This window comes from Equus przewalskii, chromosome 28 (genome assembly GCF_037783145.1).
Source record: "Equus przewalskii isolate Varuska chromosome 28, EquPr2, whole genome shotgun sequence".
NCBI classification, from domain to species: domain Eukaryota; kingdom Metazoa; phylum Chordata; class Mammalia; order Perissodactyla; family Equidae; genus Equus; species Equus przewalskii.
In genome coordinates, this window is record NC_091858.1 from 19,988,829 (window position 1) to 20,133,007 (window position 144,179).

At 39.7% G+C, this 144,179-nt stretch overlaps 2 protein-coding genes and 1 long non-coding RNA gene across 6 annotated transcripts; 1 reads left to right on the forward strand and 2 right to left on the reverse strand.

Annotated features, from left to right (window-relative positions):
• Window positions 1-670: 670 nt before the first annotated feature.
• ASAH1 (N-acylsphingosine amidohydrolase 1) lies at window positions 671-31,059 on the reverse strand. 2 transcript variants are annotated; one of them, XM_008528344.2, is made up of 14 exons: window positions 30,561-31,059; window positions 20,201-20,247; window positions 16,065-16,155; window positions 15,545-15,631; window positions 13,260-13,338; window positions 10,087-10,161; window positions 9,130-9,175; window positions 8,429-8,573; window positions 7,829-7,883; window positions 7,621-7,702; window positions 3,506-3,637; window positions 3,276-3,399; window positions 2,786-2,842; window positions 671-1,608 (listed from the first exon to the last, which is right to left on the reverse strand). In XM_008528344.2, the coding sequence occupies exons 1-14, from the start codon at window positions 30,636-30,638 to the stop codon at window positions 1,519-1,521; spliced, it is 1,188 nt and encodes a 395-aa protein (XP_008526566.2). In that variant the 5' UTR covers window positions 30,639-31,059; the 3' UTR covers window positions 671-1,518. The 2 variants fall into 2 exon arrangements, with proteins under 2 accessions (XP_008526566.2, XP_008526567.2); XM_008528345.2 differs by lacking the exon at window positions 10,087-10,161 and having other exon boundaries at window positions 30,561-30,955.
• LOC139080041 (uncharacterized) lies at window positions 30,962-62,635 on the forward strand. Of its 3 annotated transcripts, none has more exons than XR_011534164.1 (4): window positions 31,027-31,270; window positions 45,742-45,807; window positions 56,681-56,774; window positions 62,342-62,635. It is a non-coding gene; the product is annotated as an uncharacterized lncRNA (long non-coding RNA). The 3 variants fall into 3 exon arrangements; XR_011534165.1 differs by having other exon boundaries at window positions 62,346-62,635; XR_011534166.1 differs by lacking the exon at window positions 45,742-45,807 and having other exon boundaries at window positions 30,962-31,270.
• On the reverse strand, window positions 55,708-71,923 carry FRG1 (FSHD region gene 1). The gene is made up of 9 exons (XM_008528346.2): window positions 70,538-71,923; window positions 68,442-68,509; window positions 66,536-66,661; window positions 65,687-65,744; window positions 63,910-64,024; window positions 61,243-61,347; window positions 57,602-57,693; window positions 57,051-57,161; window positions 55,708-55,815 (listed from the first exon to the last, which is right to left on the reverse strand). The coding sequence occupies exons 1-9, from the start codon at window positions 70,597-70,599 to the stop codon at window positions 55,779-55,781; spliced, it is 774 nt and encodes a 257-aa protein (XP_008526568.1). The 5' UTR covers window positions 70,600-71,923; the 3' UTR covers window positions 55,708-55,778.
• Window positions 71,924-144,179: the final 72,256 nt, after the last annotated feature.

Genomic DNA, 144,179 nt, shown 5'->3' on the forward strand with positions numbered 1-144,179 from the left:
TGAAACAATTAGCATCTTACCTCTTTATTATCATGTATATCAAAGGCTACTACTTTAGAAAAAAATACAAGTTTACCTCACTTCATTTTTATAAGATGGACAAAATCTGAAGTAAAGATTTTTTTAATTAATCAAATTGTATTTTAACATAAATCATCTTGTAATTCCTCTTGCTCCACTAAGCTAATACTGGCATCACTATCGTTTTGTGGAAGCACCTCCTGTCTGGGGGCGGGAAGAGGAGCCTTTGGACGCCTATGCACTGGGTTGATGCCACTGGGTTAAGAGGTGGTAAGGATTAGTCATGTAAGATTGTGACCATTTAGTCATAAGTTGAATAACCCACTTACATATCGCTTGCATTTTAATTCAGATGTTATATTCAGCTTGCATCTTTCCATAATAACCCCTACCCTCAAACCAATACATAGTTATATATTCAGTCAGCATCCATGACTCTGACACTACTGCCAGTGACTGTTTATTGAATGTCAGGAATACAACCAACATAATACACAAAGGAAGTGGATACGGTCTTGCCCAACTGGCATCCACTTCACAGTTAACTGAAAGTCTGAAAGGTTAACAAGTTCTATTAGCACTTCTCATAAACAGATATCTGAAAAAATCTTTTAGTAACTATACTTAGTTTTAAAAAAATACACATTGATCAGAAGGACAAATCAAGAAATTTATTAAGAGTTTAAAGTAACAGGTTCACCTCTCATTTTCCACAAGTCTTTGACCTGTTTATTTTCTATTAATTCACAGAATCTGGGACTGTTTTTGAAGCTAACTACGTCCTGGGATTACTGGGAGGTAGGGTAGTTATGAAAAGGAGAACACTTCAATTCTATGTATAAAAGACCACCTGGCATACTGATTACTTCATGAACCCCAAAAAGTATTTCAATTCAGAGTCAAAGCCCCATGGATTGCCCATTAAAAGAAATATACAGTGGAATGTCTGTCTCACATCCCCCTCCAATCAAAATTAGTGAAATTTCATTGCTGTCCCAAACAACAAAGACAATGGTGTATCAGTTTATTAAAACTACTATTAAGCAGTTAGAACTAAGAGCAAAAGACTGCTATACAGAAAAAACATACAAATATGTAGAAAAAAGTGAAAAACTGAACACTGTGGACTATTTTAACTATTACTCACACAGACATACCAGATTCAATGCCCACAGAGAATCCTGCTTTGCCCGCGGAGGTGGGTCCCACAATAGTTGAATCACCCGTCCCCATCCCGAAATGTCAAAGAGAAATGAAACTCGGCAAATTTCAGACGATTGGTGTACTTCACTTAAAGAAGTCTTCTGTAAATAAGATCAACCAACCGTCACGCCAAAAACAGCCTGTGAACTGCAAACCTACCCAGAAGGACAAAACAGCCGCCAAAGAGAACCCGCCCCGAGTCTCAGGGTTCGGAAGGAAGTCACCAGGCAGCACTACTCGGCCGCGTGCGAGTCCCATCTCCAGGTCACAGCGCCTTCTGTAGGCCAGGTGTGCTCACCAACCTATGCAAGGGTCTGGGCAGTCCCGCAGGTAACTTTCAAATCGACCTTTGGTGACATCCATCAAGGTCGTGTATACCGTCAGCTGAAACAGAGGTTATTTTCACTTTAGGGATGTTTTCAATTCTAAGATGTCCTGACTCATATCAGCACTTCTGTACTCGTGGAATTGCTTTCTGAGTTTACTTAATATTAAATAGTTAGTATATAATATTACATATAAAGATATAAAAATAGTTCATAATATAAAGATCCAAATAATTAATAATTAAATAATAAGTTAATAATAATTAAAACAACTGACTTCAATAAAACCATTATTCTAGGTCATGAATAGAAATAGGCTCAGGAGAGAATCTCTTCAGTTCCTTACAAGGTCTTTTTCCTGAGCAGGACACTGCTTCACCACCAATGCATTAAGACTCATTTAACCCTCCTCAATGGATAACTTGCAGTCATGCAAAGCCCAACAGTGTGCTGTGGAGCATGGACAGTTGAGCTCTGGCTATCCTCATCCTAAAGCATCACTAGTACCGTGGGGGGGCCGTGCAGGAGATCACACAGAGGGAGTGGGCAAAGTGAGAAGCCTCGCGGGGCAGTGGGCTGTAGGAAGGCTTCCTGCAGGAGCCACGTTCCCATCTAAATGCTAACGGGCAGGAAGAATTCCTTCTGGTCGAGGGAGTGGAGGCACAATGATTTTAGGGAGGATTAGGGAAAAGGACCAAGGAAAAGAAGAGAAGAAACAAATGGGAAAGCTGGTGAGTATTTCCAGAATATACAAGAGGGAACTATTAGCAAATTGAATGATGAGGAAGCTTTTTGCATTTTTTAGCTCTAGTGTGGGGAAAAGCTGAAAGGATGCAATAAAGTTTAAAAGAAACTCTAATCTATGAAGACACAAAGCTCTGTCTGAAAATGGACCTCAGACTTTGTTCTCCGGAGTGTAGGTGTTCACTGTAGGGTACAGCATGCGATTTCCAGACAGGGAGAAGTCAAGAGTCAAACGCTAGACTTATTTGCCATGTAAGTAAAACTGGAAACAATACTCTGACCAATTTGGACATCAAACCATAGTGACCAGCTTCTTTGTGACAGCTCAAGAGTTATGGTTTTAGTCACACAAAAAGATTTTAAAAAATCAGCCTTAAGCTGAACATGACCTGGGATTCCAGCTCCAACTGATCCAAGATAACAGGGAAAGACACAACACAGGACCAAATTCTCTCCCTAAAAGCAAATATATATATATATTTTAAAAATACCTTGTTGAGGACAGGTTTTGTTGACAGCACATCATATATGGTTGCAAGTGAGATATTCTAAAACACAAAAATAATTTTGTTCAGTAAGTTAAATACAGATGTCAGCAGCCTTACCCACACAGATGGGTCCTTAGAAACCGACATTCTTCAGCCTCCTCCATCCCCCCTAAAAGAATTTCCCTGGACGTCACTGTTAGAAACAGAGGTAATGGTTCTACTGTATTGCTTTTTCTCTCTCTCTTCCTCCTTTCTTTAATTCTGGCCTGTCTGTCATTGAACTTCACAGAGTGATGTCTGGCATTAGAATAAGAAAGAGAAAGTACAGCAAAATTTTATTCCTTAAGTTAAAAACAAAAACTCAGGGGGGATTGTCCAGAGATACTGAATAATAGGAGGTTTATAAATTCTTCAAAGGCCAAAGAAAAATGCCAGAACTAAGCTACTCTTTAGTGGTCACCATTCCTTGTTATGTATGATATTGTCACTGTACCTCTTGGGTTGTCCGGTTTAGACACATCTTAGTGGGCGTCCTGCGATCATCAAGGAAGAAGGGATTTTTCCAACGGTCATAATTTGTTTGTACCACATACCATCTACCCTGCTTGGGGTCAAGTCTAGATGTAAAAAGAGAGATTCCTCTTAGGCCTCATACCTTAAACCTGTACACGTATCAGTCTATACTTCAGTTCCTACTTATTTTGCTTTAACAAATGTACTTACTCATATACATCCAAAGATCGTTTTCTGTCTCGTGTAATCACGCAACCCTCCCCAGTCTTGTTGCCTCCCAGGATAAAGTACGCTGGGGCCAATACCTTGGTTTTGGTCAATATATTCTTGGCTTCTTCATAACTACATAAAAACATTAAAAAAAAAGGAAACATTTTTAGTTGACTTGGAATGAAAATTTTGTAGCTGTGGAAACTAAGGAAGACAAGTATCTGAGGAACACGTGTTTTAAAAGGATGGTAAGCATGGCTCAGGCAGGAAGAGTCCCTGACTCCTGTGTAGTGAAACAGTGAGATCTGAAATGTTCCCTCTAATCTGAAAGACAGACAAAACGGCCTCAAGTAATTATCTTCCACCCTTATTGTTTATGCCTTTCACTCAACAATAAAACAGAGGGAAATATTAATTACTGTATACAGGGTTTAAGGACTAAAAAGTAAACCTTCCTGAAAATTAGGGCTATAAAAAATTGAAGTAGATTTTCAAAGAAGACTACCAAATCTTATTCCCTGGAAAGCATTAAAAATAAGACTGATGCCCATTTATTCCAGGTTATTTGGATGTAGTGCTGGCTAAGGGCAGTTTTGCTATTATAAGATTTTTGCACCAGTGCAGAATATAACTTCTAGGTTAACAGGTATTAGGATTTAAATAAAGAATTTATTGTACCATTTTTTTGTGTATGGGTGATTTTTTTGGTACACCAAGAAAAATTCATAGGTGCTTTTCATAGTGGCACTATCCTTACCACTTTTTAAATAAGTCAGTTCATTTCCTTGCTATAAACACACAGAGAAAATAGGAAGAATTCCATATGAGTGTTAAAGGTTCACCTAAGAAATTCTAAAATACTTCCTCAATGGAAGATAAGCTGGGAAATATTTTTATATTTAACTATGAGTAATTTAAAATAAACTACAATACATTAAAAGGATCATACACCATGATCAAGTGGGATTTATTCCAGGGATGCAAGGATGGTTCAACATCCACAAATCAGTCAATGTGATACACCATATTGACAAAATGAAGGGTCAAAATCATACGATCATCTCAACAGATGCAGAAAAAGCATTTGACAAAAGTCAACATCCATTTATGATAAAAACTCTCAACAAGGTGGGTATAGACAGAATGTACCTCAGCACAATGAAGGCCATACAGGACAAGCCCACAGTTAAAATCATACTCAGTGGTGAAAAGGTGAAAGCTTTTCCTCTAAGATTAGGAACAAGACAAGGATGCCTGCTGTCTGATTTTTATTCAATATAGTATTTGGCAGCACTCGCCAGAGCAGTGTAGGCAAGAAAAAGAAAGAAAAGGGATCCAAATCAGAAAGGAAGAAGTAAAACTGTCACTCTTTGCAGATGACATGATATATATGGAAAACCCTAAGGACTCCACCAAAAAACTGTCAGAAGTAATAAATTCAGTAAAGTTGCAGGATACAAAATCAATATACAAAAATCTGTTGCATTTCTATGCACTAATAATGAACTATCAGAGAAAGCAGGAAAACAATCCTATTTACAATGCAACAAAAACAATAAAATACCTAGGAGTAAATTTAACCAAGGAGGTGAAAAACCTATACACTGAAAACTAAGACACTGATGAAAGAAATGGGAGAAGACACAAATAAATGGAAAGATACTCTATGTTCATGGATTGGAAGAACTAATATCGTTAAAATATCCCTACTACCCAAAGCAATCTACAGATTCAATGCAATCTCTATCAAAATTTCAATGGCATTTTTCACAGAAATAGAACAAAAAATCCTAAGATTTGTATGGAACCACAAAAGACCCCAAACAGCCAAAGCAATCTTGAGAAAGAAGAACAAAGCTAGAGTTGTCACACTTCCTGATTTACAACTATATTACAAAGCTATAGAAATCAAAACAGCATGGTACTGGCATAAAAACAGACACATAGATCAATGGAACAGAATAGAGAGCTCAGAAACAAACCCACACATATATGGTCAATTAATTTATGACAAAGGAGCCAAGAATACACAATGGGGAAAGGCGAGTCTCTTCAATAAATCGTGCTGGGAAAACCGGACAGTCACATGCAAAAGAATGAAACTGGACCACTATCTTACACCATATACAAAAATCAAAGTGGATTAAGACTGGAATGTAAGAGCCAAAACCATAAACCTCCCTAGAATAAAACATAGGTGATAAACTCCTTAACACTGGTCTTGGTGATGATTTTGTGGATTTGACACCAAAAGCAAAGGCAACAAAAACAAAAATAAACAAATGGAACTACATCAAACTAAAAAGCTTCTGCACAGCAAAGAAAATCATCAACAAAATGAAAAGACAACCTACTGAATGGGAGAAACTATTTGCAAATCATAAAACTGATAAGGGGTTAATAGCCAAAATATATAAAGAACTCATACAACTCAATAGCAAAAAAAATCTTATTTTAAAAAGGGCAGAGGATCTAACTGGACATTTTTCCAAAGAAGACATACACATGGAAAACAGGTACATGAAAAGGTGCTCAAAATCACTAATCATTGGGCAAATGCAAACCAAAACCCCCAAAAGAGAGAAGACGTCACACCTGTTAGAATGACTGTTAATCAAAAAGAAACGAGACAATAAGCGTCGGCGAGGATGTGAAGAAAAGGGCACCCTGTGCACTGCTGGGGGGAAGGTGAATTGGTGCAGCCACTATGGAAAACAGTATGGAGATTTCCTCAAAAATTAAAAATAGAACTACCATACGATCCAGTAATTCCACTTCTGGGTATTTATCTGAAGGAAGCAAAAACACTAACTCGAGGGCCAGCCCCAGCAGCCTAGTGGTTAAGTTCGGCACACTCCGCTTCAGGGGCCTGGGTTTGGTTTCCAGGCACAGACCTACACCACTCCTCTGTCAGAGGCCATGCAAAACACTAAATTGAAAAGATATCTGCACTCCCATAGCAGCATCATTTACAACAGCCAAGACATGGAAGAAACCTAAGTGTCCACTGAAGGATGAATGGACAAAGAAAATGTGCTATATGTACAATAGAATATTACTTGGCCATAAAAACGGAAATCTTGCCATTTGTGACAACATCCACCTTGAGGGCATTATGCTCAGTGAAATAAGTCAGAGAAAGAGAAATACCATATGATCTCACTTATATGTAAAATCTGAAAAAAAAAAAATCATAGATAGAGATGGTCCTGAACTGCAATGGTTTGATTTACAATTTTTCAACTTTACAATGGTGCAAAAGCAACAGACATTCAGCAGAAACTATACTTTGAATTCTGAGTTTTGATCTTTTCCCAGGCTAGCCATACGCAGTCCCATATTCTCTTGCAATGCTGGGCATTGGCAGCAAACCACAGCCCCCAGTCAGCCCCGCGATCACGAGGGTAAACAAGTGATACACTTACAATCCTTCTGTTTTTCGCTTTCAGTATTCAGCAAATTACCTGAGATATTCAACACTTTATTATAAAATAGGCTTTGTGTTACAGGATGTTGCCCAACTGTAGGCTAATGTAAATGCTCTGATCACGTTTAAAGTAGGGTAGGCTAAGCTATGATGTTCGGTAGGTTAGTCTATTAAATGCATTTTAGACTTACAATATTTTCAGCTTATGATGAGGTTACATCCCAATAAACCCATTTAAACCCGTTTTTGGGGATGTAACCCCACTGTAAGTCCAGGAAGATCTGTACAGAAAACAGACTGGTGTTGCCAGAGGCAGAGGGTAGGGGTTGGACAAAATGGGTGAAAGAGGTCAAAGGGGACAAACTTCCAGTTATAAAACAAATAAGTTCTGGGGAAGTAATATGCAGCATGGTGACTATAGGTAATAATACTGTATTGTATATTTGAAAGTTGCTAAGAGAACAGATCTTAAAAGTTCTCATCACAAGGAAAAGAAATCTTGTAACTCTGTATGGTGACCCATGTTGACTAGACTTATTGTGGTGATCATCTCAGAATGTATACAAATATCAAAGCGTTTTGTTGTGTACCTTAAACTAACATGTCAATTATATCGCAGTAAAAAAAGTAAAAATAATTTAAAAAATAAAATAATTAAATTTGACAATGAAGCAACCGAACAGATTACCTTGTGCTATTTTCCAGAACTGATCTAAGGATAAACCCTATCCACATGGCATCTTTCTTTCCCAAGATCCATTCTAGGACACCTGGAAGAGATCAAACACAGTGTCAGAGGACCTGGAAGAGGTTAGATATGAACCAGAAGGCATCATCCAGACCTCCTCTTAAAACATCTATGAAACTCCCCTTTCATTTAAGAACCCTCTACTCACCCATATAACCGCCATTTGTACTGAAACGTTCATTTAGCGTAAGACTAAACAGTCCCTGAGAAAAAGACAAAGCAGTGGAATCAGAGACCTCCATCATCCTGTGAGGCCCTCTCACTGTGCTTGATATTGTACATCAAGGCCTGGATTGGGTGATGGGGAACCAAAAGATCAATCAAAACCATGGTAACATCACCTTCTGTGCACAGAGCTTTAAAGTTCAGAGCCTTTTCACATCTAACGTGTGAGGTAAGTAGGTGGGATGTTACCGGCCACACTTTTCTGACAAGGAAGTGAAGTGCACAGCATTAACGCCTAACTTGCTGCAGTGGCAGACCCAGGACCAGATTCCAGATTTATGTTCCCAGCCCTACACACCCAGCCGCATGCTTTTTCCTCAGAAGAGGCTCAGAAACCTTCACTTCCTTTCTAGTCTTCTCTACTCTGTGAGCTCAGACCTCTGAAGGTGACAAGAAGGACAAAGGGATAATCTGGGGCTTCGTATTCTTTTTAAGTCCTCATTTCCTTAGACTCCACCCTTCACAGGGAGTAACAGCAGGACACACAACCATCTGTAAAATTATGTAACGGGAGACGCCTTACTGGTTTGAATCCTGTTAACATGCCCACATAGCCAGCAAAGCTTGTCGCCTTGAAGACAGTTTTGTTGTTCCTCTGGAAGTCCAGATTCACCGTTAAAGGTTTCAGCTGCTCAGTGATGACCCAGGAATGATTATTTATATTCCACCTACAAAAAACAGATTTCAGTGCTATTTAAGGACAAGGATGATGATAATGCTGAATATGACGCTGATGGCCAAGCCTTACACTAGGCGCTTTATCTACCTGATCTCTAATGATCAACCCTAACAAGAACTTTGCAATATGGGTGGTTCATCCTCCATCTTCCACAAGATAAAAGTGAGGCTCAGAGAAGTTAACTCCGCCACTGTGAAGCCTGTAAACACCAAACCCCAGATTCAAATGTAAGTCTTTCATTACAAAGCCCTGTTGTAGACAAAGAAAGGTCAGGACGACACATAGAATGCCATTCTCCCCTCTAAGCAACAAACTAGACATGCATCTAGGGCCTTGAGGCATGCTCCAGATTTTGTTCACTAGGTGCAACCCAGTTACAAACTCTCAAATAAGTGAGTGAGGGTGTGCCCATCTTGTCTCAAAACTCAGGACTCCAGTGTCGTCACTTCCGGTCATATTTTGGGCAAGACTTGAGACTTACTGTTCATCAGTGTAATACAATCTACTTTTCTTAAGGACTGATACACACCATGTTCTTTACTTACCCAAGAAATATTCCAAAATCCATGTTTCGCCCATGTAGTACATGACCTAATTCAAAGTAGGCAAAAGAGACCTGTAGTAGCAGTTATGATAGTACAACCGATTCTGAATCAAAGCTGAACACTTAATTTTGGTTGGCTGATATTCACAACTGTTCAAGCCAACAGTAAGAATTAAGCAGCATTCTGATAGCATAAGCCTTAAGATGAAATTGTTGTCCCTGTCACATCGGCCAGATCCCCTCATGATACCTGAGAGCACAGGGTTCCTGGTAAGTTCTGAATATGGGAAAAGGATCAAAGGTCATTCTCTGTCCATTATGACACTGTTCTACGTAGACAGAGCTCTTTCAGCCTCACCTAATGTGACTTACCAACACGCTTCCCTTCAGGGATGGGCACCTAGAGCTGGGCGTCTCAAGGGTTCTGCACAGGCTGGCTTTATACCCAGGATATAGGTCAAAAATAAGAGGGAATCAGGGAAAATCATCCTGTGCCTTGTACTCTGGGGACTGCCAGGAAAAACATGGGAAAGTGAGGCTGGTCTCCAGAGGGTCCCTTGGCTGGGAAGTGATGGGCAAATGTTTGTCCTGGGCTTAGAGGAAAGGCTGGGTCATTACATATATGAAGATAAGGAATTACCCCTGTGGGTGCTTACATCCAATCATGAGGATGGGCACAAGTAGACTGAGGAAGGGTACGAATGTTTATAGTCCTGACACACTTCTTCCAAGTTTTTTGCATGCCTGAATTAAACTTTAATAGGTATTACAGTGGTCTTAAAATAAGGATAGTATTTAATTCACCTATAAGAATTTACCAAGATCTATAAAACTTCATGCAATGTACACAGAATTAGCATGGCAAGCCTGGATTGTACAAGTTCTCATTCCATTTACTTAGAAGATTTTCTTCTACTTCATACTTGGCTCTGCCCGCCCCTGCTCAGCACACATTTACCTTGTCTGTCTTCTGTTATTACTGAAGTACAGATGGTAAAAAACTCATAGAAAACATTGAATGAAATGATCTCTCCTATGAGAAAAGATAGGAAATTTTTTGATCAATATACAGAATCACGACATTGTTAGAAAATTCTTTTTTAAGAAAAGGTTTAACTGCCATCGCTGTGTGAAGTTTTTTTTTGTCATACCTAAGTGTCTGCAGACCAACCTGAGTGTGCCTGAATAGCTGGCCGGTGGTGGTGGCTCAGCCTGTACTCTGCAGACTCAAGATAAAATAGGTCCTCAAAAGGGCAGCTATGGGGCAAGTTCAACAACTGGACACGCTGGAATTGTACTACAACATACTGTCCAAATTTTTCATCAATATGCCCCATTTTAGTTTTCTTTGGGGGCTCAAATAATGATGATTTAATACATCTGGTTCTTGATTGAATGCTGAAAATGTATTTTGCCCGACTTTTAGAATGTGACTAATACTTCTAAGGTGAGAAAAGAGATACCGGAATTATTAATAAAATCAGTGCAGAGCTTACAGAAGAAAACTCGTTATGAAACATTTTAATTTTTGAATATTTTTCCAAAACTGTATAGTGGTACCACTTAGCCCTTAATTTGAAGGTATACAACATACTTTTTCTGTCTCATTTTATGTTAACATGTTAAGCTTAACATGTTTTTTTCATCCTAATCTAATGTTTATTTTATTTCCATTTGATTTCTATTTTGGTGAAATTCCACTCTTATTTTCTTTTATTACGAATCATCTGTTAATCCTCTTAATCCACCTTTCTCTTGAGATATTTATATGTGGCATTCATTTGCTAGAGTTCTTTACATAATAATCAAAGATTTATTTATCATATAGCCTACAAGTGTATATTTCCAGTATGTTGACTACCTTTTTAAATCATTTTTTTAAAGAAGCAAAGACAAAAAAATCTAGCTACTTTCCTTGATAAATATTATTGATTTTCAGAAATTCTCAATCATCGCTCTTAAAAAAACAAAGGTATTACTGGCTACTTAAAATAATGACTCTATTGCTTTGGTAGCTTAAAAATAAAACTTTCAGGATGGCGGAAAAAGTCTTTTTCATTAAAGTAAGTGCTATAAATTAGAAACTGAAATTTTAAAAATAGCTCCCAAAAATATCAGTTCCTAAGGATATGACAAACTGGATATGACAAATATGATAAAGGATGTGATGAGTGAAGTCAGCCCTGGTGGTCTAGTGGTTAAGATTTGGCGTTTTCATGCTTGGGTTCATTTCCCAGTCAGGGAACCACCCCACCCGTCTGTCAGTTGTCATACTGTGGTGGCTGCATGTTACTGTGATGCTGTAAGCTATGTCACCGAATTTCATATACCAGCAGGGGCTCCCATGGTGTACAGCTTTCAATGGAGCTTCCACACTAAGGCAGACTAGCAAGAAGGCCACCAATTTCTGAAAAATTGGCCATGAAAACCCTATGAACAGCAGCAGAGCATCGTCTAATACAGCACCGGAAGGGGAGAGGATGGAGCAAAAAGACTGGGCAGGGTTCCGCTCTGCTGTGCACGGGGCGCTAGGAGTCAGAACCGTCTCAATGCCAGAAATGACGAATGAAAGATATGCAAGACCTCCTCCCTGAAAATAAAAAAATCCTGCTCAGAGAAAGCAATGACCTAAATAAATGTTGAAATGGCATATACCATGGTCATGAATTGAAAAACTCAGTATTACAATTCTATTCAAAATATCAGCACGCTCTTTTGTCAAAGTTGACAGGCTGATTCTAAAATTTATATGGAAATGCAAAGGGTCTAGAATAGCTAAGAGGATTTTGGAAGCTGCAAAGTTGGAAAACTTAACACTACCCTAATTTCAGGCTTTAATTAATGTAAAGCTTTAGTAATTGCGGTAGCAATAGTATTGACATAAGGAAAGACAAAATAGATAAACGAAACTTAACAGAAAGTCCCCAAACAGAACCAGATTTATACAATCATCTGATTTATATCAAAGGCACCACTGCAATTTACTGAGGGATGCCTGGTCTTTATAATAAATGGTGTTTAATCAATTGGATATTCCGTATGAAAAAAAAACTGAACAGTGACCCCTAACTCGTACCACAAACAAAAATTAATTCAAAATAGATCATAGGCCTAAATGTAAAAAGTAAACATAAAATATCTAGAAGAAAACATAAAAGAATATTTTCATGACCTTAGGGTAGACAAAGATTTCTTAAATGGACACAAAAAGCACTAACCATAAAAAAAAGACTAAGAAATTAGACTTCATTAAAACTAAGAATTTATCTTCATCAAAAGACACCAATAAGAGAATAAAAATGTAAGCCACAGACTGGGAGAAGATATTTAGAATAATATATCTGACAATGGACTTGTATCCAGAATATATCAGAATTCCTTCAAACCAGCAAAAAATGGGCCTAAGACTTTCACAACGACAAGGAAGGAAGGAAAAGGTCAATAAACCGTTCGATCTCATCAGTCATCAGGGAAACGCAAATTAAATAATAATGGGATCCTATCACACACTCAACAAAATGGCTCAACTTAAAAAAGACCGACACTATCAAGTGGAGAAAACTAAAACTCTTGTACTATGTTGACTGTCAACGGATACAATCACTTTGGAAAACTGGCTGGCGGAATGTACAAGGCAAAACATACAGCCACCCTATAACCCAGCACATATCCAAGAGAACGAGTGCTGTGCCCATCCAAAGACATGTAGGAGAATGTTCATAACCACTTTATTCTTAATATCCAAAATCTGGAAACAACCCAAATATGTTCTCTTCATCCAAAAGCATTCCACCTATCACAGTACGTACAAGAAGCCAGACACAACAGTTCATGCTGTTCGGTTCTGTTCATAAGAAACTCAAGAAGAGGTAAAACTAATCTGTGGTGAAGTCAGAACAGCGGTTACCTGGGGACACAGTATTGTCTGTGAAGGGCCATGATGGAGCATTTTGGATGGCAGGGATTTTCTGTACCTTGCTCAGAGTTGTGATTACAAGCATGTATGCATTTTTAAAACTATTGAGCAGTATACTTAAGATCTGCGCGGTTTACTGCAGGTAGACCATACCTCAAGAGAAAAATTTTCAAGTGCTTTATTAAATTTTTTAACAGCTACAAAGTGAACTTTACCTAAAGGTGTGTCAGTAACAGCTGCAATCCCCTTCATTTCCTCCTCAAAAGGACCAGGAAAGTTGCCGAGGAGACCAGGCTGAAAAACAAATGAATTAACCCTCACTGGACCTAAAGGGCTGCTTTGAGGTTTGGTTCTGTTACATAAAATTTGTTCTAGATACTGCTGCCCAATAGGTGATAAAAGGTATTTTTTAAAGCACTTTAACATCAGGTATTTCTAAAATATTCTATGTACTCCTCAATACTGAGCCCCAAATTCTTTACCTTTAGCTTTGGTTCCCTTAAGCTCATCTGTTCTCAGGTATTATGCAGAGACCTATGATTGTTTTTTCCTGCCGTAAATTTCACTTTATTATCCAGAGAGAGGGGGAACTGGGAAAATTCCAAGTGGATGACCTAACATGACCCACAACACAGCAACATCACAACAAGTAGCCCTTTTCTCTCCAAACTCACCCGCTAGCCAAGGGCCTTACACCCCCATTACTATCTCCTTCCCACACTCATCGCAACAAATCTGTACTCTAGTTCTTCACAAAAACCTTCCATCATGGTTAATGGCTGATCTTGGGCTAAGAGGCATTCACTGCATCCTGTTGGCAAACAGTGGACACATGAGCAACCTCAATGGTGGACATCATGCTTTTATTCTCAACTGCAACTGTTCACCAACGATGAGATCACTATTTAAGCTCACAGCCTCTTGCTAAGATGATGTGCTTAAAATTCACAATTTTTCACCAAGTTGGTATTTATATGTAATATGACCTAATTATGCATATTATTTTCTCCCCTAGGTATTCAAGGCATTGCAAAGGGGAATATTCCTGCCAATTTAACAAACAGAAGTGACTCAGTGAACATTTATTAACCATTTACTACATCCAGGCACTGTGCTTTACATATAGTATGTCATTTGATCCTCACAACCACCATAGGAAACATGTAGCATTGGTAAATTCTCCCTGATGAGAAAACTGAAGTTTCAGAGCTTAAGAAACTTGTCGAAGGACACACAGCTAGGATCTGCCTGATCCAGCCTTAAATCTAATGTTTAAAGAACAAACGAAAACCCCAGTGCTGTCTGATTGCAAAGCCTGGGCACCTGAACCCTTTCCACACTGCTCTCCCTGCTGCCACGGTTGCGTGGGCGTGGGGGCCTCCTCTGCAGCGGCTCCCATCAGCATTTTTACTCGGAGGAAGTCTGGTTAGTATAAACATAAAGGACGGCCTTAATCAAAGGCTCTGAGAGCATAAACACGAGGGCTAACAGTTTTCGAGGTTGGCAGATACAAGTGCCATCAGCATGCTACGTCCAGAGCAGCCAGCCTTTGGGGAAATGTTCTCATCCAGGGGAGTATTGTCCCCCAGAGGAGATGTGACAGTATCAAGAGACATTACTGGTTGTCACAACTGAAAGGGTGCTACTGGCATCCAACGGATAGAGGCCAGGGACTCTGCTAAACACCCTACAATGCATGGACAGTCCCCTACAACAAAATATTATCCAATCCCAAATGTCATTAGTGCCAAGGTTGAATAATCTGCCCTAGGGCCTTGGTGTCTGCCCCAATTCTTTGCAGCCTGCAGGCCAGTGAGGGCCCTGGAGCAAAGACTGAAAGAGGGTGATGAGGATTTCTCAGGGGGTTCGAGGAGCCGGGCCCTAGACTTTCCACTGGTTCCAACTAAATTAAAAAAAAACGGTTGAGACACGGAGTCTTCCTGAACGACCAGGAGGAAAATGAACTGGTTTGGTGAATGCACAGCAATAAGAAATACGCAACCCAAGTGAGTTTCAACAGTCACAGCTGCTGAAGGACTCCCCAAAATAGAGGCCTGGGCTGAGTGTGTCATGTGGTCATATCTAGAAAACTCTCTGGGTGTCCTGAGATACTCAGGCAAAATACTTAAGAAAAAAACCCAAATTTTCAACAGTGAACTTGCAAACCTAAGGACACATAAGGGGCAGGAAATGCCTTACTCCCAGATGAAATATGCACATTTGTCCATTGCTCTGTAAAAAAGTCCACACTTTTAAAAAACATTGAAAGAGTAGTTAATTGGCAAAATTTGCTATTTTGCATCTTATTACTCTAATATTACCAAGGCCCAGAATTTCCAGTCCCTCTGAAGTTTTGACAGTGGTTTAGAATAAATATAAATTTGTTCAAGCTCCTCAGAAAAGGCTGTCAAATTATGCCTTTCAATAAATATCAGAGCCTTTTCTGAACTCTGTGTATATGTATATGTGCTTAAAACTTACTGTGGAAAATATTTCTTACCAACTTTTGATCCACTATCTGCATAACTTTTCCACTGGGCACAAATGCATTTACCATATTCTTCAGTGAATTCATTATAAGCTTTAGCTGAAAAATAAGTAATAAAACAATAAGAGACATAAAGAAGTGCTGATATTTAAGATTAATATTGGTATAATGAAAATGGATATAGACCTTTTGACTTATCCATATGTAGCTCAATCAAATAGTACAATTTGAAAACATTTTCAATTAGTATTATAAACACAGTACAGACTAATTTTATCTTTAACAGCACACTTGATTCTCAGCTATTTACATGGAGGTAGATGATACAAACAAAGGGAAAGACAACCAAAAAAGTCAAGAAGCTATGGAGGAAGGACACCTTTTCCTCTACTATCATTTATCGTAAAGGGCAGAAAAGTATCAAAAGCCCATTCTTAAAATACTTGGTACATAATTTCATGAAATGTTCCTTTAAAAATACAATTATATTCAGTAAAGTCAGAAGTAGAAAAATTGAAGAATCCTAGCATACCGCTGGTGCCTTGTCAGTCATCAATTCATGCCATCTTTTGTAGGGTGGTAAATCAAGATTTATGGTGTACCACGGAACCGGACCCCTATAGCTGTAATGAGAGGAGTGTCTATCATCTTGAAATGCTGAAAGCAGTTTTTGGATGGGAATTAGACAGTTACATCTACATGGCTATGTTAAAGACACATTCTTCATAGCAATATGAAAGTTGGTATTCAAACCAAAAATAGCAAAAGAGCCCATTTTCCACCCAGGGTTTTTGTTCTACCCTGTATATACAATTATAAATAGTTTCAGAAATCTTGGAATAGAATTATACATTAGGTTAACATGAATCGGTGAAATGTGAAGAACCAATTTTGGCTCAAGAGCTTTATAGAAAAAACCTGAATATCACTGCTAAAAATTATCTTTTTTTTTTTTCCTCCTAAATCTCTGCAAGGATTTAGTCTAGGGTCTGGGCACTTCTCTTTGGTTTCCCAGTCTCAGAATTTCCTCTCAATCTAATGCTACTGCCAAATCAATGTCTCCAATGTTGGCTTCAGTAACGTCACCTTTGAAGCTCCCACAAGAGTGGGCAACATGTGTTAGCTTCCCATGATTGGCCTCAGGAACCTGCACTAGTCACTCAGCCATCCTACCCTTCCCACCATAGTTCCTCTCTTCTCATTCCTCTGTAAGTCCAAGCCCCAAGCACTGTTCTATCATGCCCATTCCCCAACTTCCTCCTCCTCAATTTATACACAGCAATTCCTACTATGAGGATACAGCACCGTCCCCTCCCTTATCGACGGAGCTGGGCCCTATTTCTGGTGGATGAACTCTACAACTATTCTCGGTCGCTACGGAAACTTTATCTTCTGGCACTTGTTACTAAACTAAAATAGCCTCTTAGTGTGTTTCATTCAGTGATTTATCAGCTTAAAACTACGCCGAAAGGTAGCCAGCATTTGCTCCATTATTGCTCTGCTCCAGAGAAGCACAAGGTCCACTCCGGTGTGTGCGACAATGTGACCACGCTCTTAAATTAAAATGTTATGCAGAGGGACGTCTACAGCAGAGATGGGTTAGTTCCTCAAAGTCATAAATTGCGGTCCTATTTATATTTCTGTTGTCATGAATAATTATTTGATTCTCTAAATAATGCTACTGAGCTTGGGGCCTGGGTGTATGTAGAAGGTTTCATGAAACTGTCAACCAGCAGCCACTCCTGTCGTGATTCAACTAGAAAAGGAAAACACACACAATTTTGGAAGCATATTTAAACAAAATCACAATGAATAAATTTTGTTCTTCTCAAAGCACTTTCAAACCTCCATTTCCTTGGTAGCTGATATCTGTATTAAATACTATAATACTTAAATCCTGGAAAAAAAGCTTCACATAAAAACAAATTAATTCAGGGGGCCAGCCCCATGGCCGAGTGGTTGGGTTCACACGCTCAACTTCAGCGGCCCAGGGTTTCACCAGTTCAGATGCTGGGTGTGGACCTAGCACTCATCAGGCCATGCTGAGGCGGCGTCCCACATAGCAGAGTCAGAAGGACCTACAACTAGAATATACAACTATGTACTGGGGGGGCTTTGGGGAGAAGAAGAAGAAGGAAAAAAATAAAAATAAAAAAGGAAGATTGGCAACAGATGTTAGCTCAGGTGCCCATCTAAAAAAACACAAATTAATTCAGTTTCTGACTGGTCATAATTTCACATGTAAAATTCTGTTCCACAATTCAATAAGGTATGTCTTGTTCCTCCTATTATGGGCAGGCGCTAATAACCTCCTCCCTTCCCCGCCAGCGTGCATTCAGATTTCCGTGTATAGCAGCAACAATAAATCAGTGGCGCCTGGAGCTGTGCACATCGGTGGCACGGTCATAACATACTTGTTCCACCTATGAACACCAATCAGCTGCTCCTCCCCTCATAACATCCGATAAAACCCAAACCATGCCCCTCTATCTACCCTACACTCCTGATTCTTTTTCAGTCCTGGATTCCAAAGAAGAAATGGAGAGGAAATGGAGCTCATTACAGCAGAGGATTATAATTAAGTGGGGATAAGGAGATCCCAGAAACCTCTGTACAATAAAATGTCCACTAATCAGAATTCTTTGAGAGAACGGTTAATCTGATTAATAAAATTATTTTAATAATGAAAGCTTAGCCATAATCCTACATTTCACTTCTCATTTAAAATTTTTATAAAATATCTCAGTATTTAACATGTGCACCTCAATTTCCTAGAGAAATTAACTACCTTATGAGGGCAGTGAGGATTACCTGAAATATGCAAAAAAGACTTAGCAAAATTGGTATTCAACAATAGTAATTACTATAGAATACTTTCCTACTTTACTACAAACAATAAACATCATTAAATTGTCTTTGAGACTCAGCATTTGCTGTGCCCAGGTCATCATAATCAGTATTAAGCATCAGTTGAATCCACCTGGCTATCCAGGTGGCTCAGAAACTAGTCCAAGAGACACGACACACAGACACAAATAAGACAGCAGATGCTAAGCACCAGTGAGCAGTAGAAAAGAAATGCTAATGGATTCAGATGGAGAGAGGGGTGAACTGGCTATCAGTCCCTTATCTCCAGCATTTTGATTTGACTGGTCAGGCTTGATAAACAGGTGTTTCTTTCCTCCCTCACAGTTGCCCATGCATACCTCCAGAATCTATGCACTTGACTGAAAAGCATGACCTTAAAGATACAGGAGGATGTGTTGTCATTCAAAGGTACATGAACACCACACTACTCTCCCAGATCTCAAGATCATTTATAGTTCAGAGAGGAAAAGGATCAGAGGAGAGCTGAGGATTTTTACGTAGGGAACAGGCTAGCAATGCAAGAAGGAATCCAGCAGAAATACCAGGGCAAAAATTAGGTAGATGTATAAATATGAGAAAAACGTGTTTACGTGTGTGGGTGTATACATGTGTACACACACACACAACAACGTGGAACCAGTTAAATGCCTAAGCAGGAAAGGTCTGCAAGGCAATCAATTCATAGACACACATCTGGTGCAAATAAAAGGGAGTAGGAAAAAAGCCTTAAACGTGGACGGTACTCATTAAATGTTCAATGAATTGGGACAGCGAGAATAGCCAAGACACACATGCAGTCAATAAGACACTGAAGACCAATATGGTGCCAGTGGGGATAGAAAGGAAGACCTCAAGAGAGCAAGTCATCAGAGACGTGGCTGGAATGAGCCCTGGCTTTAGAATAATAGAAACTGGTTACCTTTCGGCCAAATATTTGCCTCTTTTTACAGAAAGGCGAGTAAATCAAAAGAATTTAGTTTCTTATAATCTCACTGTGTCTGAAACAGAGGCTATTTAGAAAACATAATTTAGACAAGCGCAGTACAATATATATTAATTATACATTAATATATATTAATTAATTTAATTAGTGCTAGGAAAACTGAAAAATGTCATCTTGATGTTAGGGTTAAACTTGTCCTCAGGCTTCCCCAGCCCCAGCAGGCTACTTTCAGTGAGAGGGAAGAGCAGGGCAAAAAAGATCACTTTCCCTAAACCTTTTCCCTCTTTTCCACCCTCTGCATAGGCCGGTGGGCTATTTCTTATGTCATTCTCACAGACCCATGTATCCACAAAGGATCTGAAAAGGCCAAAACCCTGCACTGAACATATTAACGTTAAACACACTAAAACATGCTACTGGCCCTTCCCTTACGTTTTCCAACCCTGTTTTGTCCTCAATAGCTTAGATTATCATGCCAGGATTTATTTCTTGATTGTTTCACGTAGGAGGCCCTACACTTTAATCTGGTAGTTTATACTCAGGCATCACAGAAAATCACAGATCAGCTCTGCTTAGCGGGTGAGAAAAATGCTTCGCGGTAGATAGAAGAATTTAGTGGAGAATGGAAATCCTTTATTTGATAGACTAGGAATGGGCATGTTTGTCATGGGGTATTTTCATATTTGTCCAAGATCTTAGCCAAATGCACAATATACGAACCTGAGAAAAAGAAATTTTGTCTCCGGATAGAAGATGTGACTTAAGTTTTTATTCACTATTGTTATTTTATGAGATTATTACATAGGGAAAACCTCCACAAAGGTCAAAGCGAGTTTTGATCATCTACGTTTACTCACGTCGGTCCAGAAGGAGGATAGGTGGATTTTCTGCAGTCTTCTGTCCACTAAAAAACAAACAAAATTAAAAGTTTCAGGAAACAAATTGAATAGGGCATTTGCAGAAACAGTTAAATCTTGTAAAGGTAAAACCAACTACGATTTGCCCTTTTAGACCATTTCCATGCCTCTTCAAAGGCTTTTCCTCCCAGAGAAACTTCTAAAATCTCAAACTCAAGTGCATTTCCAGTCCTAATTCAGTTTGAACTACTGCTAAGTGTTGGAATTTGGCTTTTATTGCAAACATACTGCAAATATATTGAGAAAAGAAGAAATGTAAGAAAGTAGATGGAAAATGTTTATGTTGGAGAGGCTGATTTGTCAGTAGAAGTAAATTACTTGATAGGATGTGATACGACTTGAATTTATGAGCCAACTCTGTAGCAATAGTGATTTGCATCTGGAACCAGATTTTCAGGGCGCACTGCACAGTGCCCTTCATGATCTGGCCATAACTTACCATCCCAGCCTCTTCTCCGGCCACTCCCCCTGTATGTATAGCCACAGGCAACCATGTCCTGTGACCTCGCCTTCCATGCCTGTGCATGTGCTGTTCCTTCTGTTTAGAATGCCCGTCCTCTACCCTGTGAACTCCTGGCTTTAATTTCTAAGATCTACTTCAAATACTGTCTTTGTTGTGAAGTCTCCATCGACTTCCCGTATGAAAATAGTCATCCCCTCTTCTACACTCCCACTGCATTTGTACACATCTCCATTCCATATTTATGACATTGCATTATAATTATCTGCTTGTCTCTCTCTTCACCACTAGACTCTGAGCTCCTTGAGGTGAGGATGGCCCCTAACACGGAGGCCACGGCAGAGGCAATCAATGAATGAGATGGTTTTAGGGAGAGGTGTTCGAGCTCAGCAGCAGAACAGAATTAGCTCTTCACATAAAAAGAAGAAAAGTCCACATGGACTTATGATTCTTTTATTACAAGTTCAAGACAACAAGGATGTTTATCTCCTTTCCTCTGGAGCCCCTGTACTGTAAAAGGAGAATAATTTTTAAAAAGAAGTATAAATAGAGGCTGGGCCAGTGGCGTAGCAGTGGGGTTCATGTGCTCTGCTTTGGCGGCCCGGGGTTCAGCGCCTTGGATCCCAGGAACAGACCTATGCACTGCTTGGCAAGCCATGCTGTAGCAGGTGTCCTACATATAAAGTAGGGGAAGGTGGCACAGATGTTAGCTCAGGGCCAATCTTCCTCAGCAAAAAGAAGAGGATTGGCAGCAGATGTTAGCTCAGGGCCAATCTTCCTCAAAAAAAAAAGAAGTAAAGATCCACAATAAGTGGATTCATACTCCACCATAGTAAGTGGTGAGTAGAACCAGAACTGTAGTTTGAGCTCAGAAAATATATCTGAAGCAAATTTGGGTGGGAACGGAGATCTCACATCTTTTTTAAACTTTTGATAGTATGGGAAGTATATAAATTACCTTGACATTACCTACAATTCAAACACTGTTGTCAAAATAACTCTACTACAGTATCAGTTTCTCAGATAAATGCTGTTTTGCCTTGTAATTTTAGGTTGAATTCATTAAAAACAGCATCAAGCAGCAAATTATCAAAAGCTAATTCAATCGTCAGAATTCAAATTCTCTTTCTAAATTAGAATATAAAATATTAGGTATTAAATAATATCAATTTGATAATTCCATTATCAAATCAGCAAAAGCCCATTTCCAAAGCCATTCAGTGTTCAATAACAGTGGTTGAGGGGGACTCTTGTTGTTCAGAAAAATTTCAGCCTCAGCCCTGAGCTCAAAGATCACAGTAGGGGCTGGCCCAGTGGCACAGCGGTTAAGTTTGCACATTCTGCTTCGGTGGCCTGAGGTTCCCCCGGTTCAGATCCCGGGTGCGGACATGGCACCGCTTGGCACGCCATGCTGTGGTAGATGTCCCACATATAAAGTTGAGAAAGATGGGCATGGATGTTAGCTCAGGGCCAGTCTTCCTCAGCAAAAAGAGGAGGATTGGTGGCAGATGTTAGCTCAGGGCTAATCTTCCTCAAAAAAAAAAAAAGAAACAAAAACAGTAAAACTTTATTGCTGCTAACCTATCTAACTGCCGTGTGGTAGGGCAAGTCAGGAGATTCAGCATCTGTTTCTTGCGAAAATTCACAGAAACGATGACAGTTAAGACCAGAAGAGCAAAAGAAGTTCATGGTTGACGTTACTGGTTTAACAACACAGGAATAGATTCCATTATTTCCCACAAAGTGCCTGCCAATCAATAATATAATAAGCACAGCTTTAAACACTTTGCATTTTCACAAGTTTTGTACATGTGTCCAACTCAGCCTTTTTCTTTCCACACACAATTTTATCACTGTCAGTTGTTACACATCTTACTCAATTACGAAATTCTCAGCTTCTCTGAAAACATCCTTGATAGAGACTGTGTTCGCCAGTTTGGATCCTGGGCGCGGACCCAGCACCACTCATCAAGCCATGCTGAGGTGGTGTCCCACACAGCACAAGCAGAAGGACCTACAACTAGAATATACAACTATGTACTGGGGGGCTTTGGGGAGAAGAAGAAAAAATGAAAATAAATCCGAGCTGGCTATCTTTGCAGAAATAGATAAGTGATCCCAAAATTCATATGGAAATTCAAGGGACCTAAAACTGCCAAAACAATCTTGAAAAAGAAAAGGTTGGAGGACTGACACTTTCTGATTTTAAAACTTACTATCAAAGCTACAGTAATCAAGACAGCTCAGTACCAGCATAAAGACAGACAGAAATCAACAGAATAGAACTGAGAGTCCAGAAACAAACCCTCACATTTATGCCAACTGCAAATCATATATCTGATAAGAAATCTGTATCTAGAATATATAAAAATCTTGAAACTCGGTAATAAAAAGACAACTCAATTAAAAATAGGCAAAGGGTCTGAATAGACATTTCTCCAAAGAAGATGTAAGTAAATAAGCACATGAAAAGATGCTCAACATCATTTGCCAACAGGGAAATGCAAACTAAAAACACAATGAGATACCACTTCACACCCATTAGGATGGCAGCAATAATAAATAATAATAAAAAACAAGCGTTCGCGTGGATGTGGAGAAACTGGAACCCTCCTACACTGCTGGTGGGAACGTAAGATAGTGCCGCTGCTTTGGAAAACAGCCTGGTGGTTCCTCCAACAGTTAAACATAGAGTTACCCTGCGACCCAGCAATCTATGCCCAGGTATAAATCTAAGAGAGATGAAAACATGTGTCCCCACAAAAAATCATAGGCAAAGGTTCACAGCAGCATTACTCACAATAACCAAAAGTGGAAACAACCCAAATTAATTAATTAATTAACTGATGAATGGCTGAACAAAATGTAGTGTATCCACACGATGGAATATTATTCAGTCATAAAAAGGAATAAGGTACTAGTGTATGCTACGGTGTACATGAACCTTAAAATCATTACGCTAAGTGAAAGAAGCCAGTCACAAAGGACCATGTATTGTATGATCCCCTTTATATAAAACGTCCAGAGCAGGCAAATCTATATTAGTGGTTGCTCCGGCTGAAGGGTAGGTTCCAGGGTAAGGGCTGAGGGGTTTCTTTTCTAGATGATGAAAATGTTCTAAAATTGACTCCAGTGATGGTTCACAACTCTGTAAATATACTGAAGCCATTAATTTGTGTACTTTTAGTGGGAGAATTGTATGGTATGTGAATTATATCTTAACAAAACTGTTAAAAAAGAAAAAAGAAAGATGTAGGAAAGACTGTTAAAAGTAAGCTTTTATCCATCACAGTGCAAGAGCAGACAATGCTTAAAGTTGATTCAGACAAACTCAGCATAAACATATTAACAACAGCAATATTCATAAAGATAACCAGCAGAGATTTTGAAAACTTTTAGCGCACATTATGGCCTAGGCACCAATTAATCAAAACAGACTGAGCTGAAACAACTAGTATGACAGCAGAGGTGGGTTCTGGCTGACTATCGCCGGAATACGGTTAAACCTGTCTGCTTCTAGAGGAGGCAGACGGCGGAGAAGGAAGGAGGCAGGAGTCTGTTGCTTTTCATCACAAGCCTGTCTCTATTGCTGGATTTTCTATAACTATGTAACACTTTGATACAAATTTTAAAATAGCAAATTTAAAAACTGCATGATTTCATTTACATTGTGTGGTGGATTTTCAGAGAGTGTTTTTCTCACATTATTTTTAAGTGTTTTTAACTGTCATCATCTAAAATTATTTAAAAATAACATCTAACTGCCATGGAGGGCATGGTACTGTAAAGTCACTAGTCCTTGTTTAGAAAAGTTGGAAATGGACACCAAAAAGTAGCACTCCACTTAAAGTCTTAATTTACAATCATGAATTTTCCAAACACAGCATTTAATAGGAAGGGCAATTATTAACTTTAGAAAGGCGACTCTTACTTCATTCTAACTTATTCACTATAAGGTTCTTCTAAATGGCAGACCTTTTGGTTAGTTTAAAATGTGATTTGATTCACAATACTCCAATTTATGCCGTGTTACTGAATTTCAAATTATCAGGTGCTTCAGGGCCATGCTTTGGATGCAAGGCCCTGCTCCATCAGCGATCAGAGGGTCTCACAGCTGGTGCCAGACCCAGCCTCCACGGCGCCAGTCCTGGCTCGCCCGCTCTCTCCCATAGCTTCCCACAGAGATAGCAACAAAATCAATGCTTCAATTCTTTTTTTTTTTGAGGAAGATTAGCCGTGAGCTAACATCTGCTGCCAATCCTCCTCTTTTTGCTGAGGAAGACTGGCCCTGAGCTAACATCCGTGCCCATCTTCCTCTACTTTCTATGTGGGACGCCTACCACAGCATGGCATGCCAAGCGGTGCCATGTCCACACCCGGGATCTGAACCATTGAACCCTGGGCCGCCGAGAAGCGGAACGTGCACACTTAACCGCTGCACCACCGGGCCAGGCCCCCTCAATTTAATTCTTAATAGGGGACACTCTGTATTCCCTTCGGAGCTTTTGACGATCACTAGAATCAACTCAGCTAGTAAGTGAAGTGTAATGACGCTTCTCCGTCCCTACCAATTCTATCTGCATGACCTGGGTTCCAAAGACAATATAAAAATCAAACTACAGGCATATGTCTCTAGAGACAGCTGTGAGAGAAGTTAAAAGTGCTCCGGCAAGTCTTAGGAGAGAACTGAACCCGCCCCAGAGGCAAGAGAGCAACCTTGCCATCATACATGTAGGAGTCTGAGGTCGATGAGACATCTACCATGATAACCCCAGCTGCAGTAAAGAAACAAACATGAAATCAGAGCCATGAAATCTGCAGAGAAGCTGGCTGCAAGAGTAAAGGGTATATATGTCAGAAATTTTTAAAGGCAGCAGCTATAAGAACAGGGTATTTCAGGCCCTCAGAAGGCATTAACACCAAAGACATTTTAAACAAAAAGGTCAGATTTAGGGGGAGAGTGGAGACAGTACATCCTCCCTTTCGAGGGAGACTTCAAGGAAAGAGCGCTTCAAAATTGATGTATAGACTTGAAATAGAATTACAACGAGCTCATGTGTTATTTAGGTTTCTTACTATCTCCAAATTTAAGTATACATGGTTTTAATTATAGACAACCTTATCAAGGGAGGTAAAAATTTAAATAGATGATAGGGAGAGAGATTATGCACTCTGCTTGGTATCCTGTGCTACTCCATCACAGGGGGAAAAATACAACCGACTTAGAATCTCAATCCATCTCTCTCGAACATACTCTCTCTCTCATCGTTGCTTCCTAAGGCCAGAGGAAGTGGTGGAAATCTGTAAAATGTTTTGTAAACCCTTTCTGGGTCTGCAAATTCTCTAATTATTCTGATTATTTGATAGGAACTTGAACCTCTTTGAAATTAATTAGTCTTATGTACTTCCCACTCATTAAGAAAAACTAATTACAGAGCTACTGGACAGACTGTTTTCAGGAAAGTAACATACAAAGTGAGAATTCTTCACTGAGTGACTCGAATGCTCCATGCCTGAAGGAAGTGATGTGACCCATCCGGCTCCTTAGAATATTTGAGTCCCATAGAAATAGTGAGACCCTCAATGAGATGCGTGCTTCTAAGACCACAGAAAAGTTCAGCGAGTCCTCATCTGCCATTCACCTACTCAGAATAAGGCAAGGAAAGGGAACTTAAAGAAATTATAGAACTTACACCAACGTTCATACCATTCTAGGAAGACAATTTTAATTCGATTCCTTAATTCACCAACAACTATTTTCTAAATAAGATACATTTCTGAAAATGTTCTCCATGTACAACAGAGCAGGCACACACCTATTGAATAAGATCAGTAACCCATGTTTCTTGCATATATAACAAGTCAAACGGGCATGCAAAGCTTTTCATTTGTTTTCTGAACTTCGGTGGGATGGCACCCTATTAAACTAGGGATATTTAGGTAAAAGAAACGTGAATAAACCCTCCATAAGGGGGATCTTTCCATCTTGTTCACCGAGCCCGTCCCAGCTTCTGGAACAGAGTCTGGCACACAGTAGGCATGCAGTATTTGTTGACTAAGTAAACAGATTATACTGTGTGCTCCTTCCTATGGAGCACTGGGGAAAAGCAGATACAGGATAATAAAAGTGGTGAGGCCAGACGGGATTTATTTTTGGAAACTCTGTGAAAATCCTTCCTAAAAGCTGGTTCAGTAGCTAATATCAACAATGTTATTACTCAGCTGAGAAACTGACGCATAAAAAGCAGTTGGACTCAGCAATTAATTCCTGAGCCACAAGGTTTCATTTTCACACATTTTAGGGATCCGCTCAGATTTATTACTGAGAACACTCTTCTCTCCCCCTCCGATTCCTTTCCTTCCGATCACTCCTCAGCCTACTGCAATCTGTTTTCTGATCCCCACACGGCTCTGGCAAAAGTGACCAATGACCTCCTGTTGCCAAGCACAATGGACACTTGACATCTCAATGGCATCCAACAGAGGTAACCTGTCGCACCCTCTCCTCGGAGCTTCCTTAACACTCACTCTCCAGAACACTCGTTCTGGCTGCTGCTTGAACTTTGCCAGGTCTTCTCTACCTGACACACACACGTGTGGGGCCCTCGGCCTTTGCCTGGGCCTCTTGTTTTCTTCTCTTTCTATATCTTCTATCTGCTCCATGTTCACCTGCTCCCATGGCTTCAAATAATATACCTACGACTCCCAGTCTCTCTCTTCTGAGCTCCAGTCCCAAAGGCCCGCCGGGTATCTCAGCGCCACCTGAAATTCACCATAACCAGAATGAAAATGGTTCATTCTTCCACACCCAAACTTTTCCCTCGCTGTGTTCTTTTGTAGTGATGCCACCATTTACCCAGCTGGGAACTTCAGAAAGTGCCTGTCCCTGGTCCTCATCCAATCTTCCATTCTGCTCATTCTACCTCCAAACTTTCTCTAGAACCATCCACCTCTTTCCTGCTCCGCAGGCACCACCCTCCTGTAAGTCACCCTGTTTTCTCCTCACATCCACCCATGCTCCCTTCCAATCCAAAATCATCTTTTAAAGTGAAACATTGATCTTGTCATATCATGTTGAAAACTATCTAGTGGCTTCCCATTGTTTTTAGCATAAATTTCAACGTCCTTAACGAGATCTCCATCTCTCTCTCTGGACTTTTCTTGGACCACTCCTGTCACCAGCATCTCTGAATAGACCTCTCAATAGAATCAATAATAAAGAATGACTCTTGGGGCCAGCCCCATGGCCCAGTGGTTAAGTTTGCGTGCTCTGCTTCTGTGGCCCAGGGTTTGCCAGTTCAGATCCTGGGCACGGACTTACACACCACTCATTAGGCCATTCTGTGGCAGCGTCCTACACAGAAGAACTAAAAGGACTCATAACTAGGATATACCTATGTACTGGGGCTTTGGGGAGGAAAAAAAAAAAAAGAGGAAGATTGGTAATAGACGTTAGCTCAGGGCCAATCTTCCTAAAAAAAAAAAGAATGACTCAAGACCTTAAAATACGCCATATTCTGAAAAGCCTCAAAAACAAAACAAAACCCACACACAATCCAAATCAAATGATTTTTGTGTAATTTAAAGCCAGTCTTCACTATTCATATTTATCAAAAGTAGCTTCAAAATATCTTTTGTTACTATGTGGCTACAAACAGTTTATCACATAATGATTCAGAGTGAAAAGCTGCTTTTTCTTGTCAGAGAATCAAGTCACTAGACTTCTGTGAAGTTCCAAAGGACCTTTCAGACACTGTGGCTCCCAGAATTTTCCAGATCAGTAAAAAAATTAACAGGGGCCCAGCACAGGGGAGTCCAAATTTTTACTCTCCTCAAGTGGAGATGTTAAAACAAACAAAACAACACCCACACACATCAAGAAAAGAGTATTTTAAAGAACAACAAAAATTGGAAGCCCATAAAATCAGAATAAAAGCTAACATTCTAAATTAATAATTTTAGTTTTATGCCCTCATTTTTCTCATTTCATTAAAGACTCCTGAAAGCAGCTTCCCAAACTGACACCAGTGGCTGAACCAGATTTTGACAACCAATGTTCTAGGCAAGAACTATTAAATTCATGGAGGGGCCATTGACTCTTCTTGTTTTAAAAATAGCTTTTAAAATACTTTCGCTTGAAAAAATAAAGTATTGAGAAAGAAAATTAAAAAGGAGCCCTTGACATCCCAAACTGCTCTGAGGTTCTCAACTAGACTTTGTAGTATTATCCTAAGCTGCTCTGACACTCACACCAGGCCATTTCTGTTCTCCTGTTGGACATAAGCAATCTCACAGAATACCTACCTCAATTAAGGTTACCCTGAGACATGATAAAGCAAGGCCATTTCATGATTCTGTCTAAGCACAAACAAAAACAAGTGGACTGTGCAACCCACAAAATACCAAACCGCCCCTTCTCTTACCAAATGAATGACTTTTTTCTTTACCCAATCATAGAATTGCCCCACTTTCTAAAAGCATTCAATCTAGAGCCACCCCTGATTTCTTAGACCTACCCCTCAAAGTCCACATTATGAAATAGGTTTTTCTAATGCCCTTTTACTGAGTGCCCCACAGTTGCCCATGGTATGCATTCTCCCTCACTGCAGGGAGTAATAAACCCAATTTGTTTAACTACAGGTGTGTTTCCTGGTGGTCTTTGGCTGAAGGGCATTGACAGTATCAAAATATTAAATTCTTTAAAAATTCCCATAATCCCAACCACTTTAAAGTGAATTAATTCCCTACCCACATTACAGCAAACTTTTATTTTTCCTTATGCCCTTCCAATTCTTGTCCACATGTATATACTGTGTATTTTTCTATTACTGAAACTACTGTACATACCATTTTGTATTCTGCTTTTATTTGCTTAACATTATATCGACTTTTAATGCCTGAATAGTACCGCACCATGATTTCCTTCTTAAAGCATTTGTCGTTAGAGAAATAAAAGAATAAGAAAGGAGAATGCACATCTTGCTCCCATTGTCAAAATCCTACCCAAGCTATTCAAGATCATCCTCATCTAGCCTCAGGTCAGATGCACCCAAGTTCCTATTTATCTCATCTATTGGCAAGAAAAATGCAGTCTCATCGCTTTTAAAGAGAATTACGAAAGAGCACCCGATCGGGCGGTAAGAGACTTGAGTGTAGACACGCTAAACATCAGTGTGACCTCTGGCTAGACATTTTCTCAGTCCGAGTCTACTTCCTCCGCGGTAAATTAAGAGAGTCAGGATCGTCCCTTACTGTCTGTTGCAGTTATCAAGTCTGTGACCCTGTGACTTCCTTGCGAGGAAAGAGCCACGGGACAGAGGTTCACATGACCGGGGGGTAAAGGCCACAGCAGCCACACCGGGGCCCGCCCAGGCTGCTCCCATCGCTCTCAGGGGGAACGCCTCGGCCTTTGCCAAGGCCCTCAGGATCCTCAGCTCCAACTTTTCTTCCAGCACCTCGTCACCTGGCAGAGAATGCCGGTTATCAGCAGTCTGTCGCTTAACCGAGTTAGAGACATAAGTCGACCGGAACTTTTTCTCTTAGTAGGTCAGGACGCGCGAGGCTGGAACTGGCAGAACAAGTGCAATCACTCAAATTGGGGTTATGCAAACCACAACCACCATTCTGCAGAGAGCAGATTTCACTAGAAGGTTTTCTCGTTCCAGCTTGTACCGAATCAATCCGGGGAGAGGTTCCCCAGCCGGCTCTGCACCACACTGCTGCGCAAGAAACCACAGACCCGGGTGCAGATGCTGCCCAGGACCAGGTGTTCCTCGCGCCCCTCCCTGCCACACCTGCACCTGCACGGCCTTCTCCGCGCCCGCAATCAACTTCACCCACCGGCGGCGCGTGCTGCGCCACGGCGCAGGTGACGGCCACGGCCAGGACGACGAAGGGAAGGCGACTCCGGCCCAGCATCTTTCCAGCCACCAGCGCCACTCAAAGGGAAACCAGAGGTCGCTGCAGAGGATCCACCTGGGCTTAGAGCAGGCCGCGCCCCTGCCGCTGCGTGCCCGGGCCCGGGATCGTACCACTCGAGGAGGGGGGGAGCGCGGAGGACGCGGGGCAAGAAGGAGGGGCCGGGGCTTTTCGGTGTCGTGGAGAGGGCGGCAGGAAGAAGGAGCCTTCCCAGATGGAGGAGGGACCCGGGGGCTGGGAGTCAGCCCTCGCCTTAGGACCGTGGCGTGGGTCGGACCCCCTCTCTGAGGGCAGTGGTTGGGCCGAGCCAGAGCCCCGCCCCGGAGGGTGGGGCTGAGGAGTCCTTTCCCTGGCCTGGCCCACCGAGGTCTGCGCCCACCTCCACGCCGGGGGAAGGGCGGGGAGGGGGCCTTCCGGTCACGGCCGCGGGCGGCGTGGAGGCTGGACGTCCTGCTTCCCCTCAGGGCCTGGTGGCACCTGTGCACCGTCCCCAAACCGCCCAGGGCGAGGTCGGCACTCGGGCCACCTGATGCCAAGTGCCCATGAAACGGACCCGACTCTCGAGATTCTGATAACGCGGCGTGACATTCGACCCCGACCCATCTTTGCCCCCTGAGGAGAGCAGGCCCGAAGTGAGTGAGGTTCTTATCCTGACCGTGGGGACGCTGGGCAAGCCCAGGTGTCAGGGCCCGGGAGGGAGGATGATCTGACCCCCTGGATACCCCAGGCTGGGAATTACCCACTTAGCCTCTGGCCGCAGAGCTGACAAGTCCCAGAACTTAGGTTTCAGTCACCTGCACTGAGACACAGGTGGAAGGACCGGGTAGAACTGCGAACCTGCCCTCACTGATGGGTCAGCCGTCCAGCGGCTGTGTGTTTTCCCCTAACTCGTGAAAGGCTTTAGGTTACAGAGCTGAGCGAAACCTGGGAGGAGGGTAGTATTCCGTGTCTACTTAGCCTGCACCTGAAAAATAGATTTACAGATGTCTTTCCCTTGGCATTCGTGTCTTCAGTGGACGCAGGCGCCCCGGAAGGATGAGTTACTTAAAAGTCCAGCAGGAAATCCTACCCTCTGGGTTCCGCTTTCTGGTTGAGTCTCTTTGACATCCCAACGAGCATTTTTTTAATGCTGCAGTAAAATTCAGAATGCTATCACTAAAATCTTCATACATTTCTTTTTTCTTGTGTGTGTGTCTGTGCAATTGCAATTTTACCCATGTATACTTCTTAGCAAAATCGAGCATTCTTTTTGTTGGAGGTTGGGAAATAAGAATTTGATGTTTTGGGGATTTTCTAGTTTCCTTTTTTTTTTTTTTTTTTTTTTTGGTAGAGGACCATGTTCCTCTCTTTGAGGAGGAAGTTTGACTTTTGAAACATATCACATGATTAAATTGATTGCTGATTCAACAGTGAGCAAGCAGGTCATAGAAATGTTCAGTAATTCTGGGGCCGGCCTGGTGGCGCAGGGATTAAGTACGCCCGTTCTGCTTCTCAGTGGCCAGGGGTTCGCTGGCCTGGATGCTGGGTGCGGACATGGCACTGCTTGGCAAAAGCCATGCTGTGGTAGGCATCCCACATATAAAGTAGAGGAAGATGGGCGTGGATGTTAGCTCAGGGCCAGTCTTCCTCAGCAAAAAGAGGAAGATTGGCAGTAGTTAGCTCAGGGCTAATCTTCCTCAAAAAAATAAATAAATAAAAATAAAACATTTGGTTGAATATATTTCTCATCAATAAATTGAATTAAAAAAAATAATAATAATTCAAAAAATATTTACTGTCGACCCTCAAAGTGCCAAGCATTTCTCCAGACACTGGGGATAGGCGGGGAACAAAAATGACAGGAAGTTCCTCCCTCGTGAGGTTTACATTCTAGATGAGAAATGGACAATAGACATCACACATAGGAAAATTTATATAGGCGGTTAGAAGGTGAAAAATATAGAGAAAAAGCAGAGTGAGGGGGATCAAGAGTAGGGAGAGTCACGGTGTTAAATAAGATGGCAGGATAGGCGTTATTGAGAAAGTGAAGTTTGAGTGGCGATTTGAAGGAAGTGAGGGAGTTAGCTCTGTGGATGCCTGGGGAAGAGTTTTCTAGGCAGAGGGAGCAGCTGGCACAAAGACTTAAAGGTGAGAATGTGCCTGTCCTGTTTGCCTACAGTGAAAAAGTCGTTGTGGGTAGAGCAGTAGGAAGAGGGAGTAAAAATAGATGGATTCCGAGAGGTGGGGGGTAGGGCAGATCTTCTGGAGCTTTACCAGCCGTTGTAAACGCCTCGGCTTCACTCTGGGCAACTGAGTAATCTGTAAATATGCTGAATTCACTTGCCCCTCAGAATGAGTCTGTCAGAAGTAGAGGATTCCTATCTTTTAGTATATAAATAGCTATTTGGTTTGAAGATCATTCACCTTAAATACTATTGAGGGCACTTTAAGCATATCACCAAACACATTTTTTCCCTGTGAGGGGATATTCATTGGTGGCTAGGTGGTCTGGCCAAATCAGATCCTTTAAGCATAAAACTTCCGTCAATTGGCATAATATTCTTAGGCACAATTTTCATGTAATTTTGTGTTTAACTTTCAAATATCTATTATATATATATATTATTGATTCTATTTTCAGACAAATTAGAAATTTAAATCGACTTCCCTAAAGTTGTACCATTTTATGCCTGTTTTTTCCTTACACACAGAAAATGGTATTGAAATGTACAAATGAATTACTGTCTGTGGGAAGGGTGGTGCACATACTATCTTCACAGCCAGCATCAAGTTTAAGACCTGGGTAACCTGTTTAGTACAGTGTGCAAGAGTCAGCATCGGTAATCAAATTGTTTATCAGAATAGCTGAAGTTCTTGGCAAGCTATGGACCTTTTCTAATCTCTTACCTAACATTGCTGGATTCCTGAGATGGAGCCCATGATTTAAAATCATTGCAACCTAACCACCCCACCCTAAATGTAATCTACCGCACATCACACCACATCACAGGTGTGAACAAGTGTGATTTGATTTAATAAAGCTAGATATTCAAAAATTTGTATTAGAAGATCAAGAAACATGGAGATAATGTCTGTTTGAAAAATAAACATTTTACTAGAAGGATTTACCAATGAGTTGTTTAATTAAAAAAAAGTTTAAGTATATTTAAAATGTGATCTGAGTTTCAAAATTTAGATTTTTGTCTTTCTTTTCAGGAAGGAATGTAGAAAATAAAAGTTGAAACAAATGGAAAATCAGAAGTCACGCAAAATTATGTGATTCTTTTTCTCCAGTAGCTTTATCACACTAAGAATGATGACTTGCTTTCTATTTTACTTTTACATAGAAAAATATGTTAAATCCTTACCTTTGGCTCAACGTATTCCATTAGGCAACAATAAGTTTAGTGCTCTCATTTAACCTAATTGCCCCCCCATATAATGGCAAAATAAAATAGTTATCTTAATTATCGTTCGCTTTTCATGTATCTTACTGTTTCTTTGTGAAGCAGTTTTTATGTCTTATTGAATCTGTGACACCTCAGCCATGTTAGAGTTTGAAGAGCTACTTAAAAGGAAAACCATTTTGTCCTGTTCCCACTTTCTTTGGTAAGACATGGTCTGACCTGAAAATTGTCAGTTCAGCTCGAATCCAGTAATCTCTGTCTTTTTTTTTTTGTCTGCTTTTTCTCCCCACATCTCCCCAGTACGTAGTTGTACATTTTAGTTGCAGGTCCATCTAGTTGTGGCATGTGGGACGCCACCTCAATATGGCCTGACCAGCGGTGCCATGTCCGCACCCAGGATCCGAACCAGCGAAACCCTGGGCTGCTGAAGCAGAGCGCGCGAACTTAACCACTTGGCCATGGGGCCAGCCCAGTCGAAGTCCTTTTGTTGTTCTGACTTCATATTCCTGCATAGTTCCATTTTACATCAGCCATTGCAGTTACCTATTTAATGCTCCAACCAGCTGTTTCTCATAGGTTTCTAGTAAATTCATGCATTCTGTTTTGTTTTGTTTTTTTTTTTTGAGGAAGATTAGCCCTGAGCTCACATCTGCTGCCAATCCTCTTTTTGCTGAGGAAGACTGGCCCTGAGCTAACATCCGTGCCCATCTTCCTCTACTTTATATGTGGGACACCTCCCACAGCATGGCTTGCCAAACGGTGCTGTGTCCGCACCCGGGACTTGAACAGGTGAACCCCGGGCCGCAGAAGCAGAACGTGAGCACTCAATTGCTGCGCCACTCGGCCGGCCCCTCTCAGTCAGTTTTGAGCACTTCCTCTAGGTGCTGGGCAACTAGTGAACACATGATACCTGCCCACCTGGGGCTTTCAGCCTATGGTAGAGAAAAATGAAGATGGAGGGGAAAATGTAAATTGAATGAACATCTTGAAAACTTTCACTATATTCGGCTCATTATTTTATTCTCTAACGACCTCTGGTTTAATGTTGTGGGTGATTCACCAACCTCAATTCCACTCCTCCATTATGGACCCGCCACGTGATCTGCATGAGCCATATCCTTGTCCTTAGCCTTATCTCTGGAGGTGGGCCTTGGTCGACCTGACATTCAAGGTTACCCTACTCCTCATGCCACAGTGCTTGGCTCCTGAAAGCCTTAGTCACTCAGACTCTTGAGTCCACCGGGCCATGGTTTGAAGCTCAAGGCAATGGTCCTTTCTCTTCTAACAGGGAAGAATAAGTTAGTAGTTCCCGTTGCTGCTGGCATTCATGCTTTAACCTTGAAGAGTGCTGCCTGAGGATGAATAGATACAGTGGACAGCACAGAGGAGAGATTAAAGGAAACCAGGTTGTTAGGGCCTTGTTAAGCTAGGTGAACTAACCATGGAGCCTGTCCAAGAACTGGACTCTTCATTAATGTGAGCCGCTGCTCTTCTTTATTATTTAAGCCAATTCAGGTTGGTTTGCCTGCAAAGTGAATTATTGCATCTGAGAGTATCCTAACTGATGTACCCATTAAGATAGGTATTTCTGCCTTCTCAAGAGTGGAGGAGGTTGTATTGTAAAGCTGGAACGCTTAAGTCTCAGGACCTTCGCTTGCTCAGGCCTCTTCCAAGCCTTCTACCTAATTTTATACTTGTAATTTTGTATTCTTTTCATTAAAGAGGACCATCCAAACTGTAGAAGCTTCAGGCCTCACAAAAACTGGATCTACCATCAGACGTTTTTGGGAGAAAACGTCCAGCTTTCTCTCCGATCCCCTCAATTCATGTCTCCCTAGGGGAGGAGTGCCTTACCTAATTGGTAAATGGCTGGAAGGGTCATTGCGCATGTGTGGCCTGGCCTCTCTGGCGCTCTCATTCAGACCTGCCTGCCCGCGGTGGTAAGCTCACTACAGCAAGCCCTGGACAACAAGCGTGGAAGGGGTCGTAGTTGCTGCCTTCGACCACATCTTCCAGAGTTGGCACCTCTCCAACAAATCTTTCAAACACTATGTTAACCTGGTGGCTGGGAAGACCTGAAGAAAGCATCTTGAAAGGCTGGCTCTGGGAGATGGGGAGAGAAGGTAAACAAGGAATGGAGCCTTTTGTAAATACTTGCGTCGGCTGCCCCCCAGCCCAGCCTCACCCTGCCCTCAGTTTACTCCCCTTCACCTTAGAGACTGGCTGTGTACCAGGGAAGCAGTGTGCATTTGTGAGGTGACTGAGTGCATCAATTCTTTCCAGAGGAGGTGTTGGGATCCCACCTTGGCCTCAGGTCCAAGCTGTCTTCTCTGTTGCAGCTTATTCAGCAATAAAGCTGATACTGATCTCCAGCTGATGCCTGTATGTATTTCTCAATTGTTTCCCAACTCAGAAAGGTGAGAACGATTATCGCCCTGAAATGATGACAGAAGTCAGCGACAGCAATTATAGTAATATATGTCTAAAAAGCACTAAATGACCAATTAGTTGGTACTTCCAAGCAGATCACTAGGTGCTATGAAGGGCACACACAGTAAAATACGAATTGCTGATCTCTGGGACTTTACAACTGAAAAAAAAAACAGCACTAACATAAATATATATCAACTTATGAAGCCAGCTACAAGTGAAACATGTTTTATATATGTTCAGTTATAATAGGTACAACCATATGAAATTTTCATTTTTGTAGGTGAAAAAAGCAGTTGAATATCAACACTTTCATAGAGCCAAACTAATGTTACCAACACCCAAAACATTCACAGTTATTTGACTTGGAAACTGGTGCCATCACACTGTAGGTGTCTTTAGACCCCTGGTGGCTCCTGCTTCCCCTCCTCCTTGAAGATTTTTCATATCTGGCTCACTGTCACTCTTCCTAATATGATTCCTGTCAACATTCTTGGTGATTGCAATAGCCGCGAAGACAAATCCTTCCAATATTCTGGTTTCTTGACCTCTTGCAATGCTCTTGGCCTCTATTTTACAGCAAATACCCAATTCCAGGGTCATATCTTAGACATTGAAACATTTCCTTCATTTTGCCTGTGGATGCCACTCTCTTTTGATTCTTCTCTTCCTTGCTGCCCACGTCTTGAATATCCTCTGTTGGTTTCTCCTCACCAACTGACCTCTATATGTAGGGGTGACCCAGAGCTCAGTCTTCAGATGTCTTTTTCTTCTATCTGTATCTCGGCCCTTATGTGATCTCACCCAATCTCATGACATTAATGCCTTCTCTATAGATGACTCAAATTTATGTCACTAGCTCAAACCTGTCCCCCAAACTCAGACATTTATAACTGTCTTCTCAACATCCTCTACTTTGGAGATCTAATAGGCGTCTTAAACTTATCATGTCGAAAAATGAACTCTTTATTTTGTCTGTCCCAATATACACTGTCCCTTCCTCAATCTTACCCATCTCAGAAAATGGCAATTCCATTTTCTAGTTTATTTAGGCCAAAGATCTTATAGTTACCTTTGACTTTTCTCTTTCTTACCATACACTCAGTGTACCAGCAAATCCTATTGGCTCTGTCTTCAAAATATATGCAGAATCTAATTACTTCTTACCACTTCTGCTTACCACGTACAGCTTCCTCTCATCTGGATTATTGCAATAGCCTTGTAATTCTTATCCTTGCGTTTTCCCATCACCTGTCTAATCTCCACATAAATTGAATCACGTCTCACTCCTCTCCCCAAACCCTCCAGTGACTTCCCACCTCACTCAGAATGAAACCAACGTTCTTATCATGGCCTACAAGGCCACTCATGATCTGGCTGGCCTCCTGCTACTTCTCTGATCTCATATGCTACCAGCTTCGCCTTTTCTCAGGATGCTTCGGCCACATTGGTCTTCTTTATGGACTTCAAACATGCCAAGGATGCCCTACCTGAGGAACTTCGTACTTACTGCTTCCTCTGTCTGGAATCTTCTTTCTCAGATATCTCTGTGGCTCACTCAAATGCTCAAATAGCTCCTTATTAGAGAGGCTTTCCTACAGCATTGTATATAATGTAGGACTCCACAGGTACTCCTTATCTGCCTTTCCCCACTTGACCTGATTCGGAACATCATCACCACCTGACATAATATGTATTTTCTTTTTTAACATCTGTCTCCTGATCAGAATGCAAGCTCCATAAGGACAGGGATTTTGTTTTGTTTACTGCTTATTCTCAACACCTAGATCAGTGTCTGGTATGTAATAGTGCTCAATAACAAATATTTACTGAATAAATTAAATAAAGGAACTGTATTACCATCATATACCAAATAGTGTCTAAAATAATATAAAGAATCACCAAGTTACAAATGGATTGTTTTCAAGAAGTTTTTAAGTTGGATGTTTGGAAATCAACATGCATTTTCCATACAAATATGAAGTAAGTGCTATTGTTGTCCCTGTCTTTTGGGTGAGAAATATGAGACTTAGATGATGTAACTATGCTTAGGTTTTCTGATTCCAAGGCATGTCCTTAATCACCATGCTAAATTCCCAGGCCAGATCACAAGACCTTATGTAAGTCATATAATTCTGATGTAAAGTATTCTATTAAAAGCGAGGCCTACAATGGAAGATACCTATCTTATACACAAACAGCTTTTCTAGTCTAGATAGACCTCCTAGCTTTCTAGATTGTTCGCTCAATTACACCTGTTCCTTGTTGGGTCTTTCTGCTTGCATGAGCGTATCTGCCTTCTACCTCTCCATCAGCCTCCCTGTTTTCTTGCTATCCTCTTCTCTCCATCTAGACTCCATGGACCATCATTTCAACCATTCACTTGCCAATATGTGAACATTCTCGATTTTTGTCATTTCATTACTCATCCTGTAAAACTCCAACCCTGGATGAATACAACTACCTATATCTTCTACATACTTGCACCTGGGCTGCTGAGTTCTGCTCAGTAGATTAGATATTATTATAAATTCACAACCAAAAAATCTGCTGGGCCCTCAATACTATGTAGCAAATCTGTGATTCTCATGCTTTTTCTCTCTCCCTTAACAATTCTTTCAAATCCTCTTCTCGAAACTTTGATCATTTACTATTTCTTCAATTACTCTTAGATTATCTTGTCTACATCTTCATGGAGAAACTATAAATTTCAGAAGGGAATTGCCTCAGTTCTCTGCCACCAAATCTACATACGGATCTACACCTATCCCCATCCATTCTACTCCTCTCCTGTTACAATGGTGATGTTGTCCCTCCTGTTTAAATCCAGTCTTTCCATGTGTCTTCTGGGCTCTCGCCTCTACTCCCTTTCAGGAATACTATGCCATAAATTATGCCTTCTCTCTGCTGCATCTTCAACCTCTTCTTCTCTATTGGCTTCTTCTTGACATTAGCATTTAAGCATACTCAAGTCTCTTCCATGTAAAGAAAAAAAAGTCTCCCTTGGTTCCTCTTGCTAACTTCCCTCTCCTCTGTTGGGAGCCAAAGTCCTCAAAAGAGTTCTGCTCTTGAAGTTCCCCAGCACTCATCCACGGACCAGTTTCCGATCATCAGGAGATTTTGATGCATCTGTGGTAAAAGAAGAAACAGTTAATGTTGGCCGTGTCTGCCCGTTTAGCAAGTTAGAGATGTATACGTCAGATGGAGGGTGCCAAGGGTCTTCTCCTGAGGACTGTACTTTATTTTGATATTATATCCTTCCTACTTTTTTTGGAAATTTAATGCTCTTTTATAAAATTATGGTACTAGTTGGTAGAATTTTAAAAGTATTTTTGTTTGGCAAAACAAAAACTTGCTGATGCTGTCTACATAATATAAAAATCTTTTGCATTTATCAGTTCCTTTAAATTAAAAAGTGTGGAACCCAGTTTGTTATATCTATCTCCTCACTGCTCACTCACCCACCAACACTTCCTAGTCTGGATATCGACCCAACCAGTCTACCAAGAATGCTCTTACTGAGGTGCTCAATGAACTCTGGAATGCAAAAGACAATTTCATTTCACTACATCTTTCAGTATATTAGATAACACTGACCACTCCCTCTTCCTTAAAAAGTTCCCGTTTTACGGCTTCCGTTATACTACATTCTACTGGCTTTCCGAATCCTTCCTTGATTTCCTCTCCTGTCTTTTGTCGGCTCCTTCTGTACTAACCTACTCTTGTGTTGGAAATCCTAGGTCCATTCTGTCTACTTGTCTTACTCTACACCATCTCCCAAGGTGATCTCATTCCCTCCCATCCGATATCTGATATCTCCCCATGGTGTTTCATCAACACCTCATGACAAGTCAGAACTGGAGCTCGTTAGTTCTTCCTCCAAATCTGCCCTTTCCCCCCCATCTCAGTAATTGGCTTCCCCACCCACACTCGCGCTCAAGCCGAAAACTTAGGAGTTGCTCTTGACTCCTCTTTTTCCCTATCTCCTGCACGTACTCTTAATTAAGATAGTTAATTATGTTTTAAACAATTCTCAAATCTCAAAAAAAATGCAAATTTAATAATCTCACTTCCCTGCTTAATATCTTTCAATGACTTCCCATCACCCTCACAGTCAAGTCCAGAATTCTTAACATGGCTCAGAATGCTCTGCTCTGAGGCTGGATTGCTACTAACTGCCTCTCTGGCTTTGTTGCTCATCACTCTCCCTCAGTCATCCCCTTTCAGCCAAAGCAATTCTTCCATCCTCTCTCCTGCCTCAATGTTTCTGCTCACTGGGTTCCTGTGCATGAAATATTCTCTTCCAGGCACGCTTTCACACATAAAACTCTTACTCATCCTTCAGAGGTCAGCTTAACTTATGTCCTCCTTAGAGAAGCCCTCCGTGACCTACGTCCTTCCAAACAGAGTTTGGTCACCCTATTAATCAGTTCTCACATATCCTAGACTTTTCCTTATCAGTACTTTGCACTTAAAATTATTTGATTAAGGGGCTGGCCCCGTGGCCGAGTGGTTAAGTTCGCCCGCTCCGCTGCAGGCGGCCCAGTGTTTCGTTGGTTCGAATCCTGGGCGCGGACATGGCACTGCTCATCAAACCACGCTGAGGCAGCGTCCCACATGCCACAACTAGAAGGACCCACAACGAAGAATATACAACTATGTACTGGGGGGCTTTGGGGAGAAAAAGGAAAAAAATAAAATCTTTAAAAAAAAATTATTTGATTAATTACTTATTATTTGTTTAAAGTCTGCCTTCCTTAATAATTTGCAAACTTTATCAAGACAGGGGTCTATATTGTTTATCACTATTATCTGCAATATCTAGCACGATGCCTAACATAGTGTTGGTCTGTAATAAGTATATGATTAGTTGATTGATTACCTGTAGAGTCCAGGATCCTAACCTAAGTAACAGTGCTCTGAGGGAAAATGCATCGAGTTCTAGCAGGGGTTCTACAAACCCATCCTTCTTTTCTCCTCTTTTCTCAACCACACTTCTTTCATTTTCTCTCTCTCTTGCTCCCTTCATACACACAGAAATATTATCCACAGTCTCCAGCCTTCTGTAGAAAGTCTCCAATTTGTGACTGGTGTTGGAAGGAGTGTGAACTTGAAGGAGGACTGGGTCAAGGACCTAGGGTGAGACATCTTGGGGTCAGGCTTTTATCTGAGTATCTCTCAGATAAGAATAGAGATTCTCCAGACTCTGAAGTTTTAGGGGTTTTTTTTTTGGTTCTAGCAAAGATACAGGAAGCACAATCAAACCAACCACAATCTTTTTTTTTTTCTTTTGATGAAGATCAGCCCTGAGCTAACATCTGCTGCCAAGCCTCCTCTTTTTGCTGAGGAAGACTGGCCCTGAGCTAACATCCATGCCCATCTTCCTCTACTTTATATGTGGGACGCCTACCACAGCATGGCTTGCCAAGCAGTGCCATGTCCGCACCCAGGATCCAAACTGGCAAACCCGGGGCTGCCGAAACGGAGCATGCAAACTTAACCGCTGCACCACCGGGCCAACCCCCAACCACAATCTTATACTTTATTTTATCAGGATTATGTAGAAAAAGACCAAATCTACTCTCGGCCACTAGTATTGAGTCTGTGTCTTAAATACAAAGGTCTGAAGGAGTGGAATCTGTGAGTTGTAGGATTTGCATAATTTCAGCCAAGGTGATTATTCTGATTTACTGCCACCAGCAGTACATGAGAATTCCTACTGTTTTGTATTCTTGACAACTCTGGTATTACCTGACTGACATGTTTACCAGTCTGGCGGCTGAGAACGCTGTCTCACGGTAGATTTATCTTGCAGCTCCCTGATTGCTAATGCAGTGGTGTGCTAGAGTTGGTGCCCACAAGCCAGTGACATCACACTGTGACTGCGTTCAGTGACATCACATTGGTAGTTTGAATCACCGTGTGATGTTTGCCCCATGGAAATCAGAAAACACTACACATCTGGGCTTTCCCTGCTGGAGAGCCCGTTATCAAAGATTACCAGTACCCCACTGCTGATACGGCTATTTTCTCATGTATTTAGGAGCTTTTGTGTTTCCTTATCTTAGTTGGCTTGGGCTAATGTAACAAACTCCCATAGACAGAAATGTATTTCCCACAGTTCTCGAGGCTGGGAAGTCTAAGCTCAAAGTGCCCGCACATCTGCCATCTGCTCCGAGCCTGCTTCCTGGTTCATAGACCACTGTCTTTTCGCTGTAATCTCACATGGTGGAAAGGGTGAGGGTTCTCTCTGGGGTCCCCCTTACCCAGATGCTAATCCTCATAGTGGAGCCCTCATGACCTAAGCGCCTCCCCAAAGCCTCACCTCCTAATACTGGGAATTAGGTTTTGATGTATGAATTTTGGGGGGACACGAACATTCAGGCTATGTCATACTTGTGTTAACTGACATGAGCAGCTTTACAAGGCAAAAATAAAGTTTTAAGGAAAATGGAGGATGAAAAAAAGAAGAAAAGAAGAAAAAGAAAAAAAAAGAGAGGGGGCCGCCCCGTGGCCGAGTGGTTAAGTTCGCGCACTCCGCTTCGGGGCCCAGGGTTTCCCTGGTTTGGATCCTGGGCACGGACCTAGCGCCACTCATCAGGCCATGCTGAGGAGGCATCCCGCATGCCACAACTAGAAGGACCCACAACTGAAATATACAACTATGTACTGGGGGGATTTGGGGAGAAAAAGCAGGAAGAAAAAAAAAGATTGGCAACAGTTGTAGCTCAGCTGCCAATCTTAAAAAAAAAGAGAGAGAGAAAAGCGAGGCTTTATAAACAGGTTGGCAAACTGCGGAAGTACACCTCAACCTGCTAGTTGATAGATGAGCCCCGCTCCTGGGCTTTCTAGATGTCCTAACTACCGGGAAAAACTACTGCATTGTTCTCTGGCCATCTGGTGACAGTCAAGGTTAAAATGTAATTTACTTCTGTCCGTAGCTCAGCCTTCAGGTAGTCATTGTAACTGTCACATCGACTCTGGCCTGGTTCTTTTCTCTTTCTTTTATCACCTGTTTGTGTCTTTTGCCTATTTTTTAAAAATTGGGCTTTTTTTCTTTTTAATTCATTCACAGTTGTTCTTTATATATCATAAATACTAACCCTTAATCAGGATTAGTTAAACAAATATCTTCTTCCAGAATGCAGCTTATGTTTTAATTCTCTCATTGTGTGTTTTGATGACTAGATATTCTTCATTTTAATACAGGTGAATTTATCACTTATTTTGTCTTCTTAAATTAATCCAAGTAATATTTTTTTTCTATTTTGACTACTAAAATTGTTGTAGTTTTGTCTTTAAGTTTTTGATCTGCTCAGAATTAATGTTTTTTCTGTGAAAATAGTCAGTTGCTCCAGTACCGTTTTTTAATAATCCTTCCTCTCTCCCTCACCCCCTCCTCTGATCTGCAGTGTGTGCTCCACCAAAAATCAAATTCCAGGCCGGCTGGGTGGCACAGCGGTTAAGTTTGCACATTCTGCTTCCGCAGCCTGGGGTTCACCAGTTCAGATCCTGGGTGGGGACATGGCATCAGTCGGCAAGCCATGCTGTGGCAGGTGTCCCACATATAAAGTAGAGGAAGATGGCATGGATGTTAGCTCAGGGCCAGTCTTCCTCAGCAAAAAGAGGAGGATTGGCAGCAGATGTTAGCTCAGGGCTGATCTTCCTTGAAAAAAAAAAAAAAATCAAGTTCCTATGTATAGGCGGGTCTATTTCTGGATGTTTTTTCTGTTGCACTGGTCTATTTCTGTGTCAATACCACATTATCTTAATTACTCTGGCTTATTATGTCATAATATCTAGTAGAGAAGAAAGAACCTCCCTTGTTCTTCATCAGGAATGTATAGGTTACTCTTGGGTATTTGCTCTTCCATATAAATTTAGGTAATGCTTATAGATCTAAGAATTGATATCTTTAACAATGTTGAGTCTTCCCATCTAAGAACACAGTGTATCTCTCCAGTTATTAAGGTCTTCTATAAAGTCTTTCAAAAAAGTTTTATAATTTTCTACATAAAGAGTTTGCATATCTTTGCTACCAAATATTTATTTTGAAATCCTTCATATTTTTGATGCTATTGTAAATTATATCTTTTGAAACATAAAAATGTTAAAAAAAAAATTTTTTAAAATGTTAAAATTTTGCTGGTATATATAGCAATGCAGTTAATGTTTGTATATTTATTTTGTATCTAGTAGCCTTGGTAAATTTTCTGATTAATTTTTAAAAAATTATCTGTAGATTCTTTCATGGTTTCTACATAGACAGTCATATTATCTGTAAACAATATCTTTGCTTCTTCCTTTTCAAATCTTATACTTTATATTTCATATTACCTTTTTGTATTTTTCAGAATCGCAGTAAAATGATGAATAGAAGGATGTTAGGGCATCCATGTTTTGTTCTTGCTGTTAAAAGGACTTTCAGTTTCTCATAATTAATTACACTGTTAGTTCTAGGTTTTGTTTTGTTTTTTAAAAAAATCATTAGTGGAGGGGCAGGCCCTGTGGCAAGGTGCTTAAGTTCGCACACTCTGCTTCGGCAGCCCAGGGTTTGGCCTGTTCAGATCCTGGGCACGGACGGCTCATCAGCCATGCTGAGGCGGCATCCCACATGCCACAACTAGAAGGACCCACAACTAAAAATACACAACTGTGTTCCTGGGGGGCTTTGGGGAGAAAAAGGAAAAATAAAATCTTAAAAGAAAAAAAATTGTTAGTGGATGTTGAATTTAATTAAGGAATTTTTCCTTTTCTATGGAGGTGATCATATGGTTTGGTTCTTTTAAAGTGTTAATATGATGATATAAATCAATTAATATTAAAATAATATAAATGAAACTTGTACTGTTGGTGTAACCTGAATAGGTCAGGGCTTATTATATTTTTTATACTTTGTGGGATTTGGTTTGCTAATATTTTGTTTAGGAATTTTTTTTTTTATTAAAGATTGGCACCTGAGCTGACAACTGTTCCCAATCTTTCTTTTTCTTTTCTGCTTTTTCTCCCAAATGCCCCCAGTACGTAGTTGTATATTTTAGTTGTGGGTCCTTCTAGTTGTGGCATGTGGGATGCCGCCTCAGCATGGCCTGATGAGGGGTGCCATGTCTGAGCCCAGGATCTGAACTGGCAAAACCCTGGGCCGCCGAAGCGGAACACATGAGCTTAACCACTCGGCCACGGGGCGGGCCCCTGTTTAGGAATTTTGTGTTTATGTTCATGAGTGAGACTGGCCTGTGATTCTCCTGTCTAGACATTTTATATTTTATCTCTTACTTTGGTTTCAGGGTTATGCCAACATACAATGAATTGAGGAGTGTTTCTTTTTTGTTCTGTTCTTCAAAAGAGTTTGTGTAAGTTTGGGTTTATCTATTCCTTGAATACTGGTAGAACTCGCTTCTCTTGTGGTTTTTTTCTGGAAATGTTTAATTTATTGGTTTAATTTACTGGAATGGTTACAAGACCATCCAGGATTTTAATTTCTTCTTGATTGAGTTTTGATAAAATGTATTTTTTTTTTTTAGAAATTATAGTTTCATCTCCGTTTTCGAAGATCACATCGTTTTTCAGGAAATTCCTTGTTATTAATCTCCACGGCATTTGCAGTTATGGCCAACTTTTCATCCCCCAAAATTGTTTATGCCCTCTCTTTATTTCTTGATTGTTCTCCCCAGAGATTTGTCTACTTTACAGGTCTCCTCAAAGAACCAAATTTTGGCTTTGTTTATCCTGTAAAAAATTTGTTTCTTATTTAAATATTTTCTACTATTTTTTTTCTTCTTTTACTTCCTTTGGATTTATTTCGATTTTTCCCCAACTTTGTAAGTTGGATGTTTAGCTCATTAATTTGGAAGATTTTTTTTTCTACTCTAAGCATAAGGGCTCTGCACTTAATTAGCTTAACTAAGTTAAGCAGAGCATGTGAACGTAACTAAGTCAATTAAATTTATAACTACTGTTTTTGCTACTTCCCTAATGTTTTATATGTAGAATTTTCATTACAATAATTTGTATTATAGATTTCATTTTATTTTTTCTTTGACTTATACTTTTAAAAATGTATGTTTAAACAATTTTCCAAATGTGTAGAACTTAAAATTTTTCTCTTAAAAACACTTCATGTATGCTTGAACTTTCTATCTTCCTTCGCTCTGTATTAATTTCTCTAATATAAATTCCAAGTTTTTGCATTTTTGATGATTTTCGCTACATGCTTTATAGTTCTTCTATGGTAAGTATATCAGAGAATGGTAAGGAAATTAGATCTCTTTCATAAACTTCAAAGGAGGCAACTCTATGTGGATAAGAGGCATTACTCACAAAGTATCAGTTAACTTTTTAAGTTATCTTTTGTCATGGTTTGTAAATAACTCATTGCATTTTGCAGAATATATGGTCTTTGTTGTTCCTTTTTTATTTTTGGAGGCTAACTTTATCACTAAGCATAGAGCCAAGTTTTGTATATGTTCCATGTGCCTGAAAAGAATGTGAATCCTCTTATGTGAAATGTTCCTTACATATCCTTGAGGTCACACTTTATGATTATGCTATTCAGTTCTCTGAGTTTTGTCTGATTTATTAATTGTTGATAGAGGTATGTTACAAATATCCCATGATGGTAGATTTGCCAGTTTCTCCTTGTTGTTCTCAATTTTTGCTTATATATTTTGAGGTGGTTATTAGATGCATAGAAGTTTAGAATTGTTTTATCTTCATAGTGAAATGACTCTTTTATCATTATATGGTAACTCGATTTATTTCCAATAATTCCTTTTGTTTTGAACTTGTAACTAACGTAGCTATAACACTTTTTAAAAAAATATCTTTTTTCCATTCATTGATTTTCTTAATTCTTATGTCTCTTTAAACACTTTTTGCTCAATACTTAAAAATCCAATTAAAAAATTTGGGGGCACTTGGCTTATTTACATTCATTATGATGACTAATATTTTACATTTCTTTCTGTCATTATATTATGTGATTCCCCCCTATTTTTTCTTCTGTTTTGCTGTCTTTGGGTTAATATTTTTCCCTCTGCTCGTTGGATGATGTATGCTCTTTGTCTCTTCTTTAAGTGGGTACCCTAAATATTTTAATTTGCCTACTTAACAGAGTCTAAAGTTAACCAACATTTTTTTCTCTCCTTGAACAAATTGAAGACCTTGTAATGGTTTAAGTTCAACACCCACCCCCCCCTCAACATCTACCAATTATGTTATTTTTGTTTTAACATCCCTTGTACAAATTAAGCATTATTATTATTCTTTTGTATACAGTCAGTTTTGCCTAGCTTTGCCTATTATTTTCAATATCTTTGCTTAACATTTCTTCTTGCATCTCTGACCTTCTCTCTGGGATCATTTTTCCTCTGCTGAGACTTTATCTTTTATAATTTCTTTTAATGATGATCTATTGGTGATAAACTCTCTCAAGTTTTATCTGTCAACAATGTGTTTATTTTGCCTTAGTGCTTTCTGTCTTTTTTTTTTTTTTTTTTTTTGGTGAGGAAGATTGGCCCTGGGCTAACATCTGTTGCCAATCTTCCTCTTTTTGCTTGAGGAAGATTGTCACTGGGCTAACATCTGTAGCAATCTTCCTCTATTTTATACGTGGGGTGCTGCCACAGCATGGCTTGATGAGTGGTGTGCAGGTCCACGCCCAGGATCTGAACCTGCAAACCCCGGGCCACTGAAGTGGAGTGTGTGAACTTAAGCACTACGCCACTGGGCTGGCCCCCTTTTGTCTTACTCTTGAAAGATAGTTCCACAGAGTGCAGTCATGAGTCACTTAACAGTGGGGATACATTATGAGAAATGCGTCATCAGGCAATTTTGTAATTGTGCAAACATCATAGAGTATACTTAACACACTTGGATGGTATAGCCTACTACACACCTAGGCTATATGGTACTAATTTTATGGGACCACCATCATATAGGTGGTCTGTTGTTGACTGAAATGTCATTACGCAGCACATGACTATGTAGCATTCTAGGTTGACAATTGTTTTCTCTCAGCTCATGGAAGATACTCTTTTGGCTTCATAGCTGCTGGTGAGAAGCCAGCAATCAGCTGAATTGCTGTATTTTTGCGTGTAATCACTCTTTCTGGATGCTTTTAAGATGAAACTTTTTCTATGTAGCTCTGCAGTTTCACCATAAGGTGTTTGTGTATATTTTTGCTTATCATACTTGGGATTCGCTGGGATTCCAAGATCTGATGTCTGAATAACTCTCGGTTGTTACCATTATTACCTCTTTCCCACTGTTTTATTATCTCCTTTTTCTACTTCAGTTGGGCATATATTAGACATTCTCATCATGTTCTCTGTGTCTCTTGACCTTTATTTCATCGTATATTCCATCTCCTTGTCTCTGTGAGCTGTGTTTGGGATCATTAATTCAGATATCTTCTAGGTCATTAATTCTTTCTTTGGCTGTGTTTAATCTTATGTTTAATCCATCCATTGAATTTTTAATTGTTATTTTTTGAAGTTCTTATTTTTTCATTAAAATCTGCCTAGTCTTTTTATAATCTCATATTTCCTGTCTATATCCCAGCTTAAGTTTTATTTCTTTAAACATATGAAGTAATTTTAATATTCCACATTTAACATGTTTTATTTTTTATTTCTCCTGGTTCTCACTAGTGGTGCCTTGTTTCTGTGTGTATTTTTAGTTTTGATTATGAGCTGCTTATTACCTTTAAAATTTTTTTGGTAGGATTTATTTTAAGGTCAGAAAAGCAGAACCAATTGAGACAATTTTAAATTGAATTCTCTCCTTGAGTTTTTTTTTCTTTTTAAATCAGAGGTAATGTGATTTTGGGTCACAAACCCACTTGAAGGTAGCTTGTGGTTACATCCCAGGGAAGACTTTTTTCCCTTCCCCTCCACTCAGTGCCAAGAAGAAGACAAAACATTTCTTCGTTATCCCCTTCTGTGCAATAAGATTTATTTCTCCTTCACTGTTCCCCTGAAGGTATAGCCCTTTGTGGTCATAGTTTCCCCCCTGGCTGAGTCCAGGCTCTTCCCTCCCACACTGGGAACTTGTCAAAACAAAAGCTCAAAGTCTGCAGGATTCAGCAGAAACTTTCAGCCAGCTTTGCTACTCATTTGCCCCTGAGGAGTCCTGCTTTCCCTTTGTTTGGTATCTATAGGTTCCTTTCTTTTGTGTGTAGATGAGTGGTATTTAAAGTTATTTAACCATATTTGATCCAGTGTATTAATTGTTTTAATAAGGCATGCCATTCATGGTATCTAATCTGCCATACCTGGAAGCCCTGGGTTTGTACAATCAAGGTAAAACTGCCCCACTTCTCCTGGGTTTGATATGAGTGAGATGAGAAATCCCGGGAAAGAAGAAAGACAGAAGTCCGTGCATTTAGTACTTACTAGTTTGTGACTCTCTGTAGTTAAATGGTAGGTTTATCAACACCGCCAAGTCCTGCATGTGAGTTGCAAGAAAGGGGGGGGGGAGCAGAAGGAAGAATAGGAAATGTCTTCTCAGATGTGTAAGATGACTTTTCATCCCTCTTTTCTTATTTACACCATATGGCAAATTGATCAGTAGTTTTGTAATATTAAAGAGAAAACTGAGGATCCTGATTACAGTTGGAACAGGGCAAGATGTGGAATTTCTTAGAGGTAATATATTTGTGATATAAGAAAATATTAGTATTGGATTAAAAAATGACACTGTATTCTATGAACTCGATAACTATAACATAATATAATGTATTAAAAATAAAATAATTTATTAGGCTTAGAAATAACACACTAACTGCAAGAAAATGAAATGTAATAGTAATTGAGAGGGCTCGGAACCGAGGAAGTACGTTTCAAAGCTTTTTAAAAGGAAAGCACACCAGGTAAAGGGAGGAAGTCATGCTCCAAGGGGGTCTTTCGGAGTTCGAGATGAGGGTTTCCAAGCTAGGAAGAAGGTGGAGCAAAGGCAAAATGTCTAAGCTAGCTGGTCTGCAGTTTATTTAAACTGGACTGAACGATGAGCTGAGCTGAGGTGACAGAATTTTTAAGGCATTTGAATGTAAGACCACAATAGTGTGGATGCTGAAGTCAGTGAAACCAAGGACGGCAGACTCAGTGAAGAGAAAGACGGATGAGCCAGGTTTTGGGCGGGTCAAGGACACTGCAGTGGAGAGCAATGCAGAACTGCAATGGCAACGGGTGTGGATGGTATGTACTTCAAGGCCTGACTGAGTGGATGGGTGGGGAGAATGGGGAGTTTCAAAACTGGTTCTTGGGGCCATGGTATAGGATTCTCTAACTCTGAGTGCATGGAACGAGAGCTGAATTCAGCTTGAAAAAAACAGAAGGTGCATTTTCATGGGAGAGTTGAGAGGAAATTTTTAGCATTCTGCTAAATGCTTAAGTCTTTGCCTGTGTTTCTGCATTGTGGAGGGAGCACACGGGTGTGGAAGGAGGCTATGGAAGTAAAAGGGACATGGATAAAGAAAAGTTGGTGATGATGGGTGGAGAGGTGGAAGAGACTGAAGAGGCAGTGATGGGATACATAGAAAGCCTTCTAGGGAGGACTTTTGGGCTAAAAATGAAGAACAAGGGAACATGCAAGAGAGTTGTTTCTGTAGGCAATTGGGGAAATTATTTGCCTAAACAATAGGAAGGGATACATTCAAACAATTGGGGCTACTGTGCTTTAAGCTGATGTCAGCTAGGATCTACGGGCCACTGGTCATTTCCAAACAAGTCACCACACTTTAGAAAGCCTTTTGCATACGCAGGTGGCATCAGACTGAAGGAGTGCTGGTGGTTGGCTAAACTAGTATCTTAACTTTAAGTTTTCCTGAACCTGGATATATTCCTGAGTTTTTCCTGGTATCAGGAAAAAAAAATGCCTTGGGGGAATATATTTAGCGGGAGAATAAGAAAATAGGGAACACTGCTTAGTAATACAAACTTAAGAGATAATAAAAAGAATGAATGAGACATTCGACACTGAAAGTGTTGTCTCTTTTCATTCTTTCTGTGTGGATGACTGCAGCCATCCATGTTCTACGTGTCTGTCAGGTGGCAGTCAGGGAACCAAGCTTGGAAGTCATGACTTGATTCTTACCTTAGAGTTTACTTATATTTAAGTTTCCACCTTTCTAAAGGAATAGGTGCTTTGTTTTCTTGGCTCTCTTCCTTGCAATTCCACTTTGTATCTAAGGACCGGAATTAGGAAACTGCTTGATGAAAAAATAAGTACTCAGGAGTAGTGCTACACCCTTTTTTCTCTACTAGCAGCACTCGGAACAGGATTGCCAAACCTCATTAGATCTGCAAAACACTAAGAAAAATAAACACCCACAGATTTTAATTTAAAAGTCCTCGCTATGCACCCTGAAAAGGAAATCTATTCTTTATGAAATACAAAGGCAGTGTTGAAACACAAGGCTAAATGGAAAGAACGCATGTTGTTTCTCCATCATAGAAAATAAGCTTCAATCATATTAAGAGGAGTCTCCTAGTGGCATAAAATTAACCAGAAAACACCAAATAGTGCCAGGGATTTTCCTGGGGTATAATACACAAGAAATGTCCAAAAGCAAAACCTGCCTTAACACCATCAAGTTCCCTTAATGAAACGTGCACTTATTAAAAAATTGGTAAATAGGTCAGTGAGGAAAGGGGAAATAAAGGTATGAAATTATTCTTTTTCTCATTTTGTTTCTACTCTTTTCATGAAATGAAATGGATTTCAACATGTGTGAGCCTGAAAATACTAAGGAGCTTACCTGCAGTAAGGCCCTCAGGCTAATATTATCATGATAATACTGTAAAAGAACAGTATGATGAAGAGGACATTTTCCATGTTTTCCCGTTCCACTCATGAAAGCTATCATCATAATAACTTGGTTAATAAAATATGCTATTTAGCCAGCATATTATAATATGTTCTTCTGTGTCCTAAGAGTTTAGAATAACTGAGTAAATATAATCCCTGCAATAGTGAGTTGACGCCATGGACGGATCAGCGTCCACACTAGGGCTGACCCAGGAACTCCATAGTATTCAGGAGGGTGCTAGGTCATCTGATTCGATGAGCCCATTTTAGGAATTCAGTCCTATTTTGAGATGTATGAATGTACTTATTTTAACGATTTCTTTATTAACTTCTTCCCGTAGGATGTGCAGAGTTTTGTGTCTGTATCTAAGAAAGCCTAGGCAGGTTCTTAATTTGAGGGGGAAAGGGCAAGGGACCAATCAGAGTTTGAACAGGTCATGGTGGAGTAGGTGTACTAGATTAATCCTCTCACACACTGAAAACTAAACTTTGAACAAAATATTAAGAGCTATCTAAAGGCAATGGAGTGTGACCAAAAGCACAGACACCAGAAGGGAGTTAACTCCAGAAAGAAGGGAATTGTATTTCTAACATCTTCTTGATTTAGGGCAGGCCCAGGCAGCGCCACTAAGAGTAATTAAAATTCATAAAAAATCCTTAAGTCTCACTAATTGAGGAAGCAGAGTTCAGAGTGACCAAAGAATCTAGAAAGCGAGGGGGAAATCCTGAAAGGAGAGAGCCACAGAGGGCAGCCGCAGGGCCCACATCTCTCACTGATCTCTGAATGGCAGCCCCTTAGGCAGACTTCAAGCAGCCAGCTAAAACAGATTTCAGCTGTGGGGGCCCAGTGCCAGGGATCCAGAATTTGGAGCTTGAGATCAACCAAGTTAACTGCCTGCTAAACAAAAAATTAAAAATTCTTCAGAGGACCAAAATAAAATCCAGTTTCTATAATGTGTTATTCACAATGGTTAGGATACAATCTAGTATCAGACATATGAAGAAACATACTCCAAAGCAAAGGCAATCAGTGGAGAGCAACCCCAAGGTGACCCAGAGATTGGAGTTAGTAGACAAGGATTCTCAAAGTAGCTGTTATAACTCTGCCCCAAAACAAAAACAACGCCTGCCCCCCCCCCCCCCCCAAAAACCTTGTAATGAATGGATAGGAAATTTCAGCAGAGAAAAAGAAGCTATGACAACAATAATAGGATCAAATGGATTCTGGAAGTGAAAGTGTCTGAAATTAAAAAATCACCAGATGAGTTTAGCAGCTGGTCAGAGATGGTAAAAGAGTCAGTGAACTTGAAGATAGAAAAATGGAAATTATCTAATCTGAAAAATGAGTTGTGTGGGGGAGCTTTTTCTTTGGTTAGTGCTTTTACTGTATATAACCTTTTTGCTAAGATTACTAGACTCGGAAAATCAGGGGAATCGTTGTCCTCCTTGACTAGCATATACACTCTATGAGGGCAGGCAACGCATATTTTTAGTCTGTAGGTTCCTAATTGCCAGGACCTGTGATTAGTTCTGCTCTTTGGAATGGGGGCACGAACTGGGGGAACAGGAGGGTGAGCATGGTGACAGGAAATGCAGGAACACTCCATGTTCAGAAATTCAGGCAGGCAGAATGTTTGCTCCACGGCAATCAGTTATCTGGCAGATGGTCTCAGGTACCAAGCAGTGTTGGAGGCAAGAGATCAATCTCTTGAGGGTAGTGTTTCTCAACATGGTTCAGGTCACTTGTGTCAGAATTACCTGGAGTGCTTGTTAAAATGTCAGTTCGGGGGTCCAATTCTAGACTTGCTAAGCCTGCACCTCTGAGGACTGGTCTTGGAAACCTACAGGTATCCTAGGTGATTCTTATGTATATAAATTTGAACTACTGTTTATTTTTAAGGCTTGGGGAGCTGGTAGAAGGAACAGACGAAGTCACAGAGCAGGTTTCCCAACCTTGGCACTATTGGCATTCGGGGCTGGATAATTCTTTGTTGTGGGGGGGCTGCTGTCCTGTGCATTGTAGGGTGTCTAGCAGCATCCCTAGTCTCTAACCTTCTAGATGCCAGTAGCACCCCCTCTCCCAGATGTGACAACCAAAAGTGTCTTGACATTGCAAAATGTCCCCTGGGAGGCAAAATAGCCCCTGGTTGAGAACCACAGCTTTGGAGGCTCACAGTAGGAAGTGTGCTCCTAATCGAAGGATCAGAAGAAGGAGAACAGGAGATGGGGGAATGCCCAGCTATTGGAACTGGGGTGCTAAGTCAGGGCAAGATCTACAGCAGGAGCTCCTTTATTTTTTTTGGTGAGGAAGCTTGGCCCTGAGCTAACATCTGTTGCCAATCTTCCTCTTTTTGCTTGAGGAAGATTGTCCCTGAGCTAACATCCATGCCAATCTTCCTCCACCTTGTATGTGGGATGCTGCCACAGCGTGGCTTGATGAGCAGTGTGTAGGTCCACAGTTGGGATCCAAACCTGCAAAATCTGGGCCACCGAAGTGGATTACGTGAACCTAACCGCTACACCACTGGGCCGGCCCCCAGGAGCTCCTTTATAAGGTTGATATTGGCAGCTTAGCTGCCTTGCTACAGAGGGGCCATATAACTCTAGAGTGGTGACAGATGGAATAAAGGCTAAGATCTAACAAGCCCTGGCAGCTTAGGCCAGGTCTCAATCCAGGGTGTGCATCAGAATCAATGTGGAACTGTAAAAACATCCAGATGCCTCAGCCAATCTCAGTCCTTCTGAAGTTTGGTGAAGTCCAGGCATCTGATACACAACTTGGATCTGGAACACTCATGGGGTTCGATGACATCTGGAATACTGTGTTCAGGATCTCAGAGAGAGACGGGCTAGGAGTAAAACTGCCTCCGCATCGCCTGGCATCTGACCCTCTTTAACAGGCCCCATCCCATCCCACAAGTGAGGATGAAAGCATTCCACACATCCATTGTTGCTAAACTGTCCTAAGGACTGTCTCCTCTGTTCTGAGCCTGTTTGCTCTTTTGTAATGTTTCCTGTTCCCATTCCACTGCCTAACACCTGATAGTTTTCTCTCTGCCCAGCCCCCTTGTTCTCTTCTCTGTTTGGCTTGTGTGACTCAGGCAATATTTAAGAGAGTCAAAGCCTTGGTGACTGACCTCATTGGGAGTTTCGAAGTTCCTTTTAAAGGGACTGAGTAGCATCTGCTGTATTCATAATGCAAAGTAAGGCTGTAAAGCAACAGGATGGACTCCACAAGGTGCACAACCAACACCAGTTTCGTAGAGGAGCACCTCATGCTTTACGACAGGAAATCCAGAAAAGAAACAAAATGCTGTGAAACTTTGAGTGTGCACTCTAAGTTTCATTAACTAAAAAGTACATCCATGGAGAATCTTGGTTCAACTTGATTAATTTTGGTTAAACCAGCTACTAGTTCAGCAATAATTCCATAACAGCCCAAGAACTCTGGAAAAACACTGCCACTGATTATTTTATTCAGAAAAAAACAAGAGGAAGACAGAAACAGAAGGCCTGGTCATTTGCAGTATCTATCAGCTTTCAATTTGGCTCTCCTGTTTAAACAAAGACAAATAATAAAAATTAATCTATGAAAACACGCCATATAGTCAACTGCTACTAAATATAAACTCATGCTTAAAAATTGTGTTCTCAATTTTGGTTATTATATTACCACACCACTTATATTAAAATAATTAAAATTTTACTGTTTAATTCTATGTTTCACAGTAAATGAGTTCTATTCTTATGAAAATCTTTTCCTAATCTTTAACAAATGTTGCCTAAGGGCTTTTTCAATTCACAATAGCAATTTTAATTACCTCTGAATTTAAGCATGCCCTAAACTTCTATTTAATCGAGCGGCGATATATTTTTGTAGGTGATAAAAGTTACAGGGCATAGACTTTATTCTATTTCTTTTGAGTCTATATCCTGATTATTTTTTATATAGCATTCTTTATTTCTTAGCGCTAGATACACGCTAATTTGCTCAGCTATAAAAAATTCTTACATCATTTACTGACTTTAGGTAACAACTTGATCAACGGGAAAATCCTAATTAACAAGAAATAAATGATTAAGCATTGTCTTTCTCAAGCAATGTGAAGACAGGTTTTAAGATTAATTTTGCAACACAGGACTTGAATGAGTGACAAGAGTTCACCAAATTCTCTTTCAATCTGGCACTTATTTGATGTACAGCTGTAAACTCATAGCTAAACCTCTCTAACCATTTTTTTCTGTTGTAAATCTAGGAAATTACTTACCTAAATAGGAATAGTAATAAATAAATATTAATAATGTGCTATGTTAAATATCTTGCACACTTCTGAATCTAGCTTAATACAAGTGCTTCAATTTCATTTAACTTTTATATTTCAGTTTTTTTAAACTGGTCTATTTTTATCTCATTTTTAGGAACCTGTACTACTACAATGGAATCCACAGAATTTTGAAATTAGTCAAACTACTACTTTCCAGCCCTCGTTCTAATAGTTACAAAAAGATGATGGTAAGTAAAGTTATGAAGTAGGTTCAGTCAAACCTGAATTTCTTACAACAAAATATATAAGTACTTAGAATCTGGCAATTTTTAGACATTCCTTTCTGGTGATCTTTTCCCAGACTTACGATGTCTTTTTCAGGTAATATTACTACTATGTTCACAAATTAGAAAGAAAGAGAAAAATTTGAGAAAACTATAGTAATTTAAAAAGAACACTGGTTTTATCTATGCCATTTCTATTGGCTACTGAAAATAGTTAGAAATAAGTAAAAATATCCCTACCTGTCCAGAAGCGTTTCGTGCAGAAATCCATCTTTCCGGGCCTTTTTAAGAATTTTACTGTCTTCTTTACTTATTTTAAGTTTGTGGTCTTGGAAGCTCTGAAATTTCTTTCTGTTAAGAAAATGTCTTTCTTAAAAAATATCTCAAGCTTTGGTTATACATGTTTACTGATGAACTTACAAATATTTTAAAAGGTTTTCATTTACTTAAAAAAAATCTAATTGTATTTCTTTGAGCCCCACTTCTCCCGGGAACGCTGGCTGGAGCCCGTGTCCTGGCTATGGAACAGCATTTGGTTGGCATCAATGTACTGACAGGTTACAGCCATTCTATTAGTGAAGAGGGAGAACTAACCCGAGTGACTTCAGCTTTGAAAGCTAGCAGGAAAATTGGAAAACTGAAGCCCTAAAAAAGAACAGCATTCAGCTCAGCGCTCTGCCCTAGAGTCTCCATTATGTTGCCTCTCCTTGTCGCTCAGGTTTTTTATTTTAGGTGCCTTGAGGAGCGCTTCACTGACAAATCTGCAGATCTATAAGGAAAAGAATACGTACACGTAATTGATTTCACACTGTTTAACATTTCCTTTGTCTTCTTCTGGAATATCATCTTTTTTCTTAGTTTCTCTTTCAGCACAGGATCTAATCTGGGCAGTGGAGATGTGAATCCAACAGGTTACACGTTTATCTTCCCCCTTTCCCACTTAGTACACAAGAACATTCTAGCTGATTTCTTATGCAAAAGAGGAAAACAATTAACATAGCAATGGGATTCAGAAAAAGACAGGTTCTAGATATGTTTTCATTTATATACATATAATTTATGTAAATAACTGCCATTATATGTTTCTCTAGAGCCGGTGCATCAGAAACACTAAAGAGAAAATTATTTGAAAAACATTTTACAGATCAGATCCTGCTGAGCAATTAGGCAATAATTTAACTTTGTCCTCAGAGTAAATACAGTGGGATCAAATTACCCCTGGCAGTGTTTATTTTATAACATTGAAAGTTTAAGATAGCCGCTATTTTACTCTGCATGGGCTACTACCAAATACATTCAAACTTTTAACATAACAGAATTTGTTTTTACCTAATTGGAATCCACCCCTTTCAAATACTCCTTATATCCTCTTTAAGTTTTGACAGATATTTACTATCACACGCCATAAATTAATTGAGAGAGATACAGCAATTAGGATCAGGTGAGTGGGGCAAAGAAGGGGGAAAAAATTCAGGCCCGTGGAACTGGCAACCTGCAACCCAAAGGACCCATGTCTCCAAAGTGGTCTCTGTAGCTCCAAGAGCTTAGAAAGTGGTGACCAACAACCAGAGCGCCAAGTGATATGTGTGCAACCATTCTGGTTAGAGGAGTTCTAGAAGACCTGGGGAAATTCCTGGCCAGGGCCTGTGACAGTACACAATACTATTTGTGGCAGGAGGGAAGGTGTTCTAGTAGATGAAGCCAGGCCAGAATGGCGGATGCCTGACATGGACTGGCAGAGCCTGAGATGCAAGAGGCTAAGTGGAAAGAGTGCCGGACCATCACTGCTCAGAACTTCCAGGTGCCTGACTAACACAACAGACCGAGGGAAACGTGCCAGTTACTGCACATAAAAATGGTTGTAATTAATGATAAATAAGCACAGTGGCTTTTTTTCTGTAGAAGTGCAAAGTACTGCATTTGCATGGTTTGTCTTCAATAATCATGCTTTTGTAATGTAATCCAGATGAGAAATAATTAAAACATGATACAATAAAATTAAATATAAATAAATACAATTTAAAATAGGCAAGTCAGAAATCCATCAGCATTTTTCTCATGATCTGTTTCCTGAGAAGCAGCGTGGAGTGGAATGCAAGAGTAGTTTCCAGAGTCACGTCAGCCTGGGGACACATCCTGTCTCTACCATATCTAGCTGTGTGACTTTCAAGAAGTGACTGATCAAAACAGTGAGGATGTGAGGAGGGTGAAGGCTGTTTCCTGTCTGTAAAGTTAAGCTAACAACAGCTTTCTGACAGCAACATCATGAAGAATAAAGACAGCGATGTGGGGGCTGGCCCCGTGGCCTAGTGGTTAAGTTTGGCATGCTCTACTTTGGTGGCCCGGGTTCGGTTCCCGGGCATACAAAATAGAGGAAGACTGGCACAGATGTTTGCTTAGGGTGAATCCTCCTCAGCAAAAAAAAAAAAAGGAAAAGAAAAAAGATGATGATGCATGCGCTGCGTTCAGTACAGCGCCTGCAGCAACTTGCTTTAGTTTACATAATTGAAAACTATTATGACTAATGCTTTTCAAAATGAAACAAAAGAATATCTAAGTTTTAGACTGAAATTATTTGAGCCTGGCCTTTTGAGAAATCTATGGAAGACATATTGAAATTTCTAATTCCTGTGTTGTCTACAGTACTATTTCTTTCTCCATCAGTCATTTGCTATTTCCAAATGACGAAATAAAGAGTTACTGGTATATCATTTAAAAAGACCAGCAATATTTTTCAAGGTAAAAAAGAATACTAAGAGTGTAAAAACTGAGTATTATGAAAATTGAGAACATTTTAAAAATAAAATCAAACACATGACATGGAATTTAACACAAGGCATGTACAGATACTTGATAGATGCTGTTAAATTATGCTGGTAGCAGAGTAAAATGTAACAGATTTTTATGCTTTATTTTTAAGGATTAAGGCCCCTTTAGAAAAGGCATTTCTCCCCCATTTCTTTGAGCCCTCCACTCTAGCCCTCCCTAATGCATTACACACAGCAAATCTGGATCAGACCAGCCAGCACCTCTGACTCTCCAACAGAGAAATTAGGTGAGGTTAGTAGAATGGTCCGTACTGGGATGGATGCCAAGAAAAAGAAAAATTATGCATCAAGAAGATGGCAGTTATTCTGTAGACTCATCTTAGCGTATGTTTTCATTAAAGATCAAGTGACTTCTGCAAGCCTAAAAAATTAAGCCTTAAGGCCTCATCAAATTCCAGTTAAGATACTACCTGATTTATCTACTTGGAAATTTTAATTAGAATTTCACCTTGATATAGAGATGTCTCTACAACTTTCACAACAAAGTGAAACAAAGAATAAGAATAGGGAATTTACCTTGGAATAAGGAATTTTTATTTCCAGCTTAATGACTGATATCAAATTAAAAAACATTTGTTTTATGTGCTTCATGTTTTTCCTCACGTAAAGAAGACTTTTACTTATTCATCAAAAGATCCAGAATTTGAGGGCTAAAGCTCTGAAAGTTCTGCTATTACTTTTATATACTTTATATAGTGACTAGTGACACAGATGCTCAAATATTAAACAAACTCAAAACAACCTAGTAACTTTCTCACACACGCTGGTGGGAGTGTAAGTGAGCACAACCCCTGCGGAGGGCAATCCGGCAGTATCTCAGGGCATGAAAAACGCGCACACCCTTTGACCCTGTAATTCTCCTTCTGGGGATTTACCCTCAGGTGTGCTTGCATACCTACAAAACGACGCAGATTGAAAGTTCTGTGCTGCAGCACTGTATGTGAAAGCAAAAGACTGGAAATAACCTAAACTTCCATTATAAGGAACTGATTAAATAAATTGTGGCACATCTCTAAAATGCAATATTATGTAGCTGTTAAAAAAAAGAGAGAGAAACCTTTTTACACAACGATAAGGGAAAATCTTCAAGATGCAATGTAAGGAAAATAACTGAGGTCTAAAGGAGAGTGTACAGGAGGTTAACCTTAGTGTAAAGGGCTAGAAAATTACAAACATTCACATTTGCATAAAGAAACTCTAGAAGGCAATAGAAAGACGGGAGACATTCTTACATTTATATGCTTATTTTTTAAAAATTCTGAACCATGTGAACATATCATCTATTTAAAAAATTAAATTTTAAAATGCAGGCAAGAAAAAAAGAAAACTTCAGCTTAAAAAGCATATAAAACTACTCAGAAAAAGATACTAATACATGGAGATAATAGCAAAGTAGCTCTTAAATGCAGTAATTTCTCTACCACATGGTGCAAACAAGCCCTCAGTTATGGGATTTATAATTAAAAATAAAGCTTACTTGAAGCATAGTATGAAAAGTTTTGAACTAAATCTTTAAAGTGATAGTAAAATTCAACATTTTAACGAGATGTAGGCACATCATATGTGTGTCATGTATTAGTCTATAGAAAAAATGCCATGATTACCTTTATCATTTCTTCTTCTCCTGCCGTTTTACTTTTTGCTTCTATATCACCGGCTTCATTGCATCTAATAAAGCAGCTATTTGAGGCCAATAACGCCATTTTCCCCTAAATAAAATAATAGCAACAAAAACAGTTATGAGACTGGCTGCAAAAGAATTCTTAAGTCTTCAGACTAAATTAATTTTCCTCCTGCGTCTAAGTCATCAGGAAAAAGAATCTGGAGAAAACCTGAAAAATAAAAAAACTATAGAAAAGAAAACCAAAATCACCTATAATCTTACTACTCAAAGGTAATCCCAATAAATATTTTTAGTATATTCTATTTAGTAGGACTAAATTCTAACTAGATGAAATAGAATTGTTTCCTTTGGCCTTAAAGTTCTATTGAAGATATAAATGATTTAGTTCAGTGTGAAAAATAATTAGCTTTAAAGACAATAAAAAATTACAATGTGAAATAATTACCCAGTAGTGTTTTAAGTAAAATTTTTCTCCATAATTAGAAAATTTAAAAATATATCAGATATAAGTTAGCTTTAGGTACTTTTGAATTTACTGCTCAGAACTCTAAGAATCAATGTCTGAGGGACTTCTGTATGTGGAAAGAAACAGTCATACTCTTTTTAGTTGTTTAATGCTCAGTGTATTATACTGATTCTAATAAACCTTTGAAAACTAATTTTCTTGTGTATCTAAATAAAGATTATAGACTTGATTAAATTCTCTTAACAAATATAAGGTTTAATTATAACTTGTACATGGTTGATTCTTCTGGAAAATTCTGAATACCTTAAACATCAGACAAAATATTCACAATCATTACAAGACGTATTCACAACCTTCTATCATATCCAGTTACAAAGGTGCTAATCACATGGATTTGATTGAATTTCTACTCCGAGGTGACACGGGCTGGGTTTTCTGTCACCTGGACAGCTCTCGGTGAGCCGGATACGGTGTACAGTCCAGGGTGATTTAACCTGTGCTGCTGATCCACGGCTGAGTCCCTTTTTGCAATAAAGTTTTACTTGTTACATCAGGGGCTTTTAAGCCTCTCTTTCATTTAAATTTAAATTTTTTTCTTTTTTTTTTTTTTGAGGAAGATTAGCCCTGAGCTAACATCTGCCACCGATCCTCCTCTTTTTGCTGAGGAAGACTGGCCCTGAGGTAACGTCGTGCCCATCTTCCTCTATTTTATGTGGTACACATGCCACAGCATGGCTTGACAAGCAGTGCGTGGGTCTGCACTAGGGATCTGAACCAGCGAACCCTGGGCCACCAAAGTGGAACATGTGAACTTAACTGCTGTGCCACTGGGCTGGCCCTAAATTTAAATTTTTAAAACGTAGTGTTTTTCCCCCCAAAATAAAGTGAAATGAACTTCCTGAAGTTGTGTGAGTAGTGGTATCTGACTCATCATCCTGGTCTTATGATATACTGGCTTTTTCTGTTGATAGAATTTTTATTCTAACTATCTCATCATATTGGTAGGGTCATCTAGAAGGGGTTACAACCCATTAGAGGTTCATAAAATCAATTAGTGGGTACTCACCAGTACTGGGAAAAAAAGACAGAAAAGAGGTAAAATAGAATAGAAAATACCAGAGTGCACAACACACAGATCAGTATTGTTAAGTACAGCTCTTGCTTTGGTTACACATATGTGTGTACTGGGCTGCAATGTAAAAATGTCATTCTCACTGGACTGGGGTCAAAAAAGTTTGAAAGTTATTGACCCAGAGATTTTTATCCTAGGGGATGAAGGAATGAGTGTAAGTAATTCCTCTTTTTGGGGCGATGCTTGGCTAATTTATCATCTTGGAAAACACTGTTGGATCCTATTTTGAATTCGTTATTGTATATGACCACTGACGTGATGCTATGCAACTACTGGACTCCGCTTCCACTGGTGCCTATGGTCCTTCTTTGATAATAGCATCAACTTTCAGGAGATTGTTTAGCTCTCGTATATTTTTGTTCAATCTTATTGCTTACACAAATAGAAAAAGGACTTATGTATTCTGAATAAACAGACATAGACCTAACAAAAGAAATGCCCATATACTGCAAATTGCCTACTTACTAAAATTAATAAAAATCAATATATTATCTTCCTCCTTCTTTTGTAATAAAACTCTTTTTGTACACTATTTGCTGTTCTCTTTGAGTTTCATTATGAACACAAAGACATTTATAGACTAAATTGATTTCAATGAACCATTATTATCATTACTTATTACTTTATGTACAAATTGTCACAACCTGGCCAGTGGCCAGCCCCTTAAGCTTGCTCCATTGTCCTCTTACCATCGTCTTTAATGTTTTTGAAAGCATCCATAATTTCTGCTAAGAAAAAGATAATCCTGAACTGTTTTCCTGCCCCAAGAAATAAAATTTGTTACCCTTGGAGGAGTCCTGGTTCTTTAATGGAAAATAAGAGAGACCTAAATCTAAGCACCAAGGGCAGCAGAAGCACTACTGCTGTTTCTGTTGGACTGTTTTTTGAGATCTTTTTAAGGTGATGGGTCCATATTGTTTTTTCCCAATTTAATGCATTATACTGTTACACTTTATACTTTGTTTTTTTTAGAATATATACTCTCATTGACTGTTAAAGACTTTCTCTTACATTGACAGGAAGCTTTTATAAACAGTAACAGCACTTACATCTTGAAAGACTGGTTCCCATTGTTCTCTTGGTCCAATTGCATCTGAACGCCCAACAACAAGTCCATCTGAATTTATACCAAGGTATTTTCCATAGCCAGATTTCAGGGCAATTCTTCAGATTAATAAAATAGATAAATGTTAAAAACTGAAAGAAAATTAAATATGGAACATAAAAATAATGTGTATGTGTGTATATGTAAAAATTCAAACTAGTCATAGTCCAAAGGTTCAAAAGCCATGTGTGACTAGTGGCTATGATATTGGACAGTATAGTTTTATATATACAATTTACATTCTGCTTTTTAATACAAGCATTATATATTATATGTAGCAAACATTTTCCAAATTACTTATTCTTCAAATACACCACTTTTAATGGATATACAATATTCTATTACAGACGTATTAGAATTTATTTTTTCTGCTATTATAAATAGTGCTGCTATTATCTTTTCTGTCATAAAATTGCTGATCTATCCTTAGACGATGTTCCTAGAAAGGAAATTATTGGACCAGAGGGTATCAACTTTAAAGCTCCTATTACATACTGTCAAACCACTTTCCAGAAAACATTTATATCAACTTACATTGTCACCTCAAATTAGGAGAATCTCTTTTTACCACAAATCTGTTAACATTATGCCTTTTTTATGAAAAAAATTAGAAAATCTGATACGGGAAAAGTAGCATCCTATTTAATTTGCACTTTATTATTGAGAATGATATTTGTACTTTTCCTTTTTAGTTTTTAAATGATCTCTTTGTCTGTTTTTCTATTAGGGTTTTACTGTTTTTCTTAGTGTTATGAATCCTGCACATACACGTGAAGAGTAAAAACTCAGTGCCTATTAAGGCTCTTGCAAATATTTTCCTTATTTGCCTACTTATTTTGCTCATAAGGTTTTAAATTTTCAATTGTAAAGAAGTTTGTGTTTATTGATTTTTCTTCTCCTTTTATTCTTTGAAAGTCTTTCATCATACTTATTGGCTGTTCAAAGAAAGTATAGAAATAATCATCTTAATGTGATTAAAAAAATATGATTTCTAATATTTTAGCTTATCAATCCCCATGATGCCAGGGGACTAACTTTATACTCATTTATTGGTTAATGACAATATAATACAAACCATTATCATATTGATGGAGCTAATTACTATAATACTGAAATTCAAGTTCCATGTCTATTACCCAAAGTATCATTCTGTACTTCTGCATTGTGAGAATAAAAACAGTCAGCTTATAAAATGATTGTAAAAATAATAAGTAAAATACTCTTTTGGTCTTTATGACTATTAACATTCTCTGCTGGTTTCAACAATATTCCTTTCTTCTATCCTCCTATTGGTCTCTTGACTTCTGATCAGAGTGTTTATATATCATGGCAACATCAGACCAGGTTTTATCTTATGTTTGTTTTTCATGTAATCTTTCTAATCTACATCTTGTTTGGTCTGTGACATTATTAATCTTCATTTTTTCCAGCATTGTATTATATATCGCGAGAAATCATAATGTATGCTTCTATCTGGAGCTTTAATTCTCTTTTAAAGACAGTTATTGCAAATGTAACTGAATAATACCTAAATATCTGCTGGTTATATAAATAATGGTATATTTTAAAAATGTCAAAAAATCTCCTTCTCAAAAATTGCTTTGGTTTTTAAATCAAAATTATTCTGTTGGCTGAAGTTAGCTAGATATTAGAATTTTTTAATGAATGAAATTAAATTAAAAAAACAAAAGATTACTAATTGTAGGTCAACTCAAGCTTACCTGGAATCAGACAATTTGACAGCTGTAAATTGCTCTGGAGGACTAGGGCCCTCATCAACTACAGGAGAAAAAACATTTTGAAATAAATTTGACATCTGTTAAAAATAGACACGTAAAGATATTCCTTAGCTTTAAAAAAGTAGCTTCTTTTAAAATTAAATGTAAGAACATTACGATATTATGATATGATTGTAAGACAGCATTCAAAGTATCAAGATCTACTGTATCTTCCTATAACTAGAGCGTTTGTTTTCCATACTTAATAACAAAGGTCAGCTTAATGCTTATTTAGTCACTTCCAAGATATTTTCTCTGTGTTTTAAAATGTAGTACATAGACAGATAAACACTTAATATTTAAAAAACTAAATATGCCGTAATTTATTCAAGGGAAGGCCTTCAGGTCACAAGATACTACTTTTTATCTTCTAATTACTTCATCCCATTAGTGCTTCCTCTGATGGGCTAAAAGGGAATGAGAAAACTTCACACAGTTAACGATGCTCCAGGTTAGTTTTGGCAAATGGTCTGAAGAATAAAGGAATTCAAACCTTGGACTCAACCAGGTTTTTCCTTTCCAATTATTATTTCAATTATTCATGTTATTTTTGATTTCCAATAATACTCTTCTAGAACTATACAGAATGTTTTCAAACGCTGTACTGGAAAGAGGGAGCTGCCAATAAGTGGTAAATATTGTGGAAGGGAAAAAGTGGAAGAGTCAAATGCAATGGATTCATTCTTTTGGAATACACTTGTGATTAGTTAGAACCTGGCCGAAGTGAACAAGTATACAAAATGTATACTGTCAGTGGCCTTTTCCCTTCTTTTGCTTCTACCAGACACAAACCTTCTTTATGTGGAGCTCCCAGTGTAAAAAGTCCATTGTCAAGTGCATGTATGTAAGTTCCTTTATCCATTTCAATTGCTATGGTTCCTGAAATTTCACCAAAGTTTGTTACTGTCCACCAGATTCCTAAAAAATAAAATCAGTAATTCATATTTTAGATTTGACACACGGTCTTTATGTGTTGTTGTTGTTGTAACTTACTAAAAACTTTTTATTTTGCAGTTGTAAGAAGTAATACAGAGAGGTCTCATATAGCGTTTACTCACTTTCTCCCAAAGGTAACATCTTGCATAACTTTGATACTGACAGTACAATATCAAAACCAGGACACCAAGATTACAACCCATGAATTTAATAATGCCACAGGCTACAAGGTCAATATACAGAAATCAACCGTCTATCTACTAACAACAAACAACTGGAAAATAAAATTTTAAAATTCTATTTACAGTAGTGTAAAAACCGGTTTGGATCCTGGGTGTAGACATGGCACCGCTTGGCAAGCCATGCTGTAGCAGCTGTCCCACATATAAAGTAGAGGAAGATGGGCACGGATGTTAGCTCAGGGCCAGGCTTCCTCAGCAAAAAGAGGAGGACTGTCAGCAGTTGGCTCAGGGCCAATCTGCCTCAAGGAAAAAAAAAAAAAAACAACCCACAAAACTACGAAGCCTCTAAAAGAAAATGTAGAATATCTTTGCGACCTTGGGGTAAGCAAAGATTTCTTAGATTGGAGAAATAAGGTGATAGCCATAACAGAAAAAAAAGTTAATTGGGCTTTATAAAAATTAAAAACATCTGCTTATCAAAAAAACACCATTAAGAAAATGAAAAGTCAAACCACAGACTGAGAGAAAAGACTGATTACAGACTTTTAATACTTTCTTGGTGGGCGTGTAAAATGATGCAAATATTTTAGAAAATTTCTGGCAGTTTTTTTAATATAGTTAAATATTCACCTATCCTCTGACACAGCAATTCCACACCGAGATATCGCCCCAAGATATTTACCCTAATTTTAGAATTGTTGATTTGCTAGTTCAAAAAAATGCGAGATCATCTAGAATATTAGCTTTATACCATTTCACATAAAATGTAAAGGAGCCATAATTTATGGTTTCAAAATGCAACCTACCAAGTTTTAAAAGAGAACTAAATTGCTTTAAAGTACAGGTGTGGAAAGGACAGAAGGACTAAATGGAAAACAGGCTGGGTAAGGGTGTTTGGGTAAGTTTATTTCTAGTACCACTTACAGGCTACCTTGACATTCTCTTGTGTTTATTTATTTATTTCCCTAAAGACTGGCACCTGAGCTAACATCTGTTGCCAATCCTCTTTTTTTTCCTCTTCTTCTTCTCCCCAAAGCCCCCCCACTACATAGCTGTATATTCTAGTTGCGAGTGCCTCTGGTTGTACTGTTCTGTTTAGTTAAGATTTTCACTCATTTCACAGTACACAAAATTATTCTGTACTGTGAATATATTCAAAAATATATTTTTGCATATATTTCTTTTAGGGATATACAAATCACTGGCTTCTACAATTAAAATGTTCAAAGAAAATAATTTGTAAAATATATTTGGTTACATAATATTTATTTACATCAGGCCTTTAAAATCATGCATCAGCATCTCTGGGCTATTAAGTATTCTAACGGTGCCTATTAAGGCATGGAGCTCTGTTTACCCTCTCCTGTGCTTTGTTCTGACAAGGAAGAAAAGGCATCAGTGACATCTACCGTGCTAGAGAATAAAAGCAATCTACTATTGTCACCAATACTTGAGCATTTTAAGACAAATACAAATAGGTCATAAACTCCTTCTACTGTCTTTTTACCACTTATCTCTAACTAGGAAAATATTTTTAAAGGTTAACTTTTCTCAGAATAAAGTATAGAAAACTGACCCACCAACAATATCAAGTTCAGTTTCTTCATCATCTTCTCTTTTTCTCTTCTCTTTGTTCTTTTTCTTCTTGCTACAGGAGGTAATTTGTATAGATGAGTTTAGATATATTGATTTGCATGTTAAATATCACAAGATGGAGTCTCACAAGGAATCTTTTAAGCTGTACGTTCATTGATAAATTATTGATTTACAATGACTTCATTGATGTACCTCTTACTTCTAATATCGAGAAGTTGCTTCTAATCCTGTATGTCCTGTGTTATAGTTAAGAGCATAGACACTGGAGCCAGACTGTCTGATTTTAAAGCCTGATTCTGTCACTTCTTCGCTCTGTGATTTTTGGAAAAGTTACTTCTCTCTCTGAGTCAGCTTCCCTACCTACAAAGTAAGGATCATAACTGACACTCAACTCTTAAGGTTATTGTGAGGATTAAGAGTTAACATGGACCTTCATGCATTGCTGGTGAGAATGTAAAATGGTGCAGCTGCTTTGGAAAATAGTTGGGGTTCCTCAAAAAGTTAAAACAAAGTTACCCTATGACCTAACAATTCTACTCCTAGGTATATACTCAAGAGAACTGAAAACATACGTCTATACAAAAACTTGCAAATTAATATACATAGCAGCATTATGTATGATAGTGAAAAGGTGGAAACCCCAATGTCCATCAAGTAATGAAGGGATAAACAAAATGTGTTATATCCATACAATGGAATATTATTCAGCCATAAAAGGAATGAGAACTGATACATGCTACAACACGGCTGAACCTTGAGAATGTCATGCTAAGTAAAAGCAGCCAGATACAAAAGACTGCCTGTTCCATTTACAGGAAATACTCGGAATAGGCAAATTCATAGACACAAAGTAGATTAGTGGTTGCCAGGGACTGGGGCAGGGGGGAATGGAGAGTGGCTGCTTAATGGGGAAGGGGTTTCCTTTTGAGGTGAGGAAAATGTTCAGCAACTAGATAGTGGTAAACCTTGCGAATCTACTAAAAACCACTGAATTGTACTTTAAAAGGGTGAATTTTATGGTATATGAATTATATCTCAGTAATTAAAAAAACTCCAAAGGTGATTAAAAAAAGTTAATATGTCAAGTGCTTCGAACAGTTCTTGGTACATAGAAAGAGCTATATGTGTGTTAATTATGATCCACAGTTACGATAGTTATAAGAAGACACTTGTTTGCATTTTCTTCATAAAGTATGTTTTCAGAAGCTAACTCTTCCTCTCCCCCCAGTAAGTTCAGACAGTCAAAGGTTCAGATTTATTCAGGATAAATTCCTCATGACGCCAGGGCCCTACCCCGCTCTTAAGAGCAGTGACTTCATTTTGCTCCTTCACTCTTTCCAATTCACCTCAAAGTCCTCCAAACTCTGTTTACCACTGAGACCGGGAGGAAATGCTCTACCTTTGTATGAAAAATCAACTCCGAGCAAATCTACCAGTTAAAAAAGGGTGGAGATATGAATGGACAGACACCTTGTCCTAAAAATCTAATGATCATAAATCACCAAGACCTCCTCCTTGCACTTGGCTCTACTTATTGACCGTGCAAGTTATCTCACTTAATCCTCATAACAATCCTTTCAGAGTAGCACTACTTCCTCCTAATAAATGAGACAATATGAGCTCAAAGGTATTAACGAACATGCCACAAATTACTAACTGGTGGAGTCCGGATTTCGAGTTTATATCCCTATCAAAATGCACATCTGCATATGGCATTAAAAAATTAAGAATTTTTTGGGGGGGAGACAATGGTGAAAATACTTATCCCCAATAAAGGAAGTTATTGTTATGATCCGGGTCATCAAACTAAAGCAGACCCACCATGGAGGTCTGGAGGGAGGCCTCATCGGGGCACCCAAACTTGCGCTCCCGGGCTCGCTCTCCTGTCTCCTCCCTTTCCAGGGCGCGACAGCTCGGACACGCCCCTGCGGCCTGGCTGCCCAGCTCTGCAGAGGCGCCGGGGGCCGGGGCAGAGGCCGGGCCCAGGGTGGGAGCCGCAGCGCCGGCTCCGCACGGCTCCCGGGAGGCGGCGGCCTGTCAGGAAGGAGGGAAGGGTCTGCGCACGGGCTCCCGGCCTCACCTCTTAGCCTTGGTTCCCTTGAGCACGAGCTTAGTGGACTTCACATACGAGTACTCGGCCATGGTTCCGGGGACACTTCTGTGCAAGAGGCGGGAGCTGGCGCAGGACCAAATACCTCGACGGGAGCAGGGAAGGCGAGGAAGTCACAAAAAGGGAGATCGAATCCGGACTCCCTGAAAGCCCACGCCACGGAATCCCTGGTCTTCTTCACCCGAATGCGGAGGCCCAAATAAAGAAGCCTACTTCCTGTTTACTGTGCGGGACTACGGCCACCGCAGAGGGCCGAAATACATCAGCAATCGTTTGCGCGGTCTTGACTGTGAGGGCGTCCCTCACGGAGGAAAGGCGGGGTGACGCGCCCTCTGGTGGACGCGGCGGGGCTTACAGCCGCGGTTGGCGTCTCGAGCCGCTCTTGAGAGAGCTTTCTGCCGGGTCTCGGGAGGCGGCGACCGTTTGATCAGCCAGAGGATGAAGTGACGCCATCAGCCCTGCCGGTGCCGTGCTGCAAGCAGCAGACCGGGCAGGACCTCCCGGCGCGGCCGAGTCTGGGCCGGCGGCGGCTGGGAAGCCAGGAGCGTTCTTATCGGGCCTCGGACGACTTTACAAGCCATTTCAATGCCATAAAAGTTTATAGTCCTGTTTTAACTAGGGAGACTACAGTCATGTACCGGAAACAATTAGGGAATAAAATGAAGGATAATTAAATGCCAAAATTTGGGCCGCAGGTTTCACAAGTGCTGTAGGAATTCGGGTGGAGGTTGACACTGAAAACGCACGTGATCGCAGTCTTTCTGGCTAGGGTGGGTCTTGGGAGAGGTTTTCACAGCCCCAGTCACTTGAATGTTTCTCGTGCCTGCTCCAGTGTCTTCGACAGTTTTATAATTCACCTCCCTGATTCCATTTTCTCCCCATTCCAAACCATCTTCTATGGTGCTACCTGAGGGATCTTTCTAAAGAAAGAGCTGATCGTTGTTCTCCTACCTAAAATCTGTTAAAGGAAGCCTATTGCTTTCTGGAGGGAAAATCGTAGCATCACTTAATACGCTGTTGATGCTCTGGCCTCTTCTCCCACCAGGGCACCCATGTCCCCTTAGTTCCAGTCACACGAAATTACTGGAAATGTTCGAGTGCTCTGTGCTTGCTGCTGCTGCCTGGAATGCTTCTCCTCCCTCTTTCCCTCTTCACTTGGCCCCTTTTTTTCCCTTTAAGACAAATTCAGGCATCATTTCCTCCAAAAGCCCATCTTTGAATGACTTCCTGTATTGCCCTGAATATCCTGCATTTCTCATTCTATAGCTTAATTGTGTCCTTTTTTAGGGCAGAAACTGTGGCTTATTCATCCTTGTCTCACCTATACCCTGCCCGATGCCTGCTTCAGAATAGACCCTGAGTGAGTGTCTGTTAAAGTGTTAAGATTCTAAGGCCTGAAGTTAAGCTGTGGGATAATGAAGAGGGTGAGTGGTTAGAGCGTGACTTTATAGGAGGGGGTTGTGGTAAAAAAAAAAGGAGGAGAAAAATCGGATGGGTAAGGAATAACATGGAGGCCATTGGAAGTCAGTGCCTTATTTATTTATCAGCCGTCTCTGCAAAGACACCGTGCTTGGTGATAGGAGGGTACAAAGATGCTGTGACTCAGGGCCTGACCTTAAGGGTCTCCATCTAAGTAAACAATGTGCAGTGAGAGGCAGTATAGCATGTAGTTAAGAGTGTGGCTTCTGGGGACAGACTGCTGGGTGGACAAACCTTACTCTCTTTATAAGCTAGGTGACTTTGGGCAAATTATTTAACCTCTATATGTCTATGCTTCTTCAGCTATAAAATAGGATGATACCTCCTCGGGTTATGATGAAGATTAAGAAAGTTAATATAGGAAAACACTTTCTAAAGTTCCTAATAGTAAGTGCATCATAAATGTTAGCTATTATTAGTAGATATTAAAGTGCCCTGAGAAAGGTGCAAACAAAATGTTGGAGCAGGATATGATGGTGACATGTTGCAGGAATTAGATGCTCCTGTCTTGTTCTAGGGATCAGGAGCAGCTTAATAGTCAAAGTGGCATCTGAGAAGGGTATTGAACAGTGGGCAGGATTTTGACAGATGGATATGGGGGAGGAGAGGCATGTCTGGTGGTGGCCACAGTATGGAAAAAAGCATGGAGACAGAAGAGTACAGGGCTTGTGTAAGGAGCAATGAATGGCCCTGTTGGTTGGAGCACAGGGCATGTAGAGTGGTGAGAACTAGGACTGGAAAGGCAAGGTGGGGTCATTTTGTAGCTGAAGCATTTGCATGAAATCAGTAAGCAGCTCAGAGGGATTTCATAGCAGGAGGTGAGATGAACACAGTGGTACTCCAGGATGATGATTGTGTAGCAGTGGGGATGAGGATTGTGCAAGTGATACCTGGACCCACCCACTCGAGCCATGGCTCTTTACGTAACGTAGAAAACATGCAGACCAGTTTGGCTTTAAGAGCCTTAGGAAATATTATTAAACTCATGATCCCTGGTGGCACCATAGAATTAGGATGAGCCCATCTCAAACCTGACTCAGGAAAGAAAATCAACACAAATAATTTGGTAGATTAGTATTCTTGCCTACTATGATAACATCTTTTCCAATATTTTTGCAATACTGCCCTTTTTCCTATAGCGTAACATTGGCTCACGTTGGCTTTTTTAGGGACATTTGGAAAACCTCCATTTCCTCATCTCTTAGAATGAGGTTAACAATAGTAGCTGTTAGGATTGTGAGGATTTAGTGGTGTACTTCATGTAGAGGGGTTATGATCCACAGGGTCAGTGCTCAGTAGATGTTAGTTGTGATTATCACCAGCCTCCTCATTATTAGGTGGTCATCACTCCACAGACAGGATGCTGAAAGCAAGGGAATGGATGCATGTTCTGAGAGAATGAGCGTAGAGAGACCAGTAGACCAAGAACAAAACCCTTCAACATGTCTATAGCAAAGGGGTAGAAAGAAAAAGTGAAGAGAGGAGGATGAGAAAGAATGAAAGAACAAGGTTAGAGTAAATTTATAGAAATCAAGACTAAAGGGAAACTCCAGGAAGAATGAAGTTATTTAATACTGAAGGATGGAAGGAAGGCCATTGAGTGAACAATTGGGTTACCTTTGAGGAAGCTTTTTTAGTAGAGCAGCAGAGAGGAGGTCGGCTTGACGTAGGGAGTAGTTGGAGAAAAAGCAAGAGCAGTTTGTTATTGACGGTTTGCTTGCATAGCAATGTAGATAAGGGATGGTACATTCCATGTTTCTGGATTTCGTTTCTTCTTGCGCAGCCACTATGTATACACAGAGTTACAACAAAAAGTTACAAAAAATAAAAATCAGACCAGTTTGTAGAACCCAAGACAGTGCATTGTACTGGAATCAAGATAAGTTCATGACTCTTCCTTCTATTGCCTTCCTCAGTTTTGAAGTTAAACAGCTGCTTTACCCCTTCATTAATTTCATTTTCAACTCAAATATATGAGGGTTTATTTCTAGGCTCTCGATTCTGTACCATTGATCTAAGTGTCTGTGTTTATGCCAGTACAACACTATTTTGATTACCGTAGCTTTGTAATGTAGTTTGAAATCAGGAAGTGTGATGTCTCTAGCTTTGTTCTTCTTTCTCAGGATTTCTTTGGCTATTTGGGGTCTTTTGTGGTTCCATACAAATTTTGGGATTGTTTGTTCTATTTCTGTGAAAAATGCGATTTGAATTTTGGTAGAGATTGCATTGAATCTATCGATGGCTTTGGGATAGTGTGGCCATTTTTGCAATATTAATTCTTTTGATCCATGAACACAACGTATCTTTCCATTTGTTTGTGCCTTCAGTTTCTTTGATCAAAGTCTTATAGTTTTCAATGTATAGATCTTTCACCTGCTTGGTTAAATTTATTTCTAAGTATTTTATTGTTTTTGATGCTGTAGTGAATGGTATTGTTTTCTTTCTTTTTTGTATATTTTGTTGTTAGTGTATAGAAGTACAACTGATTTCAGTATGTTGCAGCTTTACTGAATTAATTGACTAGTTCTAACAGTTTTTGGTGGAGTCTTTATGATTTCCTATGAATAAGATCATGTCATCTACAGACAAAGACAATTTTGCTTCTTCTTTTCTGATTTGGATGCTTTTTATTTCTTTTTCTTGCCTAATTGCTCTGGCTAGGACTTCTAGTACTGTGTTTAATAGGAGTGGTAAGAGTGGGCACCCTTGTCTTGTTCCTGATCTTAGAGGAAAAGTTTTCAACCTTTGACCATTGAATATGATATTAGCTGTGGGCTTGTCATATATGTCCTTTATTATGGTGAGGTATATTCCTTCTATATCCAGTTTGTTGAGATATTTTATCATGAAAGATGTTATATTTAGTAAAATTATTTTTCTGCTTCTATTGAGACAATTATCTAATTTTTCTCTTTCCTTCTATTAATGTAGTGTATCACATTTATTGATTTGAGTATGTTGAAGCATCCTTGCATCCCAGGGATTAATCCCACTATATCATGTTATATGATCCTTTCAATGTGTAGTTGAATTCAGTTTGATAATATTTTGTTGAGAATTTTTGCATCTGTATTCATCAGGCATATTGGCTTGTAGTTTTCTTTCCTTGTAGTGTCCTGAAAAAAAATCCTCTTGTGAAAAGTGTTTCCAATCAATTATCTCCATAAATTTATTAAGTGACTTTGTATGTCATTTTAATTTACCATGGGATTGGATAGAATAGTTTTATATTTTCAGGTAATTTTTCCCCTTAAGATAATGCTTTCAGAAAAACAGTATCTCTAGTCCCTTCTCTTGTAAACAGTCTGCTTTCATCACCATGAAAGCTATTTATTCAAGTTCTCTTTGCTTTTAACATGGCTAGGCATTGTATCATTAAGGTGAAATAATTATTTTCGTTCTTGTTTCTGGAATTACTGTAGCTTTGAAACTAGACGTATATACCTCAAACCAACTCGACACGTTCCCATGTAGTCTGCTCCCCTGATGGGGTCCCCAGGGTTAAGTGGTGATTCCTTTTCTATCTTTTTAGCAGTTCCAAGAAATATAGCTTCCTCCATAACCACAAGGCTGAGGGCTTCAAGGCAGAATTTGTGTGTTTGAATACAAAGCTAACTTCTGCTGCTTTTTGCTTGATGCTCCGTAGCATCGAGACCCCTCCTTGACTACTGTAGATGCTAATCCACCATTTTCTTTCCTTCCTTTCTTTTTTTTCCCCTCACTGTTTGGATCAGACTTAAAACATTTAGAACATTTACTGATCTACCTATACCTTGTTTTTGGAAATTCAGTTAGAATAATATCGTAGGACTCCTTTGGTTATAAGTAAAAGAATTCAAACTCAAACTGGCTTATTTCAAAAAATGGTGAAATTATGGTTCATATAACAGAAAAAGCCAGGGTGTAGCTTCAGGATGGCTGCATGTAGGGGCTCAGTCAGCTCCTCAGCTTTGTTTTCTCCTGTGTTAACTTTATTCTCAGGTAGGTTTCCCCTTTGTGGTCCAATGTGGCCACCCTCACTCATCTCCAGGCTTAAGCTCCACAATCCCACAAGGAAAGCTTTTCCTAATAGTTTCAATAAGAGACAGAAGATTGACTCTGGGACATCTGGCTGGGATTTCATGTCCATCTCTGATCTGACCTGTGGTTAGAGTATATTCATTGGCCAGGCCCATGTCATGTGCCCATCCAGGGTTTCTGCTCCTCACACAGTGCCTTTGTAAGAATTAACAAATGGCTGCCCTTCCTCTAGGTAGATGCAGCTCTGTATTGGGCCACGTGGCCTGGAGAGCAGAGTTGCAGGCTGGATTTCAGCCCTCACTTGTCCCCTCAGCTAGGTTCCTTTGTTGATGCCCCCTGCTTACTCCTGAAGCTGGGGGTGGGGTCAGCCTTGTCCTCCAAACCTCAAGGACGTAGAGTGACTTCATCTGGTAACTCAGATAATGGCTAATACCAGAAGGAGGGGACCATGGGCGGTGTGCAGGCGAAACCAACAGAAAAGAAGACTAGCTTGTGTAGCTTTTATCTCAGAAACCATTTGCAATCATTTTCAATAGAAATACCTAAGTTTCAGGATTGTTAAGAAGGCCATAACGAGCACATCTTCTAAGGACACAAGTGGGGACATTCCAGACTGTACTCTTTATGGATTTACTACTTCAATATCTAACACTGACTAATGTACACAGAAGATATATCACATAGAGGAGCAAGATGACAGGACTTGAGTTGAGATAGATGACATTGTACCACAGTCTATCGTTATTTTCTCACTTATCAGAAGGCTCAAAGGGTCTTCTGCTTCCTTTTTTTCCATTCACGCATTTCTAAGCATGGCCCTATTGTGCCCTGAGAAAGAGCATTTACGAAGTATGTCTTAGAGAAAGAGGGAGGGTAGAAAGTCGTTCCAAATTGGCTAATGATATTAAGGAAGCTCTTTATAAAAGATGTCATTAAATAATGCCCACAGTATGAGAATTTCTCCGTATGAAGGAGGCCAGAAGGAGGGAAATTGTTTCTGGATTTTGCAAAAAGGGTTGGGTGAGGGGAACGGGAGATGGTTGATCAAATATTGCCTTTAAGAAATGGAGTGGGTGGAAGCTACCTCAGAGAGTATGTGCCTCAGAGCATTAACTCTCAAACTTTTTGGTTTCAGGACTACTTTATACTCTTAAAAATTATTGAAGAGCCCAAAGAGCTTTTGTTTATGTGGATTACATCTATCTATATTTATCATTTAAACAGTAAAACTGAGGGTCTGGCCTCATGGTGCAGTGGTTAAGTTTACGAGCTCCACTTCAGCAGCCTGAGGTTTGCCAGTTTGGATCCTGGGCACGGACCTATGCACCACTTGTCAAGCCATGCTGTGGCAGGCATCCCATGTGTAAAATAGAGGAAGATGGGCACAGATGTTAGCTCAGGGCCAATCTACCTCAGCAAAAAGAGGAGAATTGGAGGTGGATGTTAGCTCAGGGCTAATCTTCCTCAAAAAAAAAAAAAAGTAAAACTGAGAAATTAAAAATATATGTTAGAAATTAGACCTACTATGTGTTAACATAAATAAAATATTTTTAAAAATAGTTATTTTCAGGGCTGACCTGGTGGTGTAGTAGTTAAGTTCATGCACTCCTCTTTGGTGGCCCGAGATTTGCAGGCTCAGATCCTGGGCGCAGAGCTAGCTCAGCTAGTTAAGCCATGCTGCGGTGGCATCCCACATAAAACAGAAGAAGATTGGCGCAGATGTTAGCTCAGCGACAATCTTCCTCAAGCAGAAAGAGGAAGATTGGCAACAGATGTTAGCTCAGGGCCAATCTTCCTCACCAAAAGAAAAGAAAATTATTTTTGAAAACAGCAAAATTGATGAGAGGAGTGGCATTGTTTTATATTTTTGCATCTATCTTTAATGTCTGGCATACTAGAAGAGAGCTTGGTTCTCCTGTCTGCTTCAACATTCGGCTTCTTGTGATAGCACATGCCAGGTAGCTTCTGGGAAGCTCCAGCATATGCTCCTGAGAGAATGGGAGTGGAAAAGGTCAATAACACCTAAGGATTATTGCAAAAAGAGTTTTGACCTTGCAGTCAAAAAAAAAGAGATTTTTTTGGTCTGTCTTCTAAGTTTTGGTACATTCAAAGAAGTCTTCAGTCTCATTTTCCCCCCTCCCCAAATTTGGCATTTAGGAAGTGTCCATCTAGCTATGTTCCTATGATGCGCCTCCATGAATACATGTTGGGATCCCTTATGAATCTCTATAAGCAGTGCTATGCTGTCCTTTAAATGCAAATGTGACACTACTTCTGTTGTAGAAAGGGCTACACAAACCTGAAAAAAGGTACTTTTAAAACAACTGGATTCTCCTTGAGCAAAACGTGTCCATTTGCTTTCTTATTTGTCCACAAGGTGCTGCTGTTTCCCTTCTAATAACAAAGGCAGCGATTCCCAAGAACACAGGGTACTCGAAAAAATCATCGTAATTCCTGTTCCATTATTATTATGTTTTCAGAGTGCTATTAGGTTTGGCCAGAGAAGGAATGTGTAGGATTTTTCTTGCAGAAACACAATTTTTAGCAATGAGTTGGCTCAAAATTTGGCATTGTCAGAGTGAAGATTTCCCTTTTCCCCTTATACTTTCATTTATAATAATCATGGTTTTAGTGATACTAACGGCTTTATAAAAACATCGTTATATTATCCACCCAATGACTGTGAAATCATCTGCCTTGCAGCACAGCGAGATCGTCAATCAGCAAACTGGATCTAAAATGGGGCCATTTTAAGAAAGCTATTTACACTCTAATTTGCAAGTTTTTTTTTTTTTTTGAAATTAAAACATTTCTAAAACGCACTAACTATGATTGTTTTAAAAAAGTAATGGTTCTTTTTATGGTAAAGAAATAAATTGAACCTCTGTGCTGGAAAGTGCAGAAAACAAATCAGCATTCTTTATAAATAGATTTTACTGCTGGCTTAGAAATTACCGTATGTGCCTTTTAGATGATGGAAAAATGAAATCAGCTTCTGTTTGCACTGTGCATGCAGCATATTTGCTGTGTCACTTTCAAGAGGGTTATGGAATGTTGAGAGGTCAGCATTCTCAACATGGAGAATTCTAAGAGGCAAAAAGAGAAAATGAAGATAAAGCAAGCCTAGTTGTTTAATATATAGAGTCATGGAGTTAAGGGGAAATCCTGGATTGGGAGCTGGCAGATTGTGTTGTGACTTCGACTGAGTCATTGGTGGCCACAGCAGGCCTGGCACTCAGTGAAGGCCAAGGCTGACTGGCACTGGAACAGGGAGAGAGGTCTTTGGCCAGAAGTGATGGCCAAATGTTCAGTGTTTAGTGCTCAATGCTAAGCAAGGCTTTAATGCGCATCCTGAGGGCAAAGCTGACACCAGAATCTGGGCTTTCTGGCTGAATTTGAGACCTCGGTCTGATGGGCAGGACTGAGGAGTCTCAGTGTCCAACAGAATCCACAGAGGGGTGCTCTGCAGATGTTGCTGGCAGACGGCATGGAGACATTTAATTCCATTTAGCGCATATTCTTTGATTGTCTGAGTTAGACAGAAGCCCCCCACAGGAGCAGACAAACTCTTCAGATGTGGGCTAGAGGTTTGGCTGGATGGAGCACTAGCCCCAGAGCTGATACCTAAGGGAGAGGGAGGATGTAGCATCTCAGAATGCGAGGTGACTGCAGATAACTGGATTTCTAAAAAACGAGAATTCTTATGTCTTAGTCTGCTTCAGCTGCTATAACACATAACCACAGACTGGGCGGCTTAAGCAATAAATGTTTATTTCTCATAGTTCTGGAGGCTGGGAAGTCCAAGATCAAGGCAGATCCAGTGACTGGTAAGGACTCACTTCCTGGTTTGCAGACGGCTGTCTTCTCTTAGCCTCACACGGCTGGGAGAGCTTTGGTCTCTCTCTCTTCTTATGGGATCACTAATCCCATTATGAGCTCCCCACTCGCATGACCTCATCCAAACCTAATTACCAAAAAACCTGCCCCCCTACCACCATCCCATTGTAGGTTAGCACTTCAACATAAGGATTTTGGGAGGCTACAAATATGCAGTACATAGCACCTTATCTAATGACAACCGGTTGTCCCTTGAATAAAAATCTAGCCCCTGTAAAAAGACTTAAGATACTTGATTCTTGCCCAAACTGTTCAAATTTGTTGAAAGCAAAGCATACTTGACTATTTCCTCTAAAGATCTGTTTATTCTTACTCTATTGTATTTACAGAATTTTTACAGAATTCCATACACAAGGCTTCTCACAGCTTAATCTATTATAGGAGGCTTTATAACATTGTAGGTAAAAGCAAGTGCTTTGAAATCATACAGTAGAATTTATGAACAAGTGTTAATGCTAAGCGCTTGATACACATGATTTAATTTAAACCACATGAAACCCTATCGTTGGCTACTCTTACTATTCCAGTTTTGCAGAGGAACTAAATGTGAGAGACTTGCCCAAGGTCGCACAGTTAATAAGTGACATAGCTGGGAGTGGAACCCGAGTCTATCAGATTCCGGGACCTATTTATGATCCACCTACAACACTTTTTAAGTCCCTGAGAATGCTAACATCCTCTTTTTTGAAACCTCACTTCTTTCTAGGTAGCAGCTTTATTAGTCTGTACTGGGGCACCATAATGCAGACAAGAAACACTTTGAAATCTTTAATGCTCCTGGTGAGATGAGGAACAGCTCTGTGGCATTGCCAGCGGGTAAGCATCATTTGAAGGCTCTCTGTGCACCAGCTCTATAAGTAGGAGACGTATCCGTTGGCCTGTAGAGGACAGAAAGCCCACAGCTTCCATCTATGTCTCTCTTTTCACTTCATCTCCAAGGAGATGACTGCTATGGCGGGTCAAACTTAAGGATCTTTTATGAGCCACAGCTAGAGGTGGAAATTTCTTAAGTCAAGGTGAAGATTTATGGGCAAGCTGGAGAGTTAAGGCAGCCTGGCACTACTCCTTTTGGGAGAAAGTCTAATCACTTCTCTTTTTTGAAATCCCCTTTGTCCCCCATATGCTGGGTCAGACACGTTTGCATTCTGTCCTTTGGCAGCAGAGGATATCCAGTCCTTCCACAAAACATACAACCAAAAACAAGGAAGGAAGAAAAGCCAAAGCCTAGGCAAGCTCACTGACGCCGCTCTCTGGCTGCCTTCCGTGTCCTCCTCTCCGACGGGTGTTCCGGCCCTTTCTCGTCCTGGAGTGGCCAGATCTACGACTTCAGTTTGAACTTGGGGAGAAGTAGGTGGGATCTCTGGCTTGCTTTGGCATGAGACCCAGTTAGTAACAGAGTCCTTCCAGCTTTAGGCTCAGCTCAGTAGACCTCTCTCTGTGTTTGGGGAGACTCTCCAGGTAATAATAAAGGATTATTTTACCATGCTTTGTGTTCTGTATGTATATATCTTTCTTAGGGACACCGTGGGGACGTTTGTTTCCTGGCCAAATACCACCCTAGTCACTTCCATTATAACAAATTTTATTTCCCTGGTGGAATTGAATTCCAAATGGAGACTCAGGAAACAAGCATAGTGAGAGAATGACTTTATGAGGTAAATCCTTTAGCATCTTCTTAGGGACATTGATTCTTTTCCCTCTTGTTCTTCACCAAGTTCTAGCCTTGCATAAAAGTGGCGTTTTGGTCTGAGGCAAACTTCCTGATTGCTTAGCAGTAAATCAGACCACCACCTATAGGACTCCTGGGAACCATCTCTCATCTCAGAAATCCTCGTATTTGGAGATGTGAGCTGGGAAAGCTGTTAATATTTGTTGAGTACCTGCTTTGTGTTCAGTAGTATGTTAAGTACTGAACATATTAAATAATTCCCAATATCTTCACATTCAGCCCTCACAAAGATACTCTGATATACATGTTATTAGTCCCATTTTAGAGATGGTAAAACTGAGGGTCAGAGAGACTAAGAATCGCACAGCTAGGAAGAGATGATGCTGGGATTTGCAGCAGTTCTGTTGAACTCTGGACTGCTACACTTATGCCGTCTCCTCACTAGGGAGTTCTTTCTTTGAGTCTTCAAAGTCATTAGTCTTCAGGAATCAATCTTCGACTGTAGGTTTCACTGGGAGGTGCTGCCACTTGAAGCTTTGGGGCTGAAAATGGAGATTTGGGGCTTGGAGAGAGGCCCGAGGAGGGTTTTGTTGATAAACTTTATGTAATTCGTGGGATTCTTTTTTTAAAGATTTTATTTTTTTCCTTTTTTCTCCCCAAAGACCCCGGTACACAGTTGTACATTCTTCATAGTGGGCCCTTCTAGTTGTGGCATGTGGGACGCTGCCTCAGCGTGGCTCGATGAGCAGTGCCATGTCCCCGCCCAGGATTCCAACCAACGAAACACTGGGGCGCCTGCAGCGGAGCACGCGAACTAAACCACTCGGCCACAGGGCCATCCCCTCATGGGATTCTGAAAGACTGTCCCCAAATTCTCTAACTGGCTTTTCCATGTTGGTTCAAATGTCATGTGAATCTCTCTTTTGGGTTAAATTAAGGAAAATTTCTATGAAAAGTTTAAACAAAAAAGGACTGAGAGAGGTATAAAAACCAACTCAGATCTCATTCGTCAGTCTCAGAGTTTTGCTCAACCTAAACAGGTCTTGGTTCCATTTGAGGAGGGCAGAATCGAGTTTGGTAATCTTTAGCAAATCCATCAGTGGGCAATGTTTACTAAACTATGAGTGGAAGTTCACTTAACAGATTTACCGAATTAGTTAATTTGCATAGCCCAAAGGAAACAGAGACAGGACTGCTTGGTTTCGACAGGGACAAAAGACAAGTCTGGGGACAGTGAGCCTGCGCAGGCCACCATGAAGGGGGCAGGGGCTGGGGGAGGGTGGTGCCTGGAGTCTAGGGAACCGGCCACCTTTGGTTAGGTTGAAGATCACAATAATTAGCTTTCCTTTCTTCAAATGTTGCCCACACCTGCTAGAGTTAAACGGAACTCTGGGTAGGCCGGCCCGGCAGCCGAAGCTTGGGTCCCGGGCTGCCTTCCCTCATCAATATCTTGGCTGGTGGCTATGCGCTTGGGGGCAATTTGCCCAGCTTTCTTGATCCACACCAGAAAACTTGCTTTTGAAGTGGTTTGGACAGCTCCAAGAGATGCGCTTCCTGGTATGGTTATTGCAGCCAAAGAGAAAGGATTCTGCTTTCCATCAGCTGTTTTCTTGAGCAGTCCGTATCTCTCTAGCACCTGCTGCCCATGGCCCTGGTTATGCGGACACATAGATAGTGCAGCTGAAGCTGAGAACAGCGAAGGGTCTCCTGGCCCTCGCAATTCCAGGCTGGGCTAGGAACAGGCTTACGGATGTTCCGATGCGCGAACACAGGTAAGCTGGAGATCCGCAGCAGTTCTTTTAACACGAGGCTGGACATTATAGTTTCCCCAGACACAGGAGTTGGCTAGGCTTTAAAGAGAATCACTGGCAGGAAGCTCATTTTCTTTATTGGCACCTCCCCAGCCGTAAAAGTGAAAGCTTTTTACCTAAATCATGATTGCTGTCTCACGAGAGTGGGAGATCATTTCCTTCAGAGTTTTTCCCAATTGGAGTTTAGTCCCAGAGACTCCATAGTTTTAATAGTCCATTTGAATTCAAAGAGATTTCTAATTGTTGTTTCTCATATGTTCCCCACCCTGCCCAGGGCTTTTGATTTTGTGTCATTTGTGTTTCCCATCTCCCCCCATCAAATGTCAGATTCCTAAAAGTGGCATCCTTTCACTTTGAACTTCATCCTCTTTCACTTAATTAGAACTTCATTCACTTGTTGTCCTAGCTTTCATTCCATCGCTTCAAGATGACCTTCCTCTAGTATTTGAGTTTTCTATATTTGACCCAGGGTTATTTAACTCTTGCAAATAAGCAGAAAAGGGAACCTCTCCTTGTGTCTGGTGATTTGTGTAACAACAAATTTTGAGGTGCTGACCCCCTGATCTGTACTTTGTTAAGGAATGCAAATCTTACTAAGAATTTTCTAATTTTCCAGATTTAAAAGTATAATAACTGACAGTGTGTCTAATTCACGCTGCATTTCTGGTGTGAAATAATGTCAGGAACTCTGTGATCTAATGCTGAGAGTGTGACTAACCCTCTGTGTGACCTCAAGCAAACGCTTGGTCTCTCTGCCCCTTCTTTCTTCATATGTAAAATGTAGATAGCCTTGTCTGCCTCACTTAATTTGCAGGGTGACTGTATTAGATCATGTACAATCTATCTTATTGAAAAGCATAAGCTCTGCAATTAGGTACAAGATTTCCTGTCTTTTATAAGCTTTTGCAATCCTGAGGCCATGGAAGTATCCTGCGTCTGGCAAAAGATCCCTTTGCAGGATGTCTATAGGATCGCTGGATCCCTCCTTTTCCTGGCTTTTCAGGGATTCTGTTTCATCACTTTTCCATTTCTTCTCTGCATCTTCAATCCGTCTCCTTCTTGATGTTTCCTGTCAGCATTTAAATATAAATCTTTCGATACACAGTGGAATACTACTCAGCCATAAGAAATGATGAAATTCGGCCATTTGTGACAACATGGATAGTCCTTGAGAGTATTATGCTGAGTGAAATAAGACAGAGGGAGAATGTGAAATACTGTATGATCTCACTCATAAGTAGAAGATAAAAACAATGACAAACAAATACATAGCATTGGAGATTGGATTGGTTGTTACCATGGGGGGAGGGGAGGGCAAAAGGGGTGATTGGGCTCACGTGTGAGTGGATGGACTATAATTAATTTTTGGGTGGTGAATATGATGTAATCTACACAGAATTTGAAATATATTACGATGTACATCTGAAAGCTATGTATTGTTATAATACAATGTTACTGCAATTAAAAAAATAAAAAAATATAAATCTTTCATTTAAAAAATATTATCTTCCATCTTGGAGAGACCTTTCCCTTGACTCTGCATGTCTTTCTAGCTAGCAAGCCATCTATGCTCTCCCTTCATGGCCAAATTTTCCTCTAGAATATTCCACATTTACTATCTCCTCTTCCTCATTTTCCTTTCATTCTTCATCCAGGCCACCTTGGCTTTCTGGCTCCTGGTGCCTTCTAAGTCTAGCAGGTCCATTAAACTACTTTTGCTGAGGTCACTGTATTAGTTTGCTGGGGCTGCCATAACAAAATACCATAGACTGGGTGGCCTAAAAACAGAAATTTATTTCCTAACAGTTCTAGAGGCTGGAAGTCCGAGATCAAGGTGTCTGCAGGCTTGGTTTCTCCTGAGGCCTCTGTCCTTGGCACACATGGACACCTTCTCACTGTGTCCTCACAGGGTCATCCCTCTGTCAGTGTCCTAACCTCCTCTTATTATAAGGATAGCAGTCATATAGATTAGGGTCTACCTACATGACCTCTTTTAACCTCAGTGGTCTCTTTAAAGGTCCTGTCTCCAAATACAGTCACGTTCTGAGATACTAGGGTTAGGACTTCAACATACGAATCTTGGGGAACCCCACTGAGCTCGTAATAGTCACCGGTAGACTATTTTTAAGGTAAATGGGATCTCAGGCACATTCAGTAGAGTAGAACGTCTTCTTCTAGCTTGAAACTCTCTTTTTTTATGCCTAATGGCTTTCTCGAAATTTCTCTTTGGATTTTCACAGGCATCCCTAAAACCAGAACTTAGAACTCTTGAGTTCTGTCCCAAATTTATGTCTCTTCCTACATCTTTTCTTTCCTGGTAGTTCATTTCTTTTCTAACTTTCTCATTCTTCATGGAAATCACCTCCATTTACCTACTTGGTTCTGTCAGAAAGGAGGAGTAATCCTTGATGCTTCTTTCTTCTCTCCAGCCCTCTAACAATCAAGTCCTGTTATTCCACCCCAAAAACATGTCCTAAAATAATGTCTCCTGCCATCCCCATTGACATCTCCCACCTGGTCTGCAAACATAAACTCCTCTTTCCAACTTTGTGCCCCTCCAATTCTCTACAGAGAAATCTCTACATTCTACATTCTCGACAGAGTATTCACAGATTTCTTTAAAGATTTCATTTAGATCGTGTCTCTTCTCTGTTTAAAAAATCTTTAGTGGGTTCCCACCCACAAGGTAATTCTGCAGAACTATAAGCTCTAAGGATGGAGGCACTAGGTTTGCCTTATTTATTTCTGTTTATCCAGAGCCTGTCCCAGTGCCTTGTACCCAGTAGACACTTAACATTGACCTAGGTCTTGTCTACCTTTTCAGCCTCACCTCTCACGCCAGTACTTATCTGTCTCAGTCATATTTCTCTTTTCTCAGATCCATGAGCTGGCCTAGTCTGGGCTGCCTGGGCCATGATGCGCTCACTCTCCCTTTGTTGGCCAGCATTCACCTATCCTTGCCACTCTCAGTGGTGTCCCAGGCCAGCATCATGGGCTTCCTGGGGATGGGCATCCTTCTTAGGATTCAGGCCCCACCCTAGACCTAATGAATCAGAATCTGCGCTTTAACGAAGTCCCCAGGTAATTCACGTGCACATTAAAGTTTGAGATGCTCTGCTCTAGACCTCAGCCCCGGTCTTAATTCTTTAGACAGACGTTCCCCAACTGGCACATTAGGTCACTTGATGGATTCACTCACAGTGTCTGTGACACAAAGAAAGGACAGGAAGTAAAACACAAAGGAGGAAGGCAGAGAGCTGAAGCCTGCCAAGTAGCAGCTATTGACTTTAGAATTTTACCCAAGGCTGACACTTTCAAAAGTTTTGGATTACATAGAGGAGCACGAAATCTGTGAATAGTTTGATTTGAACAAATTGAAAATTGCAAGAAGTTTGCTTTAACAAATTTCTGAGTTCACTCTGAAAACCACTTAATATAGTTTTGTTTTGATTTGCCACATTATGACACCTCAGGGTAAATGCACAGCAGTGAGCCACAATCGGTTTGGGTTTTCCAATATTTCATTGATCCGTGGTTGTAGAGCGCATCGTAGAAAGTCTAGCTAAAATACCTATTCTTTAACGTAGTTTGATTCCAGCTTTGTTGCAAGTCAATTGTTCAGTGTTTTATTGCAAACACTTTAGACACTGCAAAGTTGACTGATTGGTTTGTGGTTCCTGGGGCCTTCTGTGGATTCTGCCCGAAGCCCGATAATAACATTATTGCAGATCTCCAGCATTTTACAAAGGACATGCAATGAGTGTCCAACCAATGAACTAAACCGTGATTTGTGACCGTGAGATGAAATAAAATACACTAGTGAAAAATAAACACCTTCGTTACTGAACTCTAGAAACATTTCTAAGATGTCATGCATGTATGCTTTACTTGTGAAATATTTTGTTGCCTCTACTGCCAAGTATTTCAGGATTTTATGGTACCAAAGTATTCCATTCATTTAACTGGTCAACTTGTTTGAGTTATTCAACAGACTAAAAGTGTTGGCAGAGCCGTAATTTTCAAGTATAATCCCCCTGGTTTCTTGAGCATTACAGCTGCTTCTTGTTTGTTTCATAATAGAGCTGATGAGGACTTAGTTCGAGAGGAAAGTTGGGTGCAGGTGTAGTGCTATTTACACACAATGGAGGACACGTTGGACAGCTGTTGCAAGAGCTATAGGTAAAGCAAAATGGAAGTTAAAATCAGCCCTATGTCGAATCTACATGGTTTAAAACTTCACTGAATTTTTCTGGACGTTGAAGGGGGAAGTTCAGTAGAAATTTAAGGGAATGAGAGAGGGACCAACATTCATTGATGTCCCTCTCTGGGCCACTCATTTAATCATCATACTGACCCTTCAAGATAGGTTTTATTTGTTCCATTTTACCCAGATGAGAGATTGAGCCTCAGACTCATGTTTTTTTTCCTGATTACACATTAGAATCACAGGAGTGCCATTAAAAAAACACACTGTACATTCATTAGGATGGCTATTGTTAAAAAAATGGAAAACAATGTGTTGGCAAGGATGTGGAGAAATTGGAATCCTCATGTGTGGCTAGTGCGAATATAAATGGTGCAGCCAGTGGGGAAAACAGGGGCAGTTCCTCAAAAAATACATAGAATTACCATGCAATCCAGCGATCCCACTCATAGGTCTACATTCCAAAACGTGAAAGCAGGGACTCAAACAGATACTTCTATGCCAATGTTCAAAGCAGCATTATTCACAATAGCCAAAAGGTGGAAATAACACGAAAGTCCATTGACAGATAAATTAATAAACAAAAGATGGGACATACCTACAATAGAATATTATTCAGCCATAATAAGGAATGAAATTATGATACTTGCTACAATGTGGATGAACCTTGAAAACACTACGCTAAGTAAGACAGACACAAAAAAGACAAATATTATTTGAGTCCACTTATGTGAAGTGCCTAGAATAGGCAAATTCAGAGACAGAAAGTAAAATAAAGATTTCTGAGGACTTGGGGGAGGTGGGAAAGGGGAGTTAATTGTTTAATGAGTACAGAGTATCTGTTTGTAATGATGAAAACGTTCTGGAGATGGATGGTGGTGATGGTTGCACAACATTGTGAATGTACTTAATGCCGCTGAATTGTGCACTTACAAATGCTTAAAATGGTAAATTTTATGCTATGTGTCTTTACCACAATAAAATAAGATATGTTGCTTGGGCTCCACTATCAGACATGTTGACATGATTGGTTGGGGCTAGGGCCTGGGCCTCAGTGTCCCTCAGGCACCCTCTCCTTTAACACTGTCCTTTTCAGAGCTGTTGCAAAATCTCTCTTGATTTCCAGCTTTGGCCTGATTGCTTCTAAAGAGCTCCATGCAGCAAGCCAGCCCTGCTTCTTCCTCTTCTCACTTCAACTCTCTACCCTCAACCTCAGCTGGATGTTAGGAGAAAATCAAGATGACTAAAATTTACAAAGAATCTCAAAGATTACTGGTTATTAACCCTTTAACTCCCTAGAGAGTGGAACTGAAGGATCCCTAAAGTCCTACCACCCAGGCAGGCATTTGTATGTTAAAAGTTTCTTTATCTGTGATAAAGCGAGGGATGGGGAAAGAGAAATGAACAGAGCCAGAAGCTACTCAGACACCTGATAGAAGACCTCTTGGCTCACAACTCCAGGGGCCAGGAGCAGAGAGGGAAATTGATGGCTTCACATTCTTTCTCCATCTCTACTACTCTGTTTTTCTCCTTTGCCCCCTGCAGCTTCCCCTGCAGGAGGTCCTGGGTCCTGAGTCATCCTCAGTTCTAATCATCTACTTTCCAACCCCTTGAATGAAAGAGCATAGTTTAAGTGAGGGTGCTGAGCTGCATTAGGCTACATTAATTCAGGAAACATGATTAGTTCCATCTGGCTTCCCATGCCAGAGAAAGAATGTGGATGCCTTCCACCGTAACAGAAATGTCACTATGTGCTGTCTTGATTGTGTTTTCCTAGGACATAATCTATATATGACGTCTACTCAAGCCATCACTGTATCTGAACATACATTTCACCTTCCTTTTGTGTAAAATGTAGTGTTGGACTAAACAATCTCTCAGCTCTCTTGAACTCTGAGATTGTATACTTCTAGGACAGAGTTCCTTTTTCTCCTGGTGCCTTCTAAGTCTAGCTTATTTCATTGGCTTCGCTAAGCCGGCCTTCTTTCCTATCCATCTACTTTTTTCCCTCTGATTGACCCAATATATATTTAGGTTTTTTTTTACCCACTATCTCCTTTCATGAAGCTGGTTTCTGATAATGTTTCTGTTGAGAACGATGAAAAATAGACAAGATGGAATATTGTTAAAGTATGTCTTCTATATTTATTTGGTTGGAACACTCTCCCAAGGCAGTCAAAGTGCCTCTTTTTAAATCATCATTTAATCACCAGGCAGAGCAGGTAAAGAGAAATTAGTTTCCATAATCTTGCATCTGTCAAAATCAGGTATCTTCTCATTGATTTTTATTGAGGCCTTTCTTATATATTTTGCCACTAGTTGGCTTCTAAACTGCTTGGCCTGAATGGAATACAGTGTGGAATTGGCAAATAGGGATCATATGTGCAATGCCCTGCTGGGACTGATAATTAAATATTGAGGAATTTTGTGAGTTGGTTGGTAAACTCTTGGTAGTTTGAAATCAACCATGGTGGGGGTATTGACAGCATGGAAATCAGCAAATGCTACAAATACAGCCCCATCAACCCCCAACAATTGGTTGGTTGTCAGCATACCACTTTTATTCTTCTTGTAAATGTTCAGAATTCCCATAAATATTCATAGCTCCTCCTATACTCAATCTCACTCAGAATAAGCCAAAGTGCTTACAATGGCCATAAGGCCCTAAATGAGCTGACCCACCCCACTGTGTGACCTGACGCCTCCCATTGGCCCCACTCCCAGTTTCTCTCTGCTTCACGCACATGACTAGCAAGCTTCTGCTGAGGGCGTCCGCTGGGCTGTTTGCCTTAAAAAGGAGCACCCTTCCCCCACACATCTGTAGTGCTGGTTCCCTCAACTGCTTCAAGTCTTTGCTCAAATGTCATCTGCTTAGTGAGATCATCTATATTAGTTTCTTATTACTGCTGTAACCAATTAGCACAAATTCAGTGGCTTAAAAGAACACACATTCTCTCTCAGCAAGAATCCTTTTCCTTACCTTTTCCATCTTCTAGAGGATGCTCACATTCCGTGGCCTCTTTCCAACCAGAAACATACCCCTCCAATCTCTGTCCTCACACCTCCTGCCTCTTACTCTCCTTCTTGCCTCTTTTCCTTGTAAGGACACTTGTGCTTACATTTGGCCCACCTGGATAATTCACAATCATCTCTCTATCTCGTGATCCTTCACTTAATCACATCTGCAAAGCCCCTTTTGTCATTTAAGGACACAGACATGTTTGAGGGGCCATTATTCTACCTGCTACACCTTCCCTGACCATCCTATTTGACTTTGTACCTACTCACTCTCAGCATTCCTTAGCCCTCTTCCCTGCTTAATTTTTCTCTGTACCCTTCATTACCTTCTAGAATATTATATATTTTACATATTTATTTTGTTGATAGTCTGTCTTCACCAACTAGAATGTAATCTGAACGAGGGTAAGTATTTTTATTTTATATCATTGCTGCATTTTCATTGCTTATAACAATGCCTAGCTCATAGTAAGCATTAAATATATATGCATATATAATTATTTGAATGAATTAGGTGGAAGAGTTTGGGAGAAGAAAGTGACATGACATGGAGGGTTCTCCAGTGATGGGAAAAGGCCATGTGGTAGAGCTTCTAGAGGAAGCTGGAAAGCTCCAGAGATCTCCCAAGGCAGAACTATTTTGTCCGCATTGAAATATTTGTCCAAGTTCGGGTTTCTCATCTTTTCTCTCATGTGTGTTTGTGCTCTTTCTTTGGAATATACTTGAAATTTTTATGTTAGTTTCTGACTCTAGATTATAAACCCCTGAAGCAAAGAATCCATTTCCCCCCTCCTAATTCTGTGACTCTTCCACGCTGTTCGCATAGTGGTAGATATTGAACATGTAGGTGCCAAGTATTTACCCTTCTGATTTCTTACCTTTCATTTCTTAGAAGTCAGTCCAAAGAGAGAAAGGGACCACTGCTCTCAATCTTCTGTGGGTTTTTTGTTTCTGGGAGGGGAACAGTGAGGCCTTTACTCTTAGAAGAAAACTTCTTTGTGAGGGAGGTGTAGCTTTCCTAGTTTGGGCACAGGGATAAGAAAGTCGGAATTTGCAATCTAGAGGAAGACCAGATACCCTCAGAAATGGTCTTTGCATGTGAGACTGCTATGGCTGGTTCTCTGATTAGTGTGAAACAACAGATTAAGATATCTATATCTAAACTCCTCAAAGCTGTAAAGCTTCATGCACTGCTACAACTTTTCTGTTAACTCTAGATAAAGGTAAGGTGATGGCACAAGAGATAAATTTTACCTCAAAGATTTCAATTTGTTTAGGTGAAGGGTAGAAGGATCTATTTTCCAATGATTTGTATTTTAAGATGTCAAGAGATTATTCTTGATACTTACTTAATCCATTTGAGCTGTTATAACAAAAATACCATAAACCGGGTGGCTTATAAACAACAAACACTTACTTCTCACAGTTCTGGAGGCTAAGAGGTCCGACATCATGGTGCCAGCAGATTTAGTGTCTGGTGTGGGCCTGCTGCTTCAGAGATGGCCATCTTGTCACTGTAACCCCACATGGTAGAAGCAATGAGAGATCTGTCTGGGGTCTCTTTATAAGGGCACTGATTCCATTCATGAGGGCTCCATCTTCATGACCTAATCACCTCCCAAAAGCCCTGCCTCAAGGTACCATCACATTAGGGATTCAGTTTTGAACATATGAATTTTGGGAGGACGCAAACATTCAGACCATAAAAATACTGTTTTATGATTATGGAGAAATAGAATTCTTACTAGGATTCTCAGCTCCAAGTTGAGAACAGATATTTTGATACTTGTCCTGCTGTGGCTTGAGACTTGGGATCATGGATTAAAAGAGGTCTTCCTGTAGTCTACCTACAGGTTAGAGAACACACATAAACATCAACATGAAATCCTCGTCGGGCCTTTCTGGAAGTTGTATTTACTTATTCCAGAGCAAAACTAATATATGATATGAAGTAGAATATTCTGTTGCTATCTTGGATATTACAAGAAGAACTTTCCTTAGAAAAGCAAGAGTGAGCTTTGAAGACACTGGATGCTATAATATCCTTTGCCTTCAAGGCATTGTGAACAACTTGAATCCATCCAGTAACCTTATCAAGCACAACCAAACAGTGAAATGAAAACCATTTATCTGAAACAGCAGGTTGGAAACTTCATTAGTATACTTTAAAGGTGTCTCGCTAACCCTGCCAAAGCTTTGCTCCACCAGAGCAGGACATGAATTTTTCATTGCCCCAATAATCAAGGTCTTTAGAGTTTCATGGCGTTTTCTCTCTAATATAGCTAATATGTTGAGCATTGTTGACATTCTGCTTATGTTTGCCAAGGATAAAATAAAAAACTTGCTTTGGATGATATTCTAAAAACGTTGAAAGAAATAACTTTGCTATAAGAACTGAAGTTGAATTATGTGCTCTATACAAAGACACTTAAGGTGGGAGGGGCCAAACCTTTTAAATTGGTTTTAAATAACAGATACAGACATCTTCATTGAATTTGTCTGGAAAAAAGGAAGGAAAATCCCAACATTATCTGTTCTGGTTCACACGTGTAAAGCTTGGGCCTCTTTGTGCCTCCCCTCCTATCCTCTTCAGATCCTTTTTCCTTACTCTGACTCCATGTCCAAAAAAGAAACTCAAATGAGTCTCAAGTTGTAACCCTGGAAATCTATCAACTTATTCGCATGACACTACCATTGCTCATAAAGTATTTTGAAGATTCTTCTGTTGTATTGGTCTTCAGAGCTGGAGACAACCCCTTGATGATGTTGGTCCTACTGGTTTAAGCTGCATTTTAGGGTCACATATAGTAGAACATGGACTTCAGAGTCCCATGACTGTTTGGAATCCAGGATCTGCTGTCAATAGAGATGTGAGATTTCAGACAAGTTATTTAAGCTCTGTAAGCCTCAGTTTTCTGGATACAAGACATACTGTGTAGGGTTATTGTGTGGATTAAATGCAGTCATGGGTATAAATCCAGTACAATGTCTTCTTTCCCTCCTTCTCTCTCCCCTGTTGCTGATTCCCTATCAGAGCTTACTCTGAGGTATGACTTCTAAGAGGTTAGACACACAATCAAGCATGATGCTTGCTGGAAGTTGAGGAGCTAGACTTGGTATTAGGGAACTGGGTGGGGGGCGGGGGGTATCCATGATGCTGGAGGCCCCTGTAAGGCCTGGGAGGAAAGTGAGGCAGGTCAGGAGAGTAGCAAGTGATGCTCTTGAAGGGCACTTAGGCCGTCACTGGGGTCCTGGTAATGGCATTGTTAGTGCTGAGTTATTTGGAGCCTGAGGCAGTGGCAGACATAAGAGATGGATGGCAGTTATTGCCCTGTCAAGAGTCCAGCAACTTCTGTTTCCTGTTAAGCTCAGTTTACTCCCTTCTATCCCTGTCAAATTCATGGGCAGTTAAAGTTCTTCCTACATTTCTGACCAGGTCTCTGCACCATCCCGTCTCATCTTCAAGGGCATCTTCTTCTGGCAAATGGGAAAGTCTTAGTGCACCTGGGGCAGATAGGGACTCGGTCCTCTTTCCTCTTCATTGTCAAAGCTGTATGTTGCCTAAGTCAGGACAGAGCCTGCTCATAGCAGTTTGAAGATCGTAACTCTTATTTTTGAAAAAATATATCCTTATACAGTTTGATTTCTATTTACTTCACTTCTTCACTTGTTCATTCATTCAACACATTTATTTGTGGAGTGGCTGCCCTGGGAAGGAGAAACTATTCTTCAGCACCAAGGGGGAAAGAAGAGGGAATGTATAGAGATACAGACTTGATTTTTATGACGTTTGACAGTTTGTGAAATAAAATAAGATCAAACCTGAAAGGGCAAGACCTACTATCTCTGGAAATATTAAAAAAATCTAAAAAAATCCGTTCCAAAAAAACTTCCAAAATGCATTAAAGAATGATTAGCCATGTTGGAAAGATTATGTAGCATTCTCAGGTTTCAAACTGTTCAACCGACGTTTATTAGTGTCTGCTGTGTGCCTGGCGGAGGACAACTATAGTGGGAGTCACAAAATAAACTGGAAAGTCCCTGACAATAGGCACTCAGTTACTGTCTAAGTGTCAATATCTTGCGGAAAGTACCACGTGTTCTAGGAGAGAGGATGTGGTCAGCAAGTGCATCTGGTGGGAGGACTAGGGAAGATGTCATGGAGGAGGCGCTATTTAAATTAGTCCTGAAGAATGGGTAGGATTTTGTAAGGCAGATATGAGGGGCATTTTGTTAGTTACATGTCCTTCATAAGCATTTGTTGGGAATTTCTATTTCATTCGCTCTTCAGAGATCAGTTCTTGGGAAACTCACATTTTCTATCTCAGGATAAGAAGGGAGGAGTGATTCTTTCTCTGCAGTATTTTTCACAGAATTTCTTGGTGTTGCCAAGCTTACTTGTAGAGCTGAAGCTTGTCAGAGTTCTTATAACAAATGCATGGTCATTGAACCAAATTACAACCTTTCACCTCCAGCGTTGGAGCCCTATGCTATCCCAAAGCTCCAGGGGCGATGACCTGCCTTCTGTGATTTATTTACAGACCAGATAATAAGGAATAACAATTCTCAGGCTTAAACCTGTAGCAGGGGTCAGAAATAGTTTTAAACTTTGTGATTTGCACCAACAAAGGCAGTCTTCCAAAACCATTGTTTTCTAACATGCATGAATGTACTGAGCCAGTTGTAGATTTCTCTTAAATGTGGTTAGGCAATGAAAATGTTTTATACGCTGTGAAATTCAAGTATTGTCATTATTATAGATATATTTTATTAAGTATTGGATGATGATTTCAGAAAGTACAGGGATTTTAATTGTACAATTATTCTAAAGCATGCAGAAGAATTTTTTAATAACCTTTCCCTTTAGAACTCCATGGCTGGTTTTTAAATTCTCTTGATTTATACTCTTAGTATATTAGCAATTAGCAGTTGAGTGTATTATAGTCTTTGCGATGTAGTAAGATTTTGTATAAATTTTTAATCTATCAAGGAAGAGGCTGGATAAATAAATAGGATTGCATTTGTCTCATAGTTCATCATTTTGGAGGATGATTTAAAACCTTAGGAAGTACTGACTCACCTTTTCCAAAGAGGCAAGTAATTTTTTTGTGCTTTTAAATCCAAATTCATCCTGCCTACCTTTGATTAATTGAAACAATAGGTTATCACAAACTTTAACAGAAAAATCCCTCTTCTTTTTGAACCAGAAGAGAAACAAATGTTTTGCTTTTTATACCTCGACCTGATAAAACATTCTTGGCACTTCTATGATCTTCAGTTTCAATTTTCTTTTTGCTTAAACAATCAAAATTAATTATCTGAATTTTCTCCTCCTCCTGTCCAAAATGGAACCCAGTTCATCCTCCTACCCTTGTTTCTTTTATTCCTGCAGTCCCTATTATTTCTACCTTGATGTTCAGCTCAGAAAACGGTGAGTCTCCCACCCTCCCCAACCCCCTGCCATGTTCCCCCGTCTAGTTTCTGTTTATTCTGCCCTCTAAAAATCTCTTAAGTCTACTTTATTTTCATTTTCATGGCCACTGCGTAGTTTAGACCCTTATCATTTATTGTAAGAGATTCCTCCTGGTCTGTCTGCCCGCTCCTCCCCAGTTTATATTCTTTCTAAAATGTGATGTGATGTCATCAGTCCCTTGCTAAGAAACCTTGCATGGGTCCCCAAGACTTACAAAATCAAGTGCTAACTCTTTAATATAATCTAGAGGGTCCTCCATGGTCTGGCTCCCAATTTTTTTCTCAGTCTCAGAAAAGCACCTCGCTCTCCAAACTAATCAAATATCTTGCCCCCTCCTGTCTCCTGTTGGAGACTTCCATGCTTTTTCCTCCCCCTTGTTTAACCTTTGAAATTGACTGGGGTCTGACTGTTTCATTGAGCTGTGGACCTCCCACCTTTCATGATTTCTGGTATTCATACACTCCTGGTTTTTGTCTGTCTTCTGGCTTGATCTGCCACTTGTGCCTCTAGCTTATCTGCCTGATTCTGGGTGACGGTGTTACTTGTAAATTCCATATCTACTTGTTCTCTCTATTGTTTTTAAGCCTCCCAAGACCAGGCTCCTTGCCCTGTATCTATAAACTGCTGTTGGCTTGAGAGTGACAGTGTATTTCTAATCAAACTATTTTATTGCAATAGGTCCATGACAACGGTACAGTAGACAAAATGGATCCACTTTTGAGCATATTGCAACATTACTTAGAGATCCATAAATATTTTCTTTATTATTATTATTTTTTAAAGATTTTATTTTTTTCCTTTTTCTCCCCAAAGCCCCCCGGTACATAGTTGTATATTCTTCGTTGTGGGTCCTTCTAGTTGTGGCATGCGGGACGCTGCCTCAGCGTGGTTTGATGAGCAGTGCCATGTCCGCGCCCAGGATTCGAACCAACGAAACACTGGGCCGCCTGCAGTGGAGCGTGCGAACTTAACCACTCTGCCACGGGGCCAGCCCCTTTTCTTTATTATTTTTATTGTTATTGTTATTTTCTAATGGGAGGGAAGGCAGAGTCTTGGCCACCAATCTGAGCTTAGGCTTCAACCTTTCTTGGGATATTTGTGGTCCCTGCTAAAATTCTGGAGTTTAAATGTCATTCAGTGAGCTGATAAAATAGGAACTTTGTTTTACTATGAATGAGCAGAGTTTCAGTGTTTGACTATCATGTCATCATTTCTATAGATTCAAAACTCTTTCATCTTTTAATGGGAGTACTGCAGGTCTCAGGCCTCAGGCCTCTTACTATCCACCCCCATTGCTGAGGAAGCCCGATGGCATTAAATGTCATCTATATACTGATGGTTCACAGATATATATCTCCAGCTCTGACTGTTCCCTTTCCAGACTCATATCTACAACTGCCCGCTAATTATTACCACGTGGAAGTCTGTTAGACAACTCGTACATCGCACGTCCACAAGAGAATTCTTGATCCCCTACTCCCAACCCCAAGCCCTACACCTGCTCTGCCCTCAATCTTACCCATCTCAGTAAATGGTGGCTCAGGTGTACCAGTTGCTAGGTCAGAAAACTAACCCTGACTTCTCCTTGTTTCTTACACTGCAGTCAACAAACGCTGTTGAACTATATTCAGAATCTTACCTCTTCTCACTGCATCCATTGAGTTCACTCTGCTTCACTTCACATCATTATTTTCCTGGATTATTGAAATTGTCTCCTAACTCATTTCTCATTCATTCACTCTTGCCCCCTGCATTTTATTCTTCACTGAGCAACCAGAGTAACCTTTTTAAGCATAAGAGAAATAATGTTTTTCATCTGCTTAAAACCTTCCAATGGTTTTCCAGACCAAAGTAATATCTTGCCACAGCTAACAAGGCCTTAACTCATCTCATACCTTGACACCTCCCTGATCTCAAGTCCAGTCATGCTACCTTCTCCCACTGCAGTCCTCAAAGATGTCAGACAGATATGCTTCTGCCTCAGGGTCTTTGTACTTGTGGTTCCCTTTGCCTGCAATGCTCTTCCACCAGATAGCACCATGTCTCACTTCCTCTCTTTGTCCAAATGTCTGCTTTTATTACCCTATCATTAGGGGAGTCTTTTCTGATCATTTCATTCAAAATGGCATCCCCGTCATTCTCTATCCCCTTATTTTACTTTGTTTTTCTTCATAGCACCTCTTACTACCTGGCATATTTTATACACACATTTAAAAATTTCTTTCCTTGTTGCTTTCCCTCTCCTGTATGTAAGCTCCATGAGATCAGGGGCTTAATTTTGTTTATTGCTGTATCTCCAGTTTTAAAAATAGTGCTTGTCATATAGTAGGCATGCAGGTAAGTATTGCATGATGAATGGGTAGATTCAAGAGGTACAGTGAAGTTATTTTAAAGGTTGTTTCAGTAGGCTAGGTGCTGAAGATTCATTTCTAAAAAAGAAAAACAAACAAACAATAGGGAGCCTAAATCCTTTCTGAAAGCTTTCCCTCAATCTTTGGGCTAGCTTGTAACCCCAAGTCTCTTGGTTTCTTGACTCTTAGTGACTCACTGTGTTTCTGTCCCATTATTTGATGACTGTGTTGTATCTTATATTTGCTATTTTTTATGAACATGTCTACTCTTTCTAAGAAGGCCCCAAATTTCTTGAGAGCAGGGACTGGGTCTTATACTTGTGGTAAGTACAAAAATGATATTTTAACATACAAATTAAACCTGGTTCATTACAATCTATTTTAGTTATATCTCCAGTGCATAAAAGTGATTAAAGATTAGGGCTACATTGCACATTGCGTGACTTTGGGTCAAAAATTTAGGGTAAAACAGAATTTAAAGAAGAAATCTAGAAAAGAGTACCTATACCCATCACTTCTCTAGTCTGAGTTTTCTTTGTTCTATACGGAAATTCTGTATCTGACTGAGTTACTCCCTGACTTGTTGGAAATTGAATTCAATAACATCAATGCCAACCTTGGTATCAACACTCGAATAGGTCCCAACTGACAAATATTTGGGCGGCAGTGTTGAATATTCCATTTTAAGAGTGTGAATGGAAGTGTAAATATTTTCCACACATTTTCAACACAGGTTGGGTAACACAGGTGTTTAGTACAAGAAGAAAGGGTGGAGAAATATGCCTTTAGTTATTTATGAAAAAGGAAGAATCCATAATTTTCTTTTGTACCATAAAATACCCCAAACTCACACACAACGCCAAGACTTTAGATTTAGTCCATGGTGGAGTTTGCTTGATGTCTGTTGAAAGACTATTATCAAATCCAAATAAAAACATTATAATTTTTTTCCCTCAATTTCTTTCTCTCTCTCTATTTTCATATATTTTCTGTAGAATTCTAAGTAATTTTTTTGTTTTTAAAAGTATATGTACTCTATTGACAGCTGTAGATAGTCCTGTCTCTCCAAAATCATTATTTAGGCAAACCACACAGATCTGATCTTTCAAATCTTTCCATGTGAATTATTCCTCAAGTTCTTTAATTCTTATCATTTTCTGCCTCCTGAATTCACTTTATTTTTCTGCATTTTTTTCTCCCCAAGAGTCCTGAGAAATAAGCATAACACTGTGACACTGATTTACTAGGTCCTTTTTGAGATGGCCATATCACTTCTAAGTGGAACTAGATGCCTGTGTTTATACCACCCACACCTCAGTCACTGTTTTTTTTTTTTTTGCCTGTCATCACTCCTAGTAAATCCCGTTTTAGTTTCTTCTAACAGTTCTGTGTCTCTTCCACTATTATACTTTACAAGGACCTTCCTTCCATCACAGAGAGGTGTTTTATAACATTCCCCACAGAGATATTAGCTTACTAGGCTGGATCTTATTTTTATTGCTTGCCTCCACTTCTAATCTGACTGTATTACTTGGTTTCATTTCTCAGCTCTGAATGTTAACCATGCTGCCCAGATGGATGTTGTGATTTGCCTGCAGAGGTTATTAAGATGCTATTTGCTTCTCCTCCCCAAAGTCATTAATAAAGATGGGAAATCCAGTTCAAAAGTAATCTCTGTGTTATAGCATTAGAAATTCTCCCCCACCCCCAAGCAAATTTAATATCCCATCACTTAACCTTTCCTTGTGTTTTCCTTCATTCAGTTGAATCCCTTTCACTATGCTCATGGCAAGAAAAATGTAGCCCAATTTTGTGAGTTGAATTAGATGAGTCCCTGATCTTTCATCATTGTTAAAGTCAGGATTTAGGACATTTTCTTTTATGAATTAGTATGAACTGCATCGAAAAAGCTTAATGAGATTCACCTGGCATGATTTGTAAGGGGATTATTTTTCAGAATTTACTGAAAAAGAGAAGTCCTTTGAGTTGTTATGCTTTCAAGGAGTAGAAAACAGCAGCTGGAAAAGGATATTGAAAAGGGTCAAAGTGTGTTAAGACATGGTTGAGCTCCTTTGCAGCAGATTGGTGGGGAATGATTTTCTGTTCAGGTTATACTGGTGTCAGCAGTCTGAGCCAGACGACACGCAGAAAGAGCAAACAGGGCCTACGGTCATTCATTTAACAATTGACTACCTCCCCAGGTGCTGGGATGGCAATGATGAATAAGATAGACGCATTCTCTGCTCTGCAGACATGGAACACTGGGGTTAGCTGACAAGTGCAAAGACAATTTCAGTGCAGGATGATGAACGCTGTACCCAGGAAGTTCAAGATGCTGTAGGAGCCCACTGGGTGAGCACCTACCATCTTTGGAACTAACTGATAATGGACACATCTTGTGCTTGGAACTGTTAACAGTTCCAACAGAACTGGTGTGGACTAAAGAAGTTGAGCAAATAAGACTATGGTTAGTTAGCATAGACTAATAATTTAGTTGTATTAGTTAGCATCAAACAATTTTGTAAGGGAAAGGAGGAAGAGACAAGGGAAATCTTTAGCATTGCTGTTGAAAACACATCTGGTACGCTATATAATTCTCATAAAAATGTGATAAGAACATGTACAAATGCAATGCAACATGAAGCTGTAGAAAGAATACTATTGACTATTATTCACTGATTACCTTTCACAGCACAATTGTGGTATGTAGTAGGCATTCATCTAATTGGTGAATAGACTCAAGGAGATGCAGAGGCATATAATTAGTTGAAATTGCAATTATGCAATACATTTGGGCAAACTTCATTTAGGTTATTTCTAATGACTGGGAGAGGGGAGCTATCTCAGGATTGCATCCGGTGGGAGGTCTGAGTCAGAGAATCAGTGGCAGGACCATCTATTCCCTTCTGGTACAGGGAAATAGGTATGTCTCTCCCGCGAACTTCAAGAAGTACCGTTTAGGTTTGTGTTTTTGATAAATCTCAGGAATACGGTCTATTATGCAATTCTGAAATACTCAAAGACTGCTTTGCCTCCTAGGAAAGGCATCGACTGAGATAAACTGGGTGGTGCAACTGTCCTGACCTGGCCTTGAAATTTGTAGAAATGCCCTTGGTGCAGAGGCAGTGCAGCCCCCTCTCTCAACCCAGCTTTGCCCACGACATTGGAGACATCTGCGATGTGTTAGCTTGAGAGTCTTAGATGGAGACTCATTGCTCAACTCCAGCACATGCACATCTTTGTCTACGTTCTTAAGTTGTGTTTTACATACATGTTCAATTCTGACTTGTTTCCCCCATGTTCTCTATTTTAAAAGTTGCTGCTGTGCCAGAATCTTCCTTGCTTTGTGATGGTGGAATTCCTTGGATGGTCATTGATAACGTTCCCCTCTCACCTTGCTCCTTTTCTTCCGTTCTTTTTGAAGTATCTTCTATCCTCAATCAGTTGCTGATCTTCGCTTCCATTTATTCTGATATTAGGAGTTCAAAATAGAAAATTTTGACTTCTTTTACTTGTCAATATCTCCCTAAAAAATAAGGAAGGATAACGATAAGGATAGAATAACACAGATTATAGAAGTAGAGAGAGGGAGGGAGCAGCAGAGCCAAAAGCAAAGGAATATATGGACTGTGCTTATCTGCTTTGCTGGAGACTCTAAGGTCTGTCTGCCTTGGGACTTTGATGGTTTTTGCCATCTTAAAAATGTGCCTGTTCTCTCTGTTCTGACAATCATGTGCAGCATGTATGGTCTGCTGAAAATAAGACTTGATTTAAAAAATTGCAGTTGTAATCGGAATCCTTCCGAGATGGCAGATATGAAAAATGGAATTGAAAAATAGAGACCTATTGTGAAAAATCGCATTTGGGTGATAACTCGATACATGAAAACCAGGTAACACTTTGGTGTCTTCCAACTACTACAGTGTAGCTGCCTGCCAAATGGAAAATAATAAATTATGGGGGATTCTTATGGTGATGGAACTATTCAGTATCTTGACTGTGGTGGTGGATACATAAACCTACTCTGGTGATAAAATTGTATCAAATTTAATAAACACACACACATACACAATTGAGTACAAGTATAACTGGGGAAATCTGAATAAGATTACTGAATTGTATAATGTCAGTTTCCTGGTTGTGATATTGTACTGTAGTTTTGCAAAATGTTAGCATTGGAACAAACAGGGAAAAGTATACCAAGGATCTCTCTGTACTATTTCTTATAACTGCATGCGAATCTATAATTATGTCAATAAAATTTCAATTAAAAAAAGACTTGCAGTGAAATCTCTGGTATCAGTATTATGTCATGATGACTCTTGCTTCTGAAAAAAATAAATTAGAGCAAATTACTTTAAAAATTAGGATATAAGAATCTAGTTGCAAAGGAAATTATCTGTGGAAATTTAAGCTAACTAATTTGCTTATCGAGGAGAATGATATCTTAATCTAACAGTTTCTTGGAAGGAGGTTTAGTTTAAAAGGGTCAGAGTAATATAAGCAATTTGGAAATAATGCATAAAGATGCACTTTCAGGAAATTTCTAAATGATGTGACATGCATTTTCATATGTGAGACGTTAAATGAAAACTGTTAAATAGTAGGCACTATCATATAATTACATGATTATTTACAGAGCAGGATCTGTATTCATTATGTTTTAAAATGTATAAAAGATGAGTTCTTTCCCTACATATCGAAAATGTAACCTAAACACATAAAATCGGGTAACAAGTCAAGTAATAAAAACACTAAACTTACCATTCTAGGCCATTGTTTGCCATGAATGTGCGTGTGTGCATGTGTGTGTGTGACATTGGGAGGCCACATACTTATTCCAAATATGGTTCATTAGTTCAAAGCATTTTCCTTCTGAAAATGCCTTTGGACTCTATAACACATTAGTTTGGGTATCATCATGGGAAGGGAGTGTTTGTTTTTTAAGGAGGGTGAAATGGTCAAAATCTATCAAGTTAAGTCTGGTAAATAAAATGGTACATGAGACTGAATCATATTCTATTGCGTCAAGAGCAAGGGGTTACTGCAAAGCAATACATGTACTTTTCTTATTGATTGGTTCTGAGAAAAGTAAGAAATGTTTAGAGCTCAAAGGGGTAAGCATACGTGACGCTCATCTACTTGGTTATGTTTGTCATAAAGCCAGTTTTATGACTCTGTGGGCAAATCTTATGCATAATGTGACTTGATACCCTGGGTATCAATGAATCAATCAAGACATACTTGTTGAATACCTGCTATATGCCAAATGATGAAGGAATAAAAAAGGAGTACTGGACCTGTCAACCCGATGAGACAGTTCCATTCTGTATGTTTTATTTACTCACTGTACTTAATTAGTGATGGACAGACCTGCTACTTTTGACCCATTTTATTGAGGGATTGGTGATTGCTGCATCCTGGACTCTGCATCCAGAATGAGTGCCTAGCAGTGTGTCTGTGGAGCTGGATCCTTGTGGGCCAGAGCTGCTGAGTGTGAGGAAGCCCTGATGACACTGAGCAGAAGGCATCCAGAGAACTCGTAAGATGAGCTGATAAAGATTTTGGGAGAACTTCTGCTCTGGGCAGTCTGGAGAGATTTCCTTGTTTACAGGAAGGGTTGAGAAGTGCTTCTTGAGTCCTTTGCCATAGGAAGGTTACACTCTCCTATTTCTCCTCTGAGGGCACCCAAGCAAATACTGGGCTTCCTCATAGCTCAGTTGCAGTTCTATGCCAAGGTCAAGAATCAGGGAATTCTCCAAGGTGTTATGTATTGTACTTGAGAATGAACTTGTAGCATCCTCTGGGTAAGCAGGAATTAGACCTTAGTTATGTAGGGGCTTGTGAATTACTCAAAGGCTCCACTCTGGGCCTGCAAATTATGGGTCATGATCAAGTTACTGAACATCCGTGTTGCTTCTCCAATCCGCCTTGTTTCTGAATGTTGATATCTTTGATCAAGGTTGCAAAGTGATTTTAATCTTCTTGCCTATGTGTTGAAGAATGACTTCTTTGCTATCTCAAGTGAGTGATCTAAAAATTTAATTGAATGACCTATTGGGGTCCACAGACTACAAAAATAAACATTACATCAACACAAAACATTGCGTGTGTCAAAAAAACATTTGCTAACAGAAATATTTGGGCTACAGTTATCACATAAGGAAGGCTCACTTTTAGAGAAAGAGAGTACTATATAGACAGTTAGATGCATTAAAAAATAAAGAGGAATCAGAAAAAAGGATAATTGGAAAAAAATTATAAATCTTAGTTTTCGTGTTTCTTTATCTCCAGGTTTTGTGGGATCCAGTTTCACGACAAAATTTTCCCCATAGTTATTCTCCAGGTGGGCCTTGTAATTAGGAGAAAACTCAAAACTGGTCCTCCCTTGCTATGTTTTGGTTGAATAACCTTATCCTTGGATTCAGTCAGCATGAATATAAGGCTTATATTCAAATAAACCTAATAAAATAAAATATTCTTTCTTTCAAATTTGCCTCTGTAGCCTCCATCCCTCATCAGATGTCAAGATTAATTCAGAGATAGTGGATACAGGGCTTATTCTTTACGTAATAAAGAAAGCATTGTTTTCTTACAAATGAGTGGAAACTGTTGAAAGATGGAGCCCCAGCATCAGGCTTTCATCTTGAGTTCCTGGGAGAGTCAAGGTGCTAAGAGATATTATCCATCCTTCTCCCAGATAGTTTTAAAGATTCCTAGGCCTCCCATGTGCTGGAAGGTGAGAGAGGATTTAAAGTCTTTCTGAGAATGATTCCTTACATTACTGTGGTTTTCTATTACTAATACAATACTTACTTTCCCAACATCTGTGACAAAGTTTTCTTTTTCCTCCAAGGTAATGAACACAGGTAACTCCTCTTAAGAAACAGAATAGTTAAGCATAAGATAAGTACCAGATTGTTTATGCTCAGCTCTAGGGGGTTCAAATTCTTCATCTCTGATATACTTTTTGTTTTTCTAAGCAAATTACTGCTATATGTTTAACAAGACTAAAGAAACTCAGCTTCGCAGAAGGAATGTAACATTTCAGCTGCTCTAGCCTTTGTTATTAGTGATTATTTAAAACCAGGAGCTAGAAGTTTCTCTCCTGGGTCTACCTATTGTAAAGGGTGCAACAGTATCTCTTCGGATGCTGCAGAAGAAGGAATGAATTCCTTTTGGCAGTAGAGGCCTTACAAAATGTGAAATGCAGCCTCAGTGGGGAAAGAGATTTTTGCCTCTTTTGTTTGCTGTTCTATCCTTACACCTAGACTAGTGCTTGGTACACAGCAGACTCTCAGTCAATATTTGTGGAATGAGTGGACGAGTCCTCAAGAAAAACTGTAGGATGTGGGTTTATTGGAGCTTGATCTTCAATGACCTGCACACGGGGAGAAAAAGTTATCTGTGAGTTGCACTGATACCCTTCTATTCCTTTGTCCTAAGAGCTTGCCTCACCTTCTTCCAGGCACAGTACCTGAGGGAGCAGAACTCTGTGGCCCAGGTTGCCAAACCCTGCAATTCTTCAAGGGGCAATAGTTGAGAATTTGGAAGGCCTTGGAGTGGCTACATTAACCCTACGGAGCAATATCAATCAGCAGAGGGGCCATTCCCAGGGCCACATGTCTGACTGGGCTGGGTGCTGGCCGGGTGTGGGTTACTTCTCAAATGCATGCCTACATAATTTAATTTTTGAATGCCATAGACCTGATTAATAAAGTATAAAACTGCAACCAATGAATATATTTTAGAGTTCTTGTTTCATCACAAAAAACTCAAAGTATGTGAAGATAGGTTGGAATGTGTAAAGAAAAGCTAAGAAAGCAGATTTCTGATAAGACCAGCATGTGTCTTGTTTAAGAACTCTGAATTACAGTCTGAAGAATAAAACGCTGACAGTTCCTTCTTTCTTACCTGTGATTGCTAGGATTTTATTTCCCCCTATATCAGGTCATTTTTGAGCCAACCTTAAGATGAGAAAATACTTCGAAGAATTATGCATGATATGGAGTATATCTCCCTTGTTATCAGTGGGGGTTCCATTGCTTACTGGGTGGATGGAGATGATGCCCACGTCTTCAGACATAATAGCTTTTGACAGATAGACCAAAATAATTCGTTTTTAGCCATGCAGTTGTCTGTAAATCTGCTTAGTTGGTCATTCAAAGTGATGACATTTAAGATATAGTTGATACACTGTTTATCTGAAAGAAACATTTTAAAATTAATTCTTCAGACCCCTGCAATATTTTATCTTTTCAGTTTAATAATATCCAAATGTGCTTTTGGTTGCTTTTGTGAAGCAAAAAACACATGTGGGTTTCTTCATAAATCAGTCAGTTAGCTTTGAAAATATAGTACATTTCAAGCATGTAGTGAAGGGCCTCAAAACACAATTATTAAAGCAGCATGAGGAACTGGGTTTGCTTCAGTTTTAGATTTTTAAGAGACTTTGCTGTTACGTAGTGAGGACAGAAATATGCCATCGAAGCCTCTGGTTAACAGCCAAGACTTTTCCTCTCGTATTATTTTAGATCCTATTGTTTCTATCTGATGCTCAGAATGGAACATATGCATCCATACTGTTGGGTAAAATTATTAGAAAATATAATCCCCATAAACCTACTCTTTTGACTCTTTAGGTAAATACGCTGGCACATGAGCTCAAAATTTCAAATTATGACTTTGTATGAAATTTTCATATACCTCCCATGAAGGCATTATTATACTTGTGTTCCTTCTTTGATTTATCATAAAATTATGTGAGACTTTTACCTTTGTGGAAATAAAACATGTAACCTGAAAGTTATTTCAAAGTGCGCATCAAATCCATCACTTTGTTTTTGTCAATTTTATATCTAAATAAGTCTAATATTTCATCTATTTTCATTCCAACTCCTATCAGCCCAGTCCAGATCACCGTCATCTCTTTATTATCCGAACTGTTGAAATAGAATCCTTTCCCCAGCGCCCCAGAATAGTTAATGACACAGGGAAACACTTTATGCAAAAAAGCAGAAGTCCAAATTGAATATTCAAATCAATCATGATGGAAATACACCAAAATGTTAACAGTGATAGAATTAGAAGTGCTACTTATTTTTCTCTTTTATATTTTTTAATATTTTCCAAATGTTCTACAATAAGCCTGAATTACTTTTAAAAGATTTTATTAAGGTTCATTTTCATTTTAAAAATTGGAAGCAATACAGAAAGGTTAAGATGAGAACAAATATCACCTAAAATCCTACTGCGTCGAAATAATCATCATCAAATTAGATCAACATTGTGCCAAGTTTCTCTCTCTCCGCATACATACTCACACACACACACTCACACACACAGAAGACATAGGACAGCTAGCCAACCAGTTAGGCAAAAAATAAAATTTTATAAATTTAAGATTAAACTATACTTTTTAAAAAATAAAGTATTAAAATTTATATCACTTTAATAATTTGTATTCCTCAGATTAAGCCTAGTTAAAAATGCAAGGTGTCGACTACTGAAACAGAAACATCACATAACAGTAGCTTTTTCATTGTGGATTTGGAGCCATGCGGCGTCAAGCTAAGTTCCAGTTCTTCTCACTCCCCTTAGTCCCTACCACCCATCATGTGTATGACTTTGAGAAGAAACACAGCTAACGTACTCAGGCTTTGCAGACAATATGGCTTATTGGGGAGGAGGTCATGGAAAGTGTCCTTTCCATCTTGGTGATGAGTTCTACAGAGAAACACGTCAGCTACTTTCTTTTCAATTTTCCCGGACAATTTGCATATTCAGTCTCCAGCCAGTGGGCTAGACCGTTTCTTACCAAACACATTGAACTCCTTAGGAAAATCTTTCTGGAAAAAAAAAAAATTGGACAAAAAAAGAATAAAATCAGAGACTCTTCAAATTATAAGGACCAAACAAAATAAGTGGAGAGAAAACAGGAATTTGCAGTTTAAAGATTTCTGGATTCATTGGCCTGTGGGTTTATAGTCCCACATAAAACGAACCAGGTATGTTATGAACCAGTTAATGAGACAATCGGTAGATGTCTGCTCTCTTTTCTTTTAACTTGTTACTTGAATTGGTGGGACTTGCCCAGTACCACCTCCCTTACTTGAAAGCCAGAAACGCATTATGGCAGTGTGCTGATGTTAGCTAGAGCAGAGTCTTTGCTAATAGAGCAAAAGGGTTTGAAAGTTCTTTTGCTGGAAGTTATATCAAATGCGACTCGGAGTCTCACTTCATCTCATTGCACCCTAGTTCCCCACTCTGTAATATGGAAATAATAAAATCTCCCTTGACATAATTTACTTGAGAATCTGTATTACAGTAGGTACTTGACAAAGGCTTATGCCCTTTCCTACCTTTTATCATCTAATTTAGCGTTTTATAGGGGGAGGGGAATTGTATGTTTCAAACATGTCTTGGAAATAATTTATAGCTGAATTAAAAATCAGACTTAAAATTTTGTTTTTAAATTGGTGATTTTAATCCATTTATATTTTGTATGATTTCTTTTATAGTTGTATTTTCATCTTCTGATTTTTGTGCTTTGTAGTTTTCCTACTTTTACTATGTTTTCCTTTTTTCCCTCTTCTTTCTTTCTTTTTGACTAAAGTTTGATTAAAACAATTCCTCTTTCCCCATATATTGGTTTGGAAGTTATAAACTCTTTTTCTGTTCCTTGCATTGTTGCTGTTAATCATAAAATCCAAAATTAGTCTTTGTTCTCCTCCCTAGAGATGCAGTATTCTAATTCTGATGGATCTTACATGTTTTTGCACGTTATTTAGATTCCATCTTTTTTCTCATATATTTACATCATTATTATTTTCTATACTCAGTGTTTGTTTATATTTACCAGTTTCTTTGTTTACCATCCCTTCTTTCTTCCCAGACCTTTTCTCTGGAATTATTTTACTTCTTACTGACGTATTTCCTTTAGCAATTCCTTCAGTGAGGGTCTGATTATATTAAACAGATTTTTGTTTGCCCAAAATGCATTTATTTTACCCTGACTAGTAAATGATGGTTTGGCTTAGTAAACAACTTGAGATAGACGTTATTTTTGTTCTGCAATTTGAGGATAATGTTCCATTGTGTTCTGGATCCATGGTTGCTCTTGAAAAAAATCTGTTTTCCGTATAACTAGCATTCCATTGTAGGTAAACTTTTTTCTGTGGCTATTTTTAAGATCTTTCTTTTTCTTCGGTGTTCTGCAATTTCACTATATGCCTCTATGTGGATTTTCGTTTTTTAAAAAAATCTATTGTGCTTGGCAATGTTTGGCTGCCCTAATTTTCTCCATTCTCCCCTTCTGGATCCTACAGCAGACATTCGTTAAACTTTAGCACGTTGCTCTCTGTGTGACTTAACCTCTCTCTCATATTTTGCATTTCACTATGTCTCTGAGTTTCATTCTGGATAATTTCTTTACAAGTCATCATTTCCTCAGCTCTATATAATTGTTTATTTATCTGATCTACTGAATTTTTAACTTTAGTGATTACTCTTTTTATTTGAGAGGTTTTATTTGGTTCTTTTTCAAATTGTCTTGATTTTAACAAATAACACTTTGTTCCTAGTTCTTGATTTCAATTTTTTTAATAATTAAAAATACTTATTTTATATGTCATGTTTCTAATATCTGAAGTTCTTGGGTGGTTTAATTCTGCTGTTGACTGTTTCTGCTAACTCTTAAATATAATTTTTTTATATTTTGGATTCAGCTCATGTGTAAATACCTGGGCTTTATGTGTAAGAATCTTGCAAAGTTTTTGTTGAAGATGCGTCCTTCTGCAGAGAATTTGTATTTGTGTTTCTTGGGCATTCCAAGGTATAACCAACCCAGGGTTACTTAAAATAGTTTCTTGTTTGAGTTTTCTTGGACCTACCAGGTTGTATCATTTTAAACTCAAACTTTGGAGTATATAAACCCTGTGTTAGTGTCATGAAAAACTTGTATTTATTTTTTTTGCCCTGAGTCCAGGCCAAGAATGACATTTTTCTTTGTCGTCTCTTTTTGTCAGTAGATAGACAGTTTTTTAAATTAACTTTGTAGACCCTGGCTCTATTTGTGATCTTAATTTTAACTCCTTCCTCAGGTTGACGTCATGCCTTGCCTACTACTGTCCACTGTACAGCACATAAACCTCAAGCCTTCAGGCCCATGGTGTGGCACAAATGCCTGATCACACTGCTGCAGGGATAGCTTACCACTCTGGATTTAAGTACTCATTCCATTTTTTGGCCCCTGAAAATTGCTACCCTGCCTTTTATTTTTTTAAAGATTGGTCCTGAGCTAACATCTGTTGCCAATATTCTTTTCTTTCTTCTTCTTCTTCTTCCCCCGACAGCCTCCCAGTATATAGCTGTATATTCTAGTTATAGGTCCTTCTGATTCTGCTATGTGGGATGCCGCCTCAGCACGGCTCAATGAGTGGTGCCAGGTCCGTACCCAGGATCTGAACTGGTGAAACCCCGGGCCTCTGAAGCGGAGCGTGTGAACCCAACCCCTCAACCATGGGGCTGGCCCATCCTACGCCTTTTAAAGCTAACTATATTATCATTTCTAGCTCAGTTATATATTTCAAATATTTTTTTCTATTTCTTTAGTATTTCTATACATTTTATATGACAAGAATTTTTCAGAAGACTTATTCTACTATTTATAAAAATTGGAACACACAATACCCTCTTAATTGGTCTCCCCTTTCACTTTAGTCTCTTTCCAATCCACTCTCCTCCCAATAGGCAATATGATGATAAATGCAAATGTGATCATGTCACTTCCCTGGTAAAAATCCTTCAATAGCTTCCCAGTTGTGTGTTGAATTGTATCCTTCCTCGTATCTATGATTGTGACCTTGTTTGGAAATAGGGTCTTTGCAGAGGTAATCAAGGTAAAATGAGACCATACTGGATTGGGGTGGGCCCTAATGATGGGTTGGTGCCTTCGTAATCTGAAGGGCTACTTCCTGCCTCTGAGCTGTGCAGCAGGAACCAACCAGGCTATCTACTTGATTTCAGACTTCTGGCTTTCAGAACCGGGAGAGAAGGAATTTCTGTTGCTTTAAGCCACCAAGTTCAAGCATTTGTCATGGTCACCCTAGGACATGAGTACACTGGGAAACAGATGGACCAGTGAAAACTAGTACAGCAGACCAGAGAAAACTGAAAACAAGTGTTTTCAGAGGCTGGGCCTGGAAACAAGCCGATTGACACTGCAGAATGAACACTCTTCCTCTTATAATTGGTATAAAATAAAAGATCCTTAGTACAGGCTGTTAGGCCTTTTTGATCTCTCCCACTTTACATTTCTAGCTTCACGTTGCTTCTGTTGCTTTCACTGGCCATGTTATGGTTCCTTGAACAAGCTGAGCTTGTGTTTGACTCACGGCTTTTGTATACGATCATCTCTCTACCTGGGAAACTCTTTTGCCTGTGTTTTGCTTGGATAACTGCTACTCATCCTTCATGTCTGGTAAAATGTCGCTCCTTGAAGACCCTTTCCATAATATTTCACCCTTATCAGCCATCTGAGTTAGATCCCTTTGTTATACTTTCTCATGCTCTTTTTACCTCTTCCTAGCATTTATTATGGATTGTGACTAGAATATGTATGTTATTTGTATGATTATTTTTTTAATGTCTGTCTTACCCACTAGACTGCACGCTCTGTTGGGCAGTGACAATGTCTGTTTTACTCTTCTCTATTTCCCTAGCTACCAGCACAGTGATGGGTGTGCAATAAATATTTTTAAGTGAATGAAAGCACATTTTAAGGCTTGTAATTAGATGGATGGACACAAAGAGAAAAATATCAATTTTTCAAACTGTTTTTGTTAGGGCCATGGTATTAGGTGAATTGTTTCAATCATTTTTACGTATGTAGCTGTTCTGACAGATTAATTATAAATGTCATCATATTAAAAGAGCAACTACTCTTGATTCACTCAGAGTTATGTTTTGAAATATATTTGAAATGCCATATATTGGAACAACTAGTATTTTTCACCAGTTGCTTATGATAGGTACTATTTAGATATTTAAAACAAGTTGGTTCAACGCTCAAACTCAGTCCTCTGTTTATACCAAGATAGCAGAAACACTCACTGAAGATATTATAAAACACGTACTTTCTTTAAAACATTGATAGAAACTTGTCATTTTTTGTTTAATTACAGGTAATATTTAAGATGTCTAGGATTTTCTAAATAACAATTCTCAAATTCTTTCTAGAATGTGGCTCCTGTGAGGCCCACATCAGGGAATTCTCCACCTGCCTTGGATTGGCAGAAGGCCAGCTTACTGACCCTAAGAGCAGGCTGTGATCTCACCTTTTAAATGATCTATGTTTCCTGAGTGTTTTCTCTGTGCTTATGCCCTGAGACCATTAAATTATGGCGGGCACAATTCTATAAATCAAAATGGTCACAAATAAGGACCTTGGGCCCAAGGAATTCTGAAAGAATACAACTGAAGGAACAACCACAATGTTTAGTCCCAGGCACTCTATTAAAGAACAACCCACCCTAGTAAACCTTGTGACAGTGTTGAAGAAAGTAAGCAAACACGTAGAAGCACCACATACGAAAATGCCACTTTGCTAAATGATCCTTTGATCCATTCCTTAAGGAATACTGTGGATGGCCCCTAAACCTGGGGCCATATAGGTCTAACTGCGTTACATGTGGTCCAAATTCTGGAAATGTTATTAAGGCCTAACCTTGCATTGAGCAAAATTGATAACTGCTTTTAATATAGAAATTATGATAGTGGTTTGGGTTGTACCAAGAAAATGTGTTATTGAAAGACCGTAGAGGTGTAGATCTACCTTTAGCTGGTTTATGTCAAAAGGTTACTAATGGAGGTGGTCTCCGTGTATATGGTAGCAGGAAGTACCCATTCAGAAGAACTCCTTCCTGATAGGTAGGTGTGATTTGAGTTGTGTCTTTTTCTTTAGCAATGTCCTGCTTGATGCAGGGGTCAATCGAGATCCAGGAAGATGGACTCCATTGTTGTAAGTCCATATGTGACCTGAACAGGCCTGGATCCCTTCTGCATCTATAGGAACTTTAGGAGGCCAGATGATGTCTGGGATCCTCGGGTGACTTCCACATACAGAATCATAGGCTTTTAGAGCTAGAAGGGATCTTTCCTTATATTTTGTCCATCGCTTTCCCCTCACCTAGTAGATGAGGTCTAAAGAAGCTCCTTGATTTGTCTGAAGCAATGCCTCTAGTTATGGGTGAGTCAGCATTAGAACCTATGATGATCAGTCTCCTGATGACCAGTCAGCTCAATGCTTTTGCACTGAAGTATGCTACATCTGAAAGATGCCTTGTACCCCATGCTCAGTGAAGAACGGCCCCTAGCTTGGAAAAAATTGACCCATTTAAAGGAAAAACACAAACACAAACAAAAGCTTTTTTCTACCTAGAGACAGGTGGGTCCTGTTAGTACTTTGGGCTTGTCCTGGAAGTCAAGCACATCAACCTCCAACAGGACCAAGACCTCTTGAGAAGTCAGTCTTTAAGGGGCACTGCTGGTCAGATATACCCGGCCTGCCTGCCAGAGCATTACTGCCACTGTCAATTGAGTTCATCTCGTCTAGACGTCCATTAATATGAGTTCTTCTTCCAGATTTTAAAAAGCAGTAGAAAGATTAGTTGAGACAGAATGAATGAAACTAAAATATATAAAGAGAACAACATTCACATTTTTTCATACAGGAAACATAAACATAAATTCATAATAAACTAACTAAACATACTTTACATTATGGATGTGCTATTAACTTTGAATCCCTCTTTCTTTGGAATTCATGAAATTAAGAGCCAGAACAGGCAAAGAGAGTCTGTCATCCAGATGAAGTTTTACAGGATGACCTTCTGTCTGTCCTGTGTTGAGCTATATAGGATTGGTTGCTTACGTGTATCCCAGCATTGAATACCAATTGTAGAGATTTTACGGTTTTCTGAAAGCTCTGAAAGTTTATATTCAAATAAAGACAGCTTCTTTTATCAACTTAATGGAGATATAATTTATATAGAATAAAAGGCACACGTTTTAGAGGTGGAATTTGATGTTTCTTGATAAATGCATGCAACATAACCAAGATGTACAACATTTGTGTCACTCCAGAAAGTTCTCTCTTGCCCCATAACCAAGATGTATAACATTTATTTCACTCCAGAAAGTTCTCTCTTGCCCCTTGCCAGTTAACCTTCCCTCCCGCATCTCCTAGCCCAGGCAACCACTGATTTGCTTTCTATTAATGTAGATTAGCTTTGCTTGTTCTTGAACTTTATATAAATGGAATCATACAATATGGATTCATTTGTGTCTGGCTTCTTTTGCTCAGCATAAAATATGGCATATTTTATCAAATATTTTCTAAGTAGGGTGATTTCATTGACTGTATCACACCAAATACCGGTTGACCATTTTATCTGGAAAATACCTTGAGCAAGGCTCTCTGCTTGTTCTCCTCGCTAAACGGTCTCTGACCAAGAATGCTGCAGCTCTATTGGTTGTCGATTGGAGTGAGAAGTTCAGAGGTCACAGGCAATTCTGAACTCAAAAAGGATTCCACACCAGAAAATGTTCCAGCACTTCCCATATACGATGATTGAATGCTCCCATAGCTGCCACTGTCTGAACTTTTAATGTTCCCACCATTTCATGGCCACTGGTAATGCTGGAAGCAACCAGGACTCTTTTTCCAACTTGGGTACTTTGGGTCTGCCTAGGGAGAGCAGTAAAAGCTGGTAAAAACTGAAAAGTAGGAGGAATCAGTCTTTGTTGACTTTCCAATAACCTTGCTTATTTACTCTTTTTCCCATGTCATCAGTACTTGCTTATTTACTCTTTTCCCCATGTCATCAGTACCAATCTCTCAGATAGCAGCAATCTCCCGCTGTCATTCCACCGAGGCCTTCTTCTACATCTTTCCCTGCCAACAAAACCTTCCTCTTCAAGACTTTATTTCACCTGGCATTGCTCTCAGCTGGCTCCCATTTCAACAAGATGGGTTGATGAACTATGCCTTAAGTTATGGGATGCAGCTGTGCACCCAGCACTGGGAGGAGCTAAGGGTGAGTAAGACGTGGCCCTTGTTCTCAGTGAGTCTAGAGTGTGGTGAGGGATGTGCACACAACAACTCGAATCCCTAAACTATGTTTTCTCTTCTTCTTCTTCTTTTTTTTTTTTTTTGCTGAGGCAGATTAGCCCTGAGCTAACAACTGTGCCAATCTTCCTCTATTTTATATGTGGGATGCTGCTACAGCATGGCTGATGGGTGGTGTAGGTCAGTGCCTGGGATCCAAACCTGTGAACCTGGGCTGCCAAAGCAGAGCACACTGAACTTAACCACTAGGCCATGGGGCTGACCCCTCTTTGCTCTTCTTCTTAAGGGTCCCCGTTGTGAGTTTGGGAAAATGAGGAGATTTGTGGGGCACCCTTCCTCAGTTACTTACTTGGCCACCATTTCTCCAAGTCATGTCTTCCCTACAGCATAGCCATGGGCCACCGTTCACTTTGTTGTTGGTTGTGGCCTGGAATTCAAAGATATAAATCCTCTCGCAACCCTTGTGATGCCAGTGCATGAAAGAGGTGTGTCTAGGAGTTATGTATGAATACAGGGCAGATCTCAGTTCTCCGAATGGACCCCAGAGTCCTGTCTCTGTCACCACCAATCAAAGTTAGGTAGAAATATCAAGAAAATTGCAGTGTACCCAGTAAGATTTAAAAACCATCTCCTACCATTCAAGAGAATAGTGTCCAAGAAGTTAAATATGCGTGTGTTGCTCCTATGATTAGTCAAAATAGTCTATTAATAAAATATCTTGCTAAGAGGATGTTCTGAGACCCTGGGGCATTAAATTTCTGAACTAATTGTACTCAAAGTTTGTTTCAAAATCAAAATTTTAAGCAATTTTCTCCCAGAAGTAAGTTTTTTAAAGAGTAGTTTTTGGAAACAGTAAAAGATATATTAAAAAAATTTGAAGTATGCCACATTTAGTTCTGGGGCCCCAAAATTAATATAACACTATCATTCTCAACCAAAATAGGAGAGAGCTAAGGGACATGACATGGAGCTACAGTTCAAGTGATCTGAAATTACCTTGATCTGATTTTAAGCTCGTGGAATAAGAAGAGATTTGGAACTTAAGAATATACAAGGCTATATTAACCTTTTCTCAGAGGTTATATAGCAGATGAGAAGAGCTCTAAAAATATTTCTGTCTCTAATGCAGTATATTCAGACAACTACCACCCCCCCAAAAAGGCATCAGAATGAATAGATTGGCCAGGAAATTAAGGTTGAAAATGAACACTGCTGGAAACGATGAGTTTGGAAAATGAATGTGTTTTCACTGAGATGTGAAGTGGAAGAAAAAGGGAAAGGGAATATGATTTATGAAGATTTTGTGATCTGGTACTAAACAAGGTGGACTAGCAATGGTGGTTCGTTCTCCAGGTAGATACCGTCACATCCTGATTTACAGCCGGAGATCAGGGAGTGGATAAAGGATGCTATTTGCATTGATTGCATGGTCTTATTTCATCAGAATTTAGATCTTTAAAATAAATGGGAGGCATTTGATAACATTTATATAGTAAATTGCCGAGAATTGATTACATGGGATAAAATAAAAAGATGTTGAAAATGAACTAGTGAAAACAGATTAAAAAACTGTAATTGCATGAGAAAGTGAAACTGGTTTATTCAGCACTGGATCCGTGCTCTATTTTCTTATGGTTTGACAGGCAATTTAAACCACAAAATTGAACAGTAAAGGTTATGGCTTTAAAAATAAGTGAATTTAAAGAGCCACAATTTTTTTTAAAATCTCAGAAGAAACCCAAACTTATAACATTCTTTGTTGTTCCAGTGTTCCTTTTGTTTAGCAAAACTTTTGTTTGTGGGAGTTTATAGTGAATGACCAACATGGATTTGTTGTAAGATTTTTGCCACTGAAGAACAGCATTACTGAAATATTGGAAGATGTTATTTTTGCCCCAGATCTACCATCGCAAAGTTGTTCAACTGATTGCCACTTGCAAAACCTACTTGGGAATGTTTTTCGTATTAATATATTTTATTTGTATTTTTGATAAGTGCTAGCTATTTTTCTTGCCAGAGTCCTCTCTCCCAGAGGCAAACAAAAGATGGGTTTCCAGAGCTTTTTCTCGGTGATCACCCAAAAACATTCCTAGAGCGAAGGGTCAGGAATGTGGTTTTGCCCTAGATATGACAGTCAGGGCCAACTTAGGGGGCATGTGACTTGCACACTTGCACAGGACCCTACGCTTAGAAGGGCCCTGCCCTCAATTTAAAGGTGTGCTGTTGAGGTCTTGAAATTCCTAATAAGTTTTGAACAAGGTGTCCTGCATTTTCATTTTGCGCTGGATCCCATGAATCATGTAGCCGGTCTTGCTGATAGTAACATAATCGCTGACAGTTATTGCATTCTTACTATGCACCAGGCATTGTTTTCAATTTCTGATGTAAGTCAGCTCATGTAATATTTCTAACAACCCTCTGAATTAGGTGTTACGGTACCACTTCACAGGGGAGGGACTGAGCACAGAGAGGTTAAACAGGCAAAACTAGTAAACGGTGGAGCAGAGATTCCAGCCCAGATCGCCTGCTTCTAAAGCTGGTGCTCCTACCCGCTAACCCCACCACCTCCGCTCCCCTTACGTTCTCCTCTAGTCCTCATATGAAATTCTCACGGCCTGTGGAGCGCTAAAATGGGCGCCACCTATGGAACACTGTATAAGGTTTGCTCGCTGAGAATACAAATACGTGAGCTGAAGAAGTCAAGCATAATTCCTTAATCTCATCTAAATTAACTAGCTTTACCTTGGGCAGGTTTCTGAGGGAATGAAAGGAAGAAAGGAAATGAGTGAGGGAGAGAGGTTCTTTAAAAAAAAAAGTGAGAGTCTGGGCTGCAGACACGCAGGCCCTGGCAGCCAGCTTGGGAGGAGCAAAGTGGGGCAGGACCTGGCCAGGCTGGCGGACAAAGGAAAACATAAGGAAGTGTAATCCACGTGGCCTATTTAGCAATTTGATTGTGGCCGATGCTGGAAACCAGTGCATAAGGTTTTAAATTGGTTTAGGGGGACTGAGTGAGAACAAGATTTTTCTGATTTGCAGGTGGCTGGGTATATGAGTGCTGGCGGGTGTGTGGCTGGAGGTAGCTAATGGAGGCCAAATGTTGGGAAATACAGTGAGACATTTTCGTGCAGCTGGGGTTGGGCATGGGATTTGCAAGCTAACTGGTTTCAGGCTTCCTGGGGAGGCGTTCTTGCTGCCCCTCAGCTTGTACCACCTAGGACGTGGCCCCTAGAAGGCACTCAGGAATGTGCGGGCAATGACTGGATGGAGCCAGCAGCTGCCACTGTGCTGGCTGAAGGCAGCCTCAATATTGAACAGCTGTTTTTCTGACTGATGGACTGTGTCTATCCAGTGACAGTTTGTCATACTTCTCTGTCCCAGCCCTTACCATAACTGCCAGTGCACAGAGCGGGTCAGTGACCTTGAGCACTTGGTTTGTGTTGGGTGTTTCATTCTCAGTGCCCAGCACGGTGCCTGGCACATGCTTGGGGCTTAAACGTTTTCTGTATAAATGATTGAATGTTGTTAATGTGGGATAAAAGTCAGTCAGTCTTTTAGGTCCCAGCTTCCACATTTTCCCTTCTTGGCTAAATATGGTGACCAGGCTCCCTGCAGTTTGACATCCTGGTGCCGGGTGCTCATTACTGATAGTCTCAAATGAAGGCTCCTTGCTTTGAGTTGGCTATCAGAGCTAAAGGCTGGGAAACTGCATGGACCAATTTGCTTTGAAGCGGAGTCCGCTAGGAGGAGGATCTGAAGGATCTAGCTTCTAGACAATATCCTCCTTGGAAGAGCACTTTTTGTTTTCTTTCTTACCGTCAAATGTAGAACCCAAAGAACTGGCAGCCATGAGGTTGTAGTTAGCCATGTGAGATGCCTGTGCCATGCCTAAAATTTCTCTCATGAGGCTGGCCTCAGCAAGTCCATCACAGCGCTCTTAAGTCTGTATTTCAACAAGGCAGTCCTAGAAGCATGCCTTCTTTCTGGAGATTTTACCATCTTTCACTTCTTTTTACCAGACCTGTATTTCTGATCAGAGAGGTTAAGGACTGTTGCTCATGTCACCTCTGCTTATTTTCAAGCTGATTTCAGTGATTGTCTATCCCTAGAATATTTAGTGAAATAATATATAAATGGTAGAGTATTTAGGATGCCTCACCACTCATCTCTGGTTAAAGTTTTCTAAATTTCAGGTATTCATCTAAAATGCACGATACACTAAATATAAGGAAGTAACAAGAAAATGTTCTCAAATATTAGTCATTTTTGAATCTCAATTACATAAAAATCAAAGAACCTGTATTGGTTTAATTTGTTTACACATCTGGACAGTCTTGGAATTCAGACATTTAGACTATATGCTCCATGTGAGCAGGGACTCTGACCATCGTACTTACAGCTCGCACCTACTGCCTAGCATCGTGCCTGGCAAATACTAGGAACTCAGCATTTGTTGACTGACTTCTCAGCATTCTGAAATCATTTTTGTATTAAAAAACTTTGATCTAGATTTTTGAAGATAAAAATTAAAAATTGGTAATGAAAAAACTGATATGTTTATTATTATCCACTTCCCCACTGTGTGTACTTGAAAAAGTGATGGATTGTTTCCCAAGACATTAAGAGCAGGGCTGCTGGATACATTGAGGAAAGGCAAGAGGATAGAACTGAGAAGATAAGAATTGCTATTACCATTGAAATTTTTTTTTATGGTGGTTCAAACACTGTCACCAACTTGAAACCAAGTGACATTTTACTTTCAAAATCCTACCTAAATTTCTATTCCTAAAATTTCAGGTTGATCAGCCTTACCCTAGATTTCTCATTATATAGTCATACTGGGTCTTTAAACACCCCTTATTTTCATAGGGCAATTAATCAGACATGATGAAATTTCTGTATTAATCTTATACAATTTTTTTTTCAAACTTAAACATTGCTTAACTGAGAGGTATATTAATATCACTATAGCCATAAGGCATCTTAAAGGGAAAAAATGGATGTACAACAGCTTTATATACTAGGGTGAAGCCTTAGTTTTAGCCTATGTAGATTTTGTTCCCTTTTCTCTGTTGAATACGGGGCTAGTGGAAGGCCTAGGGAGAGGGAGGGCATTTTCAAGGGGAATGTGTAGGATGACAGGACACGTATCAATTAGTTGCCCATGTAACTTATCTACCATCTAGTTATTTATCTCCTTCTCTACCTAAGCATCAGGGGAAAATGTGTTGTCTGAAAGAACATCTTAGGAATGTAACACAAACAAAGGATGTGTATCTGGTCCACATGGGGGTATTCTCTGCTAATTGGTTTGGCAGATGGGAGCGCTTTTGAAAAAACAGGATCCTGAGACCTGGGAAATCATTTTCTCTTTCTGCAAGAAAACTTGAGAGGCTGTACACTTATCTACCTGCTAGTCAAGGTATAATTCTAGGCGTCTATTAAAGGTTTAAAAGTAATCAGGTGCAAAATATCCAGGGGTTGTCAGGGCACCAGAGAGCAAAGCATCACAGCCTGTATCTATTCTAACAGTGTCGGCATCTGCCGTCTCTGTAGGCGGCAAAGGCTTTTACAAGGAGTCCTTCACTTTCTCAAGCAAGCTAGAAAGGTAGAAAGAAACTCCAGATTTAGGGTATTTGAAATTGCATTGTAAGTTGCTTCTGCTAACTCCTTGTTGCCTGTAAGCCACAGACTTTGAAATGAAACACATTTCACAAATTGGGCTTTCCCGTCATTTCTTAGGGAAGCAGCTGTCCTACTTCCTCTAATAAGGTAATAAGCCTGAAAATGCAATGTAAGCCTTCAGGGTGTATGATTAGAGAGGCTTGCTCACCACGACTGAATGCCTTGGAGCAATGCAACAACCCCCCACCCCCCAATCACCCAGCTCCTTCACTGTGGCAGAGAGGGGGCTTTGGCCAATGCTGTTCTTATATTTATGCTCAGGAGTGTGGGGAATGTTGCCTTCCAAGAGCAGGACCAGACTGCAGGGAACCATTTTAGAATCTGCAGGAATGTCATCCTGAAATACTCATTTCTGACAACACACAGCAAATTCTAGAATGGAATTATAGAAGGAGCTCTATACCTGGAAGCTGGATGGACTCATTGCTCTGTCCATTGGAGTGGGGAAAGGACTGAGCCCAGAGAGCTTCTGAAAAGAGTCAGTATAAGGAAGGAGAAATGGCTCTGAGAGGAACTTGACTTTCCCTGGCCTCCGGACTTTTTCAGATTCAGTGCTCATGCAGAACCGGATATTCTGGAGACTACGTGTGACTGCTGGCTCTTCTCTCTTGCACCCAGGCAAACTGGGTTCAGAGATATAACCCAGGGTGGAAGATCTTTTGTGACTATTATTGCCAGGGAGCTTTAACATTGGGCAATGGGTATGGTAAAAACAATTTGCACAATGTGATAAGAATAATAACACTCAATCAGCAAGGGCTGACTGTGCGTCAGGAATGTTCTAAGTGCTTTAAAAACAGGACATACCTCTTTTAGTGCTTACTCTTGCCATATGAGGTGGGTATCACCACTTCCATTTTAAATATGAAAAAGGGGAGGATTAGGGACGTTAAGTATCTGGTCTGGGATCAACCAGCTAACAAGTGGCAGAGCCATGGTTCAAATTAAGGTCAGTCTAATCCAGAGCTTGTACTTATGATCACAGCCTTTAAGATAAAAATAAAAATGGGAAAGTACTACATAATATTCATACAGTGGAGTGGTTTCAATCTGAGGGGAAACCTTCCTCAGTGGTTCTAATTCTTCCTTCCCTCTTCCTTGCCATGACCCATTGAGAACTACCGGTATTTCACTTTATAAGGTTATAAAGGGCTTTCATGGACATTTTCTCATTCACACATTGGGACTTTTCCGGCTTTTCTATCCATGACAACTTTCCTATTTTCTTTAATAATGGAGTAAGTTCTAAAATGCAATGCAGGGAGTATAATTGTCAGGGAGTATAAGCAGAGTAAGGTTGCCAGATAAAATACAGGGCACTCAGCTAAATTTAAATTTCAAATAAATAACAAATAACTTTTAAAATTATAAGTATGTACCAAATATTGTATGGGGTATACTTATACTAAAATATTATTCCTTGTGTTTTGAAATTCAGATTTATCTAGGCATCCTGTATTTTCTTATTTTTTTCGTTTTTAAGGAAGATTAACCCTGAGCTAACATCTCCCACAAATCCTCCTCTTTTTGCTGAGGAAGATTGGGCTCGAGCAACACCTGTGCCTATCTTCCTCTATTTTATATGTGGGACACCTGCCATAGCATGGCTTGACAAGCAGTGTGTATGTCTGCACCCAGGATGGGAACCGGGGAACCCCAGGTGGCCAAAGCGGAACGTGAGAACTTAACTGCTGCACCACCAGAGTGGCCCCTAGGCATTCTGTATTTTTATTTGCTTTATCTGGAAGCCATAAATTAAATCAGAGAGGCTCGTTTCCAAAAATGAGCCTTGAGTTTGCGGTTTCACACCACTTCCTCAGCAGCCAGGGAAAACTCAAATGAAATGGGTGAAAGAGAAACCTCGGGGCAACTTAGACTGAGTGCTTACATCTACTCGCCTCCTATAATTAGTCTTTTCATCACATCTTGCTCATATCAAACAATGTTTTCAATCATGGATATTGTTTGTAGTATCAAAATGGCTAGAAGCTTTACAAGAGTTCTGTTACCTTTATCAATAGTTCAGTTGACGCTCTACCGAGGCAAGATCCTCAAGGCAAACCTTGTTTTAATATTTTCATGTTTTTACTTTTTGTCTGAATTTCTGGAGGGCCGTGAGGTCTTCTGGAAAAAAAAAAAAGTCCTTCCGTCAGCAGGAACATGAACCCGTTCAAGTGAGATCAGCATTTCTGCTTCTGAAAGCTGGTACACAGAGAGCTGAGGTTGTCCTGGTGGTTGACCAGACACAGTACCCTCTTCAGTTAACGCCCTAATCACTTTGACTCTGATTCTGAAAAGCTTCCTCTTTTTTTATGGAATGAAACCATCAACGCTTCAGGGATGCCTGGTTTTCTGGGCAAAGGAAGCTTCTTTGGTGACAATATCTTAGCAAGAATCATGGTGGTGGTGGCGTGTGCATGTGTGTGTGTCTGGAGGGGTGGAGGAAATGGGGAAGGTATTTCCTTTGTAGAGTGACTTTGACCAAAAAAACTACTAGGCTCTGGAAATTTACTTGAAGAATATTGTAGAAATATATCTGTTCGTTGAGTACTGCATATTTTAAGCAACAAATCAACCTGTAAAACTGCATTGCAGTGACGTTTATAAAAAAAAAAGTTGCATGTTATAGTATTGAAACATTAGCAGGACTTTGTGAAATGAAAGAAGTGAAAAAAAAGCTTTATTTTCTGACAGTATTTATAGGTTTTTAAGACCCTGATTGCCATTGCTTTCTGTTGCCTTCTCTCTGATTGATGATGTGTCCTAGATTTGGTTACTTTTCCCCACATGTTAATTTCAGATGTTTTTCACTGGGTGAATATGGATTGATAATGTACAGGAAAGTAAAAACACACAGGAGAATTTTAATGTATAGTGAAAAGAAATTCCATTGTAAGTGATCTGAGAGCTCAGTTCTTTTACCCACTGTCTGTTTTATTTAACAACTCCCAGTCTATTAAGACTTTGCCTCACTCAACGATTTCATGTTAATCATCTTTTGTTTTATAGCCTCTTATTTTCCTGCTGGAATCAATATCCCATCAACTTCACCGACCATCTACTCTGTGATCTATGAGATGGTGCTAGTACAGGGCTGAATTTATACCAGAGCAATTTGCTTTAAATGTTACCAGCATTTTATCCAAAACATTTCTTCCAGTTTTTTCTCATAATTTTACTACTTCTCGCAAAGTTGCTTCCCTGCTTTTTGAGAATAGGGAGTGACAAGTAAAATGTAAAATGCCTATATAGAGGATATAGAAGTTGGCCTTGAAATCACAAAAGTTGAGTCCATGAAATGATGTAGGTTAAGACGAGAAGTGTTGGCTCTGTTTTCACGCCGTGGTGGCAGCAACACAAACTTGATGAATTCATTTCCACCTTGCTGGCAAAACTAGATCATTTCAGCGAGATCATATTTTAAAGCAGTTTTGGATCCTGCTGGTATATTCAGATTGCTTCGAGTCAAGCAAAATCAATCAATTTTGGCACCGTGTGGATGCATCATACCAGGGACTCCTTTCCTTCTGTGTGCTGCATTCATTTGGCTGTTTAGGGGAGAAAGAACATTTCCTCTACCCTCTGGGTCCTTCTATCTGGGCTACGAATTAAATTGACATGAGACAGAATAACAGGAGAAAATCAAACAATGCTTTATAACATGTATACATGGGAGAAACTCAGAAAAACTGAGCAACTCAACAAAATGGCCAAACTGTCAGCTTAAACATCATCTTCAGCTAAAGACAAAGGAGGGCGTTGGGAGTAATGGTTTGAGGCTTCAAGGGGAGGAGGGCAATTCACATGGAGATGGAAAAGCAAATGTTTGGTAGACAGAACTTTGATAAGAATGGGCTTAGCAAGGACCCTCACAGTCTACAGATACCCAGATGTATCTATGGTGATGGCCTGTCCTGGCAACAGGACTTTTATCTTAAATTCTTTTAGGCAGTTAGGGGGAAGGCCAAAGTTTCTTTCAGAGTCTTTTGTTGTTAAAAATAATCAAACCAAGGCAAAGAGACAGTTTGGGGTGGCCAATTCTGACCCCCCACAGTTGGGCGGTAGCTTTCCTTTAGATCATTAGCACGAACCCAAGTTTCACACCACAGGGAGCTCTGAGTTCTTTGTAAAGATTAATTTAGAAATTAGAATTGCATTCTCCACCTCTAGAAATACATTACCCAGATTGTGATGCCAGCATTTTTAATAAAATGAGTGATTAAGTTACCTCACTTAATCTTATCACCAAATGCAATTGTTGGCTTGTTCACTGAGAAGTGGGCAATGAATTCTTTCTTGATGCCTGTTAGGACATTTTATCTCACAAAAGGATTTTAATGGTAATGATGACAACTGGTACTTTTCAATGATTATTATATTCATTTTAAAAGACACTATTTTCTTCATAAATGAAAAAATTTTCTTTCAACATGGGAGGAGGTCTAATTCCAATGTTCACATGAGGCACATATATTTTAATTTGTTCCAAGATGTCTTTTTGTGCTCTGTTTTGAGAGTATAATAAAACATAGTGAAAGAGAAAATTCAGTGTGTGTAAATTCACTTTCTTGCTGAAATTGCTTAGACATGGACCTTTAAGGGTGTCTTCCAACAGAAACTCATTTTAGAGGCCTTATTCTAAGAAAATAATAATCCCTGCCCTGTTATCTTCTTAGGGCTGAATGAGAAAAATGTAAAAATGTTGTATGGAAGGAAGAAATATTCCTCTAATCCTCTAGGTTCTTTAAGAATTAAACTAACATGAGACAGAATAACACAAGAAAATCAAACAAGTTTAATAACATGTGGACATGGGAGAAACCCAAGAAAATTGAGTAACTCACCAAAATGGCTGAAGCCACCACCTTAAATACCATCTAAAGACAAAGGAAATTGTCGCAGGTAGTCGTTTTGGGACTTCAAAGGGGAGGAAGGCAATTCACATGGAGATGGAAAAGTAAATGTTTGGTAAACAAATGTTGACCATGCCTTGCGAAGACAGTGGGACATGGAGAGGACTTTGATCAAATGGATCTTGCTAGGTTCCTCCCTGTCTACCACACCTAGTTCATATTAAACTGTAGTTATCTATGGTGATACCTGCTTCCTGCAACAGGCTTTCTATCTTAAATTCTTTTAGGCAGTTAGGGAGAAGGCCACAGTTTCTTCCTGAGTCTTTTGTTCTTAAAAATAATCAAACCGAAGAGTCACATTTTGGGGTGGCAAATTCTGCTCTCCTACGATGATTTAAAAATAAAATTAGTACACAAATCAGACTTATTTTAAAGAGAGTGAGACATACAAGGATTAAACAAGACAGAGTATTGGCACCATACATAATGTCTGTCATATTGTTGAAAATTATAAGACTACATTAATCATACTCTTACTGATGTCTTCTAACTTCAAGCATATATAACTTCTAAGTTATATATATATATATATATATATTTTTTTTTTTTTTTCTCCTCTGTAGCTCTTTTTACATTTAGTCTCTATATAGGAAAATCCTTCCTATAGTTGCTATCGCTCTCTTAACTCTAGAATTTTGACCTTTTACAGCTTATTGTGTCTGGTGGTCACAAACAGACATTGCTTAAAGTTGAAGGTGACTCAAATATTTCTCCAAGTACATGAGCACTCTAGGTGACCAGTGTGACCATACTGGGGGATAATCCCCTTCACTGGAAGAGAAGGTTACTTCATAAGAGGGTTTCATTTTTCCTTGGAGCATCCTCTGGAGCTAGACTAGGGCTGGCCTGCAAAGTCCCTGCCACACTATTTCAGTTCTGACCTTCCACCAAGCCATGTCCTCATAGACTCATGTTGAGAACAACTGTAATCTACAAATGAGTCTATTTGCTGAGGGTTTTTCCCTCACTAATAAAAAATGGAGAAAGTTAGAGCTGTTTATTAGGCAGCAATTACTCAAAGGCAGTGCAAGGCATTTATAAGAAAACTCTTGCAAATCTAAAGAAAAGTGATTCACTCACAGTGGGCATGGATTTAACACAGATTAGAAACATCTTTTCCACCTTATCTTTTGTATTTTATAAAAAGTTAAGATCAGCTCTGAAGTATTACTAGTGAATGTTTTGTTTTTACTGGCAAAAACTACTTTTAGCCATGTAATGGAATTCCACCATTTACTAATGATGTCTGCCTTCGTAGTGTAACTCTTTCACTGAAGGCTCGCATTATGTCGTGGATGTGATGTTGTGCCATATAAATGTGAGTTTTTGACATGCTAATTTATAGTGACTGGCAGATGAGAGGACCTTAGGGGAAAGATAAGACTGGTATAAGGGTAATCGATTCAAAGATCGGTTTTCAGGAAAGGACTATTTTTACAACACGTATTTAAACGTGAGTAAGTAGACTATGACACTTCTTTAGGGCTTATGGATGCAAAATGCCAGAACTGACAGAAAAGGGAGGTGAAGCATCAGGTGATTTGGGCGAGTTTGGACCAAACCTGCTTCCCTTGTGCACCCAGCAAGAATGGACAGAATATCCCAAGAAATGGGTATTAGCAGGGCTGCCAGGTATTGGTTGTACAATGTGATGGCTAATCTCCTAAGATGCTCCACAACATTCCTCATTTCTTTGCATGTGCCTGCTGCTTTTCACATCAAAAGGCAGAACATAGATCCCCTCCGCTTGAATCGAAGCTGGCCTCGCGACAGCTTTGACCTATAGAATTTGGTAAAAACGGCATTCTGGGACTTCTAAGCCCAGGCCTTAGGAGGCTTCCACTTTCTTCCTCTTAGAATGCTTGCTCTTGAAACTCTCACTCTTAGAAACCAGTCACCATGTTGTGAGAAGCCCAAGCCACATGGAGAGGCCATGTGGAAGAGAATCGAAATGCTCTGGCAGATGCCCCAGATGAGCTCACAGCCATCACCGGTGCCACCCATATGCGTGATCTGTTTTGGGTATTCCAGCCCTGAGTCCCAGATGATTGTGGTCCCAGCTGCTATCAGACAGAACGGAAAAACTACCCAGCTGAACCCACAAGCTACAGAATTATAAAAGGGGCTGCAGGATTGCTTCTACTCCAAAGGGCACCTTCTTCTGTTCCCAGAAAGGCCCTTATAGGTTGGGCATGGCCTTAAGAGTCAGAGAGGATCAAGTTAGAAGCTGTGGCACCAGATGAGGATTCCGTATTTCAGCAATTTATCTGCCTACAGAGGGCTTCTGCCTCCATAGTCTTCACATGTAGTAAAGTAGATTTTTGTGTTTTAAATGGATGATTGGATTGTGCTGGGCTGATGACAATCCATGGGAGATACAGTGCCAGGAAGGCTCTTGAGAGTGAGGTTGCAAGGTTAGAAAGTCATCGCTTGGAGACAGGCACTTCCACGGTTCTCGGAGTTTGACTTTGGTTGTGAAAGTGACAATGGGTGAACGCTGACTTTTATTTGAGAAAGTCTCATGAGATTCTGTCACAGACTTCTAAAGGAACCTTGATCATTTAAGCAGGGATATATTGCTTTCATGTTCTAATCCATATGGCAGAGAGACGCAAGCTTTGGCCAAGAGCTATGTACACATTTACGCTTTTTATTAGTTTTCTGTTTTACATGTTTACGTTATGTTTTAGCTTTTTTTTCCTGATCAAATCAAAGCTCATGCTTTTATATATGAATCTGTGGTTTGTTTTTCAAATGTTTAATTTCCCCCTTAACTTCAATGTTTTTTTTTGGTTTCTTGTTAAAGATGATTTAAAAGCATCGCAAAATTTATCTTATTCATTTATGGAGCAGTCTGACTTTTTTCAGAAAGTGTAGGTCACGATAAAGCCACCAAAATGTACAATACATGTAAGGGAAGAAAAGAAGTTTTAGGAATGATTTGAGAATAGTTTCAAACTTACAGAAACGTTACAAGAATAAGAATAGTGCATACAACATCTGTACATCCTTCATCCGGAGTAACCTATTGTTAACATTTTGTTCCATTTACTTTATCATTGGTTTTCTCTCTCTTTTTCCCCTTCTCTATGTGTGTGTGTGTGTGTGTATGTATTTTAAATCGTTTTTTCCTTTTTTTGTCTTATACTATTTGAGAGTAACCTGCATTCATCATGGCCCCAATATGTTCAAAGGACATTTCAAAAGAATAAGGATATTCTCTTATATAAAGTACAGTTATCAACCTTGCTATACTTAATATTGCTACAATAATCTTATCTAATCTCCCATCCATATTTCAATTTTGCCTGTTGACCTGATAATGTCCTTCGTAGCCCTGTTTTCCCCTGCAGGACATGATCCTGTTTAGGAACAGATTGTCATCTCTCTTTAGTTTCCTTTAACCTGGAACATTTCCACAGCCTATTTTTTGCCTTTTATGACATTGACGTTTTGAAGAATACAGTTGCCTTTTTAAAAAGAGAATGTTTCTCATTTTGGGTTTGTCCAGTGGCTCCTCATGGTTCCATTCAGGTTACTCATTCCAGGCCACAAGTGATGTGGGTCCTTCTCTAGAGGAACCAGAGTCCATCTGCCCCTCACTATTCATATTAGTTTTGATCACCTGGTCAAGGTGTTCTTTAATTTATTTCTATACTGCCTCCCACTACCCCCTTATCTGGGAAGACCATGCAAATAGTCTGCTGGTCATGAGAATTCCTCCGAGATTTGGCATCTATTGGGGACTCATGCCTGAACGAAAGTTTGATATGATGGCTGCAAAATGATTATTTTCTACATTCACCACTCCTCTCACATTTACCAATTAACACTCAGCATTCTACCCTAAGCAAGAGCCCTCTTTTCCTCCCCACTGATTTGTTTATTGATCTATTATTTCTTAGGACTCATTAACTCTATGTTTCCAATGGTCTATAATTCATTACTGTCCTTAATTGTTTTAGTGTTTAAATGATCCCAGATTAGACCCATGGAAGCATTTTCCAGGTGCTTTCTGTGTCCTTGTGATGCCCCATCATTTTTTTTTAAGAGTTTCTTATTTTCTGGCATAACAAGATGTTCCAGGCTCATCTTGCATCCACTCTACCCCAGTCCTGAAATCAGCCATTTCTTTAAGGAGCCCTTTTCAGGGGGCATGGAATTAGACACAAAAGTCTGGACACTAAATATGCTAGGAGAATAATTTTTGGTGAGGTTAAACTGGATTTAGAATGCCTTTTACTCAAATTTTATTTAAGAGCTACAGCCAAAATGATGTCTACCTACTTTTACAAACAACTGCTTTACACCAAGATTATTCATAAATTTACGTGTCTGTATCAGAATGTGGTACATATTTGGGGATATCCTCTAGATAATTAACCCCCAAATCTGCTCTTGAGGATAAAATTTCAATTTTTTTACAGTCTTTTGTTATTAATATTTGTAGTGAAAAATGTAATATAATTAACAAATTTGCTATATCCTAAGAATACAAATTATATTACTGAGTATAGGTAAGATTTTGATGGTATTCTTTCTTAGCATTTTAGGAATACTGAGGGGTTTGGCTATAAACTCCTGCAATTTTACTTCATGTCAAAATTATTTGCTTGTGCTCATGCTGTTTGTTCAGAAAATTCTGAGAATCAGAGCATTTGGTATATTGTGAAAAAAGAAAGAGAAGAAAACCTTGAGTTCCAACACTAATGGCAGTGTAACAGTTCAGCGTTAGAACGTAAAAAATTTAGGACCGTAAGAATTTAGAATTAGAATTGAGTCAGGATTGCGCCTATGCCTCGGGGATGTGTCATGAAATCGGTCATTAGGGACACCATGCCACAACCTAGCCATCAGTGATACAGTGATGTTGGATGGAATACATAACACATTCTCCCTTTCCTGAACAGCAGCTACACAAAGTGGCTGAGAGCAGCTGGGTGAGTGTGTGTGTGTGTGCGAGCGTGTGTAGGTGTGTATCTGTGTATGTGGGATTGTTGTAATAGAGGGCAGGACTTTGCCAGGGTTCGCTGTGTTTGTGTGTGGGGATGAGTCAATTGCCATGTTTTCTTTTGGAATCTTTGACTTCCTACCTGTAATGGGGATAATATTTTGAAATCTATCACTAAACTTTTCTTTTTCATTCGGAGGAATTCATTTGCCTCAGCAAACATTAAGATTGTTTTAGAAGCAATGTTCTGTTTTTGATATCCAGAATAGGATTTCTGAGTCTACCACAAGCTAAAAAACCAGGGGTTTGAAGAGATAGAAATGAGTTTTCTAAATTTCTTCAGTTTCCATTAATGTACCTGTGATCTGATTTGATCACAAAGTTTTCTCGTAAGCCATGGGCCGGAGAGAATCAGAATACGATGTCAGAGAAGTCCCTGTTCTAGAAAATGTGGAGAGCCTGTACCTCATGGCCTGGGAATCCCAGCAGGTGAAGGGAGAGGGAGGCAGGGTAAACAGGGGATGAGGCATGAGCCTCATGGCTTCCCAACTCTTGGGACGAAATCTCCCAGGAGAGTCATTAGCTAGGTTGAGGGGAAAGCCAAAGGCAGAAGGACTTCTCCCTTGCTTACTGTTTTGAACTTTGGTGGGGACACTGAAGTGTAGGGCAACCCCTTAATAACGTGAGGCTGCGATCACAGAGTCAGAGAGGCATGGTTGGCAGAGGGAGCACTCTGGGTCCCTGTTTGCTGTATGGGGAAAGTAGATGATCAGTAGCTCTGTGATAGCCAGAGCCTTGCTTTCAGGGGTCACCATGGTAAGTGTGGGTGGTCGTACTGCAAAGGCCATGGAGCAAACGGTCCTTCAGGAGACAGATGGTGGCCATGAATGAGGCTGAGGGAGTAGAGGAAGAGTCAGCAGCCCCGCCAGGCACTAACCAAGAAAATAGAATACATCACAACCTCGCCAGGCTTACCTTAGCAGAAATCATGTCAAGGGACCAGGGAACATGGCAGACTGGTGGCTCTTAGCAGAAGTCAGCAAAGACCCAAAGGACCCGTGCAGACTCAAAGCCCCTTTCTTACACTGCATGTGCCCCTCTCCACAGGCCACCACTGTGGATACTTGAAAGACTGAACGTTTACCTCAAAAAGACAATCAGTTGCTAAGAGTTGCTATTTGAACTGTAAGAGATTGAGACGCCATTAAATGGCAGGTTGAAAGAGTTTCTCTCCAACTCCCCCTTGATAACCTAGTATGATGGAGGTTTGAGAGAAAGATTCAATTAGTCATAGAAAATGAGGATGCTACATTTTCTTTGCTTGAGTAGACGTGCATATGACTTTTGATTCCATTATATACACTTTGGCAGAGGGACAGCAGAGATCATTCCAGAATCCTGGCAGGTAGTCTTTCTCACTGGACAACCCCCCTCTGCCCTGCTCTTATGACTGCTCCCACTAATTTCACAAGCCTGAAAATTGGACTGCTATGCCTGTTGCTCACGCTGTGTTATGAGGCTCCGTAGAGAGCCCCATGTATATATTTTGAGTTTTCCTGGGTAAGTTGTCCAGAGTAGTCAGTTATGTGTGAAATAGATTTGGTCCCAAACCATTTGAACTCAGGAGAATTAATTGTAATTGGTTCTGGGAGATAAAATATGTTTCCCTAGGAGTTGATGATTTTGAAAGGGTAGTTTTTCTTCTGAGCCATAGACATGAATCATCAAATAGGTGTACAGTGCGGTATCTTTGTTTCTGACCGTAGAATCCAGATGTAGGCTCTGGCTAGTGGTTCCAGGTTTCTGGTCAGTCTCACCGGGTTAATAATAATTACTAACATTTGGCTGGAGCTTGAAAGTTTTCACAGTACCTTCGCGCGCATTTGTCACATTAGGTGGGGCCACTGGTAGTGAGTGATTTGTGTCTTCACTTACTGACCCTCACACCCTGCCATGGGGTTTTGTCTCTTTCTAAGAATTTCTTCATAAAGTTGATTCAGTTGCTCAAAGCTGTTTTAAAATATGGCCAAAACGAATAGAGACACCTGGCCCTTCCTGCTCTGGAAGATCCGGGTTCCCTATTTGTGGTTATAGAAGATAAGCTTTAGGCGGTATTGGGAGGCATTGTTCCTCTCATTTGACCATCTAACTCTGTTCTTTTCTGTGACATGAAAATAAAAGCAAATATTATTGTCCTGATTAAAGATATAAATATATACAAGGATAAAAGGGGTTAAATGACATATCTGAGGTCACTTTTCAAGAACAAGTGATTAAGACTCTGGGTTCAGATCACTATTTCGAATTGTTGGTAAGGATTTCTTTGAAAGACTTGTAATCCACGGATGTTCTAAAAGGGCTGAATCTTAGATGCCGGCCTGTGTTTCTATAGGTGGCTAAAAGTGGTCAGAATTAGAAGGAGTCACAGTAATCAAATCTATTTTTAGAAGTACATTAGCATGTGGTTTTGCAAACTTGCATTTCATTCCTATAAAAACCAGTGAGTGCTGTCATAAAAATGCTATCAAGATTTACTGCTGCTTCATGAGACACAGGACTAAGCCAGAGGGACACCATGCGCCCTAAACCTACTCATAGCCGCTGCCTCTGAAACTCGACTCTGTAATTTGGTAAGTGTTTTAAAAAATTCAACTAAATGACTACCACATGGTGGAAAATTAGCAATCTGGGACTGAAACTTTTGTATGGTATTAAATCCACATATGGAAAAAATTAAATATCATCCTCAATGCCCTCCATGTGTTCCACTGTATTAAATGAAATGCTTATAAAGTGTGACATTATTTAACTTTTATAAGGTTTGTCACATCTAGTAAAACTTATTACTGTTCTTTTGAAAAGCTTCATCCAGGTGTCTTCTGGGCTCACCTCCATCTGAACGTCCTATAATCTACATATAATTTGTTACTGGATATAGCACCAGGCAGTCAACAGAACTCCAACCAGGGCAGCTTAACATAGCGCAGAATGCAGAAACTGGCAATAGGCAATGCTGTGGTAGGTTGGTCCATACTAATCTTTTCTATAGAGAGGATTTTATAAAACATACAGGGTGACGCAGGTACCATAAATTGTTTTCACAAAATTTGACTCTAAAATAAATGACTGCAAATATCTTACATTTCCCTGGATTTAGTGCCATGTGACCTTCATAGTCTGCATCTGCGAATATGCCTAGGCTGCTCTATAAATATCGTAATCATATTGATACCACTGATAATAAGGATTTTCCAGGAAATTTGTCACCTTGATTTGGTTTACTCTGCTGCAAGGAGATATTTCCTGAGCTTAATGGCTAGTTGCTCCATCTGCTAGAGACTAGTATGTTGGACGCTTAGAACCCAGGTGTTCCCAGGAACCTGCATCTCTATTTCAACAGGTGTGGTTTACAGCCCATCAGCATCAGAATTGCCTGGAGGATTTGTGAAACACAGGAGAACTCGGTTTCCTTCTAGACCAACTGTATCTGCATGCATATCAAACTCTCCAGGTGATTCTTATTCATTCTAAAGTTCGAGACTCTCCGACAGTCCAAAGCTCTTTGGTTATAGAGAGAAAACCAAGGTTGAGAAGTTTATCAAATGTCCCAACTACACACAGCTGGTAGATGCAGCATATAACGACACATTATTATCCAGCAAACCCTGAGGTTTTCACATGTACAAATGAGATCCACATAGAATTGGATAAGGTGAATTGTTAAGGTATATTGACTAACCTACCATATTGGCAATTCGTGTTAGAATGAGCCACTTCAGAGCACTCAGAATCTCAGCCTGGCAGACAGTGAACAGGGCAACTATTTTTGTTGAGACTTGATACACAGAGGTCTCAGACTTTCTATAGAATTTATGCAGTGTCCTTACATTTCCACCATTTAGATCCCAGGCCTGGAGAGCTTTAGTTTTTTAAACTGTGAGCCAAAAGAGTTTAACCCGCTCGTATTGGTAATAGATCAAACTCCCAGACAGTTTAAAAGGGGTACTTGGTTTCATACAGAGCAGAACAAAATTTATCAAATCCAATTCTTCCTTGTAAAGAACACCACTGAAGTCCATTTTATTGCTTCATACTGGGAGACAGCGTCTGCTGGGCGAATGCTCCAGGTTCTGGTTAAACGATCTGACGTCACAAGAAATACCTGGGCTCAAGACGTACCCTGAGACAAGCCAGAAAGAGTGAGTCAAAGACCATGTCTAAAGAAAAATAAATGAGACGTTTTCAAGAGGATTTTGAGTTTTCCAGGCACGATTATTCCTACCACCCCATGTTGCTGCTCCTCTCAGTGATAATGTCATCGTGGCTTATGTCACAATATCTGGGGCTCTCTCAGTCTAGATTTTCCCATGGAGCAGCCAACTGCTTGAGGCAGCTGCCTTATGATCAGACGTTCAAAGAGCTGCTAAAAATGTAACTACCTGTAAATGTCAGTGTTTTTCAAATAAACGTTTTTCGCTTTAGTTCCAAATTTTGTGCTGTGCGTTAATGCCACCTGGGAGCTGGCATAATGGTGTCTGATGGGAGCTCTCCTGCGGTTATTGTTCTGTATTTCTATAGGGCTTCTTCAAAAAGCAGTGGCCAAAGCCTGTGAACAGTGTAGTTTTGCCCCATAAGTGCCTCCTTTTTTGTGGCTGTCCAGAATATTCCTTCCTCTTGAGTCATCTACGAGGAGTGGATGTTGACTTCTGCCCTCGAAGTTTCAACAGAATCACCAGAATTGGGAGGTAATCCTTTTCTTTCTAACAATGGTTCAGGCTGTGGTTTGCAGCACAAAAATATTGTTCATCATTTTTTTGCCACTATTGACAAAAATGAACATTTACCCACCAGCAGCAAAGAATCAACCGTTCTCAAAGAGATTAGTAAAACGTGTGATTCCTTTGTTTATTTATATTTCTGGTTGAGAGGACAGATGGATAATTCTTGGATTTTGGAGTCAACTGTATTTTCTAATGAAATATGTGGTTTTATTTGCCAGGAATGGGAGAGTCAACCACCCAGTTTTGAGTGTCACAGTCTGCCCTTGATTGCTTTGAGTCAATGAAGGGGAGATGATGGGGGTTTGGTCCAGTTGGAATGGGCTGTGGCTTCCTTCCCTGCAGCAGGAGTCTGGCATGTGTGGGCCTCGGCTTTCACTTGCCAGGGCAGTGTGAGTATTGAGCAGAGGGGAGCTATTGTATTAAACGAAGCTTCGCACCATGGCAAGACCGCCTCCTGCCTGGCTCAGGGCTCCACGGACAGTCTCCTGCCATCTGCCTCCAGTGAGGGCTGAAGAGGGGAGTGCTTCTGCTGCTGAAACCCTCAGTCCGCAGCCCAGATGAGATCTGTGTGGGCCATTGACAGTTTGTGATGCTTAAATGGAAGGGAAGTCAGAAAACGCAGATCTGCTCCTCCACCACTTTGGAAAATGCTAATTAGGAGAATAATAAAATGTTTCAGAAGTTATCTCATCTGACAAAGTTAGGATTGGTCATTTGTTGATTAATCAAGACAAAGTCATCTGATATGTAAAATATATGTGGTGTTGTGTGTGTATATCTGTTATCTATATACATATATTTATGCATATAAGTACGTGTTATGCACACATCTTATTTGAACTTAAGAAAATACACATATATTTGTTTGCTAGTCATTTGATGTAGGTCTAAGGCCTTTTCTTTAGTGGTTGCCTGGCTGATTGGAATCCTGATTGTCTTTCTTCCAGAAAGCACTTCTATAGTGCATTTTCCATTTCTTTAAAATGGAATGAGAACTTACCAATACTTGCAGAGCAACCTGAAGGCAGATCCTAATGGAGTTTTACCTAATTTGGTAACTATTTTAAAAAGGTGGCTCATCCCTGTTGAGCTATTCCAAAACAATCACCTCTGTTTTTAAGAGAAACAATAATTCTCTTTTTGCACTTATTTTTCAATTTCAGTAACAGTTTCTTAATTTAGGCTGTTATAGTTGCAACTAGCATAGAGGGTTTGGGTATAAACTCAACTGACTCCTGGTAACCAAGCAGCACCTGGGACGGGAGGAGAAGGGAGCAGGCCTACTGGAGTGTCCTGTGGCCAGACGTGGCATTGCTCAGTACGTTGTGCAGAGGAAATGGAGAGCATTGGTTAGTCAAGGGAGCTGGGTTAAAGGACAGTCAATTAAAACACGTTCTGTTGTATTTAAGAGGAGGAAGCTGGTATCTATCACCTATCTCTGTGATGGACCCACAATTTAGAAAAGTGCCAACTAAGGACGGGCAGTGTGAATCTATATGCTGTGACCTGTGGTCCTTCTGTGACTTATGCCCCATCAAGGATCTTTCTTAGGGATACAGACAAATGATTCTAGTTATCACTTACTCACAACTGCAGGCCCTGAGTGTGCACCAGCTGCTGCAACTTCTCTGACAGACATAAGCTTGGCCAGATAGGAGAGCACGAGGGTGTGGACTGGGTCAGGCTACCATTTTTGGACCTTACTTGTCTTGCCCAAGTATCACTGGGAGAGTAGGCAGTAGTATGCCACTGCCTTTCCATATATGAAGAAAATTGAGACTTGACAGGCATGTCAAAAAAGGATATTAGTTGAAGAACAGAGCTGGAGAACAACATCTGGTTTTGGTAAAGTCTGGCCTTTGTGCCCAATTTTACAGCTAAACTGACTGAAGTACCACAAGGTCATGACTTGTCTTGGGTCAGCTCATCGGTCAATAGCTCACTTGCTATCCGATCCCTAAACTCTGGTAACTTTCAGCCCTATATTTTAACTATTAAGCCACGTGGCCTGCTACAGAATATGCCACAAAACGTCCCAGATGTGTGCTGAGAGAAATCCTTCCGTGACCCAGCTAACATCAAGTCCCCTTAGGACTTTCTGATTATTAAATGTTCCTGGAGACTTTTCCTACAGTGTAAGCACATTAACCCGAATGTTGTGAGGATTTCCCCACATGACAGTGTTATAAGATTTTCTGATGAGGTCACTTCCTAGGCAAGCAGGGATTTAAAAGCTGCCACAACGGGCAATGAAGCAAGCAACATGTGGCTTTGCTTCAGTCTGTCATTTTAAGCAACGAAGAATTTATGTGGATAAGATTTCTAATAGAGCTGATGTAGCTTTTTTGTTTGTTTATAGGGTTTGGTTTCACCTTCAGAGCATCCTCTCTGAACATCAGCACTTTATCCCTGAATGGTATATTAACTTCTAACATGTCTGACTGCCAGTCACGAGGATTTCAAAACCGATTGTATATAGCACTGGGGCTTTCCACTTTTAATGGTCCATTCAGAAGGACAGCTTTCCTATTTTCTGTGCTATCTTCATCCCGTTAACTACTATCAGCTCTGAGAAAAACCATCCCTTCTTAAAAAAATGAACCACATACTAAGTTGCATCTTGCCGCCTAAAGAAGGTATTCAGATCACTTAGGCAAACCATACTGAGACAGAATATGTTGGCCGCTGGTGTGTACTTTCCCCCCAAACGTCACTCAAACCAGTCTTTTATCTCCATTGAAGTTGGCTGATGGCTTTTAATTTGGGCCCCAACAGTGAGACTCGATACAGAGCATTTCTTCAGAAATGTCATGGAGCTTTTACGGACATTCTATCATTATTTTAAAAAACCCCACCTAATTTGTTAATTTTTTTCAGCAAAGTTTACAAACATACTGAGACTTTTAAAAGACAAATTCACTTCCCCACACCTGCCAACTTTGTACATGATTTTCTGAAACAAATTTAACTGTTTATTTAACAAAGGGCCTCTTAAACCATACTCTGCCCTACTTTTTTTTGTTTCCTGCACATATTTGCTAAATCTGTGTAATTTGGTATGTTGTTTCTTCAGAACACACTGCCAGTCTTGTGTAACCAATAAGCAGCAGCTGTAAGCCAGCTGGCACAAGGAGACAAGGGACGCCAAGGGAGAAGGGCAGGAAGCCGGGCTGTCGGATGGAATTGGGCCACCCTGACACGAGACCTCAGAACTAACAGCTCAACCACCTCCTTGCTGATGTTCTTGCCTTTTCTCAAGGTCGTTCTGAGAAAAGTCAGGATGTCACAAACAGCCTCTGTTTCCAAATCTAACAGAGAATTCGTCATGGAGGCCAAGGGGAGCCAAGGTGTGTTTGAGATAATATCTATGAATTCCGTTTCTCACTGCTTCACTCTGAGACTTTGGGAAGCCACTTCAGTTTCTGCTTCTATCTGGTCCTATGGGTTATATTCTGGAAAAACATGACGTAAGCTGAAATGCTTAGAAGTCAAATCTAAGTTTTTCATAGAAATAGTGAAAGAGGGATTTATGCCCATTTTAATAAGAAACAACACATTTAATCCTTTCTTCCTCCTTCTCATTCTTCATTCTTTCCTCAATATTGAGTATCTGCTATGTGCGAGACATAAAATACAGTGGGAAACAAGACATCAAGTGTCTTATTTCGTGTCATGTATTATAAATCTTTAAATAGTGTACATAAATTAAACAGAGCAACTCAGTCATTAGCACTAATTACATTTAATTAAGTAGCTCATTAAACTATATAATAAAAGTTTGTTTTAAATCTCCATCAGTCATACCTTATTTTGATGGTAATGATTAAGACAGTAAAAGAACACTTTCAAACTCTAGCCCAACTTAACCTTCAAAACATGTTTATTGAATTGAATGGTGGCCGTGGGAAGGGCTTCTTTGGAGAGCTTTAAAAGAAAAATATCATTTATGATTTTCCTGATTACAGAGTATTATTCATTTGTTGTAGAATAATTTTAAAATTCTAGAACACGTGAGGAAGAAAATAAAAATCATGCATAATTCTGTTATCCAGAGATAGCTAACACCATTAATATTTTGACATATTTCTTTTGGCCTTTGTATGCGAGTGTGCAATATACAAAGCAAAAAAGAATATTGTTATATATATTTATATAAAACAAAGTTGAGATCACACTGTCTATACTGATTTTAAACTTGTTCTTAAAATTTCATGTATCACAAACATTGCCCTTGGTTAATGAAGTTTTATAAAATATGATTTTTAGTGGACTGCAGAATATTGTATCATATGACTATGCATAAATTGTACATTAAGTTTGTTTAAAAATTTTAACTAGTGTAAATAGCTTCTGATTAAGTATGTTTATATATAAACCTCTGTGTACGTCTTTGATCATTTCTAGGATAAATTCCTAGAAGAATTACTGGAGTTACTGAGCTGAAAGGGGTGATTATTTTTTAAGGCTCCTAATTTCCCTCCACTATATTTCAATTAGCAATGGGTGAGAATAATTGCATCTTGTATATTTTTAATTGTTGGATATCAAATTTTAAAATTACTGTTTTTTGGGAGTATTTAAGCAGAAACTGAATTGTGTTCATATTATGGAAATGTCAGTAGACATGGTCTAAAAGAATGAGTCTTGAAATATTTTTCAGTCAAATTTACATGAGTGTTATTCCCTTTGGTAGTTGCAATGTATAGTTATACAAACTGATCAAACCAGCTAAGTCACTGAGTCACAGAGACTGACTTAAAGATGCCTTAGATTATGTAGGCCAATCTTCTATGAAAATGGGGCCTTTCCTGTATTATTTCTTCCAGAGGGTTATTGAGTTTCTGCCTGAACACTTCCAGGGACTAGGAGTTCACAATTTCACCAGATCATCCTCAAACTTAGTCTTCATTTATGTAGATCAGGTTTGTGTGTGCGTGTCCACCTTTGGGTCCTAGGAGTTGATCCAAACAGACTTCGTAGCCAATGTACCATATTGTTGGTTTACATTTCCCATAAGCTGTGTGTGGTGCATATTATCCCCATCCCATATTTTAAAATTTACAAGGAACTAGAGACAATCCTAAAAGAACTCAGCAAAATAATGGCATTAGATGTAGGTCAGTTTCAAGTTACCTAATTATGGCGTTACACATGACTGTGTTGGACTCTAGCTGTGCCTTTACCTCCTGGAATGATGAATTTTCTATTAAGAAGAATGTCTTCTTGGACCATATGCATTCCCTGCAATATAATCCTGCAATATGGACGCTGGGGATTGTATCGTGGAAAGTTTCCTGATATATGGAATTCTTGGAAGAAAGAGTATATTTGTGGGGTTGGCAAACATAATGACTTCTTGTTTATTATTTTGTGTCACCGTGATAGGAGTAACATTGATAGAGTACTTTTCATTTACAAATTACTGCACAAACATTATCTTCTTGGAATTCCCAAATATTTGCCAAATAATCAGTACCGAAATTCAAGAACAGAACTGCTGATTCTAAATCATGCGCTCCATTCACCTCTTAATTTAATATAGTATTTAGATGGTCCATTGTTTCTTAATGCTTATTGATTTTACTATGAAGTAAAAACCTCAGAGTCCTATGTAGGTCTTAGATTTCTTTAATCCAAGGATTGCATTCAAACTGCCCTGTGGGCTTGGGTCAGATAGAGTCTTATTTTCTCAGAAAAGAAGTCCGCATTTGTGTACCATGTCCACATGACCAAAACCATATTTTTTTGGGTTCGTACAAATTTTATCAGCAGGAGAGAATAAAGGTCAAAACCTCTCTTATTGGGTTCGGTTGCCTGTCACACTTATCAGGGAGGGTGACTAGAACCAGAGAAGCCTGTGACTGGCAAGTGGCGAGTGTGTGCTGCTATTGGACACCCTTGCTGTTGTGGAAGAGAGTGGGCCAAGTTGGAGAGGCCAAAAATGACCCCTTTTGTGTCTAATTCGTATTTATTTATATCCATCTGCTGTCCCTTTATAAACAGTGGCATCTAGAGAGTGGAATAGAGAATATAGACTGCCTGGGCCAGGTAGGTTCTTTAACTCCTTGAATGAGAGCATCAGTGTGAAGATAAAGGTCATGTTGGAAGTGGAGTTTCAAGACTTTCATTAGTCCATGAATCAGAATTTTATTTCAACCTAACTCTTCATGCTGGCACCCTAGGGTGCAGTAAAACAGAGTTCTAATCAAAACAGCATAATGAAATATAATCTAAAAAGGAATAGTTTCATAGGTTAGCTTTCAAAACAGACAGGTGCTTTGTTATTTTAAGAATAAAATTCTCTAACTGACAAGCTTCTTTGGTAGTTGAATATGATCTGTAAGCTGTCATTTTTAAGCAGAGCTTCAAGCAGTTCCATAGAAAGGCACTTAAAGGTCACAGAAATAGAATGAAAATAGGGCTTGGGAAATCTTTCAAGTTAGAAGCAGTGTGGGGCAGAGTTAATATTAACTTTCCTAGGCACTAATATACATTCTTTTCTATGTGGAGGAACTGATTGAACTCAATTAATTTGTTTATTCATATAATCAGTCAATATTTATTGAGTGCCGACTATGTGTCAAGAACATTATTAGGTCTTGTACCTTACCTAGTTTTTTATTGCAACAAGTGGAAAAGAATAGTTAGCAAGTGAAGGAGTAATTGTGAACTAAAACAGAAATGCATCAGATGATTGCATTAAGCTCTTTGCACAGTACCACATTCTCAGGCCCACTGCCTTCCAGAATATTTTTCAGCTAGGTTTTAGTCATGGAGACGTAAATCCCTAATTCAAGAATTATAAAGAAATTAGAGATTTGGATCCTATATTTCTCAGTCCTTGCCTATGTTACTCTTAGCTTTTGAAAGCAAAGAACTATTAAGAGTTGTAGTCATTGTGTCAGTGGAAATTGTCTATGGAACTAGTGTTTCTATTTTTTAAAATTCTGTGACACCAACATTTATAAGACATATAGCTTTTATAGATTAAAAAATGCATTAAATGTAGATAGTTCTTAAAACAGACAACAGCATGTTTATTTATGCAAACTTAATTTGTATCCTGAAGTTTCATTCTAAACCTGTGTCACATTTAGAGTCCTATCTACAGTCATGCATAATATCATGATGACACATGCATAATATCATGACGACACACAGCTTCCTGTAACCCACATTCCTGATCTGGACTTCCTTTGCCCTAGGAGAGTTACTGGCTACTACACCTTTGAGACACACTGAAGAATACTATGTCTTAATTTGCTGTTTCATCTTTTCTTTATTTGATTCATGAATCTCTGAGTTGTAAACAATATGATGCTTCTGATAGGCAGATGTTTGGAACCTGAGAGTTGATCCTTCATGGATTCACAATAAACTTTCCTGGCTCTAAAAATTCTGTCATCTATTCCAAGAGATTTGGCTACATTTATAGATTCACAAGTGTATAGGCAATAACAAATTGTAACACTAGTTAAAACAATAACCTGCAGATGGCAAATTTCTTTTGACATAGATTGAAAAATCAATCTTTATTTCAGAAATGTTAAAATATGAAAAATATGATCTTACAATGAAGGAAATAAAGCAATTAAAACAGAGGTGCAGAGGTGGCCCTGTTGCTTCCCCGGAAGATGACTGGCTGGGCAAAGGAGCAGGGAAGCCGAGACTGTCCTGCATGATGTCTGATAACCTTTGAGCTACATTTGGTCCCTCTGAGGATGTGGGTGTATATGTTTGTCATTGATGGCTTCGATATATTTCATTTCAATTTCAAAACACCACAAGCTAAGAGCGACTAAATTAATTTTGTCAGTTGTTCACAAGAACACAGACCCAAATGTGGATCTAGGAAGAGAGTCAGGTTTTTAAAGAAATTATTATTTTCTGCTACCATCAATATTTTTTTAAAAAAAAACAACACTGAAACAAAACCAAAACACAATTCTTTTTCGTAGTAGAAAAATTCAACACTCACGCTCAGAAGTTTAAAAAAACTACAGTGTTTATTAAATTAAAAGTATATTTTAGGGGGCTGGCCCTGTGGCCGTGTGGTTAAGTTCATGCACTCCGCTTTGGCGGCCCAGGGTTTCGCCAGGTGCAATCCTGGGTGCAGACATGCCACTGCTCATCAAGCCACGCTGAGGCGGTATCCCACATGCCACAACTAGAAGAACCCACAACTAAAAATACACAACTATGTACCAGGGGGCTTTGGGAGAAAAAGGAAAAATA

Coding starts and splice junctions, on each gene's coding strand:
- FRG1 (XM_008528346.2), bottom strand. CDS start 70,599: ATGGCCGAGTACTCGTATGTGAAGTCCACTAAGCTCGTGCTCAAGGGA. Junction 66,662..68,441: donor AACTGAACTTGATATTGTTG/GTGGGTCAGTTT, acceptor TTTATTTTTTAG/GAATCTGGTGGACAGTAACA. Junction 65,745..66,535: donor GGGAGCTCCACATAAAGAAG/GTTTGTGTCTGG, acceptor TTTCTCCTGTAG/TTGATGAGGGCCCTAGTCCT.
- ASAH1 (XM_008528344.2), bottom strand. CDS start 30,638: ATGCTGGGCCGGAGTCGCCTTCCCTTCGTCGTCCTGGCCGTGGCCGTC. Junction 16,156..20,200: donor TATCCTCCTTCTGGACCGAC/GTGAGTAAACGT, acceptor CTCTCATTACAG/CTATAGGGGTCCGGTTCCGT. Junction 7,703..7,828: donor TACAAATGGCGGTTATATGG/GTGAGTAGAGGG, acceptor GATCTCTTCCAG/GTGTCCTAGAATGGATCTTG.